Source organism: Malurus melanocephalus, unplaced genomic scaffold (genome assembly GCF_030028575.1).
Source record: "Malurus melanocephalus ecotype Western Australia unplaced genomic scaffold, MMel_1.1 scaffold_38, whole genome shotgun sequence".
Taxonomy (NCBI): Eukaryota; Metazoa; Chordata; class Aves; order Passeriformes; family Maluridae; genus Malurus; species Malurus melanocephalus.
The window spans coordinates 3,190,043-3,330,018 of NW_026623270.1; the positions used below are offsets into that span (position 1 = coordinate 3,190,043).

Consider the following 139,976-nt stretch of genomic DNA (forward strand, 5'->3'; position numbering starts at 1 on the left):
AAGGGCAGACAAGCAAATAGAATTTCCCTTCCTGTGGTGTAGATGCTGTAATGTTTTCCTGGGCTTATGTGTTACAGCTGAATTCWTCTAAATAGGCTTGTTGCCTTCAAAACAAGAGATCCTGCTCCCTAGCATRCAGAACTTCTGCTTCAGGCTGCTGTCTTCACCTCTTTCCAGATCATGCTCTGGTACCCATCACATAATGAGTTGATCCAAGTCACTAATCTGCTGTAAAACTATTTCTTTTTTTTTATTGCTGAATTTGTTTTCTGCCAGACTAGTGACCTGAATTGACTCATTGTACAGTAAAAGGGAACCAGTGAAGGGGAAAGGGGGAACAGGAGCTGGGTGYGCAGAGGTGTGTGTTGGTTGGTGAGAGCAGGATCTCCTCTTTAAGAGTAGCAGTGAAAGGAATAGCAGATCCAATAGAACCTTTGTAAACAAACAAGCAGGGAATTCACTTTTCAATGCTAAACTGCTGCATTATGGTCCCGGAGACACAGTGGGCTGGTCCTGGGGCTAAAATCTGCACTGCAGGGCACTGTATTCTKCCTCCATATTGTGTTAGTTCTCCAAGCTGTTTGTGCTGTCTTTGAGTGGCTGGCAGTGTTGTATTGTTTTTGTGAGCTTATTCCCAGCCTSTATGTCAAGCCAGAATTGATTCAAGGCTGGTTTTAAGCCATCCATATGGCARCTATCGACAGAAGAAAGCACCACAGCACGCAYTGCACTTAWTATTCTGAAACTTTAGGAGGGATGWAAATGGTACATCAGTCTCATGCAAGCCTGKGCTGCCTGAAATTTAACTATTTACTTGCTACTTTAAGTACTCTTACTTCGCACTTCAATAAGAAAACATACTACAAACTAAGGGCAGGCTTTTATCAGTCTTTTTAGTCATCAAAGAAGCTAAATCCTAATTTCCTTATTTTTTACACTGGCTTCTGCCTCCTAGTAACCTGTGCCTGTAATGAAGATTGAAAGAAAAAAATGGCTGCTCACTTAAAAAAGTAAAAAGCATCACTTCCAACTTAAATATGAACCAAATGAAATACAGCACTTCTGGCATACAGAAGCTCAAGCAGAGTCAGTCTCAATACCATATACTTCAAAACATTATGCATTCTAATAGYTAAAAATGTCAGGACATGTTCACTGGAAGGCTGGAGGAGCCTAAGAGGCTTTCAGCTGAGCCAAAAGGGAAAGCCCTGTTGTGCTCCCAGCTCTTCCAAGCACTGAGTAGCTCCTCTCACCCAAGGAGAGTTCACCTGTGAAACTGATCATAAGTTATTTAGTTATTGCAAGGAATTTTACCATGTACATTAAATAAAACTGCTACGACATCTGTTATGCTGTGTGACTAATAAAAGCTTTGAAATTTGAAGAAAACAGAAGCACTTGAAAGCACTTTTGTCCGTATTTTTTTAAGCTTTAATCAAGTTCTGGGAGAATTAAAAAAAAGTAAGAAAGATGATTGACGAAAAGGAGGTGCAAAAGATGGGAAGAAAAAGGAAACAACAGTGGAAACAGAAACAGAAGGRAAGTATTACTTGATAGGTAGTTTACCAGGAAACTTGCAAGCAGCAATAATAAAAAATGAACAGGCATTCATCTACTATTCCATTTCAGTTAGATGCTAAATTCCTCAAGGTCAGCTCAGAACCCAGCCTGAATTTTGCTGATGAGGRATTTTTACTTCCCTATATTTTTACATACGCTGATAACTTTATTATGCCTCTGGTACATTTTGTAAACATTTGAGGTAATGAATGTATTACACAAAACACTGCACTATTCTCCTGCTGGAAGGCAACCCCCACTCTGAATAATACAGAATGCAACTCATACTTAGGAATTTTGGTAATTTAAACTTCCTCCCACCAGCACATGCAAATGATTGCAAGTACTAACAAGAGCTGCATTCTGACATCCATCATATCCCTGGACATGCTCCTGCAGCCGTCACAAGAGGCAGCAAAATGCCATGTTGGGGAGCTCACTGACCTCATAGTTCTCATAAGACTGCAGAGTGAATAGATCCTTCACCTATTGTTTTCAGTTTACCAAGCACAATAGATCAAAAACAAAATATTGAAAAAAAACCTTAAGGACAGACATGAGAGAAACTAGGTAAACTAGGTGATGGCAAAGAGAGGTGGTGGAAATTAAGRTATCAGTTTTTATCCCTTCTTATGTTACTGACTTCTGTGAATAYTACAAAGGCAATTAGTCAGCTTTGTTTTTCCCTGTCTCTAATACCATAGGAACTGCTGATGATAAAKGTGTTTAGGGATTAAATATGTGAAGGTTGCACGGACTTGTGTGRAACAGACTTCACAATATATGACTCTCTCAGGCCTCATTTTCCAATGCCTTGTACCTTGTGCCAGATGTTTGTATCAGTGTCTCATTAATGCAAATGGCATACAAAATATTAAGTTCTGTGGGTTTTATGATTTATGTTCATTATCAGCCAATCAGGAGCCACAGAGCAATATAAAATCAGATTAAAGATTGCTTCAACAGGACAGCTTATTTATGACAGTATTAAAACCTCCCTGGATAAGATGTTAATATATTTGCCACTCATATCACCGGGAGGTATTTCCCTAATAGGTAATGGCAATTTTTCTTGTTGCAAATAAAACATTTCTTATCTTCAAATCCACTTGGAGGACTTGGAGATCCAGCTTGTTTTCTTTGTCTTTGCCTGACACTTCAATGGTTTTGACTGTCACTACTAAGTTTCTCTCTGCTTTAGGATGATGACCTCTAGCTCATGACAACTTTCTCTTGTGCTTTCTTCCTTTCCGATGACTTTCAGCTCCCTCCTGGGTTACCCTGCCCGTCTTTGCTTTGCTCCCCTTTCCTGCAGTGTGGTGTGAGGGCTCAGCCCGGTGTTACTCCGGGTCGCAGAGCAGGTGACAACAGCAGGCGCCTGACGGGAGCCTCACGACATACACACTGGCCATTCACACACAGCTGCAGTTATTAACACTGTAACATTAACACTGTCTACATGGTACTCATTTTAGTGCTTTCAAAGGCTGCAATCGCCTATTAAGCGTGACGGGCTCCTGTCGGCGCAGCTCCATGGCCACGCCTCATTCACCAACGCTGCACTCGGGATCTCCGGGCAGCGGCCGTGCCCGGCCAGGGACAGYGACAGCGACAGGGGCAGGGCCGGGGCAGGGCCGGCCCCCTCCCGCCGCCTCCCCCGCTTCCTCCCGGCCCCGCCTGTTGATGTTTCACTTCGTTTTAATTCCCGGCTCGCAAGATGGAGGCGGCGCTGGGACGTCGGGGGCTGCTGCCGCTGTCGCTGTCGCTGCTGCTGCCGCCTCTGGCCGCCGCGCTGCTGGGCCCGGCCGCGCCGCTGGGACAGGTACCGCCGGGGCCAGCACAGCCCTGCCCTGCCCTGCCACTGCCACAGCCCCTGTCCCTGCTCCTGTCCCTGCTCCTGCCACTGTCCCTGCCCCTCTGCCTGCTCCTGCCACTTTCCTTTCCTCGCTCCCTGCCCCTCTCCCTGCCCCTGTCCCTCTGCCTGTCCCTGCCCCTGCCCCGCTCCCTCACAGGGGTGAGCCGGACCCTGCTGCGTGGTGACAGCGTTTCCCCTCTCCCTTTGATGGTTCGTCTGTTTAGGATTCAATGTACGGGATATGACAGGTCTGGAGGGGGAGATAGTTACTTCTGTGCAATGTAGATGTGTTTTATATTGTATTTTCAGGCTTGTCCACCTACACCTCGGTGGTTCAGTGCCGTAGAAGTATGCAYTGTGTTAGGTCCGCATTTGCGCCTAGCCTACCCTTGAATCGAACCGAGAAAAGGGCTTTGATGTATTGGTGTGTATCTATAAATACACAGAGCATTGCGTTGTCTGTTTTTCYATTCCAATATCTATGCTGTATCTTGGTGACATCAGTTTTGAATTTGGTGGCTTTTTAAAAGAGTGGAAGGGATGTTTCTGGTACTACTTAGGCGATCTTTCCAGAGGGAATAAAAAGATGTGCCACAGAACGAGGTGAACCCTGACTTCCAGTATTACAGAAGAGCTGGGTACTTTTGCCTAAATTTGAGTCGTGATCAGATGCATCCTCTAAAATTGTTGCAATTGTGAAGCCAAAGTGTAAGATCACAGAGGGAAGAGTTGTRAGGGGTCTGTAGTTAACTTGTCTAGACAATGTTAAGTTACTGTTACGTGAGCAAATTTATTATGTCTTTGTTCCCTCCAGAGTTACTTATTTATTAAYGTAGTTTAAGTAAAACATTTCCAAGAAAGCCTGACGGAGGCCTGGCATTGCCACATCCTGTGTTGCGAAGCAGAATTCCTGGCCTTACTTCCTGGTTTCTGTTTCTCTATATGAGCTTTTGAAGAGAGACCTCCTTAGTTCTGATTTCAAAACAGGGATCTAGATCTACAGACACCTATAAATGTGCTGGAATGCTTGAAGTCAGCTGTGCTAAAGAAAGCAGAGGGAGCTCAGTCCTTGGCTACTTTTGATTATCCCTTTATTATATATATAATCCCTTTTGATTATTCTGTGAGAAAGGGAGTGCTGGCTTGAATTTGCTGAAAGGCACATGAAGTAATAATGTAATATAGACCTATGCTCTTGCTCACCTTCTACCCAGAAACTGGCACACTTCCACAGCAAAACTTCAGCTTGGTAGCATTAAAGTTATTTGTCACTGCTGGCAGTTTTATAAGATACAGAGGCACATTTGTGCCTGCTATCTTTGTATGTGAAAGCGTGAGCGAGGCACAGGGGTGCCGGGGGCAGTCCCACATAAGGCAGTTTTGGGTCAGAAATAGAACAGGTGTGTTTTAGAATGCTAATAGGGTTTGAATTAGGAACGGGGCTGTAATGCCTTGTGGACACAGCTGTGCTGAATTTGTCCATTTGTACCATACTGCTCAGGTGGTCTTGTCAGCTCATGTTTTGCTAGTTTGGAACAGAAGAACCTGGGCAGTGGGAATAGGCASAGCAGGAATGCCATGCTGTCAGGTTGCCTTCAGATGCTGTGATCTTAGTGGCARTGGTCARTGGRRTCAGAATAACTGTTGYTTCCTCAGAAATGGCTTGGGAYTGCAGRCTGGTTGGGGCCAGACAGCATCAATATCTTCAGCTTTGCTTTGGCTGGACACCACAGCTGTGCTTAAAACTCTCACTAGCTGCGCTCTACTGACAGCTTCACATTTCGTAGTTCTTCCATATGGAAATCGAGCTAGTATTGGAATTTACCTCCTTGGTGATSGCAATAGTGTTACAGAAACCATAATGGGAGGACTGAGGAAAACCTTGAAACATTGGAATTGCATTTTGTAAGGCTGAAATGCTTTTGTTCAGCTCTGGAATGTGAACGCCTCAATTGTTGTGCAATACTTGTAATTTCTAAAAAAGCTGTTTTGAAATTGGGACCTTTTTTTTAAACGTTAGCATGTCTGGTTTGATTTTTATTTCTCCTCATAAAATTTGGATATGCAAAACTACTAAAAATTCGTTGATTTTAGACAAAATTGGGGGGTTGTTGTTGTTTTGGGCTTTTTTTTTTTCTTTTGAAAAAATACAGGGAATGATGCAATAAGACAACTGACCTTCATGTTAAAGTAATATTTCTGGTGCAAGGTCAGGAATAAGGTTTTGTGCTTTAGAGTATTTTTTTAATGTGCTGATAGGAACTGGCTAAAAGCAATGCTAACACTATGTTATTTGCTTACTCTGTTTACCTCTTGATAATTTAAGCCAGCAGAGTTCTTTCTAAATAACATACTTGCCTACCAGACTTTTTTTTCTTTTCAGTTCAGTTTAGTTGCCTGAAAAATAAATGTTTTCATAGTATTTATTGGCTGCAAGAAACCTTTGTGTGAATGGGTTGTTTCACAACAGCAGGAAATAATCCTCACTACATCAACCATTTGATACATTGAATAYAATGTATTTTAATCAAAGAAGAAACTTGTTAATAGCATCATGCTGAAATGTTCCTTCCACTGCTTTATGCCAGTTTCTCTATTAACGTATGGACACTTGTGAATTTTAGGCCTGAAAAGAGCTGACATCATCCTTCTATATATATTTGATTAAATTAAAGCAGTATAATGCAACCGTGTGATGTGAGACTGAGTATTCACCTTTAAAACTCGTAATAAAATATGTAGTGTGAGTYAGTTTAATAGGAAGAATACAAAGGCAATTCATTTTAGTAACATACATAGGGTGAAGGGAAGGGTAAGCCATGTTACAATAAGAGTCATTGTAAAGCAAGGAAGGTATGAATGTAAGTGTTCTTGTTCAGAGAAGGAAATGAATGCAGAGGCATCATGTTAGATTGATATATTAACAAAGAGTTCAGCTTTAGCTAGTTAAGCAAGTATTGGGTGTAGTTATCCTAAATACTGTCATGCAGCTTAATAATGCCAAACCTTAATGGAGAAAATTTTGTACAAAAATTGTGTGAAATGTGAGGGACTAATTATTGTCCTGCAAACCTGTGAAGTCTAACTTGTCAAGTCAAATTTGTGCCATGTTTACTTCTCAATTCAGTTATGCCTGACTGCAGTTAAGACTCATCCTGCAACAACAACCAGGCTCTGGTTTGATTCTTATGAACAAATTATGTGAAACATGGATCATGGAGCTCTGGATTGCAATAATATAGTTACACTGTTTGGAGCCAGTTGAGTGCCAGGACAARTGGTATGAGTTTGTATGGTAGTTTTGTTTGTCTATTCAAACACTTCTTTTCCCATAATCTCTTCTCCAGTTTAGAAAGAAGTTATTAGTTTTGTCTATTTTTTGTTTGGTGACCTGCCTTGGACTTAGAACTTCTCAGTTGCAAACAGGATATCCCAGCAGTRCCTGTGTAATGGCTGTGAGAGGATTCTCTGCCTTTCAAGTCTCTGTACAGCTGGCCATCTTGCAAGGCACTGTGCCATCTGTTCCTAGGGCTGCTCATGTGCCTTCCYACAGGCCTTGTAGTGCAGAAAGAGCCTTGTTTGGAGAGCCTCAATAGAGAACACTTGTGCTTCAAGTGGGCTGGCTGCAAGCAGCTGAATCTAGATGGGGTTTATGTGACTGATGCAGTTGTGTAGAGCTTAACAGCTACCGTGTACTGGGAGAAACCACACAGTGCACCCCATCAGGTACTCACTGCCTTTGGAAAAGGTTTTTCCATGATTCTTTAATCAGATAATCAGATCTGTTTGAAGTTCCTGCGTGATTAGACCCATCAGCTTTGTCTTGTGCAGCATTTTTCATAAAAAAAACCCCAATATTAGGTGATATGTTCTCTGTAGAGTTGTGTGAAGTTAGTCTTTGAGAATTAATGAATATTCCCTTTTAACTTATGCCAGCTGCTTTATGTTCTTTGTTGACATCTTTTCCCTTCTTGTTCTTCTGCTGCTACTGTGATTATACTGCCCCAGTTAACAGTCCTGGGTCCAGTTGCCGCACACAATGAAAGAGAAAGCTATTAGAAAATAGTTTTCTAGTTTTTTACTTCTGCTGATCCAAGCTCACAAAAGTTCCCTAGTTYACTGTAATGTRTGTCATYACACTGTTCAKCTGTCCTAGAACAGAATKACTTATATTKGTGRTAGGGATGCTGTCCTCTTTGCAGTGGCCATTACCACTGTAAATATCATTGCTAGARCACTAAAACAGGGATGAGAAATCATAGGAAAACTCACGAGAGACATTTACATTCCTATCAGAGCATTAAGAAAGAAAATCTGCATTTTCAGTGCAGGTGGGAGTTTTGTGTGAAGGCATTTACCAGCACATGAAGGGATAAGGGGCTGTGAAGTATGGAACAGGTGTCAGTGGTGAGCTGAAAGCATACCCTGATTTTTGGGGACCTGAATTGCTTGTTGGGACTGTCCTTTCATCCTGGCACTGTCAAAGTGCTGCTTTTTAAAATATTCCAAGGAATTCAGAACCTTTTAAATTACAGAACTGTCTGAAATTTGTGYGAACTTTCATGATACTTTTAATACTGAAAAGTATATTGAAAGTTATAGAAGCAAGTTTTACACTGCTAGTTCAGGCTTCTCCAGAACTTGACAGTCCCGTATTATGGATTACTGCAGRGGACCCATGTCCTGCTCTCAGTGTCTGTGTTACTGCAGGATTTGCTTACTATGTTTTTACAAAATAAGAGATGTGGGGTTATTTACTTTCCTTAGCACTGAAGTACATAGCCACAAGACATGTCGATAATGGGCTATAAAATGCCTTCTTCCCGCCTCTCCCTCGAGTTGTTTTACTATGGTAACATTAAAAAAATTCCCTGTTGAAATTAAAGCATGTTTTATAGGTCTCTGAGTCTTCAGCCTTAGGACTGGAAAGGTGGGGATTTGAGTTATCACTTGAGCACTTTCTAGCAAGTGTAGTATGTCAGACCAGGCATTTCATCTTGAAAGCCTGGTACAAGGGCTGTTGGCCTGCCATGTCTGTTTCCCTCCACATTTAGTAGGTATAAACAATGTATGGCTCTTGAGCACTTACCTAGGTGGAGATACTGAAGGGGTTTTAGTCAGGCTTGTGATAAGAAGGGGAGTGCCATCCATCCCCTGTTCCCTGCTGAGGGTGAAAGTGGATCAGCCGGGATAGTGCTCTGCTCTCCTGTGAGCRGCTTCCTTTCCCCCAGCACTCCTGCCTACCACTCATTGCATTTGGAATGCATCTTGTGGYTTTTGCCATCCTGTAGGTTTTGGTATGGGGTATGTAGGGTCATGAAGATTGGCCACAGCAGGATCCATTGAGTTCTGAGTGTGACACTGTAGGAGAGACCAGTGGGAAGCCATGGGGAGACAGCAGTGTGAAACTCACCTTCAAGGAGGGATTAAGGTTGAGTTGGAACACTGTCACTTTCCATGTGAACGTGAAGAGTAATGAACAACCTGTTCATAAATGGCAAAACAAGAAYATATGACAACTGAGTAGAATGGATGTACAGAATAGGGGAAGAGATCAGTAGAATTTTTTTGGATCTGGATATGAACAGACTAGTAACAGGAATGGCAACAATGTGAATTCTCTGTTGGCTGTGAACACAAAATTGCAAGGGTCATGATACAGCTGCTGTAGCGGAGTATCAATCATTGCTCTGAGTTATTGAGGAGCTTTATGAGCCTGTACCATTAAGGAGATGTATCCCCATCACCTGAGATGATGGCGAGGACAGACATCTCCCAAGGAGATGCTGCAAGGACAGACAGAGCACACAGCAGAGGCAATCTGACAGTCTGTGCCCATCAGAACAAGGAGCCCGGCTCATTCCTGCCAGCTCGATTCTTGGATCTCTTGTGCTTGTCTGGCTCTTCCTTGCACTTGTCTGGCTCTTACTTGCTTGTTCAAATTGACAGGAAAAAAAAAACCAGGGAGAAGTTTTGTACTGATTTAATGAGCTAAATTACCTCACTGACTTGGCACGAATGAGAGGGATGMTGTGCAGTAGAGATCTGCACTCTCAGTGGCAGAGGCAGTGAGTGGTTAAACTGTCTTATTTGTCTGCACTTGATGATCTRATTTTTGAACCTTTGACAGCACAGAAGTGATCCACTGAAATATTTAATTTCTTAAACATGTAACATGCTCTTCGGTGCAAGTTTTAAGTATTCCAGAATTCATGAYAGTGCTTATGGATACTGTTTCCACAGAATTGAAGGAAAATAGTAATTGCATATTTAGCTCACTTTGTACATTTTATAAGTSAATGTTGAGCATATCTAGCTTTATGCCCTTCACTTTCAAATGAATCATTTGATTAAAAAAAATAAAGTAGGAGGGGTTTTCCTATTTTTCATCAGTCATTTCCTTTTTCTTGTCATCTCAGTGAGTCGCTTTGTAGATGTTGAAAAAAGATTGCAAAATACTTTCTCTGTAAAAAAAAAAACACCCTCAAATGTAATTTGTGGCTTAAAGAATGAATGACTGTTAGGACTGCCTGGAAAATCCATGTCTTKTGCCCTTTGAATTCCCAGAAAACAGAAAAACTTAGAAAGTAATGACAAGAAGTTTTGGTAAGATATTAAATGGTTTGAGAGTGTAAAAGACATACAAGTTCTGAATGCTAAAASATCTAAAAATTTTATGTATTTTTATTATTAATATACACAGTTCTTAAAGTATAGGAAGAAAATAAGTTGTTTGAGGAAATTACAGAAAGACAGRATAGAATASATCCTATGTTTATACTGTTAAKCCGGTTTATATTTTCAGTTATAGACTTCAGTTSTGGTRATATTAATTTACTTKGAATAACTAGAATTTAAGTTTTGAAGAAAAGTCAATATAAAAACCTGTTTTATTGAGGAAGAGATTTCTCTTTGGTCTTGGTGGCCAGAGAGCTTTCCTGCTGATATGGCAAATGGATCTGAAGCATTTCCAAGTYACTTCCTACCCAAGGGTTATCTGTGTTAGGTTTTAAACCATTCTTCTCATGATGCTAGTTTCCAGCTGAATCAGATATGAATGTTGTTTTTCAGTTTTTGGCAGTTCTGGCTACCTGAGAATGCTCGTGAACACTCATTGTTTCAATGATTTTTTGACATTATAGTCAAACTTCAGAAGCTCTCTGTTTATGAACAGAGTATACGGTACAGTATTATGCTAGGTACTGTTTATTTCATGWGTTTTCTGGCTGAAAATCTAGTGTTGTAAAAATCCTAAGTGAAAAGTCTTTTTATATATTTAGATATTTTAAAAATCTTATATTCTAAACACATTCAACCTTTTTTTGAGATGTGACCTACTTTTAAACTGTTAGTTGTGAAACCATGACTCAACTACAGAGCTAAAGAAGATGTTGAAGGAACATTTTCAGAGGAAATTGGATGACRGAATCACRGAGTCATTTAGGYTGGAAAAGACCTCTAAGATYGRGTCCAACCTTTGACCAACTACCACCAGTCAGCTAGACCACAGCACTGAATGCCATGTGCAGGTGTTAATGAAATGAAGTTGTAATAATTTGCGGCTCCCACAAGGCAAATAGGGAGTTTAATGTTATTTTTGAAGAGATGTCTTGAGGAAAGCAGTGTGGCAATCATTACTTTTGGCTATGTGCAAGAGATYTGACTTTTGTATGTAGTTTTTTTCATGTGCAGACCTGGAACATTTAAGGTCCCATGTCCAAAGCTACCCTTGAAATTACAAGGGAGAAATGAGAGGAYAGAATGAGTGATTCAATAAACTACAGCAATTAGGGTTTGAAAGAAATAAGCAAATCCTCATAAGCTGTGAGTTTGAGGTGTGCCATGTGATGCAATTTGGGAAATGATAATCAARGAAAAGAAACAGGATTACTGCTGACAGTGACAAAACTGAATGTACTTTACTATAGACTAACATGTATTAAACTTCACTTTGAAGACTGACAGGAGGGCTTAAAAAACATTTAAAGAGAATCTGATTTTTACCTCCTGTGGTCTGTTGTTTTTTCAGCTAATATGAGAGACTTTCATTATATTCTTGTGAAACAAGTTGTTATTATTATTATTATTATTATTATTATTATCATCATTATTATTGTTGTTGTTGTTGTTGTTGTTGTTATTGTTGTTATTATTGTTATTGTTATTATTTCATCTTTGTTACGAATCTCCACAAACTATACATGGGGGATGCAGATGTCATTCTTTTTCATCAGTCCTCTTTATTAAAAAGAGGGGTGAAAAAACCAGACTAATGCTCACGTGAAACAAGAAAGCATATTTCTTTCTCTTCTGTCTGCTGCATAGAAAGCCTGGCAATGCGTTCTGGGGTTAGTACTTAGTCCTTCTGCCTGGACAGTACCTGAAAGTTGCCTGCAGTGGCTTATGTGTTTCCTTAAAGTTACATCTCTTCTCACTGTTTTTTTTTCAGGAAGCAATCAGAGTTGGTGTTACGATGCTGAACAGCAGTGGAGAATTTCACAAAGGACAGGTTTGTCCGGTTTTTCTATTTATTCAGTGAATTAATATGCAGCAGAACAAAGTCTGCRGCAGCTGCAAAAATATACTTTATTCTGACGTCAGTCAGTATGAAGTTGTTCCTCTGAGAGCAGAATTGCAGCATAGGGGCAAGAAACATACACTCATTCTGGCTGTCTTTCTTTCAGGTTCTTTTTAATATCACCTATGTTAATGGACAGGTATATCTAAATGATTTTCCTATGAAAAGTGGAGTTGCCCACATAACGTGTCAAACAATAATAKGTGAGTATTCTCTTTTCCTTTTTGTTTTTAAATTTTCCTTCTTTCCCCGGGTTATTTGGCTTCCCTGTTATCTGGTAACCAAAGCTTACAATTACCATGTGTTCTGTACTCTGCAAACCTGAGCTTTGTAGAAGCAAATGATTTCCCAAGGTAGGACAATTTTGCTATTAAAATGGATCAAACAAAATGTTACTGCCTTCATCTCAAGTCACATTCACAAGCTTGTGTGTAAATGGTSTAATCTGGAATCAAGGCTCTGCCCATCTTTTCAAAAGAATGTTTTGCACTACAAGCTAGGCAATGTAAACAGAAGGATGCAACTCCACCCTGCTAATGGCTGTGTCCCTAGGTTGGCTGGCATATATCCAGAAGGAGATTCAATAACAAAAGTATGAATTGTTGTTAGGAAGATTTTTTAATGATCTCACTTSTGTGTCTATTGGACAAACAAGTTTCTGCTGGATAGGATATTATAGCACAAAYAGTGCACTTTTACTAGGGTCCTGCAGCAGTTAATGACTTCAAATTGCCAAGAAACTGCTGTTTTTTTTCTGATTCAGTGCTACATTTTTTGTGAAAAAAAAAGGAAAGTACTGTGGTTTTTTTTGCAGATACACAGACTATACTGCATAATTAATTAAGCAAAGACCTTTATCCTTATTTAAGTTTCTGTTGTATTGAGAAYGATCTCCTGATGGATCAGATGCAGTCAATCTCTAGGTTGATTTCTGAGGTCATCGTCATTATGCACTTACTTACAGAATACTAACACTTTTTCAAATTGTTTCTCTAAGCCATGACCTTGCTGCTTGAACCCTTCTTTCCCAAGCATGACCAATTATTAATTTGACAGTATTTCTCTTCTGGAGAGAGAGAGCAGTAATCAATTTCTCCTTTTCTGGTAAGAAAAAACATGGCAAAATGTTATTTACTTGCAAAATCACTCACTCAGAAAAATAGCTATGATTTTATTGACTAATTCTAAGAGCTCCTGAGCACTTTACTTTATTGATTTCCCAAATCATAGTTGAATAGCTTGCAGTGACTAGTTTTGAATCTAAAACAGTGAGAAAAATAGTGGTTTGACCTAGGACCTAGAAACCTGGAATTCTATTTCCACATCGGAAAGTCTGACGTGCTGAGTCCTCAGCACAGTACCTGTYTCTGTTACCTGTAATATAATGTTTACATCATTTACTTACTAAATTCTTGACAACAGATTCAGGTAGTATTTGTAAAATGCTAAAGAAATATCAAGATACTTGCTAATAGAAAGGGGAAATACTCCTGAATGTATATAACAACAAAACCTGACCTTAATAGTCATGCTTTTGAGTATTAGAGACCACATACTCTGACATCRTTGTCAGATCACACTTGGCACCTACATCCCTACTTGAAGTTCCTATATATGTCAGTTTTGGAAGTGTATCTGTCACTTCTGTGAATGTAGTGGTGGTTGAATGGCCTGACACACAGTAAAAGCTGGGAGCACAGGAGCTTCTGTTGCTTGGCATCTTAGAGGCTTTGGGCCTTTAATGTGTGCTTGCTGCTCTGAGTCAGAAAACATTCAGCAACCAGGGTAGTGCTCTGGCTCACACCTGTAGGGAACTTTCTCTCTTTCTGTCACTTATTTTTGCAGTGAAAGACATAACTAAATTGTGCCAAAAAGCAGTTTTCTAAATTTAAAATCAGAAAAATAGCTTTATGAGGACAGGGATCATAGCATAAAAATAACACTGAGTAGTTATTGTGTGACTGAGAGACCCAAGTCCAGCCTTATCCCACGTTACCTCAGGCCCAGCACTGCAGGTGACACACACACACAGCACCAGTGCCTTAGCAACTGGGGTGGTTTGATCTCAGTTCATGTCCCTTGCTACCTCCATGCTGAAGAAATCCTTCACGTCCACTCTTGTGCTTCTCCAGCACTTTGGTTTTGGAATGCCCTCACCTGAAGTAGAGGTGTGGTAGTTGGGAGAAGGATACTAAGATTTTACAAAAATAGCCATGGTAGAAAGGCAGTTCTGTGTGTAGTTGTGTAATATTAAACTGTTGAAATAGCTGAAAGCTTTTGGGTAGGAAGAGAGGTTGAGGTGTCATCCGTCACATATGAAAACAGAGTGGGGGGACAGAAAAATATGTAGGAGGGAACTGGCACTCATTTTGAGCAGTAGAKGCAGTGTGCCTTAAAAAGAGCGTATTCGTTGCTGTATTCAGAAGAAGGAGAATGTTGTGCAAACCAAGATGTTTACACAGGTGGCTGGCTAGGCTGTGGCATTACTCTTATGAGCTCCTTTGGACAACTAAAATAAGAATGCAGCAATAACCAAGCCAAAGAGCTCTCTGATTAGGGTGCTTAAAAGCAAACCTTGAAGGCAAAGATGCAATGTCATTTGCAGGCTCCCTGAGTCAGGATTGTACAGCTCTGCTGTGTTTTATTTGGTSATATACTGGTAAAAGAATCATGGCATCTGTTTTACTTGTTGCCCAGATTAGTAGTGGTTGTAAAAACATTAAGGACATAAAAATGGTTCAGAATTCTGTACTGCTATTCTGGCATCTCTGSTTTGATACCAGTGGTCCTCTGACTCTCCATTAAAGTGCTACATGTGCAATGGCATTTACATCAGAGTTGCACCTGTTTTCCGTATGGCTGGGTACTGCTTTCTGGTTGAGGTGGTTTCTCTTTGAAAATTGTGACTTTGTGTGYTAACAGTGGAGAACAGAAGCGTGGAGAACTTACCGGATCAGCAGCGCCTGGCAACTGTCCGTGTTCGCATCATGGTTCATGAGTGGCCTTTGGCATCCACTTCTGATTTGCAGCTGATTGTCATTCAGGAAGAAGTGACAGAAATTGATGGAAAACAGGTAAAAAAAAGCCCTGCTACAACATTTTCCTTGTTTTTAATTTAGGAGAGGCAAATAGTTCCCAAGGATTAAAAGGTTTACATGGATCTGGCTGGTGATTAGAGCACAAAGTGTGTAATTAATGTTAGCTAACACAGTACTGAGGGAGTACAGCAGACTTGGCAGTATAATAGTGGGGGTGTTTCATGAATAAGCTTCAAGTTGTAATGCCTCTATTCATATTTTAATAATTATCATTAACTGTATCACATACACTGTGAATAAGTGAACTTGTGCAAGCAAAGTCAGACTCATAAGTGAGACTTAACTTATAAAATACTGTACAAAACAAACAAAAGGGGCATTGGCTCATTCTGAGTCCTGAGGTTTTCCCCACTGCTCATGCCAAACTAACAAAAGGTTTCAAGCATGTAACATGAGAAATAGCTTGCAGCAGGAAACTTAATGGCTGGTGGGCTTATAGTGAAGGCCCACTACACCTAAGAGTGTAGGCTTAAAATATTTTGCATGTAAGATAATTTGAATCTTGATAATGAAGATGGATTTTGAGATGAACAARCACCTCCACCCCTCCAATTCTAACAGTATTTGCACAAATACCAGTGAGCATGAGGGGTTACAATTCTAGCTGATATTGAAATGTGCAGAACTGAGTTCTTAAAATCACTTGTATGGTGTAAGTTGATTTACTAATTGAAGAGGTTCTGTAGAGAAGATACAGCTGCTAAAGCCAGCAACTGGCTTATTTCTATGTCATATTGCTGTTTCTACACGTCTGCATCTTACATGTGGCCAGGCTTTTTTGAAGCTGGCTTATGTTCTGCTGCCTTTTTCTTTTTTTTAAGGATAATAATGATAATACCATTGATCCTTGATTAATTGCATGGTCAGCATGTAGTATTTTTTACAGGGATCTGGATCATGTCAGACTCTTATTCTGTTAGTGAAAAGTCCCACTAAGAGGTCTGTAGCTTTTCGAGTGAGGTCTTTATCCAACTGGTGATAGCCTAAGATATCCTGATTTGATTCACTGTTACACAACAGTGGCATTGTGTTTCAGGTCTCAAACTAGACATCACAGTGCATTTCAGATTTTCATAGRGAGCTGGTAAAAGCAACCAGAGAGTTAATGCTAATGAAAGGAGCCTCACATAARTACAGTAGAGAAGCAGAATCACCTYCTTCACCCWGCTGRCCKYGCTGCTTTTGGTGCAGCCYAGAACAGTTTGCTTTCTGGAAYGTGAGTACAYATTGCCAGGTCATATGGAGCTTTTCATCCACCAACACTTCCAAGTTCTTCTTTCCAAGACTGCCCTTTATCCATTTTCTGCTCAGCCTGTACTTGTGCTTGGAATTGCCCCAACCCAGGTACAGCACCTTGCACTTGRCCTTGTTGAACTTSATGAGGCCTTRTTGAACTTCCACCTCTGAAGCCTGTTCAGCTCCTTCTGGATGACATCTCTTTCCTTCAGCAGCTTGACCACACASTGTCATCAGCAAACTTGCTGAGGGTGCACTCAGTTCCACTGTCCWTCTTGCCAGCAAAGTTGTTAAACAGTGCACATACCCATCCCTGAGGACACCACTTGTCACTGATCTCCATGTGGATCTTGAGCCATTGACTGCAATTCTCTAGAGGGCARCCATCCAGCCAGTGCCTTATCCACCACCTGGTCCATCTGTCAAGTGCATGTCTCTCTTGTTGGGAGACAAGGATGTCAAGCACATTGTCAAATGCTGTGACACTGCTTTCAGTTGTTGAAAAAAGCAATGTTCCTGCAAAAGCAGAAGTGTCCGTCTTGCCTTAGCAACACTGTGAATGTTTACAAATGCTTTCACTACACACTTGAGTTTTCCATTCCCTGAAATACCTCCCTGCAAGAGGATAGTCATGTACTATGTAAGACTTGGTTAAAAGGCCATGGAGTGACTACTATGTGCTATTTCAGGGAGAGAGACTCAGTCTGTTGAGCATATTTTCTGATGTAGCATGGTCTACAGAAGTGTAGTCTGTCAAAACAAAGAGTACTAATTCATGTTATAATAGCCCTGTGTCTACAGCTTAGAGGCTTGGAGTTTTCTGGGATGTACCGGTGTCSTCTGTCAGCCTGATTCAGTCTTGCTTTAAACTCAGTGATAATCAACCKGTTTGCATCTCTTGCAGGTTCAGCAGGAAGAAGTAACAGAAATAGATATTTTARTAAAGGACCTGAGAGTACTTAGACATTCCAACTACACCGTCCCTTTGAAAGAGAGCATGCTGTATTCCATGCCAAGGGACAACGAYGTGYTATTYACACTGCCCAAYCTCTCAGGAAAAGGTATCTCTCAGCTGTTAAGTAGCATTTTCATCCATATTTGATGTATTGCTTTACAGGGTAAAAGAGCATCTTTATTCCCTTGTTTTACAAAGTAAAACAGTTTCTTCATTAACAGGGAAGTGGTTTATTTTATGTGGTTTGGTTTTTATTTTGTTTAAACACCTAAATTCAACTCTTCATATTAGGTATTTTATCTGTTTGTTTTCAAATCTGTTCTCCTTTGAAGTACTTAATACTTGGCAGTCTGCAATCCAGACAGCTGACAGGAATAAATTTCTCTCTCAGATTTAKGATGGAAGTTTCTCTAAAGCTCCCCCTTTTTCCTGAGAGTGAAAGAGAAAACTGTGGAGGAAATACCTGTCTGGGTCAATTCCAAACCACAGAACAGTTTTCTGTTATTAAACTTGAATAACTTTAAAGCAAGAGAAGTCATTTGATGTCTTARTTTTATTTCAGTTTTGTTTAATCAGAAACTCTCAAGGATTTAATTGGAGTAGAATTTTTTKATCTAGTCCATCACCTTTTAATCTGTCAACAGCTTAAGTTAACAGCTAAGGGCATARCTAAAGGCTGCAATGTAACACTGTTTCTGCTTCTTATCAAGTTCACTACTCAAGTCAAAAAAAAAAAAAAAAGCCTTCTGTGTTCTTGCTGTAAATGTGTGAGAACTGTACCACAAGTAGAGAAATGCAGCATGTCTATATTCTGACTAGTCAAATAAAATGCAAGCTGTCCACTAAATCTAGCTTTTGTTCTTCAGATATTCAAGATCCACTGCAAACTACCAGTCAGTACCTCATCCAGCAAGTAGAAACTACAGTAGATGAAGARACATTACCTGGAAAATTACCGGAGACCCCTCTTAGGGTAGAACCTCCATCTTCATACAAGGTGCTCTTATTGTTTGTTTGCTTGTTTTATTGTATAATTATCAGTATATAAATATTAGTATAATATAGTATATAATTTGGTRTAATATTARTGTAAAGACAGACAACCACTGAAAGACCAATGGACTTTTGTGGTTATACAATTCCCAAATAAAAAAACGCCCCTTCCTAAATTACCCTTCAGCATGACATGTCCAGTAGGAATCCAGTGGGCTTCTAAATCCTGCAATGTTCTGACCACGTCATGATAGTCAGTTGTGCTATTTACATTATACCGAGCTAAGCATTTATGACAATTTCAAATATTGCTTAGCTTTAAATTACAGCATTTTCTCCTGACTGCTGAAGTGCTTACCCCTCTGAGAAATGKACCTGCTGGAGGAAACACAGTAACAGCAGAAGAAGTTCCAGTTCCAGCTTAGGCAAGGATGGCCTTCCTGGCCACCTCTGTGGCCAAAACACTCACACTTATAACCTACTGCCCACTTTGTTCAAGTGTCTTTGATTTTCCAAAGGGGCCTTAAATGAACAGAGAACTARACCTTCACCTGTTTCAAACTTTGAAGAATAAAGAGTTCTGAGCCACCAGTCAATTCCATCATTCTTTGATGTATGTTTAAGCATATATGAGTTTGAGTAAAATTATCACCATGTAATTTGATTTTACCCGTAGCTACAAAAAAACCCAAAAAAACCAGCAGTTGCTTTGTTTCACAATCTGTCTTTGTATTTTTACCTGTTTTGTAGGTGATGTGCCAGTGGGTGGAAGACTTGAGGAAAGGGTTGTGCAGATTCTGGTTTCAGTCTTTACCAATCTTGTTTAGTTTCATGGAAGTTGTTGTTGTTGGAGTTGTTGGAGCAGCTCTTATTATCAAAGTCTTAAAAGTGATTCTCCCTTCCTGTGAAAAAAAGTAAGTAATTTTTGTAATTATTTTTTTGCTGTGATGAATGCAAAACATTGATTTAAAAACATCTTTCAAGAAGATGTTCTTTCAGCCCCACTCTGTTGGAAAAGCATAGCAACAATTCAGTGAAAAAAACTACTGTTAGCTTTCCATTCCAAGTGCACTTTTGACACTCAGGCATTTCAGAGAAATATGGGAAAATATTTCACTGGAAATGTCTTTAGCTGAGCTGTCATACTGCCAAATTTTTATCAAGTCTTCTAAGGACTACATTGTGAGACAGTATTAACATAGTTCCAAGAGAGGAGGGTAGAAACTACAGCTGAACAATTCCAAGATCTCCAAATCTTTTAATACTCCTACTGTRTTGGAGTTTTATAGTAGTTCTGAAAGGCCTCAAATTTGGCTTCACAAATTTGCATGGGAATTCTCCAAGGGGGACCTACCTCTGTAGGCAGCTCCCAGGCCATAGGGAGTGGTGCTGGCATTGATGGCAAGAGGCCACAAATAAAGCTGATTGCCTGCAATGGCTGTATCCACTTGGTGTGTTACCAGCAAAAACTAAGATTTTTTGGGAAAGCAGAGTCTCAGAACAAGGGGCAGGGAGATGAATTAGTAACTGCAAGCAATAAATGAATGTAGATTTAGTGCTGGAATGGGCAAGCATGTGCACTTTAAAGCAAACTAAATCAGCTCTGGAAGACCTTCCCCCTGGAACAATATATTCCATGGGAAGWGACTGACTGTGCAGCGTGCTTTGTCAGCACCAAGCACAGCGGATGTCTTCAGTGAATGCAGCTGATCAGCTGTGCCTCTGAATGGCCCTGCATGCAGTTAATTTAAATTATGGATCCACTCAGGAGTATGAGTGACAAACTAGAAAAATGGAGGGTTGAAAGATCAGGAAGGTTGGAAACTGCGGTGACCAAGAGGCAATGCGTCCCCTGACATTTCACACAGGGTGCTGCCAGATAGGAGGACTTCACTGGTTAGAGCAGAAACAGTGAAAAACACTGTACTTCCCCCAGAATTAAGTAGCTTACCACTGGCAGGAAGTAGCTTAACACTGACACATTTGAAACTGAACTAAATGGAACGAGGAAGAAAATTCTAATCCCAACATCCTGTTCAAAGTATCTGATGGCCTGTCCATAGCAGAGGTCAGTACAGAGCACAGGAACCCACCTGCAGCAATTTCTCTTCCAATTGGAGAATATGGGGCTTGTTCATGCCTTGTTAGGGTGTTTAAAGAAATTGGAACTGCCTCCTCCACTTAAAAAAACCAAACCAACCCAAAAAAACCYAACCCCTAAACCACACTCTTACCTTCTTGCTACCTGTGTAAAGTGGTCCTGTGAAAAATGGTCAAGGTTTAATTCACGATTGTAAACCAAYAGGAATGAGCAGAACATCTCATCTGGTGAGTGACGCAGTTGCATATGTGAGTCAGGACCTTGTCCCAAATCTTTAATGCCATTCTACATTACACTGATAAAACTAGAGGTGGTAGCAAAGTCTTGGGAGTATCAGCTGTAGGTCTGACAGAAGACAGTTTTAAAGCTACTATTAAACTGAGCATATAGAACCTACACTGCTGACATTTCAGATGTTGAAACTGGGCAAAGAGAGCCCTCAGAAACCATAGCCAGTACATTTTGGAAGCAGTTTTCATTGTGGCTTCATGTAAAAGTGAGGGTAACACTTGATGCATTGATTTAAACTAAATTTGGGGACTTTAGGATTAAGTCTGACTTTAGAACACAGATTTTTTTTGTGTATTGTTTTCTAATGCCAAGTAACCTTACCTTTCAGAGGCATTCTTCTCCTGGATCAAGTCAGCTTTGTACCTGTGACTACCCTCAGCCTGCCTTCAGAACTTTCAGAGAGGAAAAATAATTTAGATGAGAAAGCATGTACTTAATACTGTATTTACTTTGGAGTTACTGTTTTTTAAAAACACACTTTTAGTTGATCTGATATTTGGCACCTGTTCTGAATACCTTGTTTGTTTCCTACTAAGAAAACCAAGTCAGTTGATTGATTGATAAAGGGCCACTCAGGGCAAGGGCCAAAGCTGACTTCCTTGTGCCTCTCCATAAACAAGCAGCCTTTTCAGAAGCTTCAAAATAGAACAGCTGCCTTTTCAGAAGCTTCAAAATTGAGCAGCTTTCCACCCTGAAGGCTACCATTGGTTTTAACTTCTGTGAAGTCACTTTCCATGCCTCAGACAGGATGCTGGCTGCCTTCATGCCCAGAGATAAACCAAGTCATCTGTCCTGCAAGATGATGAAATTCAGGGTGTCCTTAAATCCACAGATAGCGTTCTTCAGAAAAAGATGAGGAAATATTGCAAACATCAGCTGTGCCTGCAAACCTAAGCAAAGATGCCCCACCTGGTTCCAGGTCTCATAGGGTCGAATGTATCTTGCAAGGAAGATACCACTACCAARCATTTGTATTAGGCATAAAAATTGACATTTTATGTATGCAAAATAAAAATTTAAAAGGCAGATTTATATTTCAAGCACTTTACATTTTTATGGTCCCCTCGATTCATAAAAATTGTTAGCAGTTGTAACCAGCTTGCTTTTTGTATCTGTGACAGCAGTCATCTATGAAGACCCAAAATTAAAATTATCTTAAATTCTACAGAAATAATGGCTTACTATTGCTGAGTAGGCCCAGTCTGCTCATGCCGGTTTGTACTGTTAACATTTTTCAAATAAACATTTAAATTGTTTATTAGACTGTGTTCACGTGTTCATTTATAGTTAGGTAAAACAGCAGTTTGCGAAACATTTCAGATGCAGGGCACTGTTTCTTAGCTTTTCATTGTTCTTACTTACAAAAATTGTTTGTCAGAAGAATGAATAGAAAAAAAACTGTAACTAGCACTAGACTGAGCAGAGTTATCTGAGTGATCAGAATTACCCGTRTTCAGCTGAAGTTGGTATAGTGAGGGAGAAAAGTTGGGATGCCCCCTCYTCCTGCCTTAAAGAAATGTTACCATAAGTTTAATGAGATCCAGGTTACTCACATGCTGGCCCTTACAGCTGCTCTGTGGCAGGATCAGCTCTCATTGTCTCACTAAGCTGACAGCATTGCAGTGGTGAAAGGAACATTTCTAACACTGCCTTGGCCTTGTAAAAAAAAAACTGAACCAAACTTCGCCACCCAGCAATGCAGTGTGGTACACACCACATCAGCCCAAGGTAGTGAGGACACTGCTCAAATTTCCCTTGTTTTTTAATTTTATTTTTTGCTCTAGTACCTTGTGGGTGGCAGAAGGGTTGTCACCCATGGCTGAACAGGAAACTGCTAGGATTAGCAGAGGAATGGTGACTGCACAGATGAGCAAGTCTTTAAACAGYTGTAGACAAACTTCTCTATATGTGGATATTCCTTGGCCCCTTCATTAGCATAGTTCAAGTAGAAGTGATGCACAAGGCTGAAGTTAGCTTCTTCTGGGGAAAAAAATAGGATGGAAAAGAAACAGAACAGTTCTCCTTTAGTGTGCAAGCACAGTARGAATTGTGCTGCAGATGGAAACTCAGCAGCTGTTTGCATGTGCTCTTTGCATCCCTCCTTATGAAACTGRAAACCAAGCACCTGCACAGCCACGAGGAGATTTTGCACAGCTGCAACAAACACATGGTTAAGGCTGAAAAAGTGTGGGCACTGCTTCACAACCTGGCTGATTTCTGCGAAGTTACAAAGTACCAGGAAAGAAGTACCACTCACCATCAGAAAGTCTAAAAATAGTGCAAATCTTGAACACAGTAACTGCCAGACAAGACTGCTGCTTTATGGAGCTGGAGTTACCAAGTCTTAAAAGAATTTTTAGCATTTGTGTTTCTGCTTTAGCATGCACATACTTTTCCCAAATCATGAGTCTTGCACCTTTCAGAGGAATGCTACTCTGAGCTGGGACCACTCTGAATTATTTTGTAAACCAATTTAAAAACTGCCTCACCCAACTAATACAGTAAGGAAAGGGCAACTGTCCTGCATGCCAGTCATGGTAGGTCTCATTTTTCCAGGACATGAACTGGTAAGGACACGTGTGCCCTCTAGGGGAAAGAATGTGGGGGCGCTCGGAACTGGAAAAAAACCCAGAACAATAGCACCTAGCTACCCAGAAAAATCCCTGGTAGGATGGCAGTAGACTTTTAGGAACAGCAAAACCTATCTCCTCACTAACGATGGTTCGGCTCTCACTGCAGCCCTTGTCTTCAAAACCATCTATCAGTGTTCCAAACCAAAATGAACCTCTGAGGTACAAATTCAGCCTCTGTATCTTTTCTTCCCTGTACCACATACCACAGAGATGTTAATTTTATTCATTCAGAGGGAACAGAGCTGATTGAAAACTAAACTACTGCTTTTAAATTTACTTCCAAAGTTCTCAAAATATATCATACTTAGTCAAAGCGGCCCCTTACTGCTTCCAAGGACCAAAACTTACCCACTCTCCCTTCTTACACGGTGCAYAGACTCAGTATTTTAGGTTTGCAGTAAATTAGAAGTAACTTCCTCCTGCAACAACAGCTGACAGCTACACTCTCATCCTAACATACAAACAGAAAATTAAGAGAACYCACATATTGAAAATTTGTGTATTTTTATTAACTGTGACACATACGGCTATCCGAAAGTAGTTTTCCACTCTGGAAATGGAAGTCTATAAATTTACACACCTCTATACTTGCCTCAACTTTTTCCTTTCATTTCTGAATTCATCGTGCCAGGTTCACACGGGGATTCAGGAGCTCTCTCACAAGATCTCAGTGTCCTACTAGAGCCTCTCACCACTGACAGTGCTGGAAGTCCCCTTCCCGCATGTCCAGCTGTCACTCACAACACACTGATGAATTTCAGGCACATGAACAAGATATTCACAATAATGGCATTTACTCAGCTGTGTCATTGAGATGCACTTGCCTCCTACTCAGGCTGCAACTTTGCATTACCAGTTGTCCTTCGCACCTACCTTACATCATCTGAAGAGACACATGAGCAGGAGTTCCACAGGCAGCTTTATACAGCATGTATCTTCCAGCTCAAACAAGTCCTATTCGATTCATGAAAAATCATAGTTTACCCATAAACAGAACTACAGCTGGCTGCACTGGGAGGAGCTAGAAGGAAAAATTGTTTCCAAAATAGTAGATTGATAAATTGCACGTGTTTTAGTTACAATTACCCCTGTTCAGCAAAATCTAAAATTTATTACCTGGTTGGTTACTGCAGAACCATTYGCAGATAATTGCTTCCACATGTCATGTATTAAGTAACGAAATAAGAGAATTTAGATTTTACATCAACTGTAAAGTCAGGGTTTGTGAGCACAAGCACAACACATGCTGCCTTATCAGAACAGCCTTACCAGAATAACCATGTAAACCAGGACCCAAGCCACCAGTCTAGACTTCTGCTACTTGCAGTACCAGTCAAGGAAGTAAAACATATTTCAAAATTAATGCCAGAAAGCTTTTGATTTCTCAGACTAACAAGGAAGCTACACATGTGACAGCATCACTCTGGCTGCGTGGACTTAGGTTATACCAGCTGGATAYATTTTCWTATTATTTAACAGCTACTGTGAACCCCTGATGATATTACCTTTTGCTCAAACTTCATTGATTCCACTGACTGCTGTGCAAGGGTGGCTGTTCCACATCTCAGCCTYTGCACAGGTTCCTTAACAACCGTTTAAGGGCAGAATTCTCCAGAACWTTCCAGAAGTATCTGTGTACTGTATCTTGTTCACCCCATTTTCAAGTTCTCAGCATCCCTGGCTCATTTAGCAGGGCTAGTGTGGGAGGCTTTATTGATGCAACAGCATTTTTTCAAGAATAAATATTCTGATGAAAGGAGCTCTAGTATTAAAGTAATTTTAAAATCTTGAAAATCAAAGCAGATACCATCAGCCTTTGAGAAAAATGGGTGACTTTTGAGCTAGTTCAAAGAGAGCTAAGCAAAATTTGCATTTTAGAAAAAAATTTATTTAGACATCTGTTGCTCTTAAATTACAAAAGTTAAAAAGAGCACGCAGTGCACTGACATATCACTGATTACTTCTAAAGCAGTTTTAAGACATAAGGTGGTTTCTYTGAGAGAAGACAACTCAACACGATCCAAACTCAACTATCCATTTYTCGTATTTCTCAATGTCCGCAGCAGATACAGATTTAGAAACTTTCTTCAAAGCTATTTCAAAGTCTTCCATAGTTGTTGGCATGTGCATTTCATCTCGGGGAAGATTTCTTATTTCTTCTGGTGTCAAGCCTTCAATACGCCTTCTCATAGCCATCAACGATGCATCTCTAGTCAGGAGGGTAAGAAAATAAAATCATTACTCAATGCAAGATGGTGAGATCAGTTGTTTGAAAGACTCAACACAACATTCCAGTCAAAGTGCTGCATTCAAAAAGATACAATGAAGAATTGTAAACTTTTATGGGAAGATCTCTAAGTGCCTGCACAAGCTACAATACCATGCTATCCATATTTTTCAAACATGGCATTATCCTCTCCAGATGTCTGAACAGCTATGATTCACAGGTTAGGCAAAARAGGCAAAACCAAACTGGTTTAGCTGATATCACTGCATGGCTATGATGCAGCTGCTGTTTATAGTATTTTTAAACAGGAACAAGGCAATAACCATTTCACTCCTCCTAGATATAGAAGGAGTAGCTGGAGTGTTTTGAATGTTTCCTGGTTCRAACAGGAATCCCACTTCACGAAGGAATCAACAGTATCTACCTCCAACCTGTACACTCATAGCTGTATGTTAAATGACAAAATCTGTTCTGTCAGTAGCTCCTCAAACTTCTGGCCTTAATGAGCATTGARTGTTTTAACAAGTGTGTCATTTTCTTTCCTGTTAGGTTTGACTACATTTAGATTTCCAGCAGTTAATCTGGTAGCAGCAGGTGATGAGCTGGGTGAGGTGATTATTAGAAAACACTGGAAGGTTTAAGTTCCTGCTAATTCATTGTTCAATAGYTTATAATAACAAGAAAATGCTGCTTATTTTTCTAGCAGTAAAGAAGATGGAAGTGTAATCCCAGTGATAACACAACAGTACATTGTGTCATAYCAGTAGGTGAGAATCCAAAGAGAAACTTACAAATTGTCTTCTGGAAGGATTTAGAAAGATGGTTTGAGCATATTCTGTTTCAGTACYATCCCATCCCCCTAAAGGAAACCATAAAACTGACAGACTCCATGAATTTCCTAAATATTTCACAGAATTGACTACATAATTCACAGAATCACAGTATGTTGCAAATTGGAAGGGACCCACAAGGATCATCGAGTCCAACTCTTAAGTGAATGGCCTGTACAGGGATTGAACCTACAACCTTCATGTTATCAGCACCATGCTCTGACTAACTCAGCTAATTTTAGTGTTAATTAATAAATTAAACTTTGTTAACAGGAGCAAAAATTTCAGAACAACCAAAAGGTTGCCTTGTTGAATTCCATCTCAACCAAATGTCACCATGCTTCCCTGTTTCGGCACCATTTGTGAACCATAAGCTACTGTTATGCAATGGGGTGGGGGGGAATATTCTATACATCTAATCTGCTTCCAGACAGCAGATAAAAAAAACAGGAAATCTAGCAAAAACAACCCAACGAAATCAAAAAAATCACCATACCCCAACACACTGACAAAACAGAAGTGCAGCTCCCACCACTTCCTTTTGTAAAGACATTTTATGGGCAGTCATTCCAAACTGAACTCCTGGTGCCTTCACAAAGACACCCTTGGTGGCTGGAGAAGCACCAAAGTTGTATTCAAAAAACCAAGCAGCCACCCACTGAAGGCACAGCAGGGGCCAGCTCTGTTCCAAAGGCCTTTCAACGTTCAGTCCACTCAAAACAATGATTCAAAGTTGGTTCATACTCACATCTAATCWGCAATTTAGATGCCTTTTGTATTTCCTGAATGTCATTTCAAAATGAAGTTTCACCTTCTTTTGTTGTGGTTATATGCTGACTGCTAAGAACTGTAGTGTTACCTCTGACTGGTTTTCACTGACTGGCTCAGCAAACTTGGGACTTCACCTGAAATTCTCCAAGATGGGAGGGTCATTTCAGTAAACTTCACTTATTCTGAAGTTTTGCTTGTGTCACTAGCGAGGACTAGTCATAAKATATACGTTTGAACTTTACTATTAAACTATAGGTTTATGCTTATATATTGAGAGTCTGAACCATAAAAAAAGCGCTTTTGAATCATCCATCTGATTTTTTGTCTCAATGTAAATGAAACAATCACATCCAAGATACCATGAACAAAGTGTAAATACACAGGCTGATATGAGTATTTTCTTAGTTATCCCAAATAATCCCAACTGGGATCCAAATCCCAGTTCACCTGCATTTCTGCTTGCTGCCACCTCAGTCATCACTTCAGAGACTGCCACAAATGAGACACTCAGATGTTTCTTAGTGGTTTTTTAACATTTGCCTTTTTTTGTTCAATAGTATTTGTACAAATCTACTTTGGGTAAAAAGAGTCAAAAGTAACTGTATGCATAAATACATACACACATGAAATTCAATGAAAAACATTACAAGTATCCTGACTTTTAAAACAAGTGTAAATTACAAACACACACTCAACAGACTGGAAGAGACAAACTGCAGCTAAAATGCACAAAGCAGCAGACCAAATAAACTCATATAATATGAACCTATTAGCACAAACTCTTTCCAAAGCAGAACCAACACCAAGAYTGATCAAAAGAACACCACAAATTCATCTCACAAACCTACAAATGAAACAAATCTGCACAATACAGATTCAGAGCCACTAACATACCATTTTCTTCTCAGACACTGCACAAGGTTTGTCCAGGAAACTGTACTGAGGCTCCAAAGTTTTAGCTCAGCCTGCAGCTGCCCTGCTGACAGAGCCTTTGGTGGCARGTTTATGTAAAGCTACCTGCATTCATCCCTGTGGCACAGCACATTGTCCTCTCAGCTGTGCCAACACGTGTCGGCAGAGCTGTGTTAGGAACCTAGGCAAGAAATGGATCCGCGTTTGACGAAGTAGCCAAGAGGTGTTTTTAATCCAGAACAGTTCTCTCATCCTGTTCRAAGCACAGCCCCACAGAAGCTGGGCTGGAACAACCAGGAGCTCAAGCCCTGCCCTGCCACACTTCAGTGCTACCTCCCAAGCCTGAAAGCAGCACTACACAGGTGCTTGTCAGAGGCCAACAGCATCTGAACTGGCTCCAGTTCTGTGTCCCTTCCTGCAGATCCCATAGTTTGCCACTGCTGCAACTGTSCCAGTGCAAGTCTTCTGATGTAAACAGGACAACTGACACTTGTCTCTTAATAGATCAGTCCTTTCCTTCCCTTTCCAAATTTTCAAAGAAAATATAAGGGAAAGATTAGAAAGTATTTTCAGTCCATTATTTCAGGAATCTAGGCTAGAGAATAGGCTCACGATTGCATGCTTAGAGTACAGAGGAGACAGGGACATGGGGGAGGTAGCAGAAAACTTGAGTCAGTCTCACCACAAAAGCCAATGTGCTGAGTACATAGCTCTTGTTGCCATCACACAAGACTCTACACCTTTGCCATGCCATGAACAACACTCCGTGCTTTTACTCCAGTTACTCCAGCCTCTCTCTGTCACCTCTTACACATGGATCTCTGCAGAAGTCATGTAACCCCAGCAGAATGACTGCAACTCTACAAGTTATATTTTACCATCCTCTGGATATACCTCATGCATGGGATTTAGTCTACATGAAAGGTGGAATTTTACCTAAATCCCAGCTTATTTAGATTACTATGTTGCAACTGCCCTTCAAATGGAAATTTAGGTAAATACTAATGCAGTATTTCACCTTTTAGCCATACATTAGAGAAATTACAGTCCATTTTTCTCCAAAAACTTTAATCATGTAAATTAGTTACCCTACAGTTTTCCCAGAGTTTGCAACAGTAGTAAYATAAATGAWGCAATGTCAGCTTACCTGCATACGTTGGTAATGTCTGCACCTGAATAACCCTCCATTTTCTCAGCTATGTTTGCAAGGTCGACATCGTCAGCCAGTTCCAGCTCCCGCAGATTTATTTTTAGGAGTTCCTCTCTACCTTTGGCTAATCARAGAAAAGAAAATTGAGTCTGTACAATTTGTTTTCTGAAGAGAAATAATAAATTGAAGGGGGATAAGAGGGAAGAATGAGAAAAAGGACACTGTACTTGCTACAAAGGTAAATGTTCATGTTTAGATTTAATCTGGTCCTGAATCTGTAAGTGAATTTGCATACATGTATCAATTAGATTTTTAAACCAAGTGATCAAAACTAGAGGAATACTGATAACGTTTCAATTTTAAAATTTTTAGCTGCTCCTCTCCCCAATTCTTCATACCTGATGGTAAAGGAATGTAAATTCTCTTTTCCAGTCTCCGTCTTAGGGCTTCATCAATATCCCACGGAAAATTAGTAGCAGCAAGTACCATGACCATCTTAGAAGGGTCATCATTTTCAGTAGCCCCCCCAACACCTGCAATGGAGAAAAGAGGTTGTAAAATATAYATATGTTTTCTGAAATTTCATGTACAGAGAGAACAGTTCTGTAGTATTAAAGCAGCTACTCTACTGCACTTTAATGAGCCCAAGCATAATAGAATCACCAAGCGCAACAGAGTTCACTTTTTCATCTCTGTGACAGCCTGCAAGCATAAATGGAATCTTGGTTTAAACAGGAGCAGGCACATAGGCCACTGCTCAGACCAGGAAATTCCTCTCTATCATGGCTAGAATGCTTTTACAGCAGGGTTGTTTGTACTTCTGCCACAAGAGTGGTTCAATTTTCACATCAACATCTTGTAACAGCAAGTGAGGAAAAACAAAACAACCCCTCAACACTATCACYACACCAAAAAACAGACAACCTCCCACAGCATTCACTAACATCCACAGAAAAGCAGCATCACTTCCTGTGGCATAGCCATCATACCTAGTCTGCCTGAGAATCTGCATATAAAACACCATTTATAAATGCCTAAATAAAAGGATTCAGATAGTTGTTACTAATAAAATCAGATTATGTACATACTTTATATGAGAACAGTATTACTGCTCAGCTCTCCTGCTCTTTGAAGACAAAAATAAAAGGGTTCTAACATCGGAGACGGAGAAGGAAGTATGAAAATCTTCTGACTCATGGAATTCTATCACAAATCAGCCCATAGATTAGCCCATTTCTGTAGTTCTTTTCCCTCTCTGCTTACCAGAATATAAAAAGGATGCCTCTACAGCAACTTTGCGCTGTTACCTACTTTTGAATTTTGTTGAGTTGTTAAATATTAGCTCCATATATGTAGTTTATGTAGTGTTTTAAAAAGAAAACTCTCCCAACCACTTCTAAAAAATGGAAGAKCTTCACTTTTTATTTCTATTTTTAGGAGAAAAAGACATCCCAAAGAAGCCAAGTGTAATGCTGTCWTTGAAGTTTAAATTAAAACAGGTAACAGTTCTTTTGAACTACTTTTTACTCTATTTTCAAGAATTGAGTGGTATGCCAGGCAAAGACAGAGATGCAGGGTTTTTCTGCTGCTCTTTTGAAATCTTGTATTTTTTACTGAATCTTCATTATTCTAGGTCACTAATACAACAAGGTCATAGCTCAGCGGCCAAAAGACTGTTAAATAACATCACTTGTAGCTTTTAACCCCAATTTCATGTAAGGCTTTCACAAAACTGCTTCTGAAAAATGCAGTTTTGAAATTTTTTTTGTCCCTAGTTTCCTCCAGTCCAGCAATTCCCAGTGATCAGGTTATTTACCATCCATTTGAACCAGCAGTTCTGCCTTCACACGTCGGCTGGCTTCGTGCTCCTCTGAAGTTCCCCTACGGCTACAGATGGAGTCTATCTCRTCAATAAATATGGTTGTCGGGGCATAAAATCGAGCCTAATGAAAGCAAAAGGTAAAGTGGAAGGTGAAATAACAGTCTACTCCCATTTAAGAAGCAGCAGCATATTCAGAGCTGAATAATGACGTATTTACTCCATRATTCCATCAGCTCATAAGTATCAAACAATCCCTACCCTCCCTCTCTCAGACCCCTGMACTCTGGCACAGAGCAGCTGTGCAATCATTAAGAGCATTTGAACAGAACAGCTTTTGCCAAAGTCCTGTAGCTGTTAGGGTTATAAACAAACATTTGGGAAGTTAAAGGCAGTTTTCCACATTAGGAGTAACATTTTTAACTRTGAAAGACATCACAGAATACTTGARTAAGATTTCAGTTAAAGCTAGGATGAATGTTCAGCTGGGACACCATGACATGGAATCTGTCCACGAGATAGGTCAATCGCAAAATAACTCTGACCTTTCTGAAAACAAGAGCATTTAAAGACAAGGATAAAAGATAATAAAAGCTATTCTCTTAGAGCAGTTCTGATGCTGTTCATTGCATATCTGCCTTTTTGACAAATCACATCAAATGAATTGGTATCATATATAATGTAATCAACTATAATGTAAAAGATCTTTTATTTTCTGACTATTGTAATTGCAGTAATTTGATGTAATCTGCTGTCCCCTCCAGTATTGAGCACCTTAACAAACACTGTATGCAAACCTGGTAACACATGGACAAAAAAGACAACTATTTTCTGTGCCCATTTCAAGTGTTACACGCTCTGAAACCAACTACAGTATCAAAGGCCACTTCTTTTAAGCACAAACAAAAAACCACCCACAAAAACAACAAAACACACACAGCCTAAATARGGTTCTCACCCAGAAAGCAATTAATTCCATCCCTGGATTTACATTTGAGTATGTTCTGCAGCACTCACCAGCTTATAGAGAGCTACCTCTAATGTAGCAAGCTAACTCTGAAAATAAAAGACAACCAAATTTTTCAGCTTCTAYAATTCCATCTAGGAATAATCTTGAAATGCAAATGCCCAAATSAGAAAGGCTTAATACATTTGAAGCTTGGACAGCTGTTTATGTGTGCTATGAGTTTGAAACCTTGGCAAGGTTTCAGTGTTCCAGAGGTGATTCTCGTTCATTATCTCACTGTTCATGTTCAGAATTTAAATCACCATTTCAAACAGCAGACGAACAAGTTTCTCAGATTCTCCTCTGTATTTTGARGTAAGTGTGGAAGAAGAAACATTGAAAAAAGTAGTCTTGCATTCAGTGGCTACAGCTTTTGCTAGGAGGGTCTTTCCAGTACCAGGAGGACCAACCATCAGTACACCCTATGAAAATGAAAAAGAACCACTTTTAGGACAAGAATCAAAACAGAGAATTTCACTATTTGTTTAATAGCCTAATAGTCAAATACTGGATGTAAATTTTCCCCTGAAAAGTTATTGAAAGGTAAGTAATGAGTTACTATTGCTTACACAAACATGTAGCTGAAGACAGTGCATGCATCCGGCTGAAATCTCTTTTGTTATTATTTACCATAAATTTTGTTACTAAAATGTGAAAAGAATTTCTTTAAACTGTAAAACATTTGRAWYTTSKCAKWMTGMSAARWTYCAATCTCAAAATCCTACTTAYGATCATAKRAGCARATTTTTTCATACCTTCCATGGTCTTCTAATCCCCTTAAAAAACTCTGGCATCCACATTGGTAAAACTACAGCTTCCTTAAGCAGCTTTTTGGCTTCTACTAAATCAGCAATGTCATCCCTGATAAGAAAGAGAAAGGTGTTTGACAGATTGATACAGCACCCAAAAGAATCAATCCACATCTCAAAAAAATGCACAATTAAACTTACTATTACACATTGGCTCTCCCATAAATCCAATTCATTTTACTGAATTATTTACGTTCTAATGGCAAAAGCCTGTAACAACTACAATTGACACCAGGCTGGTAGACTCCAGCTGGATGCAAAACCAAAAAAACTACTTCAGCAGAGCACTACTGCTGGTATTCACAGAAAGACAAGTGGAAGAAARCAGGCTGGTTAAATTTAGGCTAACTACAGATTATGATTTCTTCTTTTGATGACAAGTTGGATGTCCCTGAAACTTAAATATCATMTTTTATGGTTATGAGAACAGCTTGCTGAAGACTAGTAAATGGAGTGGAATTAAATAGATTTTTTAGATTACTTTTTCAGAGTTACAAATGTATTAATTCTTRTATACCTTATAGGCTGGTCTTATTTGCTGGAGGGTAACTCTCAGGGCATTCCTCTTATCAGCGTGTACCCAAGTAACATTTTGGTTTCAAAACACATCTATATGAAGAATTAGTTTCAAATCTGAAGTAGTAATTTAAGATTCAAGGTAAAAACTGAAACATATATTTAAATATTAAACTGAAATACATGACAGTTGCATGCAGTGTTTTGTGGGACTGTTCAGTTGGTTTTTTTTAAAGCCTACTTTATTTGCCAGAAAATTTTTTGCTCATTTAATCCTCACAAAAYCACCTAAGCCTGGAAAAATTTGAAATACAAAACAACCTTTGTATAAGGTTTAATATTTAACACATTTATGTAAAGGTACTGGCACAGGATTATATTTTATACTAGTGGCCACATCACGTCCAGCAACATTTCAAAGGGTTCCTATATTGACATAACTTCTTTGTTAACCWGTTTTCTGTCTTGATATGCCTCAGAGTAGTATAGCAGTTTTTTCAAATGAACAGACACTGACAGACATTAGAAACTTTTACATTGCAAATGAGTATCTCAAAAAWTGATTTTAGCACTCTCAGAAAATTATGAGAAGATTTGTATGGCCAGGTTGGATAGGACTTTAGGCAACCTGATCTAGAGAAAGATGTCCTTGCCCATGGCAGGGRGACTACTTTAGCTCATCTTTAAAGGTCTCATCCAGTCCAAACTATTCTAAGAATCTATGTGTCGAAAAAAAAAAAAAATGGAGCTCAGAAGTATTTAACTACATAAGAACTTTAGTTGCCTAYTTAAAGGCAGTAAGGAAAACCTGTAGGTACTTTTTATATGTATGTATGTGTTAAAATACTTAATTCTTGTTGTATCACATAAGAGGAAACAGAAGCAACAATTCAAGAGACTAGCAGCAGTTCTCAAACTTACCATCGAATGTTGGGATTCTGAGAAATTATATCTCTTTCCAAAGCTTCTACTAAATCTTTGTCATATCCAGTACTATCAAATTTCTTTGGTTCAGACTCTGAAATCTCAGATGTGGATTTGTTCTATATATAAAGGATATAACAATGTAAATACATAACAATGGTTATGCTACTAATGAATTTTTATCACAAGTCCACAATAGTATCATATTTTTCAAAGGTGGCAACATAAACCAGCATGAGAATTATGAAGCATCTGTATTCTGAAGTTGCACTGCAGGACACATCTGTATGTTTCACCTGGATTTCTGTACTGCCCYGGTTYCACTTSCTTCTCCCCAAAGCCAGCACATTGCACTGATGCAGTTTCTTTACTTTGGTACCTAATCCAAACTGCATATATCTATCCCAGTGTAACAGGTTCTGTCTCTTCTTCCAGAGAAATCAAAAACAATCTGAGACAGTAGCTAGGTAGGGGGAAATTATGTGTAAGACCGGATCACAAAGTGTCACACTGAGATTATTTCAAATTCTCTAAGTGTCATAAACATGCCATGTATGGTAGACACAAAAAAACGTAAGCATGATTTCCACATGTAGAATGAGCAATGGTGATCTGCAGGATGACCACAGGGGTAAAAACCAGAGCTAATTAACTGATACAGAAGCATGGACACGAACAGCAGAGAAGCAGCTCTGCAGCAACCAAAGCAGAGAAGCTACACAGTTGAAAGGGTTCAAACAGCAGAGATCATGCAACTGAAAGGAAATACAACRCACTAGACATACCCTGATATTATACATTTAACAGTATGTTAACATAACAGTGATGACAGAACAACTGTAAAAGAGAAAAAGAGACCTATCCTATCTCTCTGTGGGTATATTCTGATGGAGAGAGGATTATCACTCAAAGACAATCTAATTTAGTTCCTAATACAAGCATTAGCTTACACAGCTAAAAAATTCACCCTTGTAGATTATACTATCTSCACAGGCCATGACACCTTGCCACAACTAAAGGCTGCTGAAGCTAACAAATTATTGCATGGATATTTGATTTACTTAGACCCTGGAAAACTATGAATCTACTGTTTTCTGTATGGTCTCTTATTTTGGTCATCAGTTAAATTTAAGGGGACCAGAGCACAAAGCAAAAATTAAAGCACACTGATTGACAAGAACAGATCATAGGTCATTGTCTCTCAGTAAATATGTTGGGGTTTTGTTCATTTACAACTGAAAAGAGCATGGAGATAACAGATCTCAAAAAAAAAAAAAAAAAAAAAAAAAAAAAAAAAAAAGAAAAATCAAAGGTTTAAGGATTTACTTAACGATTAAGTAAATCTTGAAATGCTTTGGAACAGGTGAGTCAATCTTGGTTTGAATTCTACTCAAAGTTATTAAGCCAGAAGGATGTCCCATCTGAATGAGCTCCACCAGGCTCAATTTCAGAAATTCAGTGCTATCATATCAAACTGTCTTCCAGTTGCAGTAAACATGTCACAGAACCACAGAATGGGTCAGGCTGGAAGGGACCACRGTGGGTCACCTGCTCCAACCTCTCTGCTCAAGCAGGGTCATCCKGGAGCACATGGCACAGGGYTGTGTCCAGATGGTTCTYKCATATCTCCACTTAAGGAGACTCCAYAATCTCTCTGGACAATCTGTCCCAGTGCACAGTAACRTAGYTCKTCCTCATGCTCAGGTGGAACTTCCTGTGYATTAGTTTCTGCCTGTTGCCTCTTGTCTTACTACTTGGCAYCACCAAGAAGAGCTTGGAAAMATCCTCTTGGCACCCACTTTCAGATACATTTACCAGATCCCAACTTCCAGAGCGATTGTTTGTTTTTCATTAATCCATAGCCAACACGGCATAAAGCAAAGATACCTCACAAGGTGATATTCAAATCAGCATGCTGATGTGAACAGAAGAAATATTCCATAGGCACGTCACTTTATAATACACTCAGCAGTAAGAAAGCGTGACTGAGTTTTGCAAGTCCATGAAGTKATTTGCAAGTTTACCTTCTCCTCTTTTCCTTTATTTTGCTGATCCTTTTTTTCCCGGCTGCGGACTGCCTTYCCTTTATCGCTGGGATTCCGAGAGGACGGACGGTGCGAGCCTCTGACAGCRGCACTTACACGATTGTTGTGACCTCTGCAATCACTGCACGGAGCCGACTGACGCTTCCGGGGTCCTGGCGAAGGTCTAATTAGTTGTAACATATGCAAAAAGCCTCAGTGTAAAGCCACTGGTGAGCACTACATAACCAAAGCAACTGCTCACAAACTGAAAAGCCATTTTGCTCAAAAATCTGTATGTCAGAAACAAGACAGTCATTTTTAGATAGTCACTAAAAATCCATTTTCCCTTTGCCACAAGATCAGGGTCTAGTTGCTTAAAACAAGCTCCTTTGTATGTTTTATGAGTAAAAGTAATATGGAGCCTAGAAAAAACTAACCAGCAAAAAGTTCTCCTTATCACTAGGGTCCTCACTTSTCTACACAAAGAAATGTAATTAATTTACTTACAAGGGTTTTTGTGAATGACAATTTTACTTTCATTTCCTTTTGCTCCCACTTCCTTTGAAAGAAAAYATGTATGTCAGGCCTCCAGTTGTTGAAAATTAAGCTACTTTCAGAAGTACCTTTGACTAAACCGGTATTATGGATTTCTTCTTTAAAATGCAGTTTCTTTCCCCATACAAGTCCATTATTCTCACAGATACCAATTTTTCCATGGGCCTCCCTAAAACTCCTGTATGAATAAGTGACCAGTCAAGTTTAAGTTCAGGGATATTTCCAGAGAACAGAAAATTTCTCATTTGGAGAGCATTTACTGAAACAAAATTATGTGTCTTCATGCATCATTTAAGATGTGTCAGGATCCTTCACACGATACCTTTGCAGAAATGGTCTTTGATTTACAGCAGCAAGTTTGTCAGAACACTACAGACCTCTCTAGGACAAAATGCAAATTATATTACATGAATATGCTGATAAGACCATAAGTTATAGGAGTATTTTCATTCCCCAAATGGAGTTTTTCCAGCCTATACTTAGATTTATGAACACCTATGAATTCCATCCTAAAGCTCAAAATAAATTAACAGCATGATTCTACATCTAATTTCCACTGAATTCTGCTGTCTCAGGATGGGAATTGATGCAACACAGCCCAAGATTTCAGTGTGGCTTTTTTATACTGCCACAATTCAGTACTTCAGMAGCTGGCAAGATAAACAGAACAGGAACAGTTCTCTCAAGACTTACCCTTTTTAGAAACATGMGTTTGTGTATCTTTTCCCTTTTTAGAAACATAAGGTTATGTATCTTTTTTCTAGAAACTTTCAAAACATTAGGAAAGTTCTACATCTCAGACTTTATCCTTCCATAACATTGGAATTAATTTGGCGATTCCAAAGTTATCAAATGAGATRCACAGAAACAGTGTGATCACACAASACCCATTTCTAAGAATGYAGGCTTAAAATAAATCAATTTTAAAAATAAACATTAAAATATACCCATAATGACTGAACGTAACCATTTGCGAGAAAACGCTTGTAAGTTCAAAGCCTCAAACAGTAATTTKATAGTGACTATTAGATTACTTTAGCTGCACTTTCTACCAAAATGCACAGTTCTGTGTCTGCTTTTCATGTACTCCTGTTCCCTCCTTCATGGGACCACTGGCATGTATTAAAACCACCAGTTAAGCAGCTCAGATTAAAAAAAAAAAGCCAAACAAAAACCTAATACACAGAACAATGTGTTCCATCCCAAACTAGCTAAAAAATGCCAACAAAGACAAAAGTGAAAAAAAAAACCCAACTAAACAAAATCCAAACAACTCAGGCAACTGTGCAACTCTGTGTGGGTGTGGGGGGGAACAAGCTTGACATTAGTGAGGCCTATGTAAAATAAAACCCCTAGAACATTCTGGACTAGGCTTCCTCAAAACGACATCTCCTTCACCACAAATAGTGTCAAGCTGCTGGTGCAAGTGCTACACATCTAAGCTGAAGAATAAAAACTACCAAAATAGGCTGAAGTCAAAGCACACTTTGTCCTGATAAATATTAATTTAGGTCTTCAGGTTTCCTCTTACCTACGTTCAGCAGGTACTGGCAAAGACCAGACTTCTGCATCATGAGCTGGTAATTCTTGTTGTGAGGCTTTCAATGGAGTATTGTCTAGTTTAAAACTCTCCAGTGTTTTCATTATATCTTTCACATGCTTAGCTTCCACACTTATCTCCTGCCAAACCTGATTAAAAAAAAAAATAAAGAAGGTAGATTAAGCACACTGGAAATAAATTTGTAACAGTCCTCTGTTCAAGCCCATGTAATGCCTGGATGGATTCCACTAGGTTTAATAAGCTACCTAATTCTACTTCAATAAACAAGAATTACACACATTAGATGTTAAGAAGGTTTTTCCTGCCTTCCTCAGCACATTTAAAGAACAAACAAAGAGATTTTGGATTTAACATCAAAGAGACTTCTGACAAATTTTGCAGATTAAACAGGTATGATAGAACCTAACAGACTAAATATCAATCAAAAGTATCAACCTAATAAACAGAATAACAATGAAAAAAGAATGGTTTGTGTTAAGCACAAATTAACAACTCACTTAATATTAAGGACCTTAGTCCGACTAAAACATAGGTGGAAGTGAGACCTGAATCATACTGGACTAAAAAGAGGTCCATATAACAGTTCTAGTTTATGAGATAATGGGATAAGTCTTTTTATATTTTTGTTCACAATAAGATAGGCAATTCTTGCTACTTCAATGCTTTTCCCTCAATATGTCCCAGAAAAGTGCTACTTACCTGCTGCCATTTCTGTTGCAGATAGGTATCTCTAACAGAGTACAGATACTTATTCATTTGGTCAAGAACTCCCTGGTAGTAGACCATCGCAGAGTCATAATTTCCCAGTAAGGCATATTCACGGGCCAACTTCACATTCTCAATGATCATAACAAGGCTCATGTTCAACATGAAGCTGAAAGAAAACAGGAAATGTTAAGGAAGTAAAAAAAAAAACCAACCCAGTACTGGAACAACTTTTGGGAAGTATTTTCATATGCTTGTTACCTCATTTGGCATATCAAAATATAGAAGCTAAAAAAATACTGGTTACAAAGAAAAAAAGCCTAAAATGAATGTCATACATACAAAAAGAAAATTGAAGTTCTATTACTAGAAATTATACCTTTCATGTCACAGCTTTGTTTCTTATCGTGGAGATTCTGTCAAAAAACCCATATAAGATGTGCAGATTTAAATGCATTATTGCAAGTCACAACCACATACTCTCCTTGCCTCTTTATTCTGTGGTAAGATAAATCAGTATTTTAGTGAGCTGGTGTGTGCTGTGTGGTTTAATAAAATCCCCCCAAAAAAACAAACAAGGAAAAAATCAAAGCCCTTCTTTCTAATGCATTATGTTTCGGTAATTTTTTTTTTGCCTTTTGTCACTCCATGCACATGAGTTTTAATAGTCTTGATTTTGCCTTGTGGAAAACACTACTCTTCCATTAGTTTGATTTTACAATTCTTCAAATTTATTTAATGTTTCTTTGAAATAAATATTTGCCTGCCCACCAACCCAGTGGTGGTTGGTTGTGGTTTTTTGGAGYACACATCATAGACTGACCACTTCCACTTTGTAGCACTAACAGAATCTGTGCTTTTAGATTAGAATAGCACACAAGTCTTATTTATATAAATACAGTAGAAGTTGAAGTAGTAGACTCATTCTTTACAGTACCACTGTCCATAGAGCAGTAGTCCCATGTTACTGTCAGTGTCTTATAAACCCCAGCCCCTTCTTCTGTAAGATACTGGTGCTGTCTTTTCTTGTCTCTTACACACCGAGAATTTCCCCACTCTCCTCCTGATTTCCTAACCAGGCAGAGAAAACATCAAAATCAGCAAATAAACATGCCTGCAAGAGCGTCATCCTGCTCTTGTACTGGTACCTGTACCCAGTGCTAGGAAGAAGCAACTGCAGACAAGCAATTCCAGCTAAGCCCTGGGATGAGGCACACTTGATACAGATCAACTATTTAAAGAATGTAAGAGCCACTAAATTCACATGCGCAATAAACAGACTTAAGACTGAATATATTTCAAGACCAGGTCAGGGTCGAGCTCGGACACATCATCAGAGGTTTCAGAAGCCACACTTTGCACACACCTGCCAACCTACTGCTAAAATGTGAGCTCTCTGCTAAGAGGGGCTGCTAAGCACAAATCAAACATTTTAGGGCTTTCACTCCTTTTCCTGTCCCCTTCCCAAGTAGTTTTATGCACAGACACACAGCTCAGGCATTCCTGAACCAACATCCTCTTTTTTTCTGCTTCCTTCCTCTTCCTTCCCCAGCTTCCCTTGGAGCAGAGAGCTGCAGTCAAAATTTTCAGTCCAAAACAGAGACATTCAGAGAGCAGGRGAGCTGAAGAGAGGCCTCTGAGACCCCACACCCACCCCTGCAAAGGGGAACCGTGGGGGTGAGCTTGGAAACCTGCTATCACAGAACCTACACCACCTAATCTCCCTCCAGCCAGGGCGCTGAGCTGGCCATGATGTCTACAGGCTGATACAGTTAATGTGACCACCAACTACAAAGACTAACACATCCCAGCCTAATTAGGCTTTGGAGACATGGTTTGCCTTGGGAGTTTTGTTGGTTTTAACCTTAGGAGAAAGAGCCTGAAGATGTTTGTCAGGTGCTATATGGATCATCACACAGATGTTACCAAAGTTTTCCCTGTTATACTTAGGAGCAAGCTTTTCCACTCCTGCTCATCCTACCAGATACACCTGTTTGCCTGTCCTGAGAATTCAAACCGATGACTAATACTACTGAAATCACACGTTGAGCAAGATGCTAATAGACATTTTAAGAATCAAGTAATAGCAAGTTACTAAAACTAAACCAGACTTCTAAATACAGAGAGAAGTCATAGGTAACTTTTTTCCACTGAATACTGTAGAGCAATCCAAGCAGAACAGCAAATCTGTTTATGCATCCAGAAACAGAAAAAAAAAGTTTGTAAGAATAGTTTTCTCCTGGAAATGTGAAAATAACTAGAATTAAAAAAAAAAAAAAACAACTGAAGAGACTAAATCAGAAAGACATGAAAGCTTGGGGCGAAAAGGATAGCTCTCCACTTAATAAAATAGTAAATGTGATTTTCAGGTTAGAAAATGCAGAGAATGTCACGACAAAGTAGAAACAGACATGTAAGCAGAATGAGCTAGCAACTCACGTGGACAAAAGAAAAAAGAAGGTGGTCACGCAACTTTATAATGCTACTGGAATCCACCTGTTTCATCAGTGGTATTGAAAATGCAAAATAATTTCTTTTAACTAGAAAACCAATGTAATTTGTTGCTTCATCTTGACTCATAACAGCAGAAGAGCTTGAAGTGGCTTCCAAATACATGRCTCTTCAGTACAAGAGAGGCAGAAAAAGCTGCTGTCTCCACTTATGTCTGGACAAGCCACTGCTGCTGCCACTTGACTTCAGGCAGTGTCAGAGCTGATACACTAATGAGAGGCCATGGATCTGCTGCATCTGTAACTGAAGATGCTGAATCAGTTTTAAAGGGGAAAAAGAAGAGTACTAATCTGAAAGAACTTCAGATTGAAGTTTGCAGCAGAAGGTTACGATATACTGGGACAGCTTAGTAGAGTGAGACATATGAGAGGTGTGAGTAGGCACAAATCCAGAGCTAAACCRCAACTGAAGGGATTAAAACTCTCACAAAACTAATCCTGCACTACTTAATAATTTTCAAAGTATTTACAAATACTTAGCAATATCACGTGTTTACAAATACTTGGTGCTATCACGTAACAGGATGTCAAAACAGCAGGGCTGCACTTATCAGCCACAACCTTTCCGTGAATCATGACCAGTGAAGTTATCTATGTTCCAACAGCCACCGAAACATAAAGAGCTCATAAAGGTTACAGAGAACAGCATATAAGGCAAATAACCTAAACACTTTGTCTTGCCAGTTTAAGTCTTCACTGTGTACAAACACACATACTTCACAACAAGAATAATCACGCTTCACCCTAGCAGTGAGTATATAAGCTTCCCTGAAATTAACCCATCTCTAGTAACAAAGTACATTTTATCATTTGCTCCAAGGACCTAATGTATTTCTAGAGTAGGCAACAGCCAAGTCCAGCGAGRACTGAATTTAACAAAAGTTCAAGATCTCTACAGCTTGTGAGAATGAGGTTTTGGAACTTAGTTTTCTATTTCATTTGAAAGATAACAGCCTGACAATTATCAAGAAAACACTGGAGGTACTTCACGTTTTCCAYAACTTCAAGAAATCATCACAAGGAATGACTGTAAGCAATTTCTGCTCAGAGTCGTTATGTTAGAATCTGGGAAACTGTAACTGAACACTGCATCAATTGTGTACCACAAAGAAGTCCCCCAAACTTTAAAAAATAAAGGAGATTGATATGCAGATCATAAAAGTGAAGATTAACACCAGAATTACCTATTACTGGGGTGGACCAGCTGACTCGAACAGCACAAGCCATACATGGAAAATACTTCCAAGGAGTTCTTCAGTCCAACCTTAATGTCTGGATTAATTCAGAGCCTGAATTCTGGCAGAGCGCACATGTTTCCATTATTTCAGCCTGCTGTACAGGCTCTGACATCAAAGCAACCAGGTAATATTTGCAAACTTCTCCTGGCAAGCCAGATGAACAAAAAACACCMCAAAGTAACAGCTTTCAGGAATCAGTTTTTACTGATGACATGATGGCCTGTATCACCTCTGAGCTCCCTTCCAGCTTTAATATTCTTCCTTATAACATCCACGGCCAGCAACATTTGGTATCGATGAGCGATTATGTTAAYAGCTTAGGAAGAAGAGTTTGCCAAGACTTATTGGATGCTAAACAAACTGGTTCTCCTCCAGTTCCTGTATTTAACAGTAACGGTAGCAAAAGAACCACCAGCAGCCACAAACATAAGCATGCCTGGCTGTGCAAAATAAATAAATAAATCATTAGATAGAGATACACTGGTGGCAGACGATTTTATGTTTTCCGGGCTAAGTCTTTCAAAGAACTTTATATTAAACATGCTACTTACTCCCCACTTCATGGGGGCGGCATTCTTTTTGATGATCAATGTTAAATTAGCAAATTTCTCTGAAAGTTTAGAGAAGTCCGCGGCAGAATGGATATCTGAAATTGCTGCCTCCAGCTTCTCTGTCTGGAGAGAAAACTTGCATCATCGCAGTTTACCGTGCATTAGCAAAAAACCCCAAAACCAACAAAAGAGGCGGAGGGTGAAGAGAGTAGCGTGGAAAGCAGAGCTCCGTGCGGGGCCAGAGGCGGCAGCGGCAGCGCCCACCCCGGCAGATGGAGGGGCCGGGAGCGCCGGCCGAGCACCTGCGGGCAGCAGCAGCCCCCGACCGCGGTGCCCCGTGCGGCGCCGAGCACGTGTGAGACACAGCCCTGCCATGAGACCGCCGAGCTYCGTGTTCATCCTCACGGCTGTCCCGACAGCGGCCACCGCGGCCCCTCGCCCTCCGGCCGCGGGGCAGAGGAGCGGGAGAACCGCCCGTGCCCGGGCGCCCTCAGAGTGGCCCCGCCAGGCGGAGCGCGGCCATCGCCCCCCGCCCCGGGCCGCAGGGACAGGCGGGCCCGGGGCGGACATCGCTGGCCCCTCTCGGTCACTTACTCCTCTCCAGAGCTCGCACCCGCGGCGGCGGCAGCAGCTCCCAGCGGCGCCAGCCACGACCCCTTCSCTTCTTCCGCCCCCTTCCTCCCCCAGCGGCGCTGGCCCCGCCCCGGCCCTGCCCACCACCTCCTCCCGCCGCCGCCGCCGGCAATTTTTGAAGGCAAATCCGGCTGCGTCACTTCCAGCCTGGTGGGACGGGGCAGAAGGTCCGCCCAGCCGGGCTGGCAAGAAATTGGTGTCTGTTTGAGAGTTATTWCTAAAAGCGAAGAGCTGGTTTGTTTTAAAATATTAAGGAGCTGCTAAAAAACAATTTTAAAAAGCGGGGAGAAAGCAAGCAAGAAAAGAGCAGTTGCATTGGCCGGGAATCGAACCCGGGCCTCCCGCGTGGCAGGCGAGAATTCTACCACTGAACCACCAATGCTTGTGCGAAAATTGCTCCTTAACCTCCTTACTCGAAGTTGATAAGGTCGGACTCGCCCGCTGTGTTATACCGACCTGTGATCCCGCCGTGGTGATCGAGAGGCTTCCCTCCGCTGTTTTCTTCCCGTAACTCACAGATGTGAGTTTTGACGAGTGAATAGCACGCAGCCACTTTATATGTTCTTTGCTTGTGASTTGTCTGCAGCGCTTCAAAATCTCATAGATGTCCTTCTGGAGAAGAAAAGGCATCTGAGGATGCTGAGGAAAACCTGCTGCCGAGTGTAGTCAGACCAGGAAACTGCCCTTGAGTGTCCCTGAGGGAGCAGTACCTCGTCACCTGTCTAAATGGACTCAGCTGCTTAGCAACAAATAGGATCTAAAGGTTGGGCACAATGCAKGAGGTTTATGATAGTCCTTCAGGGTGAACTCAGTATGTCATCCTTTAGTTCACCCACAGCAGTATGTGATCCTTTAATTAAGTATATCACATTCATTCTTACTCGTCTTGTTCTTGTATTTCTACCCACTCTTAAACTGGCAATTTTAGTCTATGCCTTTAATGAGTGTCTACATTTAAAACAGTCATTCCTACCTTATTCAGCTGCAGAGACACAGCTGCTGAGTTTCTAAAATTTTAAGTGTATCACAGCATTTGGTTGATGAGAGCTGGAGGAATTTCSCTTCTCCCCTTTGTAAGTGGGCTAATGAATAAAAAATGGTGCTGTACACCCACAACCCCCTCCCAAATGGGGAAGAAGTAGGATAAAATTCAGTCCCTCCAATAACACACTAATTTCTGCTTTAGCACTTTGAGATGTGCACTTAAAGAAGGGGATTTGCACAAAGATATATATAGATCAAAGCTGTGATACAGAGTCCTTCTCTTAAGGAACAGCTTCATAACAYATAATGTATGTTTTATAAATAATAATAGTAATTCATAAGATTTACTTACTGTGATGAAAGAGGCAGCAGAGGACATGGAAAGAACACCAACAAATTGAACTCTTTACCATCAAAATGTACACTTTTGAGAACAGGTTACAAATATGAGGTGACAGCCAAGTACCACAGCATTTCTGCTCTTACATTTGTGCATTTTATTGTTAAACAGCAGAGCTGATGCACCACAGAGGGGACTTGTAGAAGAGGGATGTGAAGGAGGACAGAAAAATAAATGCATTTGGGCAGCTWACATTTCTTGTTTGATTGACCAGAATAGGAAAGTGATTTTCACTTCTTATAAAGATTCAGTGTGCGGTATATTACTCCTTCAAGCATTACACTACAGAAACCAATTCTGAGAAAACAGAAAGTTTCTACAGCTCAGGAATGCCACCGACTACCAGTAGCTGGTAATTCAGTTAGGCTGCTCACAAGAGATGGAATGTCTTATTCTGAAGTAACTATTAAGGTGTCAATGCAACCACGCCCTCCTATCCCATCGCACAGGTCAAACACATGCTGTGTATTCAGTCAGTGGGAGCAAGGAAGCCTCCTCTCCTCAACTGTTGGGTACTGACCAACTGGAAACCTGGCACTCCTGGACAAAGGGGATGGATGCTCCAATGTAAAAGGCAGCAAAGATGCACACTGTTTTCATATGAACATCAGGGGACTTAGAGATTATGGTCCCCATAACCCTCTAAGACCCAACAGTACCAAAGAGCATTCAGAGATCACACATCACACATGTAGCTGGGCTGCAGGGATGCAGAGTTCTGGCAAAAGGGGATGCCCAGGTCATGATTGAGACAAGTAAAGAACACTCAAAAAGACASTGAATAACTTACTATGGCCATGAGATAATGCAAGAGTGTTAAATTWACTAGCTAGGCACAGAATAAACAAATGATCCACTTAAGCAGAATTGTGGGATGGTCTATGTATTTAATTGGAGAATCCAAAAGAACTGACAGTCTTATAATACAAAAAAAGACATTATATATACATATACACACATGGAATATGTCTATATATATATCTATATAGATATATATAAATCAGTAAACTTGAATAGTGCCTTTATCATGAGCATCTTAAGGCATTCAAACATTTTACTACAACATTGACCCAATTTATTATCTTTTTGCTTTGGCTGAAATAAAGCAAACAGATTTAAAGGTCTGATCTGAAACACCCACAACATTTGAAATGAAAGCCTAATAGTATCTTCAGTGACAGCAGCATCATCTAAAAACCCACCCACTCCACTGCCTATCAGCTGAAAAATATTAAAAGGAGTCTACATAAATCATTCCCACTCACAGCTTTGCAACAGCAGAAGATACATCAGTCTCAAAGAGACTTTCTAGCCATATRTTCTATAGATTCTATTACAAATCAAGGATAGAAAAGATACAGCAAGAGGACCTGCCCGAGAATAGAATGCCACTGAATATCAAATAGTATTTACAGTACATTATAGGATTATAGAACATTTTATAAATACAATTAATATGTATACAAGGGCACATAAAAGAGAAACTTGTTTTCATGCTTTACAAAGTGAAAGTAACCTGCACTAAAACTTTACTGCAGAATTCCACAGCTGCTGGCTAGGAGCCTCTCTTCTCCACTGCCTGTACAAACCAATCCCCATCATACGTCAACAGTGAAATGCCCATGTTTTAAGCAGCAACTATGAAGAATCTCAACAGACTCTGAATCTATGTATGAAACATCAAGTTTCAAAACATGGGTAAGGCAGAGCATGCTGGAGACTTGTGACATTRATGTGTAACTAACTTCCTCAGAGGAGAACCTGGACTGTAACAAACTGCACTTTTTCTAATTAAATACATAATACTGCAGCATATAGGTGGCAAAATTCAAAGTATGTTACAACTCCTTACATAATATTAGAAAATGCCAGAAGCACCAACCAAATTCTAAAGAAGTGAGGACCCTCTGTATTCGCTTAAAAAAGGCAGAAGAGTATTTAGTATTTCAGTACTTGCACATGTCCTTAAAAAGATCAATTATTTCCTTTAATAAAAGCAATCAGTTTTGCTTTTTAGAGCAACAGTGCCTTTACAGGACACTTTTATCCTTTTTTAAATTTATTTTTTAATTGCTTAAGATCAGTAACAGTATTAAACAGGAATACACTATAGTAGAGTGTAGGCAGAGGAGAGATATACTCAAATGAAAAGGCAATTTTAAGAGTCAATTTAATGAATTGACATTATTTTCTCTGCACACTTCACAAATGGTGAGGCAGGCTTGATTAAATTACCTTTAACCACTAATATATTATACTTTACTTCAAAACAAATAGACCAGTTTTACTGGGATACTTACTGTGAAGGAGGATCATTTTTAAAGTTTATTTACATGGAAAGCATTTTTTACATAATATAGAAAATGGAGTAGTTATGCGCTGCAGCCATTTTATACATTTAAGCTRAATGAAATTCATTTTAGAAGCTACTCTACTTCAACAGCTGTGGAAAAGGCAGACAGAAAGGGAATAATTTTATTAAGCTGCAAATTCATTTTCATTATAGAAAGCAACTAACTACTTGTTTGAGAAAACAGCTTCTMATAACCGTCTTCTAACCATGATAAGCACTTTATAGCACAGAGSTGAACTTCCACAAACGTTTTCTACTGTGACAGAGTATTTTTAAGAAGTTTCCCTCTGCCAGTCTGCTATAGTTCCTCAATTATGTAAATATAAATAATTTTTGGAYCACACTAGAAACTGGATCACTCAAACGACCACACTTAGCCAGGAAACTCCAAATGCTAAACAGCAAGCACTTTCTTTGCTGATCCAGTATTTAGGACAGTACTATGGAGAGTTACACTGGCATAAAGAGAGATGCTGGACTGGAGCACAGAAAGAGAACAAATGGCCATAAAGCAAACAAACCAGCTTGGTGAAAAAAGTAAACTAGTTACTAATGTTTGCTGCAAGAACAGCTATGAACACCRATTTCACAATGTTTAGACACTTGCAATGCCAGTGCAATGACACAAATAATAATTTAAGAGAGCAGTAATGCTTACATGCATGTTATTAGGATACCCATTGGAATTCAATTCCAAGGAAGAAGAAATGTTTCAAAAGACWTGAAGTTGACTAAAAATAGTGCATTTTTTTATCACCGTGTTAACTTTAGGAAAAAGGATAGAGACAAATTATTCTTTCTGCCTTTCAACTCTAAACTCCTGGTCTTGTCYCAGTGAAGCTGCTGAGAGTGATGCTCTCCTCCCTGCTCCCAGTAACCTCAACAGGCTCAGTACCCTCCCTGCACCCCTAGAGACCCTAGAAGATACCTGATCCTCTGCTGCTGGAAATTATGGAAACAGTAAAGCAGAAGGCAGCAAGCACAGCTGTAAGTTGCTAATTCTGTTCTGAACCAGACYGTGAAAGACAGCCTTTCTCCTCACTGCCTGTGTAACCAGAAGGAAAACTGTTCCAGCCAAGAGAAATGGGTCGCCACAAGAAGTCTCAAAAGYCATAATTTATAATCTTTTCCCATTACTATCTCAAATTTATAATAAAGACACTATTCTATAATTTATTTTTCAAACTAAAAATTCCAACTAAAGCAGCACTGTATACACTTTACAGTTTGATTGTAGTTAGAAAATTAAACTAGATTTCAGAAATTATGTTTTTTCTAAAGCTTCTTTTCCTCTTACATCTATAGAACTGAAAGTAGAAGACAATCAAGTTGTTTCTGAGTGGGCAGTCCTGTTTTGGGAGTATCAGACACGCTACAGTGTTACTAATATCAAATCCAATTACTATTTAATAAAATACTAGTTCTAATGCTTTATCCTCTTAAGGTCRTTCTACAGCCAAGACTGACACTTTCTTGTTTCAAAGCTGAGAACTGGGCCAGTACCACAGCAGCTGGAAACATTTCACCAGGTAAGTGCTGTTTTTCCAACACTGTGAATAATAAGGCTAAATACAGTGAGTAGTGAGGGCACAGCAGCCTTTTTTTTCTTTTTTTTCTTTTCCTCTTCAGAAATGTATCAGAGCATTTTATTAATGTAAAGTAGGTTTTATATTTGGTCAATGAATGGAAAAACTGTGATCAAAAATTCTGCAGCAGGGATTTGTTCTCTAAAATTATTCAATATATATACAAATAGATACCAGGCATCATCTTAAGGAAAAAAAAAATCACTATTTCCTATTTTGAGTACTTAGAGTACAGAGGACCAACAACAATATTCAAGTGATTTGTTTTTTACCTAACATCAAATCTCTTCTAAATCAAACAATTAACATTATTGGAATAAATTACTTTTTGAGAAGGGCTTTGCTGTACTCTGGGGAAACAAAATGTACAGAAAGGGAACATGAAGACATAATTTTTTTAGCATTTAAAATAAAGCATGCACATATTTACCCTAGCAATCTTCTTTCAATTCTCTTAAAGGAAGAGACTTTTCAAAAGCTACAGCTGCAAAATTGAGTCTTTTGTTTTTTATCTTTATTCCTCCACTAAACATAAACCAGATCACGACTCTGAACTCCTCTACCTGCCTGTTCATCATCATCGTCATCATCTGACTGCTGCTCTGAGTTTTGAGAACTGCCATACTCATACTCAATGGGTTTTGGATTGTTGTATGGGTAGCCATTGTCATCAAAAAACCTTCGGAAGGTAAACTCATAAAAAGCRTGTTCAGGATGTTTTCCATTTTTGTACCACCCATTAAGGGTATCATTTCTGTTCCCCTCCTTATCATCATCACTCCACAATTTATCTGGATCAACTGGATCAAAGTTTGATGTGTCCGTAGGATGAGCAATTTTGGGAATGTAGAAAGCAGACTGTCGCCGCAGATCGCTTGAAAAATCAATTGTTTTGAAAAATGGATGAGCTTTTATTTCATCTGCACCATTTTTGCCTAAACGATCTTCTGGCCCTCGGCAGAGTTTAATAATAAGATCAGAGGCCTCCGGAGTCAATTTAGCYTGAGGTGGAATATGAAGTGCAGTTTGCCAGTTGATAACCTTAAAAGCAAAAAGATGTGTTATTAATTTATAATTTCATAAAAAGGAAAAAAACACATTAAAACAACCAAACAAATGACCACAAAGAAATAATTCAGTATGTCTAAGTTATTTCACAGCAGGGGGGAAGATCTGAAGCTGCTCTTTCACATACACAAGTAATACTTTAGCTGGAAATCTGGCAAAATTCAGGTGAAGTTTATCCACATTCCAAATCTAAGATAGAGTCTAGCATGGAATACCCCTGCTATAAACCAATGAAAATATCATAAAATCCAGCACTTGGAACCTGAGATTAGGCACATGGTTTACAATCCTAAAAATGTGAGACCAATGAATTTTGATTTGTATGATGTACCATAAAGGTTAACAAATTTCAAGTTAAAAAAACCCAAACAAATCAATACTGCACTACATTTGAGCCAACTGAATGCAATTTTGCAAAAATAACACCTGCAGAAGACTGCCCTGATGCTTTCTCTGAAAGAGMAGGGGCTCAGGAAGGAAAGGACCAATGGCTCTGAGCTGTCARTAGCCCTGAAAAAGGAGTCATCTGCTGCTCCTCCACCTTCCCATGTTAAGCACCTGTAGGTACATCACCAAAGCAGGCAAGCAGGCATGGAAGCCAAGTGGTGGGAAAAGAACACCCAGATACTGGAAGAGGAGAGCAAAAGAATATGGAAACAATAACTGAAACAGATGTAAAAAATGAAAGGCTGAGATGTGACGTGATTTCTAGCTGGCATGTTTACTGCATGACCAGATAGAAGTTATGAATGCGATCCTAGAAGTCCGTTTATAAACTGAGAGCACCTTCATAGTAATGTAAAGTTTAAGATTTCCATCATTTATAATATGCTTGGATAGGAGTGCTCTCAAACATCACCTTTGCTTCCATTACAAATTAGAAAGACTATAAAAATTTCAAGCCTTTTTCATACAGTTAATACCAGGCTTTTAAAGTTACCTTCATTTGTGTTTCCAGTGGTGTTTGTGCCAGGAATGGAGGCTGTCCTACTAGCATCTCAAAGAGAATTACTCCAACACTCCACCAGTCACACAACTGTGTGTAACCTGAAATAAAGTTCAAATAATAGTCAAGCCTTCATATAATTTTAATCCTGAATTTCTAATAATAAAAAAGTTCACGAGAGAATTCAATATTTATTTAATATTTCCATATTAACAACTCTTCATTTTTTGTTAAAATATTGCATACTTGGGAAAAGCAGCAGTGAAACAGGACACCTGAATATCAGTGACTCTGCAGTGAGACTGCAGTACAAAAATGCATTGAGTACCTGTTCGTAACAACACTTCTGGTGCGATGTAGTTGGGTGTGCCCACGAGGGAATGGGCCAGGCAGCGCTGGTGCTGCCGTGCAGCCCTGCGCTCCAGCGGCTTCAGCCGATCCCCACACCTGCAGTTGGCTGGGTCACCCCACTCACTGCTGAAATCCATACTGTCCTGACGGGCATGATCACCTACCACAGAGTGAGAAGGATGGCAAATTGAGGACGATTATTTTAGTTCTTATTTAWTATGAAATTTTCTTTAGCTGTCAGCATTTTGTGTTACAAGACAGAATCTGTTTCAGTTTGAACACTCAACCTGAGCRTTAAAACAGAAATCAACRTCTAGATGTYGATTTTTGTTTACAAYATAAAATACCGACCACTGAGGRCACAATTTTTTTGAGCTAATTYTTGACWTAACTATCAGAAAATACCAGTCTTGATGTTTTTCATTTTTTTTCTTAACCACATTGGGGGGTACAGGGTGTGTATTGTTTTTACACTTATGTAAACATAAAACCTCTAACATTGAAATAATCAAAAAATAAAATCAGAYTTTAAATCTTTATCTTCTCACCACAGACTGTGGAACAGTCTGCCCTAAAACATGTGATGYTTTGATAAAAACTAATCAAAAGTAATTTAGAACTTGTTTTTGAAGATTTTTTTTTAATTTTTGAAAATTAGAAACAGGTTATCACATGATCTCTATTCTATCACTCCCAAAACTGTGACTTCTTTTGCTCCAACTTTTTCTTTGTTTTAAGTAATCAAGCAGGATTTTTAAAAGCCTACTTAAACTTTCTCAAAAACAAAACAAAACAGCACAGTCATTTTTTCTACTCATTTATCATTTAGTTCCTTGTAAGGATTACTTGTACTTCTCTTACCGCTCTGGTAGTATTTTGAGTCATGGGTCCATCGAAAACCTGTACAGAGCCCGAAGTCAGTCAGTTTGATATGACCATCACGGTCTATCAAGATATTGTCAGGTTTAATATCTCTGTGGATGAAGCCCATTTTATGCACACTCTCAACTGCRCACGTCAGTTCTGCCGTGTAGAACCGTGCCAGATTTTCTGGAAAGACACCCATTCTAATTAGGAGACTCATCATATCACCTCCTGGAATGTAGTCCATTACAAAGTACAAATTATCCTTATCTTGGAATGAATAGTACAGGCGAACCACCCATTCATTATCAGCTTCAGCAAGGATATCCCGCTCAGCTTTAACATGAGCAACTTGATTTCTAAGCAAGACATCTTTTTTCCTCAGTGTCTTTGTTGCATATAAAGCATTAGTATCCACTTTTCTTGCTAGGCAAACTTCTCCAAATGCACCAACTCCCAGGGTTTTAATTTTTACAAACATTGACTTGTCCATTTTAGCTCTTCTTAGCCGAATGTAATTTGACTCCTTCTGGCACAACATTTTCCTCATTTGATCYCGGGCTTCTGGTGACAATCCAACCTGTGCAGCAAACAGAGTTAAATCTTAAGAGTGARCAGTACTCTTAATTCTTGGTGATCTTCTCATTATTAATTACAAGGCTTAGGCAAAGCAAACCAAATACTTATATAAAGCACAGGAAATAATACTTAAAGGGGKTTGATTTTAATTTACACACCAGAATTATATGAAAACATATAGGAGTGATAAAAAACCAAAATGTAATCATTTTCAACAGCAAAATGCACAAGGTGCCATGCACCAGGAGGCTCTTCAGGASGGACTACATTCTTGAGAAAGGGTAATTTACAAACTATTGATAAAAACYACTGCAAATAATATCTGAGTAACTGTGCACCAGCTACCTCCCTGATACTCTTTACAGGGTTAGGGAAAGCCAAGACATGCCTAGGAGCTGTAAGTTGAGAAGGGCAAAGGAGTTGCCACGGGAAAGGCTGCCCCTCTCTAGACTAGCTAGAGCAAAAGACACGGAACTTCCTGATCATGCTGTAGAATTTCTACTGCAGGAGTGAGTATTCAGCTCTCAGTCTCACACTTCCATGTGTAGCTACACAAACCAGATTGYACTGGCACTGCTTCCTACTGTGCACCCACACCAAGCCCATGCCTCTGCCACATGCCTGGACCTGATATTCCCTCTTATCACATAACCCACCCCTTTCTAACATGACTTCACTCACATTCTCACCACCACTCTCCACTCTACGTACCAACCARCTGAGCAGAGCACTTTCTTTTGAAGTGGCTCACTCCTCCCCACAGTATCTTTTCTTGGCTCCCATCTGTGTACATATTCCTATCTTAACTGAACATCCCTGGTGTTCCAGCGAATGACACCAACATTCTGGCAGCTGAAACACTMACAGGCCACAAACAACTCATCACCTACAGCATGGAAAACCCTTATCTACAAGAACCACATTGATCATTCTCATTGTTCTCCAAGTTGGGTGACTCCTGGTGATTTTTGCTGGTTTCAATTCCCTTAGAGTCTCATTCAATTTTGATGCCATTTTTCTTGACAGATTTCAGGGTCTGGAATCAGGATAATCCTCCTGTCTTGTTTTAATGTGAACAGAATCTGTCTTCAATTTTTTTAATTCTTTTCTCTGTGACACTATCCCCATATAGCCTGATGTTTCGTTCCTTCTTTTCTTTTCTGATAGCATTTTCAAGTTAGTATATGCTCCCTTTCTAATAGCATCTCAATTATTTTATCTGCCTACCTGGCTTGAAATCACCATCCCACAGAAATGATTTCCAAGTTCAACCTACAGCATATTTCCTTTTTTTTTCATGGACATRTTGATCACAAATTCAAACATGGCCACACTGCATCCCTGCAAATATCACAGCTGTACTCAAGCACTATTCTAAAAGCTTCCCATTTCTTATTGTCACAACTTATCGATCCTTGATACCAAATCTGCCAGCTTTCATTTCCTTAATGCCTCAAATATTGGAGATACTGTCTGCATAGCAGYACTCTGGACCATGATTAGGACTAAGAAACTAGTCTAGGCCTGTATAAACTGTATTTTAATAGATCATTTCAGCTTTGCCTGACTTATAGCATAATTTAAAACAAAACATAATAAATGTGAGAAAAAAAGTGAGAGAAAAAAACAATTAGATATCATTCAATATCTTAAAAATGCTTTCAGTGATTACTATATTTTGCCTATTAAAGAAAATACTGTCAGAACACAGAAAATTTCTTACTGGCATCATATAAAAAATGGATCCAAAGATGATGCAATTAGGAAAATGCTTGTCTACCCAAACAAACTTCACAAGGAATAGAAAATTAAGTAGGATTTAAGTGGGAAAAGCTGTCTCAAATTTGAGACAAAATTTTTTGCAAACATCAGACAGGCAGTAGTTAGGACTGGGTAGCAGTAGTTTCAAGACTGCTGTGGGAGGTTCAACTACTTATTTTGAATCAAAAAATGGTCTAACTATGGGAATATCTGTCTTCCAGGACAGAAACATCTTAAGTTTTCTATGAATGAACAGGCTTAAGGCACAGGAAGAAGGATTTTTTTTTTTTTTGGTTCAACAAAGAAGGAAGGATTTTTTTTTAAGACAAATGAAGACCTAAGCCTGTTAAAGTTCAGGYAATGGTGGGGTCACCTTCTCAAGGCCCATCTGAACCCTAACGTCTGCCTCAGGACAGACCCATTTGACACAACTGAACCCCACTGACCATTTACAAAACTAGAAGAGAATAAAACCTAGATGGCAACAACCTCCAGGAGTGAGATTCAATACAGTAATTAACCCCCGCAAGACATACAAACAAGTCTCCAAAACCCTTGTGGCTTTGCCTTCTTCTACGTGCTCTCTAGCTCTTGCATCCTAACAGTTTTATTGTGAAAGACTAGCACAAGTACTGCSATTTGTCACCTCTTCCCTCAGTCCACCTTCACTTTTCCCTATGCCATCACACTAGACAAATACTAATTACAAACTTTATCTCTGAATTGCTATATTTTCCCTTGAACTCTCCTCAGCTTCAGCAAAAATTACCAAACTCTGCCAGCTGCACAAACTCTTCTGCACATGTATTTCCAACGATTTCTAGAAAATGTYGGACACCAGAGTTTCCTGACTTGCTCTCTATCATCACACGATTTCWTCTCCTCTTGCTGTGCCTTAAAGGATGGCAAAAGTTTCTCTTTGCAGGAAAGACACCTATTATAACTCTTGGCCAAACTCACACATTTTTGAGACCACTTCATTCTTAGGAAACATGATAGCATAGAAATATGTCACCTATGTTAGAAATACAGCATCCTGTGAAAGAAGTTTTTTTCACAGGGATGCATTCTGGGTTTTTTTTTTTTCAAAATTCAAAAGGGAGAAAAGAAGGAATTCAATACTTGCTTCATCTTCTTAAAACTTTCTGAAAGTAAATAATAAGCATGTTTCCTTTTCTCCTTCTCATGAAGACCCAAAATATACTTTATTGTTAAGGGATTCCTCTCCTGTACCTCCTGCTATCCTTTAGGAAAACAGAAAGTTCTGCTGCAACATAATACTCCATGCTCCACCTTTCAGCCTGTAATTTAACATCCCAGCTTTAAAACTAACACARATATTATAAGTTGCATTTCATGTAAGAAAATAACCCTCTTAAGATGCTTTAAATGCACAAGAAAAATACCAAGAAAAGTTATATCAGTGCTCTCATGTAAGTCATTCTGAGATACTACAGAACACAACACAGTAAGAAGGGAAAGTGAAGTTTGCAAACCAACATTAATTATAATCTCACATTTAAGTACTCAAAATAGCCAAAATAAATTCATGCTTAATTYTGATGCAGGATTGCATGCAAAGCCCTCTAAAAATGGATCATGCTATTCTTAAGAAACACTGTTGCTTCAGAATCTTACTTGTCTATACAGGGATGGAGGCTACAGAGTTCAGGAAAGCTTCCCACACCTTAACAGTTTAAATCAGCTGTTAGTGAAGTGAAAAGGAAAGAGAGAAGACTAAGAATAAAGATCTAGTAAGAGTTCCAAGATGAAATCTTGCTAACATTTACATATTCGTGATYAAGCAAGCATGTACAAAAGACTACAGCTTACAGTAAGAATTTTCAAAGAGTAAGAAAACACAGATTTAAAAAACAGCATGTCAACAAAGTRGTGTAAGCCAAATACATACTCTCCTAGAATAAAGGTACATCATACTTATGTCAAATTTTCAACTACAATTGTTAAGAAATATATATGTGACACATCTCAATTTCAGCTTTCTGCAAATCTTAGTTATGCTACTTCTTTATTTTCTCTTTTGAAATATGTTTATGTAAGTTCCAGTTTTTACCCTTTTGATATGGTTAATAGAACACTGAAATACTAGAAACAGACCACTGACTCCATGCAGGAACAAAAAAGTTGATTTCACATGTATCTGTTTTATAATTATACCCTTCAATTGCTCTTGTTAAAACAAACATTTACAGCGTGGTTTACAAAATAATTAAGACAAAAGATAGCATGTCTCTTTCATTCTAAAAAAAAACCCAAGTAACCTTGGTTTGTTTTATTTGAACTTATAAAAATTAGCCCTACTGGTAACAAACGCAGAATGCAAAAAAAAAAAAAAAAAATTAAAAAAAAAATCACTGTTTGGGTGACTATATAAGTGCACTAATCGGCCTGGCACTTATCCCCACTTTGCTTGTATTTGCAGTACTTATTTTTAAAAAATAGAAAWATTGCATGTAACTCAAAAATCAGGATTAACTAGAACTCATAACAAAAAGCTATGAGCCATGTACCTACACTCATGCAACAATTATTTTGCTTCTGTTGCCTTACTGTAAATAGGCCATACAAATTACATTTAGACATGCAAAAAACTTAATTAAAAATCAATTGCTAAGAAGAAAATTAAATACATAAACAATGCCAGGAAGAACTTGCCACATCTCAAACCCAAAATTAAAAATAGACTTCAATATCACAGCATACCACAATGTTCTACTTATCCGCACTGTTTAATTCTACAAACCTATCGCATAAAATTAATAAAGGCACAGTTCAGTCATAGATTTAGAAAGAAGGAAGCGTTTACCCGCATCATTTCATTCTCTAGTTGTTTTTTCCGATGTAAACGCTGCTGGTGTGACTTSAGTATATTCTCCACATGCTGCTCCATGAAGAATTTAAAGGCTTGAGGTGAATAACTTTGAATACGAGACTCTCTTCTTTCTTCATCTTTCTTGTTTTTTCTAACAGGAACAGGTGAGGTTGTAATTTGTTTCTTTTCTTTATCTGTTGAATCAACACATTCATAATTCTTTTCATTCTCATCGTCCCTGGATAAAGGAGGTGACTCCTCCTTGTTGAGCTTGGGTCCTGCCTCATATAGATTGACAGAAGGATTCTGATGTAACAAGTGTTTTGGGTAAGGTGGTGGGGGACCCTGGTAATTTGGAGCCTCCGCAACAGGAGACATAACTGCCATATTTGTAGAGGGACTGTCGGAGAAGGGAATTGTCTGAACAGTTTGCACGGGCTGTGGCATCCAGGAAGGGTGAGTGGGTGCCAAGGCAGTCTGTAGCTCTGGTTTCAACACTCGCATGCTTTTCACTGGCTGCTGAATGGGAGCTGGTGTTATGGCTGTCACYGTGGTGGCCGAAGGCTGAGAGCTGCCAGAGTGAGTCTGCCTGCTGCCATGATGGTTGTTGAAGGAGTTTGACCGCACGGGAATATTGGGCTGCCATGTAGGCAAGTCATGCCCATTGCCTGGCGAYGACTGCGGCTGCACGGGGGAAGGCTGTGACCAGGATGCAGGTATTCCAGCTACATTTGTGTTGTAAAGTTCCAGATTGTGACTATTTCTGTTTGGCACCATYATTGCCTGAGGGAGATTCCCATTGGTGTATGCTGAAGGAGGAGCAGATCCTCCTGCCTGCATCTGCAGTGCTGTGGGGCTCTGCCTGTTAGCAGGATTCATTGGGTATGGGGGTGGCTGGCGACTCACCGAATTCCCAGACACCACATTCTGGTGAACTATGAATTCTGCCTGACAATTGCCATTTTGCATTCCAGCTCTTCCTGAGGGAAAACTAAATTTGCTGTTGGCAGAACTCTGCATGATTATTGGTTGCCTGCCAATGGGGACAGCATTCATGCCTCTCTGACCCTGTGTGGATGAATTCATAGGAGGATTCATAGGTGGAGGTGGATAACCATCCTGCCATGCCGCTGGTGGCACTGGAGAAATACGAGAGATCACATACTCCATGTTTCCAGAGTAACGCTTTGTTTGAGAATTTGTCTCCCAGGAAGGAGGTGGAGGAGTAGTTCCTCTTGGAGGGGGTGTCTGCCCCCGAGGWGGTGGAGGAGGTGGAGTGACACTCCTTATCTGTGGTAGAGGTGGGGGATTCACTCTCTGTCCATTGCCAGGATGAGCCTGAGCAAATGCCGCAATGCCAGATCCAGATAATGGCCTTCCTACATCAGGCTGGGAGCTGGGACTTTCTGAGCGATAAACGACACCCTCTCCCAGGGAAGGGCCATGCCGCTGAGGAACCAAGGACTCCTTAGAACCCTTCCAGCTCTGCTTGCGGTTAACTTGCTGCACAGCCCCTGCTTCCATGACAAGAAAACACAGCATTTACATGATTAGAAATTATTCGTGTTTACTGCTTTGAATTTTGTTCTTCTGCGTTAATTACTACAGAAACAGAACTTGAATTCTCTGACAYAATATAATCCACTGTACATCACATGGAAACTTTCCCTAATAATACACAGCACAGCATGGTAATATGCTTAGTGCACACATAAGAGAGAAAAAAAAAGAAGTATTGAAATTACAATGTCTGAAAGAGACTTTTTAGAAATCACACTTAAACTAAAATTCAACTGAATGGTGTAAAATCAAGCAGCCTGCTTGCACCCTTGTATGCATACAGATCATCCAGAMTTGTTACATTCCCTGTAAACAGAATTTGACAAAGTATTTTAATTTTAAAAGTTGTATCATTTTGAGTAAAAGTGCTGTAGGTAGCGAGGTAAGAAGTAAAACTGTATGAATGTAAAACTTACAGAGCAAAACCCTGCTATATATTTACTTTGCAGATGCTATTTTGCATCATATAAACAAAATTACAAGGAACTGCTAGAGCAGGCAGTCTCAATGTGGTTTTTATAATGTTAACACTAAGATGTGTGTAAACACATACAATACTCTAACTGCTGAAAATCACTCTATCCTCGCGAAAAGAATGTGTTAATTACTATACATTTTTGCAAGTAACAACAAAAACTATGTGTAAATGGTGGAATTTACCTACAAACTTCATACAAGCACCAACTAATCCTGCTTAACAGACTAAGGGAAARTAACACTGCTTTTTGCTACTCCTGACTAAGTTTTCCTCCTACCTATAGTGTTAATTTAAAATCTAATTCCAATGCTAGCAGCTCAGCACCCAACTTCAGTAAAATAAAAGTTCAGTTCTTCCATGCATTTGAAAGTTACCACTTGTTTAGGTGTAACCTACTAAAAAGGCAGCATCAAGCTGTATTAAAAATGTGCTAGCATCTCTTAAGAAAGCAATAATAGCAAATGGCAAAATTCTGACTGCTAGTAAAGACACAGTCTATCCTCTAACATCTATAAGCACATGAAGCCCTCCTTAAAAACAACACAAACAAAACCTGGAACCAAGCAGGAAATTGAACAGAGAGAGATGCTGAAACATAACATCCTAAAATATAAATATTGTAGTTTTATGATATATAAATATACACACACGTATATACACAACAATACACATACAGAGTGCTGTTGCGTGGGAGTGTGTGTGAAGAGAGACAAAAAATTAAAACAAGAATTCAATGCGCAGCACTTATTTCTAAATGGCACCTAACACAGAACAAAATACAGGCACCACATCAACAAGGGATAAAAATTACCAAATGAGATCCGAATGCCATTCCTTGTATAAAATTAGTACACACAGTAATAAAACTACACAGTTATAAAATGATGCTCAAGAAATTAATGTCAAATGGACCTATCTTTCAAAAGGATTACATTAGATGCTTAAAATGCTGGTTTTTAAAGAAAAAACCTGTATCTCAGCATCTCTGTTCCACTGTGAGCACATGAAAGCTAAATTTATTGTTCTATTTTTCACCGATAAGAATACACTCAGTGAGTTACCGAGTCACCATGGATACACCTACCTGGTGGTTTCATACCTGCATTTACAGGTCTTGCTGCTGCTGCAACCATCTGTTCCCGACGAGGATCCTGRTAGCTCATTTTACTTATAAATTCAATGGCAGCTTCTATACTACGATTGTTAGTTTGTCTAAGAGCTTGTACAACCATATCCTAAAGAGAAAATTATATACAGAAAGTAATTTACAACAAAATCACAAAAAATACCAAAAATCATGGTTATTTAGCCAAATAGCCTCCAGTAATTTTATGAAAGTAATTTTATGAAAGTATTGATTCCTCTCAATTGTTTTAAAACTAATTTTAAAATGTTTTCTACAAAACAGATCCTCCAAAACAGTACTGCAGTCTCAATATTCAGAAAAAAGTTAATTTATTGAAGCACCGTAGTTTGATGCAAATCATGTCATCTTGCTATTCATACAAAAGCTTGTTGTACAAGCATTTTTTACTGCAGTAACAGTTAACAGGTAGTTACATGATGACCAAAGGTCCCTTCCAACCTAAGTTATTTTATAAAAAATATAAATAAATATAGATAGCCTAACRTGAAATTTGGAACTTTTTTGCTCAAAAATTCTTCCTGATGAATRCTACATTATTGGCAGAAACTCTGTTTATTACTTTTGTGGTAGATTTAGGCTCTGTGTTCTTAGAGATCCAAACCACAAGTTTTGATCYGATAGACAAACCCATCTCGGTCAATGGAAAATGTGCTATGGAYCAGTGGCTTTTCCATTGACTTAATGAGATAAGGTTAAGCAACAGAGGCAGAACTGCAGAGATGTTGCTTCCCATTTATATTGAATGGGACCTGTACAGATGACCCAACAATTCTGAGACAAATCCACAGTGTAACTCCCTGTAGCTAAAGCACCCTCTCTTTAAGKATTTATGGCCATATTTTGCCATATCATAGCAATCATTTCAGTTCACATGATGTTTGAACTGTTATACAAACATATGACAGCATTCAMCTCCTACTCAAGCCAATGGGACATCAAAGAGGGCTCAGAAGGGAAGCTGTCAGTACCAACTTCAAATTCAAAACCACATTTCTACTGTCATCATTTTTAACACTCAAACATACAAAATTACATACAACCTTCAGAAACAACAATTATTTTAAGTGAACAAAACAGAACCAAAACGATTTTAAAATAAAAAAGGATTTTAAATTAAAAAGCCTATACGACATGAAATATTTGATGTTTTAAAGAGTATCATCTTACACAGAATAAATGAGAAATTGAACTTGAATCATAGTAAGCAARAGATTTTTCTGTAACCTACTTAGGATTTAAAAAACCCAAATACAATAAATGGTGTTCTACCATGATTATTATACATATACATAAATATATAAAGCTATCTATTTACACACATCTGATACTGACTGATACCTATCTGTTCCACTTTAACTCTTAACACTGCCTGAGGGGTGGCGGGAAATAACCAGAATATTTGTGACATTTAATATATATTTTTTAAAAGGGAAAAAAGAAATTCAACACATTTTGAAACTTCATGACCAAGAAAAATGCTTTGCTACTTCAGCTGTATCTGTTCCTAGTGGCATATGTGGATCAGTGCCATATGGGCTACTGTGGCAACACAACTGTAGGTTAACACATGGCAGAAGGGGCTTATGCTGGCATTGTGCCTGAAAAAGCTCCATATAATCACAAGTGTCATGGGAATTTGCAGTTGTATCCAAGAACAAAGGGTAGGAGCAAAAGGCTTCAGGATACAAAGGATCCAAGAAAAATACCAACTTAAGATACCTTTCTAGTTTATTATCCAGCCACATACCACAAACTTCAGTTTGCAAAACCAGCTGCAGGTTCAATCTGCAAAAATGAATCTGAGAACTGATCTACTTTAAAAACACAAAAGCAGCACCTCCTTGCCCCAAATTCGCACGCAAGCAACAACAAAATAATCTCCTCAACCTCAGCAACAAACCCCAGAGCAGGAGGAAATTATAACAAAAATAATGTATCATTATAAAATCCTTCTGCTCTTCATGACACACAATCTGGACTGTGTATTTGATCAAGTGAAAGGAACATGAAAAGCCACTATCAGCACTTGACACTGGGACACTTWGGAAAAGCCAGCTGATAGTTTGGAGAAGCTCACTCACTGTTGGTAGATTTAGACCTCTCTGTAAATACCATAGCAACAGAGACAGCAGAACTCATGGGCTGGTCACTACTGCAAGCAGTGCACTCCTGTTAAGTTAATCCCTGTTCTGGTACTGTGCCTTTTTCCTTTGGAAGGATGATTGGTTTGCTAGCTCTTTTTTAAACCTGCTTTTGTATCCAGGTTTACAAAGAAGGCATGAAAACAAATGTGATTTACTGTGATGTGCAGATCCCAGCAAAAACACGGCAGTTTTAAGTGTATTCATTTTTTCTTCCTGGAAACCCCATTTCGGTTTACTTTCCAAAATATTTGGTTTTGCCTTTCAATTTAGAACGGCTGTATTTTATCAACCTATTTTAACTGAACACGATCCAAAATTACTTTGAGTATCAGAGGCAATATCCATGTTCTAGAGAGTCCACTCCTCTCTGCCTAAAATTAAATAAATAATTAAAACAACCTACCRCATAAAAACAATCTGGACAGGATGCTTAAAAGACCAAAGTGAGTCTCTCTAAATCCTTCTAGTCCTCTTCTACATCCCCTACTATTAACAGTTTCATGTCCTAATCAGAAACCTACCAGATTTTGAAGCAGCTTTTTTATTACCATGCTGTTCAAACATTCCCTGACCAACACCTCCTCCAACATGCATTAATAGTTTATAGCTAGGACACCAAATCTTCAAAATAAAACACTTCACCTCATCAAAGCCYGCAGCTTGTAAGTCTTGCAGCATTTGTCGATTAACTTCTGATGTTCCTTTGACAGCTGAGGTCGTTTCGTTTGCAAAAGGCAGAAGTGAGTTTCGTATCTCCTGCAAAACCTTATGATACGTTACAAATTTGGGAGGATTTCGGCCTTGTCTAGGATCTTCAGATAACATTTTGCCCATGCCATGATCAGCTTTAGCAGCATCTGAGGGTTTAGGCAAATTCCTGAGGCTCTCTCGTATTTCCTGTAGCATCTGCTGGCTGCTGCCAGTATAGTTACTGGCAGGAAAAGTTTTAGGCCTCATTTGTCTATAACCTTCTGGCTTCTCACTTCTCTTCATGAAAACATGTATATATGCAACCTCCACCAAGGACTCGCACACACCAGAATTCAAGGAAGACTGGCTGATGTCAGAACTTGCAAAAGCAGTGTCTCTTCACTGTGACACCTTGTTTCCTGTAGTGCTGGAGTTTGTCACAACCCAAAACTGCTATTCTGTTAACAAGAGAAAAAAAAATCACATTAAAAAGAGCAACAGAAAAATTCACAATGTAGCACTGGTGTAAGTGAAACGTTCACATGCAACCCTGCCTAGTAAAAGCATGCTAAGCAAATTCTTCACGCAGTTTTCATTCAATCTAATTTATAAACTACGTTGGATTTTTAACAGCCTGTCAACAATAAATGTTTTAGGTGCCTAAAGCCTAAACAGTCCTGAATTGGAAAGGATGCGGACAGAGTAAAAAYCAACTCCTCCGTGTGGTGGACAAAGCTTTCAAGAGTAGATATGAACCACTGGTGGGTGCTACCCCCACTGCTTCCTTGCCACCCCTCTCTCCCATGTCCATTTGTCACCTATGTTCTCTCCATCAACACCTTTCCAGCCAGAAGAGCCAACTCTACTACCCAGTTAGCCAGGATATGGGTCAAATAACTTTGCTGTTCAATGATTATGACATCAAGCTCCACAAAAAGATGGAAGTGAGAAGTACACCAGTAAGAGCACATGATTACAGTGATTTTATCCATTCTCTAGCAGTCACATAGGTAAAAGTAAATACTKGTCTAGCTCATCACATGCAACTTTATGATTTCTTGTACCATCTGCCACTTGTACCTGTTTAAAGGCTCAGATTCTGAGCCTGTCACAGTCTCTTAGCTCAAGAATGCTTGAACCAGTCTTTGTCAATAGTTAAGTAATTTTAAAATTTATTTTATGTAAGGCAAGATGAGAGCAAGAATAGAGACAAAGAAAACCTAATCAGATTATTTTTTTACTGTAAAATTATTTAACAACTCAAGCATCAAATTCGCTGAGAGCATAGCTATGACATTTGGTAAGGGAAACAGAATTTTCTGCCAAAAGCCAAATAAAAAACGTTTGCATTTTGAAGGCGCTGACTCATCAGGGAAAGAGCCCCGTGTCTGCAGAGAACTCAAATTTCTGTGTCCAGGCTGGGCACTAGTTAGTACTGCAACTGCCATAGCAAAGGGTAGAGCAACCACAGTGAAACACAGAAGAAATTGCAGAGCATTTGCCTCTTTAGAGTATCATAAAACTTTTTCAATCTCTACTGCTTCATAGAGGAAGATCAGTTACCAAGACAGTGCAAGATAAACAAAATGCTTCAGTGCTGTCTTTTCTTCACAGGCAACAAAAATGGTGAAGCTCAACTCACACTGTTTCTTTACTAATGTGTTGATAAATGCTTCTTATATTAGACATAAACAAGTATCTAAATTTTACAGTCTTCAAAAAAGTCACTCTTTCTTCATTCACATTTCATTTCTATAATACTTGCACTGTCATAAATGAATTAGTGATTCAACAATTGAGGAAGAATATGACAAGTTAATACGAAGAACTCTTTAAAAACATGCAAATTATATGAATTAAATACCTGTGCTACCCATATATGAATAAAACCTGAAAGCTGGGAAGTAACATATAAATGAGGACTGCAAAAAGAAACACATGGGACACACACTTAATCCCATTCTCYTTGGAGAACAATTTTAGAAATAACATTATAATAATAAGAATTTCTCTTATGAAACTATCTAAATCTTAAGGGGTATAACTGCACTCACAAACTTTCTCTGCACTGTAATAGGTTTAAAAACTTAAATGAGTGTAGTTGGGTAGTTATGTATTTTTTACGCTGTCTGATAGCATATAATCCTTCAGTGCTCACTGAATAAGGAAAAARTCATCAGACATAAGAGTGAATTTAGTAATTAGCAGTGAAATTTTGCTCAAAGTATTAAGAAATCCAGAAATCAGCAAAAAGTACAGTATGAGAGTAATTAAAATGTAATTTAATTTTGACTGCTTTCAAAGTAATTTTCCAAATATGYCATATTCAAGACCACATTGAAAATACTTTGTGAAAAACTTTTTCCAGTGAAAATGAAGTAACAACTTGACAGAATACCCATACAGAAGTTTTAAACAAATTCCAAAGGCCTGGAATTCAGGAGAAAATCGGGGTTTTGCACCTAAATATTTTACAAATTTCATCAGGTATTTCAGTATTCACTTTATGGGTTACACCTTGGGTAGCTGAGATAGACAAATCTAACACCCCTAAGCAACTTACTCAAATAAACTAACTTTTTTTGGTGGGTTGTTCCTTTTGGCAGCACTGATGCATACCAGCAAGTACMTGTGAAATTAAGTCTTAATTCTCAGAAAACAAATCAAATTAGTCCTCCAGAGAGCAGGAATTGCTACAGTTCACCTTGCTTTAGATTTGAACCTCAAAATTCACAAGTCACCTCTGCTTACAGACATTTGCATACATTTTAAAGGAAGAAAGCATTGGCTGCTGAGTAAGAAATGTATCTCACTTTTCTACTTCTAACTAGCAAACACCAACTGTATCCAAGGGAACTGATGTTTATTCCCCCTTTCAGTTTTGTGTCCCTAAATGATCTGTTTGTTAATGAAGCTGGCTTTTGCTGATTAAATTCTCTTCCCTAAAGGAATTGAAAAAAAAAATCTTTTATTTCTTTCCAAAACACAWGAATACAGTATTTCCCTCTACAGGTCAAACTGTAAGGAGGAAAAAGCCCACCTCAGTTTTTTGCATTGTAATCATGAAAGATTGGACTTATTTATATAAGTACTTGAATGAAAAAACTCAGAAGTGTTCAAGGCCAGACTGGATGAGGCTTGGAGCAATCTGTCTAGTGGGARGTGTTCCTGCCCAWGGCATGGKATTGGAACCGGATGATCTCTAAGGTCCCTTCCAACCCAAAGCAGCCCGTGATTCTGTGAATGGCAACACACARCTGTCAATGACTCCCATGATTTTCTGAGAGAAAAAATACACAACTTTATAATACAACTCTAGCATTCCTTATATCCAATACTTTCAATACTGAGTTCTGAACATCATGTATTAATGTATTTTGACACCCTCTCTCATGTAGCTATTCTAACAGCCTATTTTATACATAATCACAACACTTTACTGCTAGGGAAAAAGTAAGTAATAAAGACTTWAGAAGTCATAAAATTAAGTTTGTAGGGGCTTGGTTCAGACCAACAAAAAGAAGCTATTCCTCATGTAACAAGTCACTGAGCTACAATAGCAATTTCCCAAAGGATGCATTTCCAAAGCTAAAAGTTTCCACAGGATGAGGAGAAAACTTGACCACGAAATTAGCATATAAGCACAACTACATACGAACAGAAAACCCTGAGCTGGAAACAACCAGAGGCCAGCTGGAACTAGGAACATTGTGCATTCGCTCGGCTTGTTTCCATTCTTACGCTCTACTATCTCCTTTAGCAGGATACAGCGCTTCTACGTATGCATGTATGTATTCCCAGGAGCAGCAAGAGTTACTTCAGGCGCCCCTCGGAGCGATCTTCACGGCTCAAACAGCAGGGCAGCCTCTGAGCACCTAAGCCCCGCAGCGCTGGCTCAGGCCGGCCCCGATCCCTGCAGGTCCGCAGCCTCCCAAGGATCACGCAGGCCGGGACGGTTTCACGGCCGGGAGGAGTATCCCGAATGTGCCCCGCTGGGACACCTGCGCTCTTGTCGCCCCGCCAGCCCTAGGCCGTGACCCGAGGTGGCTCCTGCCACGGCCGCGTCCCGCAGAGGGCCCAGGAGCGCCAGGCCGAGCCGGAGCGGGCCCGTTACCGCCCCGACCCCCTCGGCACCGCGCACGGCGGACTCTACCTGCGCTGAGAAGGCGGCGGCGGCGGCAGCGCCCCAGGCGCTCGGAGCTCGGCCCCGCCCGCGCGGCGCCGACCGGCCGCGGCCCTTCCCTGCCCTTCCCTTCCTTCCTCCGCCCCTCGGCGATGCCGGCAGCTCCCGTTCGGTCCCTCCGCCAGCGTCCGCCGCCGCCYCGGGCCGCTCAGTTCGGCGCCGCCATTTTGTCGGTGTCCCCGCCGCGGAGCCGCCCGGATATGGGCAGATCCCGGCCTGCCCCGCGCGGCTCCTGCCGCTCCCGGATGGAGCTGTGGCAGCTCCCGCCCGCCCCGGCGGGGAGCGGCAGCGCCCTGTAACCCCTGCCAGCCCGGCATGGCAGCCGCACACACAGCACTGCCCCCCGCGCTACCGGGCTAGTGCCGAGCACCATGGACAAATTCCGATTTTCTAATTCTCCGGTTTTCTTTTAATGGGGGGGACGAGGGGGGAAGCTCCCCCGAACCTCGTGATCCAGCTGATGCCCGAACGATGGACTCGTTAGACCAACAGGAAGGAAAACCCACCGGTTAGCAGGAGTGAGCCATTTCATTCCCATCTTTGGCATTTCAAATGAGAAGCAGAATTTAGGCTCCTCTAAGGAGCCCATTGGCACCTTGCCCTGCAAAGGGAGGACAGCCTTGTCCCCAGTGCACCATCCAGCTCCTGCAGCCAGACACAAGCAACGCGGATCAGGTAAGGGGTTCCTGCCACAGCACAGCAAAGCCACTCGCGCTGACGCCAATTAAAGTACRTTCTAGAGTGGTTATGGTGGAACTGCCAGGTAACACCTCAGAGCAAACTTGTTCCTGCCCAAATGCAAAGGTGTCTCCGTCTTTCAGATCACGATCAATCCAAGGAAGTTCCTGCAAGCACATCTATTCTAAATATTTTAGTATTTTGGTAAGTCAGACCACTCCTCTTGTGTAAAACTTTTTATTAAAAAGAGAAAGGGTTCTTTGTAACAAAAGGGAGGTACAAYGGTAATAATAAAATTTAACTTTTCAAAAATTTCAATAAACCAGATATGAATTTTTGACAAAGACTATGTCTCAAGTTAACAAAGTCTTATTCTTACACCTGAAAACACACCCAACATATCTGTCAGTWATAACCTCTTAATTATAAAATCCACTGTTCTGTTGGGAGATTTATTGGTGCATTATCAAGTTTTAACATGCAGCATCCATGATGAAGATGTAAATAATTCAAAATAATGTTGCTAGAATGCTTAGACTCCTATAGAACCTTTCACATTTCATAGCTTTAACAGTTTTTCTTCCAATTCTCTAATGAACTAACATTAAAACTTATGTTCCCCTACATATATAGATATATAAAAAACCTGCTTTAAAAAAAAACCCACCTCTCTCAGGTGACATAAAAAGAATTACTAAGAAGCCCACAGTTTCGCTTTAGAAATGATACTTGAAAAATACCTTTACAGGGAAAAATAAAAATCCAGGGTTTACCTTTCCTTGGGTTTTTATGTGCATGTGTATTACAGACATCACTTTACTGCAGAGATCTTGCCCTTAGTGACCACCTTCCTGCTTGTCAAAACCAAGCAGGCAGCAGGGAAGAAATGGCACCTAAGCTTGCTCAGTTGCCCATCCTGGAGCATCAAGTGACAGCCGTCAGAATCTGAGGTACCTCACCCTTCTCCCGCAGCACCAGGACCAAGCTGAGGTCTCTCCCACACACGGCAATAACAGACTAATGAGTAGCACTAAGGATGAACCTGACAYTTCCCAGCAGAGTTCAAGYTGATCAATAATTCAAAGGGATACTGCAGTCATTTCATGCAAAAAGTTGTCTGTTCACATAAATAGCCTCTGTGTCAGTACCATATACTAGGCATGGTCCTAGAACATCTAAACTATTCACAGACAAAGTCTGATTTGGAATTAAGTTGGTGATTTCCATGCGGTCTTTGGTAGGATCATTGCTTAGCCAGGCACTTACTACAGACTGGTTAATGGTACTGTGGGAAAGATAGGCAGTGCTTCTTCCTCCTGAAAGGAAACAGGGAAAACAAGGAAATAAGTTTCAATTTAGCTTATATATTCTCAGAATTTGGAGAAACGCAGTAGATACGGGTCAGATATAATGGAAATACAATTTTATATTTAAGTCAGTTTTCAGATTAGTTGAGATGTCATTTCTTTGGTAAATTAAGGAAAAAGTAGCTTAAAAAATCAAGTACTTGAAACCTTCTACCAGCTCTGCCCTCAGTTAAGACATATACATCACAACAGCTATGAACTCATCTAACTGAACAATGTTAAGTACCTGCAAGTTTTTCTAGCCAGATACTAAASCAAGGACAGAAGAACACAAGTCAGTTTATGGAGTGTCTTGCTCTATTGGGGGTTTTCAGCTTTGCTTCAGTAACACTTATTTTCTACTGCTCCTCCTCCCTACTTACTCTGTTGCAAGTGATATACCTATATTTGACTTTGAATTTTTTCCACATAACATTTCACACTCAAACTGAAGTCTCGCAGTATAAGAACTGTCATTCAGCATAAGATTAGAAGGTGTCTGAAGTGATGCTAAAGGATTTATACTTCATATACTTGARAACATGCAGATTGCAATTTGAATCAGTAATCCTATCATTTCCATACATAAAACTTTACTTTGAATGACAACTTCGAAGCCAAAGGCTGCAGGTGACATMTGAAAGTTTCCTCACTATTTACAGTCTGAAGTRGCAAGTACTTAGCAGTAGTCTTTGTGATTAGAATGTGAAAATAAATGCCTATAATAAATCAGTATCATACCATYAAAATCCTGCCACCATGCAAAGGGATCCAGTTTCATTCAATGAAAGTTCCAATTATTRCCCTGAATTATAAATTCATAATTCCACTATCTCATTAACCTATCAATTAATTTGGTATTCTAACTTAGTGTATCTCCCTCAGAGACTCATAATACTGTCAGTCAGTCTGCCTCTGTGTCTTTTCTACATACAGATGATTTTTAAGTGAACACTATGTTTGAAATCATAGATGTGTCCCTTCACACATTGGTCAAAGGGTAGCAAATTGAAAAAAACAAAATCAGACCACAAAATCCCCTGCACAAGTGTTAGCTTTATAAGCAGTCTTCCTCAAGTGCTTATCAGAGCTTGCTTTCTAAGAAAAGAAACTGGYTTTTAATTCTCTATTAGGACTATATTATTAATTGGATCATGTGAGAACACTGACTCAGTAATGATGTTGCCAGCTGAAAAATTCAGTGCACAGACTTCAAACAYTCTTACCTTGATGAAGAAAAGATGGTTTTTCAGATACATTTGTGGAAGCATCCCAGTGCCAAAGAGATCCGTCTTCAGAACATGTAAATAAATGATCAGGGTCGGAAGGATGGAAGTGAACTTCCCACACTGGAAGTATCAAACAAAACCACTTCAGAACAAGTCTCAAGTACTTCAATCAATGCATTTGGATGGTAYGATGTAGACATGCATTTACAAGAAATGATGCCTTCATCAAAACCTTCCATTCTTAATTGTGTGTGGGTAGGAAACCCAAARCCCCATCATTAGTTATATACTGCACTTCTCCCTCTGCTGGCAGGGAGAAGGGTGCAAAGAAAAAAGAAGAAAAAAAAAAGAAAAAGACCCTGATTTGTTGCATTTTCAGTATTATGAAAATCATTAAAGGTTAAAATCTTATCTGAATTCAGGCATTCAGCGTACTATCTCACATCATCTTTCCTGCTATTAAGTTTAAATCTGCATACAGCAGGCATTCTTTCCCAGGACAGACATTATTTTGTGTCTAAATACCACAACTGCAGAAGACATTCAAGTCAGCAAAATTTTATATCAAGAAGTACTTTTACTCCTTTAATATAATGGCAGCATCTAATCAAGAAATTTTCAGCATAAAATTGCTTTCTTGTTCATGTCATTACCAGGAAAATGAGCTACTTCAGCACTGTGGAGGAACTGAATGAATGTCGTATCTTGCGTCTCCCCTTCCTCTTCACGTTTTCAAGTTTGTTAGAATCTGCATTSTGCTTTACTGTATCTGTCTAACACRGCTTCCATRACTGTTTATACACCTACCCYGCTAGAAACASAGCCATTTTGATCAAATCATCTRATCATTTAATGAGCATYTAACAGCTCAWTRAATTGCCTACTAACTCTACTTTYACTTTATCTAGAGTTCAATTTTAGTTAAGAACAGTCTCATATAAAGAGRAGGAAGCCAAACAGATGAAAATACATGGAGTAGTAGTAGGTATCTTGGAAACAGTGTAGAGATGAAGGTTGTACAGGATGAGTGAGGAAGGCGATGGAGAAGCTGGAAGTGCAAGGGATGAAAAGAATGGCAGGAAGGACATCTACAGGTATGTCAGCTAGAAAAGGGAGTTCAGATAAGGTGTACACCCCCCAGTAATCAATGCTGGAAAACTGGTAACAMTGGACAAGGACAAGGTTGAGCTACTCAACAACTTTTTTGCCTCAATCTTCAATGGCAACCTCTCTTCCCATACTTCTCAAGTGCGTGAGCTGCAAGACAGGATCTGGGGAAACAAAGTCCTTCCCACTGTAAGAGAAGCTCAGGTTCATGATCACCTAAGGAACCTGAATGTACATAGATGTATGGGATGCATCCTAGCGTCCTGAAAGAATTGGATGATGCAGTTGTGAAGCTACTCTACATATCTGAAAATCTACGCCAGTCAGGTAAAGTACCAGGGGACTGGAAAAAGGGAAGACGAGCACAAACTCATGTTTAAAAAGACTAGAAAGGAAGACTTGAGAACCACTAACCTTTCAGCCTCAGCTCYGGTCCTGGAAAAAAAMATGGRAAAAACCCTCCTAGAAGCTAGGCTAAAACACATGAAGGACAGGCTATATATGTTATTTATCTGGACTTCTATGATGCCTGTGAGACAGTCTTCCACAACCTTCTGAACTGGAGAGATATGGGTTTGATAGGYGGACTGTTCAGTGGATGAGGAATTRWTTGGATGGTCCCATCCATGAGGTAGTAACAGCTCAGTGTCCAGATGGACATGGGTGACAAGCTGTGTCCCACAGGGGTCCATAATGCAACCAGTGCAATTTAATGACTTCATCAATTATATGGACAGTTCATCCTTRGCAATTCTCCAGACAACACCAAGCTGATTGGTGTGGCTGATGCATCTGAAAGACAGGATGCCATTGAGAGGGACCTGGACAAGCTTGAGTAGGGGCCCGTAAGAACCTCATGCAGTTTACCAAGAGCAAGTACAAGGTGCTGCACCTGRGTCCAGGCAACCCCCAGTATCAACATAGGCTGGGGGATACACAGATCCAGAGCAGCCCTGCCGGGAAGAACTTGGGGCTGCTGGTGGATGAGAGGCTAGACATGACCCACCAAAGTGCACTTGGATCCTGGAGGGCCAATTGCATCCTGGGCTGCCTCAAAAGCAGCGTCACCAGCAGGGTGAGGGAGAGGATTCTGCACCTCTGCTCTGCCCTTGAGAGACCACACCTGGAGTGCATCCTGCACTGGAGTCCCTAATATAAGGACATGGACCTGTTGGAAGTGAATCCAGAGGAGGGACACAAAGATGATGAGGAGGCTGGAACATCTCTCCTAGGAGGAATGGCTGAAAGAGGTGGGACTGTTCAGCCTACAAGAAAGCTGGAGGGACTTCTAACAAGGGCATGTAATTATGGGATGAAGGGGAATGGCCTTAAACTGACACAGTATGTTTAGATTAGATATTAGGAAGAAATTCTTTACTGTGAGGGTGATGAGGCACTAGAACAGGTTGCCCTGAGAAGTTGTGAATGTTCCATYCCTGGAAATGTTCAAGGCCAAGTTGGATGGACCTCTGAGCAACCTGGTCTAGTGGAAGGTGCCCCTATCCTTGGCATGTATGGTAGGCTARAAGTAAATGAGCGCTAAGGTCCCTTCTAACYCAAATCATTCTATGATTCAATAAAGTAGCAAGCATGCGATTATTTTATACCATAGTTATAACATCTTATTTTTACAGAAATCAGGAACTTCTCTAAAATGCCACCTCCTTCTCCCCCTCCATTTCATATACTTACTTTCTGCTTCATGAGCATTTAGCAGGGACACTGGCATAGTACCCTGCCTGATGTCCCATATACTCAGCATCCCATCCTGGCCYCCTGTGGCCACAATATGCTGCTGATTGGGATGCCTATCCACACAGTGCAATGGAACTCTGTCTCCTGCCCTGCAAAGAGAAAAAAAATAAAACAACCAAATAACGCAAACATGCATTTTTTTATTTAGCTTCTATTTCCCCCTTCTTAATTCCGAGGAGTATTGACAAGCAAGGTATCAGTATTGACGGCACCTTCAATTCCTGTAGCATCTGATCACCCCAGGCTGAAGGCACATGACATCTACTGGAAACCAGAGGTATAGCAATAACATGAAGCTACAGTCGGATGAGGATCAGGTTCTGTGCCCTATGGTACACATCTGACTTCTACACAGCACTGACAGCTTTACAGGAGTGAGAGAGCCTTGCATGCAAATAATACTCTATGTATACCTACAATAATAATATTACTCTGAAGTRCATGATATAATTACAGTTTCAGTATACACTAAAAGTTACGAGGGGAGACTGGGCACTAACAAAATCAGGTATGCAGACTACAGCCTATTAACAGCAATGGGAATTATTACATAGACAAYAATAGGATTGAAATCTAGCTCATTATGTTTTCTCACAGTACCTTGTAAGRCACAAGGCTACCATTCAAATACATTCCAAATGCCAGAAAACTTACATTAGGCCTGTGGAGAAAAGCAAATATAAACAGGTAAAAAGTTTTGAGTTGAGGATTGAAGGTTTTTTCTCTCAAAAAAGAGCAAGTGTACACGTGTAATAGTCCTTCAAAAGTTAAATCATAGAACAGACCAGCTAAACACAATGCTTACTCACAACAATGGTTCAGTCATTAAGCAGTCTGCTTTTGATTATTTAAATACCAAAGAAGTGAAAATCCTTTTTAAAAAGTCAGTAATTTACCATCCTCTTGTTAGGAAGCTATTAGGAGAGATTTTATTCAGATTATATATATATATATAATCTGAATATATATACATATATATATATATATATATATATATATATATATACTATTCAGTAGCACATGCTTTTCAGTAAGTAAGTAAAAAAGTAGAGGTCTTACAAAGAAAATATTTGAGATGGCTCATTTCTTTGGTGTCTGAGGTCCCATATTTTTAACTGTCCAATTGAATTTACTGTCAAGATCTCAGTTGTGCGAAGGAAAGTCACTGCATGGAGTGTACTGCTGTCTGCATTGTCTGCAAGAGATGAGGAAAACATTAAGGTAAACATATGGAATGCTGGTCTCCATTTAATTGCAACAAAATAACCTTAAATAGAGAGCATAAAACAGCTGCTTAAACATGTCCATAACGTCTGCAGTTTCAGAGTCAGAGACAGACTAGTATCTGCAAACACCCTATGAAAAAGGAGCCCTTGCATATTGTATCAAACACTACTGAGAAAAATCTGTAGGAAGCTGTATTAAATTAACTCAGGTGATAACACAGAACTACTTGCTGATTTGTAAGATTTCTTTCTGTAGTTCCTAGAAGACGAATCAGCTCAGCAAAGTTTATGATTTTCTAAATTTTTTTAAATGCCCAGCACCTACTGACAGGAAGCAACAATGGAGTTTTCAATTATGAAGTTCTAAACAAAAGAGACAGTAACTCTTGCAGACAACATTAAGCACTTTTATACAGAAACACTTAATTCACCAATTTGTAGACCTTTTCTGAACWGCCAATGTGATATCAAATTAAATCCAAATTATGGTGTGCTTGTTAATAACAAAATAGCAAGGCTCTTTTTTTTCTGGTGCTGTTCTCCCAGTGCTTCTTTTGGTCAGAGTAATTTACAGTATCAAGCAATTTTCATCTTTGAGGTGAAACTTTTGAGGCCTTCTGAAAAAACCCACACTATTTTCTTGTATTTTATTTCTGTTACTATGTATAAACTTTCCATCTTGATTATGATTAACTTCGTTAAGTCTACTTTCACCTCAAATACTTTAAAATTCTTTGTGTAAGCCCATACTGAAAATATAGCTGAATKGTTATCTTTCTGCATAAATGGAAACATTTTCAGATATTGACACCAAAAAARTTACACTGATGCCTGGTTACACATACTTGAATGACTTTCCTGCCTACTGTTTCAATTTAAGCATGTGGGAAGAAAAAACTCAACAAAATACCATTAAAATGTTAGATTACTGAATACTGAGGTTCTAGAGRATTTAAAATTTTATGACAGACTAACACTAAGTGGTGTAGCAATGATACATCTTTGTGGCTCCAAAGGGCTTTTACATAATCTCTAACTTTAGAGATTTTTTCCTGCTTTAATTGACTACAAACCTATCAACTTTGTATTGTACTCTTAAATCCACTAAACAATAACARAAGTACCAAGGCATTCCTTTGAATTAACTACTGAATGAGGTACAGGAGTTCTATCTTCATGTTAGGACATGTTGAGGATTCAGCTCAGYGTCTGGGAACTGTCAAGGTGTCATCGAATTGGGAATCAGTAAAGCAGATTTCTTACACCACAGAACTTCATCCTGAAGAACCTGAGAGCATCTTCCATGATGTTCTCTCTCTTCCCTCTCCAAATTCTACTGTAAAACCATGAACTTATAAATACCCRAATGAATACCGAAATACATCTGAAATATGCTTTAAGTATTTGAATTCTGGAGGGATATAGTAATAATCTGGAACAAATACATTCAACTTGAAAYACTAAAATCAGTTCTCAACTAACTTTTTTGTTATCATAAGCTGAAAACCAAACAACCTCCTCCAAACCAGACTAATTTAAACAGTTATTTGGCATACCTATAGTTCTTACTGCATCTTTTTGGTCAGCTCTGAAGAGATTTATTCTGCCATCTTCTCCAACAGTGACAATTTCTGGATTGCTGCAGACAACTCCGGTACAGGCTGCTCCACCACAAGATGTGTCTTGATCCACGTGATAATGGGCCTTCTCCCACCGGTGGTTGGCAGATAACGTCTAAGTAGTAACCAGACATCAAATTAYGGTCTTAAATAATGAAGAAAAGCTTCCAGAATACTCATGAAACCAGAAACAACCACCAGGAAAGCCACCCTAACTCATGGGAACAAGAGCCTCCTATACCAATACAAATCAAGAGACYTGAATTTTCATCAACTCTTGAGCATGCAACCCTTCCACAAAACATTAATCACTTCTATGAACAACTGTTTTCATATGACCTAGACATTAGAAAGAACACTATGGGTTGTAAAATGTCTTTCACTAGGTTGATGCCTTCAATCTTTCCTCGGGACAGRGGAAAAGAACTGTGGCCCTTAGAAAATGTTAGAATCACATCTTGATTGCAAAGAATTTACTTTATTTTAGATACAACACCAAACTATTAACAGCCATTCACCTTTACTCTGTAATTGTGAACATATATAAAAATGTAATCATGCATTTACTTTCAGTGATTTATAATCAAAGCAAAAGACTACAGAGCTTATGTATCTTCCTTCATGTGATACTCATGAGAATTCATTCATAAATTTGTTAGAATTAAACATGAGTAATTTAGTCCAAGAATGCAAAAACTCTAATAAGGCAGGTACAAGTCCATTAATGCCTACTCCCTCAAAACACTCTAATCTCTTGAAGTATGTTTTCACTGAATGGGCTGCTTGGTTACAGCTACACACAAGGAGATACCCCAGTCTGTCTCGCTCTGGTATCTAGTTTATGTAGCATGTGTGCAAAATGCTTTTTTCTTTCCACGTATGAATAAAGTCAGAGCTTTTTCTAACAGACTTTAAAGTAGGCAGATGTTTCTTATGCTTAGATCAAAGTGACCTGTATTACACAGAATAGCACCTTAAAGCCAGTGCATGTTACATACCTGGTTATTTTGATGATGACGGAATATAGTTACAGTTCCTGTYGATGAGGCAACCACAATTCTCTCTTGATCCAAAAACTAGAGAGASATAATAAGAAAGAATGCTGTTAGTCAATGTTAGTACCAAAGTAATAATTTTGATTTTAGAGTAAACTAAATTACTGATAGGTAGAGGGGAAAAAAAAAAAACCAAACCCACAAAGCAATATTGATTAGTTTTGTCACTTTTCCTCATAAGACTATTTGGCCAATCTCAGCATTCTGGCAGCTCACTCTCACTTCTCCTAACGGACAAATCCTTAAAAAATACGGATCTATTCAACACAGCTATTTTACCTGCATATCCATAACATCACCGTTGTGCTGGATGTCACACAGCAGACGAGGYTCTCCATGATATTCACCATTGAGGCCCGCATTTCCAAGGTCGCCAGAAGACCAAATGGAGATCCTATTRTCCTGAACGGAAACAAAACCGCCACATTTACTCGAAAACGCTTTTGAAAGTACCTAGCAATACGCCTCAGCCAGGGAARGCAATAGGCTGCGGGCTGCGCACCGCTCCTGAGGAAGCTGCCGCCGGCCGGAGGGAAGCGCTTGCCAGGGGGATAACGCTGCCGCGCGGCGGGGCGGCCCCACGGCTTCCTTAGGGACGCGAGCACCGTAGGATCAAGCGAAGGGCGGCACTGCCGGGCCGGACAATGCTCACGGCCGGCTCCGGCCCCGCTGTCCCGCACCAAGCGGCGGAGGCGCAAGGGACCGAGGCGGCGTGGGGTGCCACGGCCGCCCGCCCCGCGCCCCGGCGGGAAGGTGGCGCCGCGCCTCCGGGCCCGCCCGGCCGGTACCTCGTTGTCCCAGGAGCCGGTGGCGAAGACGTCGGGGGACTGGAGCGCGGCGGGGGGCAGGGGTCGCCAGCGCGTCCGGCTGATCTTCTGCGACACGAACTTGGCGCTCACGTCCTCCATGGCCGCGCCCGCCCCGCGCCCGCTCCCGCCCGCCCCGCGCCGCGCGCGCTGATTGGCTGCGAAGCGACGGCGAGCGCGGAGGGACAGCCCGGGGGCGCGGAGGGGCGCGGGGGCGCGCGGGCGAGCTGGACGCGGACGGGCCGTGGCGGGAGCGGGGCGGCGGCGGCGGAGGCGGATGATGCCCGCGGTTACCGGGACAGGCCGGGGCGGGGAGTGTGCCCTGCCTGGCTGCTGCGAGCCGCTCCACTGGCGCCTTGCGGCTCGGCGGCGGTTRCAGTTCGGGTCCGGAGAGGAGGAAATGCAGGAAGAAGTGAACGTGCCGCTGTTGCCTGTCTGCTTGGCTGGGCCGCGCCCACCTGTGTGTCACCTTTGCATGACATGCATCAACTTTTGTTTGCTCAAAATGAGTGACATGCACGGCGACTAAGCATCTGTGGTCTAGACCTGCTTTTAACTATGCTTCTCTTTCAGCTGGGACAGGGTTAATTTTCCGACTAGTAGCTGCCACAGCACTTTTTTTTGGGATTTGTTACGAGAATAATGTTGATAACACACTGATGCTTTACTTGTTGCTGAGCGGTGCTTRTCCTAAGTCGAGGTCTTTTCAGTCCCTGCTCTACCGGTGAGCAGGTGCACGAGAAGCCAGGAGGGAGCGTGGCCAGGACAGCTGACCCAAACTGRCCAAAGGGATATTCCATACCATMGAATATCACAYGCAGTATATAAACTGGAGGGAGTTGGCTATGAGGGACCAATTGCTGCCCAGGGACAGGCTATTTATCCTCTTTAATTTCAATTATTAAAATTATTAAGAGATGTTATTATTCTCTCAACCCGTGTTTTTTACCTTTGTTTTATTCCAGTTCTCCCATTTCAGCTGAGGGTTTCGTGGAGCTTATGTGACCAAATATCTTCCTGGTGCTTGCTGGCTAGGGTTAAACCATGCTARTGTAATTCTGGGTGATAGTCTTCTTGCTCTGACAGATTCCTACCTGTACAGAAATAAACAGAATATTTTTTTTGTCCCAAATAGTATGGTAAACAGAAGCACGCATGTACTTCCTTTCTAGTATTTCACTTGAGACCTAAACAACTATGTAATAAAAAGTTCAGAGGTTAGTTGTAAAAAAAAMCCTAAAGGCTAACATAGTTATGTTGTCAGTTTTCATTTACGAGGGGAATGACAGCCCACTAAGGTGCTTTCTCACGAAGATTTTTACAGTTTTGTTTTCTGCTGCATTTCTTTCCAAAGCTGATGCTGACAGGTGTCAGAGGTTCTGTCAGATGGACTTACTTGGACAAACTGTTGCCTGTGTTACTGCATTTTCCTGATAAGGCATCTGTCAGATTTCTTCTCTACAGCATTTTTGAGTTCCTCATCAACTCTGCTATGCTGTTTTGCAGTCCCTCAGGTGTGATACCAAATCAGTGATATTTTTGTGCTTCATGTGTCATTTGAGCKTCATTTAACTTTTTCCCCCCTTAATTACATTCAGCAGAATCCAACACTGAACATATTCCAAAAGCTGGATGCTATAGTAGTCTACCATACTGCAAACATTCCTTAAAACAGCTCTGTTGCACATAGTGATAGCATTGTTATTCTACAGTAGCAAATGGTTCTGGCACCCTTTATAAGCTGCTAAAAGCAATTCGGCAAGTCACTGTCGACTCCCAGGGTATTTCCAGCTTATTCTTATAATACTTTTAAGATATGTCAATAGGCAACCTCTGAATATATCTACAGACTAGTCAGATAAAAGTTGAAGAGAAAACATGTTGGTTTTATTGAAAAATTTTATTAGGCTAATATGTTTGTTGGTTAATTTGTGATTTATGTGCATGTTTTTTACCTTGTGTTTTTGGATTATTTCTTTACTCAGGAGTGCTTGTTCAAAGGGATTTGGGAAGTATTAAGGGAAGTAAGTTGGCTTATTTTACAGGCTTATTTTCACTTAGAGGAAGAGTCACAGTTTTTCTTCCCTGTCCTACATTTTTTAAAGAAAATGTTGGCAGCATGTTATGTGACAGAAGTGAGAGCTGTGATAGATTTAGGCTGCACTGTAAACCTTTAAATATATTCTCTGTGCTTGGTCACTATGGAAGATGTGTACTGTGTTAGTGTGTGTTCTGCCAATTGACAGGGGCRATTTAAAGGATATAGACACCAATGGAAACACTGGTGTTATTTTACTATGAATATTAAGGCAACACAAAAGTAAAATGATACAGCCAATAAAACTACATGTGTGACTTTAGCAACAAGCAAAAATAAGAAAGGCAATGCACCTAATCATTGCTACACAAGAGACAGGATAGTGATTGAGAAAGACACAGCACCAATTGCCRAAATACTTTACCATCATCCAGAGCCTGCAAATGCTCGGGGGCTCTGTTTCRCAGTGAGGACCYGGAGAATCCTTCCCGGCAACTGGCAAAATCCTATGTGGTGTGTCTACCCATAGGTGAGRTCTCCAAATTCACCCCAGAAGTGGGTCCAGCTTTTATAGTCCCAAATCATCAAGTTCAAGTGACTTGATTATATTTTTAGCACAGAAACACCTGGATSTGATGGCACACTTCCTGACYAGCCACARCCAGGGSTTGGCCAGAGCCCAAGCTTCRGCTGGGAGGGTTTCTCCTAACATATCCTACAAACAAGCCTCTATTATGTCAGTCAGGAAGGTTTCTAAAATGATCAATTTCTTGCAGATAACTACACAAGGTGATAGCAGCTAGCATAAGCATCTTCATCATCTATTTTTAGTTAAATAATACTGATAGTGTTAGTCACACAGCGCCCAGGATCCATCTTTGAGTTAGCTTTGGCTTAGGCCTGCTGCTCAGGCCTCAGCACATCAGCATATATTTCAGTATAATAACAGATTTAAATAAACATAGAAAAGGAGGAAATAAGCACCAGGAGAAAATATGTGTCATCTAATATTTCTAAGGTTTTCAAATAAGGATGTTAAGTCTAGATGAAGCTGACTCTAAGATTTGGGTCCAAACATATCAGCTGAGACAATACGGAGCATCTATGGATTACCCTTAAATATGGCAAAAGCTAGGAGTGTGAGTGAAAGAGAAGAAAACTGAAAGCAGGTCTGTCTCTCTGACAGACGATAGGGGGCTTGAGAATAAMGGCACTTACTAGATCAGTGGTTGTACCAGGGCAGGATAAAGCTAATTCTGAACTCGATTTGTTTACAATCTGCTTTCCTCCAATCATCATTGGACAATATTTAAAGCAAGTTATTTGGAGATACCAAAACAATGTTTACAGSTGGTAAGAATTCCTGGAGTTGTGCCCAGTTCAGTCTCTTGAACAAGCACAGTCACTGTGCAGGGTACTGCAGAGCAGATGTAACAGCGCTCAGAAGCCTCGTCCTTGGCTGAGGCTCCCATCTGGGCTGGGGCACCCTGCTCGTGTGGCCTGAGCTGTGGTCTAGGAGGGCCTGTGCTCAACCAGGTTGCCCAGACTTAGTGGCTGGCTTGACTTGGGGTCTGACTTGTCACTTTGCTTGATGGCAAAACCGTTTCTGTCCCCAACTCTGCTCTGCTTGCTCTGCTCAGACACTGTGGGATGGTGTCCTTGGAAGGCTCACCTTCCTTCATGAAGCAGTCCCAGTTCTGCTGCTCCCTAATGGGGAAAGTCACTGATGTGASTATATCCTTCTCACCTCATCTTTGAGTGCAGAGCTCAAAATAATGGATGCAGAGTTCAAAATAATGTAAACTTCTAAAATGGCAATACAAAAGGTACATGTCAAATTGGTTTGAGTTTATAGGAAAAGAAATGAGATGGAGAGTGATTAAGTTAAAAAACAGAATGGAGTCAGGGAGAGGAGTGAGTGTAGGTGTAAAAGCCAATTAGTGTAGGGTTTGGGACATAACTGCGGAAATGTACAGCAGGAACATTTCACAAGGAAATTTCTGCTTGTGGTATGTATATGCAGAAGCAGATGGGAGCAGACAGTGATGAGCAATTTTTCAAATTCTTTCTAAATTCAAAGAATTAAAAAAAATCTAATGGGTTTATGAAGTGGGAGGGAAGGGATGAAACAGAAATAGTAGCTTGGAGAGGTTTATATATAAAATATATGAAAGTACAGCTAGAGGATGTGGGTGAATGTGCAGCAAGGCAAAAAGCCAACTTGCTTACAGTTAGTGGGATCTTCATGTCAGAACAATCAAATGATGGCCCACTCTGGCTGCTGGCATTCCTGTGCCTCTTCCCTAAGAGGACTGTCCATGCAGCAGCTCCCTGGAGAGTCTAGGGAAGATGGCTGTAGTTGTGGAAGATGGAGGTGCCTGCAAGTGACAGTGGACATCCAGGGACCAAGGTGCTCACACTGGTTTGGACAAGTGAGGGGAAGTAGGATACAGAAATCCTGAGTATCAGAGCAAATGGAGAGGTTCCACATAGATGATGATGGCCAGAACATGATTTTTAAAAAAATCTGCTTGTATTTTACTCTAGTAAGGATTGTCTATGGTGCTTTTAGTTTTATCTCAATGGATGTGCTCCTAGCAGGTTTAAAAATGGACTAATGGTCTGGGATTGTGGAACTGAAAGCGTTAGGACTCTTATTTTTTTTTTTTTTCTGCATAAATGGGTGCATCCTGCCACTATTGGTGCATGTTAGTTTCCCAAGGCCCTTTGAAGCAATTTGGCTTGTCAGAGCTCTTGGAAGCCTGCCAAGCCAAATGCTGTTTCCTTCACACAGGCCTGGTATCCATCCAAGACACTCCAGATATCGCTAAGGAAGGCACACACTGGTTTTAATTCTCTGAATTGTCATGCCAAGCACATGGCAAATAGGTACATTCAGTCAGAAAGTGACTGAGCAAGAACTGCAAATTCCTAAGAGAGAAATGTGGGCTCACTCTTGGTACTCTGGGACCAGCCTAAGCCTAATTCAAGCTGGTCATGGTAAGCAGCATCARTTTGTATGTAAATGGCTTCTCTTGYGTTTCTGGTCTCCCAAGGGGGTAAGTATCCCTGGAATGCTTTTAAACATGGTCCAGCTATTTTCTTGCCAACAGCCTCTCTATGTGAAAGCAATGCAGTTTGCTTGCATCTGACAACAGAAAATGTCTTTTGCATTTAAAACAATTAAGTATTTCTGTGCTGTAGTTTTACAATGTCTGTCTGTTCTCTGTACTTGCTGCCCTTTGAGAATTCCTCTAACTCCATGCCTTCTTTCCTTCTCTCTCAGCCCACTGGATGTAACAGGGAGACCTTTYATATTCTGGGGCGGGCTGTGCAGTTGCCACATCGTGCCTAGGAGAAGTTAGATGGAGAATACAGAATGAAGCAGCAGGTCTGTCTCCAGGACTAAAAGAATCAGATGGGAAATATCTGGAAGTCTATGGATGGGAGMTGGCATATGCATTGAGCAACGGACTGCAAAGTAGAGAAGCAGATTCCCACCTTCACCTCATTTTCTTCACCTGAGCCAGCAATGATTGGATGAAATACCTGTGCTGTGTGGAGCTGGAACACGTTCAACATTYCCAGCCAATATGGGCTCTCTCACAGACGATGTAATCTGTGTTTCCCATGATGGTATGTTAGGCTGTGTCCTTGTATTAGAAATGCTTTCAAGAAACAATATACTTGAAATTATGTCTGCTGGATGACACCTTATTTTCTCCAATGYTTATACAATATACTATTGATAGGGCCTACCTATCAAGTACTTATCCTCATGTTTCAAAACCCACGAACTGAAAACCCTGCCATTTGGTACCAAATAGATAAAATACTTGTGCCAGTGGGACTGGTTAAGAAAGGAAGCACTGTAAAACTATTCCCAGGAATATGAAGCCCATTTGCAGGGACCAGAAGGTGACACCAAATGCAGAARTCACAGCACTGACAATGGGTTCCTTGAAATTGCAATTATGGTATACGCTTTCCCTTTAAGCAACAGAAACGTATATAAATAAYGGGTGGCAAATAAATATTGGTGGCAAAAATAATCATTAAGGAGTTTCAGAGTAGGCAGGAATACTACATGACTGTAGGAAGTGAATTCTCTGGTTTTCCTCATTATGCTACAGGCTGTGGGAGGAATCGAAGGTGCTACTTTCCCCTTCAGATTGCTACTTCATCGTGTTCCTGTGCTGGGACAGAATACAGGCCCATCGGCATTTACTAAATACTGAGCTATTGACCTGGACAACTTTTAAATTAAATTTAATTTGCAACTCTGTCGTATGTCGTCGGCATTGCACCGATAGATGCTCTTGTCGGAGCGTCGGTACTTTGGCAGCTTTTAGCCAATATACAGCTATGCCAACTCTCCAAARCCTTCCATCCCGCTCCAATTTTGGCGTTGTTTCCCGGGTGCCGGGTCGCACCCGCCCTCACCATCTGCCGGGGCCACACAACGCTCCCGCAGCTCCCGCGCCCCCTGACCAATGGCGGCCTCCGACACGTAGGCCTGGCCCGCGCGGGCTGGCCGCGGCCAATAGGCGCGCACCATGCAAAGCGCCGCGCCGGGAGACGCCGCTAATTGGCTCCGTCGCAAGGGCGGCGGGTCGCGCGCTGGGCCGGAGCCGGGAGCTGCTCCCAACGGGGCCGCGATGGGGCCCGCCAGTCCCGACAGCGCCTTCTCCGGTACCCGGCGTGTGCCGGCTGGTGTCATGGGAGCGGCCAAGGCCGGGGCGGGGGGGAAAGTGTGTGTGCACCGATGACCCGCTTCGCTATCTCATTTATTAACAGAACGCCCAAGTTCACAAACCCGCGCCCCCAGACCCGTCCCGCCCCGCCGCCGTTTCTCGGGCGAGGGCAGAACCGGGGTCTCGCCGCCAGCGCGGGATGCAGGGTCCCAGCAGCCACACGCGCGGTTCGGGAGCAGCYGCTGAGCATCCCCGCCCCGGCGTGCGGGGATCTCCCCACGCGCGCCCCTGAGCGCGGTGGGCGCGCATGCGCGGGGAGGGGGGGACACGGCACGGGCCGGCGGAGCGGCGGCGGCGGCGGGAGGAGGCGGCGAGGAGGCGGCGCCTGTGTCGGCGCTGGAGGTTGTGTCCTTCCTGGGGAAGCTGCTGTGCGCAGTCGCGGCGCTGAAGGCGGCTCTGTACCTGCTCCGCAGAGTGTGCCTAGCGATGGCCTGGAAGTCGGGCGGCGCCAGCCACTCCGAGCTCATCCACAACCTCCGCAGTGAGTGCTGGGGCGGGGGCGCGGGCGGGCGGGGCCCCTGGGCAGGGGGGCGGCCGTTACCGGTGACCGTTACCGACCGCGCGCTCCCGCGGCGCCCGTCCGACCCGCCGCCAACTGTCACAGCGAGCGGCGCCGGCGCTCGGCAGGGTGTGTCTGTGCGTCCGTCTGCCCGTCCGCCCGTGTCTGCGTGTGCGTGTCTGTGTGTCCGGCCGGGGGTGTGTCCGTGCGTGCCCGGGTGCTCGGGCACGGGGTGTGTGTGTCCAGGCGGCGGCCGGTGTCGCAGGGCCGGCCGGGCTGTTGTTGCGGGAGGCAATGCGGCGGGCGGGGCGGCGCCGATGGCGGTCCCGGAGGGGAAGCGCCGTGCGGCGGCCGTGGCTGTTCCCGGCTCGCCGCGTTCCCCCCTCCCCGGCCCCGTTCCCGTCGCCTCGTCCCTGTCTGCCTTGTGCGAACTGAGGCGGGGCCGCGGCGGCAGTGCCGGAGGGCCCGTGATCACCCGCACGCACCGGGATCGGCGTCCGTCTGGCTTCGCTCCGGCCGGCGGGAGTGCTGGTGTCGGCGGGCGCCCTCCGGTCCTTGAGGCCCGGGCTGAACAACGCAGCGGGAGCCGCCCGGGTTTGGGAAACGCGCCGAAGAGGCCGCGGCTGTTTGTGTTGGAGAAGGGGGCGTGTGGCAGCAGTCCCTCCTCCCCTGGCGGGCTTCGGAGTGGCACCGCTGGAAGGGGTGGGCATGGACCGCGGGGAGAGGAGAGGGAAAAACTGTCGGAATTGCGGACTCGWGCCGTGACAGCCGAGCTTTGCGGTGGCTGCTCGACACTGGGCGCTCCTTGTGCTCACCGAGGATTTGTGCTGTCCCCGTGCTGAACGTGGAAAGTGTTGGGCGGGCGTTTCTCTGCCGATATACTTSAGTACATCCTGAAGTCTGCAGGTCCTGAGAGGACGGAGCAACACCACCTTCTGTATTCAGAGCTTCCATTTTTCATATTAGGAATAGAATTAACCTGTCTTAATTAGAAGTGTCTCTCTTCTCTGCTCCTGGATTTTCCCTTCCTCCTCTGAAGTCCGTGTACTAGGTGTAAAATGATGTAGATTTGGAGCCTGTATTATGGCAGTTGTCTCTTATTTTAGTGATGCTACAACACCACACACAACTTCAGCTGTATGGCCTCCCCTTTATTCTGGAGTCATAAGAGAATCACCCTTGTTTTCTATTTTCTCCTTTTCTCTGCTTATGTTAGATCATCTGATTTTGYGGTCTTTTCCAGTATTTTCTTTTGAAAACTGTTATATCCAGAAGAATAATATATTGTTGAAGTGACTTTGAGTTTTGCTGTAAATCTGTTAAACATTGTGCAGTTTCATTGTAAACTGTTTAATGACTAGATAATAACTTACCTAATTACAAGAGTTGCAATGCATTTTTTTTTGTTTTGCTCTGCAACTGGAAGGAAACACTGTTTTAGTGAAATACTGTTCTCTTACACAGCAGGAAAAAACTTTCTGTTGTAAAAATCAATGTTAAGCTTTAAAAATATCCAAAAAGCAGTTTTTGCCAGAATTGTCTATGGCACTCAGAACCTGAAGGCAAAACCAGTTTCTTTGTTGCGGAAGACAATGACAGTTTTTCAACACATGGAAACTGTTTAGGGCGTTGTAAATAATAATATCAAAGCTAAAAACCGTTTTAGTTAGTACACAGCAATAGTAGTATAGGAAGAGGAAAGTAAAATAAAAGTGCTTAATATTCTAATCTCAAAGCATGCAGTGATGGTAATTACTTGGAAAGTTACAGTCTGTAATTTCCCCCTCTCTGTTTTGCATATGCATGGCCAAAATGTTTTGAGRGGTATGAAATAGGGAAATAGTGGATTGGCAATAAAATATTGTGGAAGCACAAAGGCTTTGATCTTACGGCAAGATTGTGTTGTCAGCTTTCATGGGACTCCGGCCATGGTGTGGGGCTTTATCARTGCAGAGCAGCTGCTGAATTAAGACCAATAACTGAATAACTTTTAAGTCAGAGTTCCTCAGGYAAGATGATACTTTGTTGTTCAATTTGGGAATAGTTTTAGAAGAAAGTACTGTTTAATGTGATACAATTCTTCCAGGTATGTTTTAACAGACTTTAAAATTATTGGTTACAGAAGACTAAATGTTGCAGAAAATTCATTTGGAGTAATATACTAGAAATAAGAACGCAAATTGGAGGAGGTTAATTTGATGTTGTCCAGTGTTTGTCTTCTATGTAACTTAGTAAATAAGTGTGTAACTTAGTGTATATTTTGYAGAACTGAAAGAAAATAATGCAGGTTGTACTGACACTATGTTTTCTTYTGTAACAAATCCTGGTTGAGGGGTTATTGATCCTGCGCTTATGCCACAATTCTTCTCTTGACTGTTCTTGTAGAATTGCTTGTGAAGTAGGCAGTAAGACTGCAAGACTGGGTCACTTTCTGATGACTTGTGAAACACCAAGATTTTAACTCCTCAGTGTCTCTAAGTTGTAGTATTATGGTTAGAGAAGCAGTGAACTTTGTTATGGGTTGGAGGGCTGGGTAGAATGGGAACTTATTAGTTGGTTTTGCTTCCAAATAAAARCATAAATGGAAGGTTCCTGTAGGCTACATACTCATTTCCTTTAAAACAGCTATAAAGATTATTCTTCAGTATAAGCTGTTATTGACAGTTACTAGTGCTTCAGTTTTGTGGCCATGAAATTCTCCATTCATGACATTTGCTTTATTGCTCYCTTCACTGTTGCCTTAACTATAAAATTAACTTTTTTGTAATGTAACGATTATTGTGTTAGGGCAGTAAAAAATGATGTTGGGAATTTGCAATGCAGATTTAGGCAAGTATTCTTTATAAGCCATATCTTTGCTTTCATGTCTTAAAAAGGACAAACTAATAAAGAGGGTCATGGAACTGCATATTTTTCAGCATGTGCTTAGGGACAAGTGACTGAAGAATGTTGCAGTACATTGTTTTGTTGTTTTGATTTTTAACTTCTTGTTGCATTGTAAACATGTTTTTGCACTGTTAATTTGAGGTATTATAGATGCATAATTTGACATACGYGAAATAAACTTGTTTAAAATGCACTCTTCACAGCAAAAGTGCTATCCTTGAATGTGCTGTTGCTATGAGGTGTTCACCTGCTTTGTTTTGGTGATTCTTGAAAGTACTTGTCAATGTTTAAAAATGCCTTTTTAAAACTAGAATTATTCTTTCTGCATTAAAGCTAATTAAAACAAATATTTTTCACCTTTACAGAGTAATTATTTAAATCTTCACTTCTTCCAAACTGAAAATAGTCAAACACATGTCTTCAAGCTAGAGTAAGTTTTCCCCCTAAAATATATTTAAAGTAAGATCTTTTAGCAGAMAACATTTCTAGGAAGCTGTCTATGTGCAGGTTACTGTAGGGTTGGAAATCATGCTAAGCACAGAAATAATTGCCCATGTTTATACAAATAGCACTGACCWGAGTTTCTTTTTATTATGAATCTGCCATATAGAGGTGCTGAGGAGGAAAAGACTGGATAATTGGTGAATTATTTACTGTTAACTTGCTTGGTTGAAAGTCTTGATTCTAAATCTGTAACCTTTTCCCCCCTTTCTATATCTTCAGCTATCAACTGATAGGTCACTATTTGGTCRTTTTGATTTCCTTATGTCTTTCATACTTGGGCTTTTGCCATGTTCTGTTACTTTCCACGCTAGCATCTTAGAAATCAGCTTTTCTTTCCTAATTGAAGGACTGAAAAATTGATTCCCTGTCCAGTTCACAATCCATTGTAGTTCATTATGTTTCCTTATTTCACTTTTCTCCTCCAGTCAATATGTCATGCTGCTGTATGACAAACTTGCTTTGCCTATTTCTCTGATCATGTTGTGTTAATGGTGTTTTCATCACATATACCTGCTTTTGAATCTACATTTCCCAGTAAAAGTGAAGGCAAGTTAACTTGACTGTGGCTGAAGTTATTAACCATCTATGGATTTGTTTCTTACTACATTTTTTTACCTTTGTTACCTAAGAAACTTGTATCACAAAAGTTAGTAACTCCAATTTACAAGATAACACTAATTCCATAGAATTTCACACCTCACSTAAGACCAGATTCCTAATTTTTCAGTGTGTATGATGCTTCATATCAGTATATATTCAAACATTGTCAGGATGTGAGCGTTCTGTTGTTAAACATGCAAAAGATATTTCCCCAAATRTTTTATTATTTGGATGTTAAATGATTAAAAATGACAGCTTGGTGTTCTTCATCATGCTGAAGGCTTATCTACAATGAATCTGCACCTTTGATGCAGGTTTCTGGTTGCTGAGGAGAAATCTCTTAGGGAACTGCCATGAATGGGAAGGCATTGGATATAGCAAGCCTATGCTAGGTTCAGCAAGAAGTAAACATAGGTTTTGATTTGTTTGTTTTCTCCTCATATTTCTTTTCTCTTGATTTATCCAAATCTCTTCTGCATCTAATTTTGCGTAAGGAAGAGTAATGTAACTTGGATGAACATGACAAAKGGAAGTAATAATGGAAAATTAGACCAAATTTAATGACTCCCCTGCACAAGCAGTTATACTGCCTGTTGTGTGCGTTTAGTGATCACCATTTCCTTCATCATAAAWGTATTGAGGCTTCAGTGACTAAGTGTTGTACCTGATGACCAGGTAGTGAAATTGAACTGGTTTTTTAAATTAAAAATTAAGACATTCACTGATRTGTTAACTTAAGAATATCTAGAGTTTCTTCCATTTAGTTCATGTCTCAGGTGGCAGACTTGAAATCTGTGATGATTTTTTTTGACCATTGAGATTTAAAAAACATTTTGTTAGCAAGTAATTTGAATAATTGCCTAGAGGAATTGCTGTGAAACTTTTTTATTTTAAAGTAAGTTTAAGTATTTGCTAATGATTTATCCATGTCARTGAAATRTTTTGTAGGAAATTTACACCATTGATCTTTTAAGAGGCAGGCTTTCAAGTAAATCAAGATGATTAAATATCCCAGATAATAGGAAATGGTAACAGAAAGGAAAAAATCCAACCCAAATTTAAGAACATTTGTCTCATTTTGTTGGTGTGTAGATTAAGATTGTGTTTTTAACTGTTTCTTTGTTGTTGGCATGTTTTTTTCTTAGACAGGGTGTCAATGTTAAAAACATACCCATACTCTCCCAGAAACTGCCATTCAGTGCATTAAARTCCCAAGTCCTTGATCATTCAAGAGAAAGAGGGCAATTTTTTCTGATTATTTSCATCACAAATTGTAGAATTCTTAATAAATAATTTCAATTTAAAATGTTTAGTTCTTTTGCTTGATTGAAGATGCATTTTTATTTTTGTCTGTGGATATAAACACATGCATATGATTCTTTTCCTGGTGGTCTGAAGCTGCCTAGTAATCCATAGCAAAATGGAAATGATTTTCCAAATCTGTTCAAGCCAGGTCATTACTGTTGTGTRTGGGCATTTTAAGAAGAGTGAATCTCCATGGTTTAGTTTCAATAAAACTCTAAGCTTTTCTTTTAATGCTACTGTTTCTTTAATCCTGGTATGGTATCAAGAGATTGCAAAGAGCCATTGGAAAACATAGAAAGAAACACATATTGTTYGTGTTCTTTTGAATGATTGTTTACATTAATGTTCTTTAGTGCTACATATTTTACGTAACTAATCTTATTAAGTTTTTATTATGTTCATTTTAATAATACTTTAAATTTTTATTGAAATTACCAAGATAACACAAATTCCATAGAATTTGACAAAAAACTGAGTGAACTCTTTCAGAGCTTGAGATCAGTAAACTTTTGGACTTCTCCTGGGCTGGCTGACTTGTGAGTTGTGTTTTAAGACTTCASAACCTGAATACATCAGTAGTGTACTTGAGCACAAAACAGTTTTAAATGYTTATGCTGTTGAAATGTGAGAGGTGGTCAGGCAAATATAGCTTCAGAAATTCTTCCTAGTTTCTGCAGGTAGGATAACTAGATCTTTGTCATTTTGTCCCTAGAGTCAGGGTTATGTTCTGCTATCTTCTGATATCCTCTGCTTTTGTGCAGTACTAGTGCCTATTTTAATGAAACCACCTTCATAATAACGGACTGTTGATGTGGTCTAGCTGCTGGTCTGAGTAAAAGTGGTTTTTCTGAAAACTGAACTACAGAAAATCTGCATGAAATCTGCTCAGTAAGGTGAGAGATGTGCACCATCTGCCTTTCTTTGCAGATCTACAAGTTTTGCCTCAAGCCTTGCTGTGAAGAGAGTTCCTTATCTATCTGTCCAATCCAGCTAAGTTTATTGYAACTTCTGCAACATTTTTCGGTTACTATTGGTAGTTGTTGCCAGTTCGGATTGAACTCTTCAGTTTTAATGTTCCATATGATGTGTAAGTGAAGATCAGCCATTTCTGATGTTCAGGAATTGATGAGTTCCCATAGGTRAAATTTCCTTCATCTGCACGGGGGTGTTAAAGTTCAGTGGAAGGTGTAATTCCATATTTTTGCATGCTGAAATCAACCTTAAAGTTACTATTTTCTTTAATGAACTCCCCAAAGTTCAGCTGCTGATACAGATTTAGACAAAATCCACATACCAATTTTGATAAATGTGAGTACATTACAGACAACTTCTGTATAAATCTGTATTCTGGAAGGCTGTGTTAGCAGGCCTTTCTCCTCCCACSGAGAAGAAAATGTTTAATACCAACTTTGCAACATTGGCCTACAGTACAAGGGACAATACAGCTGTGGTTTAAATATCTAAATTAGTTATCTGCAGACTCTCAGATCCATGAAAATGAATAGAAAACTCATACCTATTACACCAAAATGGTTAGGTTGTTTTTGAAGGTGATTATTCTTAGATAGGGAAGGAATACTACCTTAAAGTAAAAGCAAAATGTTGATGGATAAGTTTGTATTTAACTGAAGCTTGAGGCTGTCTACTGGTTGAACCTAGCTTATGATTCCCATGTTATTTTACCTTTGGAAGTTTTAAGTATCATTTAAATGGTAATTGAATATTTATTACTACTACTACTACTATTATTGYTTTTATTACTATTATTACTCCTAGTATTTTTAGTTTCTGCCACTTTGGGATTTTCATGGGATTTGATATTTGTATTTAAGTTCTGGACTCTGAGATGAGCTCCAAAGGACCCTTGCWTTCCTCAGTCTTTCTGTTGTTGTGTCTTTGAACAATAGACTCTCAACTGATTCCTTCCAGTGCGTTGTGTGCAACATCTTATTTGGATAATGTATTATTGTGAATCCAAATCGTKGTGACAATAGATGGGCAGCTGAATCTTTGAGGCAGATAGCTCTTAAGTTGCAGAGCACAAGAAGTTTGCATGTGGTTTAAAAACACTTCTTTACAAACCCCAACTTCCAGTTTCTTCAGCACAAAGAGCTTTGTATGTTTTAGAGTTCGTTATTGGATCTTAGGGTGCTGACGCATCACTTCTTGTTCAAAGTGCTTTCTTTGTGTTTATGCTTTGCAGTGAAATCTTCCTATGCTCATTACTTAAATAAAATTCTTTTGACTGAATCACATTCTTTCCCATCTTTTTTATTCCTCTGCCCAAAGAAAAAGACCCTAACTTTAAGGATGCCAGTTAATTGGGTGCTTAAAAGCAATGAACTTCACATTRTTTACAAATCAAGATGTGGTTCTGTTCCAGTTGACTGTCCTCTGGAAAGTTGCTAGCTGATTTGCATGGTGCCAATGGAGACTGTCATTTGACATGGTCCTGCATTATATTCTTGTCTCTAAAAGGGAGAGGCATGGATTAGGTGGATGGACCATTAGATGAATGAGGAATTGGCTGGATGGTAGCTCTCAAAAAAGTGGTAGTCAAAAGCTCAATGTCCAAGTACAGACTGTGGTGAGTGGTGTTCCACAGGGGTTGGCATTTGGACTGCTTCTGTTTAACACCTTTGTCATTGACATTGATAGTGGGATTGAGTGCACCTCCAGCAAGTTTGTTGAGGGCAAGCTGTCCTGGGCTGCATCAAAAGTAGCRTGGCCAGCAGGTCAAGGGAAGGAATTCTGCTGCTCTGCTCTGGTGAGACCCCACCTGGAGTGCTGCATCCAGCTCTGGGACCCCCAACATAATAGGGACATGGATCTGTTGGAGGAGGGCCTCCAGAGGAGGGCCATGAAGATGATAAGAGGGCTGGGGCATCTCTCCTGTAAAGACAGGCTGAGAGAGGTGGGATTGTTCAGCCTGGAGAAGCAAAGACTCTGGGAGGCATTACAGCAAACTTCCAGTACCTGAAGGGGGCCTGCAAGAGAGCGGGAGAGGAAATTGTATTTACAAGGGCCTGTAGTGACAATGTAGGGGAATGGCTTTGAACTGAAGGAGGGTAGGTTTAGATTAGATATTAAGAAGAAGTTCGTTACTGTAAGGGTGGTGAGAAACTGGAATTGGACATCCAGAGAAGTTGTGAATGTCCTGTCCCTGGAAGTGTTCAAGGCTAGGCTGGATGCGGCTCTGAACAACCTGGTCTAGTGGAAGGTGTCATTGACCATGGCAGGGGATTTCAAACTAGTTGATCTTTAAGRTCTCTTCTAATGCAAACCATTMTATGAGTTGTCATATTAGTAATTTTAATCTACTTGAATTAATCTTTTGTAACATAAAACTGTATGTGCTTTTCATCATGYCTTAAGATGTCTGTATGATTTAAAAATATCACTGTTTTGCTGAAARTTCATCTTCATAAGTGAAGTACTTTGCAGTGGTTATGGAGAAATTAATCTGAGATGAAGCTGAACTATGTGGATGCTGAAGTAGTTGCATGGTAAATGGTTTTGGGATCTGCAAGAGCTTTTTTTCTTAATATATGAAGTCAGAAACGGGAGGTGTTTGAGTAGGTGTTATAGTTTGTATAGTAAGCTTGTGTGCTGGATCATGTGGCAATGACACATCCTCTTCTGATCTGGAAGCCAGTGTTGGTATAAATGTTGACTGCTAGTATTTTATGGTTTGGTTAGAAACGTGTTTGATCAACAGTCAGGGTATCATTAGTGATGTAGGCAGTTCTTTGAAACGTAAGCACTTCAGTAATGCATTTGTTGCTAAATAAAAGACAAAATAAAAAGATAGGTTGTTTACTTGTTGAAAGTCCATGGTGCCTTTTCAGACTGTTCTTTCCTTGCTCTCTGACAGCCGACTGCCCAGTTTCCCAGGTTACATTCAACAGTGGTATATTCCCACCTTCAAGTCCAAGGACTGCTCTGGGCTCTTTTCCTGTTTTCATGGTGTTATTTGTGGAAAAGAGGCAGACCAGAGAGAGTTTTCAAAACATGCTCCAATTATGTCAAGTTGTCATTGCCACAGCCTCTGACAGAGTAACTCTTGAACTTGGCAGGCAGTGCTCCACTGTTAAGTTCTTACTTTTCGGATTCAGCCCTTTGAAGCTTGGAAGTTGGGCTGATATAASTGTTTTATTAGAGTTTACTTTCTATTTCAAGCTCTCAGTGAGTTTGTGTATTATCCTTTGCTTGTAAACAATTCAATATCTGATTTGTTCGCAGTACCGATTATCGGTCTTGAAACTCAACAGTCTCCCCAAGAAGAGTTTTCTGTGCATGTTGTGATTGGAAAGGATATTCTATTTATATACATTTGATTGTGAATTATTTTATTGCAAAATGCCGCTTCATTTCAAGACTTACAAAATGTGTTTCATTAACATTTTATTAATAGTTACTTTATTTTTGATTGTTTTGTTTTTTTGGTAGTTAGAGATGGCACAAAATTGTACTGTCTTTTTTGCAATATAAGCTTTTATTATTGGCTTCCTTAGGGGATATACTTGTTTTCTGGACTTAATTGAGAATTTGATAGAGATGTATTCCAGGCAGAATTAAGATCTTGGCAGCTGGTCATCTTGGGGCTGACTATTGCAGGAAAGAAAGGACTTTTGTTGGAGTTCGGTACCTTGCAGTTGCTGTGTTTCTCTGTATTCTGATGTGAGACTAAGAAAAAAAATCTTATTGTTATCAACACAATAAAAATTAAAACTAAGTCAGTATTGACTTTGCTGTTTAGGGCTTGATTGCTTTTCTTAATTCCCACCTAAAATTTGATGTTGTGTCTATTGTATAATAAGCAAATTTGAAAAGCAGACTTGATCTATGGGGGGTGGCTGAGAATATTTTTTTGAACGAAGATGGAGTGTTATTTGATACTGAATTAAATCGCTGACAGCAGATTCAACTTCTACAGGTTCTACTGGGGACTCTGAGTAACTTTCTTCAATTCTTATTTATTGATGAAAAAGATGATGATAATCAGAGACAGTGCAACAGTCAGCAGCTCTCATGATTGTTTGCTGAGTAAGAACATCCTGAATGCTCAAATTTTGTAGAATATTAGTAGTTTCTATTTTCAAGGTTTTTTTTGTAATTTGTCTGAGTGTAAGCATCTCATTTCATAGGTGTATGTACTTCTACTGAAGCAAAGTTTTGTGAAATTAGAGAAGGTTCTTGCCCTTACCAGAGGGCCCTGCAGTTGCACTTRTGAGCTGGAAGCTTGTTCTGTGCATTCTCTGCATATTTATTCTACAAGGCACAAAAGAAAAGAGCAGGTGGCTGCTTATAGTTTTAGAATATATGCGTCTATCTTCATGTCAAGAAATAAGTCACTATTTTAGACCTTTTCTGAGTGCTTCTCAGCTACTGCTTTTCGACATCCCTCCGACYCCCCAGAACCTTTGTCTCTTCACTTTTGTTGTAATCAGCCTTGCTTGTTCCTCTTTTTTTAAAGTACATTTGATTTAGAGATAGTAATTTCCTAGTGACTCCTAATGAGATTCTAAGAGTAAATAATTTTTGGGTTTTGTTTCTATACTTTGTTCGCAGAACTGCTGTACAACWAATTCAATTAATTTCAAGTGGTCAGTGAAAACTTGGGTTTTTTCTCCTTACTATCAGATGTTAGTAATGCCAATGTGTTAATGGGTTGATTTGTTTGTTTTTTTTGGGTATGATTTTTCTCAGTAAGTAAACTTAAGAACTGCTGCAAATGCCTACTGSCTCAGACTTTAAACCTTGCATTGAAATGAGTTTCCTCTAACTGGAACTGTAGAATTCAGTTGAAAATTAATTCAAAGAACAGGATATGTTTAATGTGTGGGGATTATGAMGGGGAGTGTATGCTTTTCCTGGGATTTATCATATACAAAAATATTTCTGAAAAATAATATTTTTTGAAAGGGACTTGTTTTCCTTAATAATTTCCTTATTAATAGCATATTCGTTTTGCAGTTTTTCATGATACKTTGTCTTCAGAGCAAAAAGTTATTTTACTCTCTGAATTCAAGCCTATGTTATGTAGGATAATTCATTCTGGACACACATAGCAGATAAGAAAAAGAGACAGGAAAATCCCGTGACTGATAAGTGYAGTTGGGAGCAGCCTGTAAACAGTCAGGAAGGTCTCTGCAGAAGTTAGCCCACTTCGGGCACAGTGCTTTTGTTGGTGGCACTTCAAAAAAACCCCACTGTTACAACTTCAGGACAATCTTAAAAAAGTTCCAAAATCTGATTTTCATGTTTTGGATTAGATTTTAATGGTGCTCAAATGAATTTTTAAAATATTATTTTTAAGTATAATTTTGCAAATAAATCTTTATTTAAAGCAAGTAGCAATCAATCATTGAAATGTCAGTTATTTGTAGTTTATAGTATATAYTTTAATGCAAGTAATTAGTTCATTTCTTCCATTTGTTTTCCAAAGTTTTCTGTTATTCATGAATGTCTCTTCAGAATTAAAAAAAAAATAGAATTATCAATTCCATTCTGTTACAAAGCCCTTGAATAAAATTGCAAGGAAAAATGGCTACTTCTGACATTTTACATGCATGACTGTTTATATTTTATTTTGAAAAGTGATTGAGGATTCAGAGTGTTTTGATATAAAAACTTTTTGTCCTCAGTCTGCCCCCAGCATAAGAATTCTGATTGTGTTGGAGTTTCTTTACAAAAGAATGTTTTTTCTTTGCTAATACAAGACAAACAGACCTTGAGATCGAAGTACTGAGTGATGATGCTTCAACTCCGTATTTCTAACTTGCTTTTGTATATTTTGCAATAGTTACTTRTATAGCTTCTTAGAAATATGAAGTGTATCTTGTTTAGTGTGTATAGTGATACTGATTTCTTACTGATGACWTTTGCCAGAATCAAAGGTGTGCATGAAGTTGAGTTTTTCAAGGTGATAGATCTTTGCAAATGGTTTCACAAAAGCATCTGTAACTGCTGGTTAAGTCTTGTTCAACAATCAGTATCTTAAGCGTTGTTTGATTTAATTTTAGTATCACAGAAGGGTTTGGGCTGGAAGGGATCATTAAAGATGATGCAGATGTAGTCTAACCCCTGCCAGGGGTGGTATGATGAGGTTRAGAGTGTTAGAGATCTGTGTAAGGCAGTGTGATTTCTCATAGTACTATGAATGTGTTAACCTTTTCACAGACCCTTGCATTGCAGAAGCGAAAMAATGCCTTCAATTTATTTATTTGTTTGTTTATAGAAAATGGAATAATCAAAACAGACAAGGTGTTTGAAGTAATGCTAGCTACAGACCGCTGCCACTATGCAAAATACAACCCTTACATGGACTCTCCACAGTCAATAGGTAAGAACATCTTGCAAAAGTGATAGAGATAGTTTTCATTCGTGTAACTGTGATTGCTTTTGCCATTTATGTGTTAACAGWGTGAAAATRATTTTCATTTGGRAGGTTGTTTTGTTCTTCATCAGTTGGAYACCTTTTAACTAAGTTTCAGTTTCTTTTGGAATGCAGTTGACATATTTGGATACATCAGGTAGAGAGGTGTTTTTCAGTCAATATTAGTATGTGTAAATAGGTGTTTCTTTTTCAAACCACAGTGATTTATGATGATGCAGCTGATGTTTAAATACTTTAAAATTATTTRCATCCAGTTTATGATAGAAATGGTCTCCATCTTTACAGAAATTATTCTATTGGGACCAATGCAAAGTTTCCTAAACCCTTATGTGAAATCTTTAAAATACAATAATAGGCTTTAAATGGGAAGGTCTACTGATAGGACTGTTGCTTAGGACAGTTGTTTCCAAGTCAAGAGAATGAATTATGTAAATGTACTAATTTCTTTTTTCTTKATCTTCTCCCTCCCTTTAGTAGTGTATAGTGAGTGAATTTTATTAGGATTTTGTTAGTTGTATAGGAAAATTCAAAAATATTTTAAGATACATAAGCTTTTGAGTATRTATCTTCACAAAAAMAGATAYAGATGAGCGTTCCTCCTGTTCTCASAGGTGTTTGTTCTCATTTGCTGTTTGCTAAATAGACAGGGTTGTTCTCAGATGTGCTGTAGTCACCACGACATGAAACTCAAACTAACAAATTCAGGTTTTACCTAGGGGCTGAGTGAAAAAGGAATTACATTATTCTGGGAGACATTACCCTTCTGACTTCAATGTATTTGATCAAGATTAAGGCAGTATAGTGACAAAATGGAGATTGTAACTGAGATCAAGGATAAAACCTTTATTTTTTTCCTGTCCAGAGCTGACTCAGTGTAGCATTCAGTCAATGTACTGTAACTCACTTCTAACATAGTGACCTGTGTAACTGCTGAGGTGTGGATGTTGTACCCYGAATGAGGGTGACAATGGGGGCATTACATTTTACAGTCGAGTTAATAAAGATTGTAAGGTTGCTGTCTGAACAACAATGAACATCTTCCATTCTCTTGTTTTACAGGTTTCCAAGCAACAATCAGTGCTCCACATATGGTAAGCTTTAGACCTAGGTGATTAGTATAGGTGATTCTATAAACATGCAGATGCTTTTGAAATAAAATATTTACTCGAGTAAATTTAAGGAGCAGTTGATTGCAGTGATACTGCTGTGAACAGGCTACTGGGGGGCACAGAAAAGATTGATCAAGACTTTTCTTGCAGATATAAGTAATAGGATGAGGGGTAGAAGACAAAAAAAGGCAACATAGGAAATGCTAATTAGTTTCTAGTGTAAAAAAAACCATTTTGAGCCTAGTTAAGCACTGAAACAGGCTTTGCATATTGTGGAAATTCTACTCTTTGATATACAAAGAAGATGACTGAAAGGGCTCTAAGCAGCCTAATTTAAAATGCCCATGTATTGGAAGAGGACTGGACCAGATGATTTCCAGAGATCTTTCCTAAGTAAATTACACAGTAATTTATAGGAATAAAAGAATTCAGGAGTGGATGACAGTGATTTGTATAGTATGGTATTGCTGTAATGACTTTAAATCTTTGGACAGKAGAAAAAATACATTGTAATGAGTTGCAGGTTTTTTGCGAAGTGGTTTGTGACCAGGGTGAGTGTTCCAGTAGGGTTTTCAGTGCATGCATCTAACCTGGATATAATTTTTCTATGTTTCTTTATTTGAGATAAACAGTATACAGAAGCAAATATTTTGTTTCTGCAATGTTTGGAAAGTGTCAAAACACAGTAAAAGTCTGTTTTTCTTGACTAAAAACTGTGTAGTTGGCTTAGAATTTACTTCRTTATCAATATTAAAAAATCAGGAATTTTATATAGAAATGTTAATGATATTATTCMAGAAAAGATAGAAAAAAGTACTGTGGCTAAGGGGAAAAATAATTATTAATTATGGTTTCAAATTTTAAGTCCCTTAAGTCATTATTTTTGATTTGTCCTATGCTTAGCCCTGATASCGTATGAAGTGTTAGAGGAAGAAGGTAGTATATCCTCTAAGCAAATGTTAACAAGGAATGTTCTAATTATTTCTGTTTTCGGGTAGGATGGATTAACCTGAAAGAATGTGGATATCTCTGAAACATTAAAGAACAAATTGTGTTTTTAGTGTGTGACCTGAGCTTGTGTACTGGTCCACCACATAGGCAAGCAGAAGTCCTATGTGTGTGTGTAGACTACTGCATTTCATATGAGTCTGGCTGTCTGCCTTTGTAAAAGACAACTTCTTTTTCCTATACTTTGGTCCAGCAAGTGTGCAAGAAATATAAGAGGTAGTTTTAATAGCCATTTTCCTTGATGCTCTGGAGCTACCTTCTTCTTAGTTAGCTTTTGTCCCACCTTATTCCAATGTATMTAGTATAATGATAAGCTATATTCTTTATTAGCCATTTACTTACTGGCCGGAATGGTAAGAGTCACCAGACCTGACGAGAAATGAATTGATTATAGTGTCTTTCCTAATATGTCAATAGAGGCTGTGCTAGAAACTTGAATAGCCAGATGAGGCTATGTATATGGATGCTAACAAAAAAAAAAAAAAAAGCCCACMTGAAATTTGTTGAAGCCAATGAAATAACAATGATTATATCGTGTAGCTAATTCCTTCCCCCCCATTTTTGGTAATAGAAATGATTCTGAAAATTCTTACACAAATGCTTAGGGCATTTCCCAAAATCTGTGAAGAAATTAACATAGACACTCCAAGTATTTTGAAATTTTCTGTCTCTGTCTTCTCTTAGCATGCATATGCTCTTGAACTCCTGTCTGATCAATTACAYGAAGGAGCCAAAGCACTCGATGTAGGATCTGGTAGTGGAATCCTTACAGCATGCTTTTCACGAATGGTGAGTTATTTAGTTTAATCACTTGATTATTGGAACTGCTTGAACTCTAGTGTAACTCTTCATTACAGGGCAAAAAAAAGTATCCTTCATACAGTGGACTGAAGTATATTACACAGAAAATAATTTACTCTCCTGGATGTGATTGGTACCAACTTCTCATGGTAGATGATAGTAAGAAGTTCAAGTTAAAASGGCCAATAAATTGTGTAATGGTGAAGAAACTGCCTAGACAGGAAGTTTGGGGATTTTGGATTGGGTATTTTTTTAATGTTTGCATTTCAGTTGTTGCTTTATACCTTGAAGGAAGAAGATGTTTGTCTGAACAGCTCAATTTTTATCCTGTATGGCTATGAATCATTGTGATAAATTGTCATATATTCCTACTATGGTGAGAGCTTAATAAGATATAAAAGAATCCTATTTGCACAGGAAAATATGTAAATTGTCTTTGAATTTAATTGCATTCTTTTCTTGTTATATTGCACAAGCATTACTATAAGTGTCTGTTTAACCTTTTATAATTTAGATATTAATTTGTATTTTACATCTTTTCCAATAACTGAACCTGTACCTAAGGAACTTCCTGTGTTCTGCCCTATCTTTCATCAGCAAAAAAGGATGAAAGAATTTGGGGTTTGGTGGCTGTAGCTATAGTACTGTTAGACTGATTCATGAAGAAGAATCTAATACATTCTTCCTTCTCTGTTCCAGGGCTTTATAGCTGCTTTATGACTAGCAGAGACCTTCATTAAACTGGCAACTAGATTTTTGGTTTTACCTTTCTGCARAGTTAATTTGAAATGTGCTGATACGCATGATAAATTCTTATTTAGGTTCCTTTTTTCAAGCACTCATCTGAGTCTGCAATCACTTCTGTTTTCCTGTGTTAAGAATTAGCTAAGAAAGTTTAGGACTAGGCAATGCACTTGCAAAAGTATTTGGGTTTCTAAGTGTTACCTGCAAAAATCTAAAAAAAAAAAAAAAAAAAAACCAAAAAATATCCTGTGAAGTTGAAATAAGTTTACCAAACATCTGTTTAGAGGAAATCTTAAATGTTACTTACTCAACTATTATTTTTGGTCTGACGGTGTAGTCAAGTAATCGAGTGCTAGCATGAGAATGCCAATCCTACAAGCATTAAAACTTTTGTCCAGGCTTTGTGTATTTCTCACTGAAGTTATGAATGCATAAAKGAGAAGCCGTTTTCAATAGGACCTGTGCTAAATTGTGGTTGTGCACTTTTTTCAACTAAAACAGCTGCAGAGAAGTCAGAAAYAGCACAAAAAGGAAGTCTCTTTCCAATTTTGTTGAAGATAATCCCTCTATTTCTTTATTGCCTTATAAATGTCATGTACTTCTTATGAATCCTCCTTGGTGGTTTGCAGTAGAGTGCCTTACAGATGTGTGCGTTGTGAAAAATTGTGTAAATGCTTTCRTTCTGTTTGATAGCATTGCTGACAGTAAGGAAAACTTGAAAGAAGTATATTATGGGAATTAATGGTAGAGTGTTTTGCCATCAAAAAAAAAAAAAGTTGGGGATGTGCTTTTTATGATTATGTTGACATTTCTCAGTCTACTTGAGACSTAGAATTAATAGCTTACCTTTATGGCACAAGCTCCTCAGTGCACATTGATGACAACTTTAGTCTTAGCATGATAATCTCATTTGTGGCACCTTTGGGAAAGCTTTGTGTTTACTTAGACTAATAAAGCATCTTTAAGATTTTTGTTTGGATTTTCATGTTAAACTTCTGTGATAAACTTACCTACACAGCTTGCAAAATGAAGTTTATTTACTTTTGAAGATTGCTGGCAAATTAAATGAATTACAGTTTTTGTCCTGTCAGTACTGGATTCATGAAAAGAGTGGAGAATATTTTTATTCCTAACATGGAGATCACAAAACTTGTGCCATCTTTCTGTTGTCTCAAGTTCACATGCTTCACAGTTCCAGGGTTATAGGCAGAGGTAACTGATGAGGATTCAGAAATAGCATGATGGACTGTCACATGCAGCAGGAKGTTCTCTTACTTTACCAGGCTCTTTCATGCTCTGCCCATTCTTCTAAATWTTAATTTCTGTTACTGTTTGGAATATGCTGGACCTTTTGCCAGCTTACAGTACAACTGTTTGCGAGGCATTCCTCCAAACAGCAGCCTATGGCTGTCAGTGAAAACTTGCTGTGTCTGGCTCTGTTTCAAAGGCTGGGCTGGTGGTCTGCCACTCAAACACGAAAAGCTAGTAACTGCTCTTCTAATGTTTTTAACATAGGATTTGTTCATAGGAGAACCAAAAAAAAAATTCTTCAGGATAACTAGTTTTAATTTTCCATTTCTTAACSACATAGAAAATGTAAGATACACAAACACAAACAATGCATTCAAATGTGTCCAAGGACAATTGTATGGCAACATGGGCTGCTGCTGGGACATACTCTGCCTTTGTGTTCTTTGAGCTGTATCCTGTTAAAAGTAGTCAGATTTTTGAAGATTTGGATCAATTTTGAGTATTTTTTCTGGGCTAGACAGAAGAAATAGCTAGAAGAAACACCTGTAATGGAGAAGCTTTTGTTAGTAGACTTTTTTTTCCCCCTCAGAATACAGAGAGATTTTGTGACCTTTTTTGARTTATGAGCTCTCAGAAGTTTCGCTCTTCCTGTGGATGAGAGCTGTAAATCTGAAAGTAGATTCGTGAATGCAAGGGTAAGTGGAAGGTAATTTGTCCCTGAGTGGTAATTGCAGCATTTACTTCTGAGGGAATAAGACCCTTGAGATAGCTTAGAATAAAAGGCATGATTTAATCTTTGAAGTAAGGTTTTCTTTAGAAAACCTTAATCTTTAATAAGTTTTCTTCAATGTGAAAGGAGAGTAGTTCTAGTCTTGTTACTTTCTTTTGCAGGTAATAAAAACAAACATGATCAAATTTAACTTCTAAAAATTCCAGGAAGAAATCTCCACTAACAATATGACACAACTGAATCACATCTTAAAAAAATCACTATAACAAGTATTTATAAAGCTGTGCAGATACATTTTAAGTATCAGGTTCTTCTAGCCGTCAGGATTTGTCCTTTCAAGCAGTACTTTTAATGACATTGGGAAAATATACTTCCACTTTGCTTGTTTTTGTTTTTATTTTAGGGAAATGGGGTCAGGAAGTGAAAATAATTATGATGTAAATAAAACTAGCAGAAATTGTTCAATTGTATATTTTTATTCCAGGTTGGTCCCAAAGGACAAGTTGTAGGAATTGATCATATCAAAGAACTAGTAGATGACTCAATAAATAATGTCAAAAAAGATGATCCCACATTGCTGTCTTCAGGAAGAGTCAAACTGATTGGTGAGCATCAGACTGACATACTTACTAATTAAACTGAAATTCTTTCTAGTAGCTGCTTGAAAATGACTGAATTGGATGTTATTAAAAGTTTGAATTTATGAAGTTAACCAAAGAAAGAAGAGCCAAATGAAACTTTAAAATCCAAGTTGTGTTTAGGCCTGTGAAAAACAATATCTTCCTCCAGTTTTGAGAATATGACTTCTGGTAATCTCAAAAAATATGTAATCATTCTACTAGAAAAGATTAACAGGGTGGTTTTTTTTCGGTGAAAATACTTTATATGTTGAAGGTTTGTCATGTTAAATACCCAATTTAAAATAGGGGTTGAATTCAAACTGTTCTTGAATAAATACCCTGTCATCTAAATTTTGTTGTTTTAACAAAGCCTTCACACTTCTGATACAGTGGTTGAGAAAGCTGCATGCAAAGATTCAAATATTAGATTGGCATTATGCACCACTGAAGTTTATTTCACTTGTTTTCAAAGTTGACAGTAGTTGTATGTCAGGGAAGTGATTAATTGACACCAGAGTACTTTAATTCAGTTAACAGTCACTGAGAGGAAATAATGCCAAAACAATAAAAGGACAATTGAATTGTTTTAAATAATGGGGGCTTTTTTTACTAAATAGAAGAAGATTTAAATTTTTTGTTTGCTTGGGTTTTTTATTTGTTTGTTTGTTTGTTTGTTTGTTTTTCTTAGAAGATGCATGGCTGGCAGTAATGTAATTCTATTAATTAAGTTTAAAAAAAAGAGGTTGAAGGTCTGGATGTTTTTTGAGGCTTCTTACAAGAACACTTGGAAAAGTGATTATTATGAGATGTTTGGCTCTTAGCTTAATTACCATTTTGATTCATGGTCTTTTTTTTTTGTAAATGAGGGACTTTTCTAAATATTTTTAAAATAAGTTTATCAACACATACTCATGCATAAAATGCCATGTATCTCACTGAGAACACTTATGTCTCAGAACTTCTTGGAAAAGAAGTTAGACTTCTAGGGCTGTAGAGGGGGAATGGGGGAGTAATTTCCATTGTTGCTGTACAAAAGCAATTTGGACTTATGCTTCTGGTTGTCCCTGAAATAAACTCTGGTGCTCTTGTGAGTCTGGAATTCTAAGTAAACATAATTTTCTGTATTATCTTTGACTAGGTAGCAGGATGACTAAGACACTTGTGAGTGGTTTTCTTGTGAGCTACATTTTTAAAAAGTACAGATGGACAAGTAACGCTTCTGTGGATTAGGTGAGGAAGAGTGTTTCAACTCTCCTGGATTCCTGGGAGCTRTGTGATGTGGAGCAAGAATCCAAACAGCTCTTTAAAACAGAAAGAGCAACAGAAAGCATCCACCCAAATACTCCTGTCCCAAACATACCAACAAAAAATCTATGAAAACCAGTAGATTGATGTATGAATTAAGACCAGGTGTGTCAGTTGCTGGCTTTTCACACGATGCTTCAGACATTCTGCATAGCTTTGTCAAACCTTACATATACTATAACTGCATTTCAGGAGCACCAGAATTATTTTTGGGTGTCTCAGTAATAGAACTGCACTGAGAAATTGGGAATAGATTATTTGGGAATAATGTATTTAGATTAATATGTCTTTGTTGRTTTGTGAGTATTTTGGCTTCCTTTTTTTGGGGTGTAGCTTGACTTTTGTTTTGTTTCCTCCTAATATCATGAGAAAGCCTTTGAGGTGAATCTCTCAAGTGCTCCTGCTTACCACACTTTGGCTTACAAGAGAGTAMTCCTGGAAACCACAAACTTTGATTCCTTTTGCATGAAACTAGACAAGATTATGTGCCACAATAACAACCAAATATGTTTGATATGTGGATATTAAGACAATAACACTAGATCTAGACTGAAGTGATTATCCTGAAATGCATATGTTGCATGGACCCCAGGTTCTCAGCAAAAACTTTTGCTGTACAAATCTGCTTACGTTGTACTGCACAATTTGCTGATGCAGCCATAGCCAGTGGGGATGTGGGATTCTAACCACAGGGAAGTGATTTTCTTCTGTTTCTGTGTGAAACAGATCTGTCTAGAGGCACTGAAGGCTCTGAGTATTGTGATCAGCGGGTCAGGTCTAGGTTCATAAACAAGCTACACAACCMTTTTACATCAAAAAGTCCTGATATTGCTTTTTTCCTCATCACCACGTGCCACTCACCACCATGATTTTTTCACTAATAGGCTGCATGTAGCTGGAGATGTGAGTAGGATAGGTGATATTATCCAGGATGTAAGCACAAGCTGAAAATTTGGGCTTCTCTTTCCTTTTGGACATTGAATAATATAATAATTTGAATGACGTTGAATATATGAATACCAATTTAACTATTTTTTAAATCTTCTGGGTATTTAAGAGTGTGTTGCCATTGTGGGCGGATATATTTCGTCTGTAACCATAAGAATTTTTGTGGATTTTAAAAGGGAAGAGCTGTCCTATACCTGATGCATATAAAGGAGCGTGATTTTTTTTTCCCCTTTGGTTGAGTGTGTGCTGTTTTTTAAGATGTTAGCTGTGGTTTGGAGTACTGATTCAAAGATCAGAGGTTAGATGTTTTTGGGCCTATTTTACTTCTGTCAGTGAGGTGGTAAGATGTGCAGAAGTCACATTCAGACTTCTGGACAGTGCAGCAGGGACATTTATGTCTCAGAACATGTGTGCTCTTCTTCAGAAATGACAACAGTTTCTTTCACAGCTACTTCTTCAACTTGGCAGTTGCTTCTTTTGCCAGCAGTATAGGTGACCACTGCCTCTAATGCCTGCTGCTGCACCCCGGGGAATGCGAGTCTGCCTCCTTGTGTMACTAGCATAATTTGTAACAGTATCTATATGAATAAGCTAAAAAAATCTTTCTGTCTTGCCTTYTCTGATTGAAGAGCCACTTGATATAGTAACACATCATTGCTACTTCTAAGCTACTAAGTGCTACTAAGATTTATAAGTATAATTTATATACTTGGCTGCGCTGACGTTGTTGTTCCCGTAGAACCCACTTTGGCAATTAAAGGGATTACTCTCTGGAAAATACTCCTAATTTTCATTACTGATGTTCTCTGTTGCCAGCTGATTTAGTGGAAATGGTGATCAATAGGAATGAGTTCTTTTGAAGGACTGGTAGTTCTTGCTTGGCAGCCTTTGCTTATKGCCCTTGGTTGGAGTTTGTGCTGGTCAGAATTGATGATATGAGGATTTATGTCGCTGACCTTCTCAGCTACTCTTAAAGAGCATGGGTCTAGAAGGTCCTTACCAGGGTCATCTTTTAGGACCACATAGGGAAGATGACAAACACTCCAGTTTTAATTGTTTCAAGGACCTGTCCAGGTCTTCCTGTACAGTGTTAGATACCTAAGGGTGTTCTTGCAATCCAGATGGCCCTCCTTATGACAGAGGTCAAAATGAAACCTACTGTGGTGACCATGTATTTTTCCTGCCTCTTGAGTTATTGGAAGGCAAAAAGTTGACAGATTTTCAGCCTCTGACTGGGGCATAGAACTTGTTTTGACTGTTTTGGTTTTAATTAACCTGTGATACTGCTGATTGCACAGAAGTCAAAGCTCAGCCTGAAGATGGGAAACCCCAAACTACTTGTGCTGAGCAGAGGACTATTCCCCTTTTCCTCCATGTTTTTTTTCTTCTTGACTCATTATTGGGACTTCTGCTATCACAGAGTATGAATTCATGGATGGTTCAGCCTCATAGATTATGTTTGTTCTAAATAACTTCAAAGAGAGCCTGCCTAACTTGCTCTGAATTTGCTGTTGGTTTCCTTTAAATACTGTGGATGCCATATTCTTTCTTCACCTATGTTCATTATCTCCTTTCAAAACTTAACTCAGGGTCCATTTTAGTTTGTCACATTTCATCGGCTTAAGAAACCCAAAGTGTTACTCTTACCTTTTGCATAACTGGGTTGGTACAAGACATCTTTGATGGGTGCTTCTCCATGAGTTTCCCATCAAAACTGAAACTTTAATTACTCGTAGCATCTTCCAAGCAGCCACGTGGAGCTTTAGCCATAGGTCTGACCTGGCTCTCTGTATTAGTCCAGTGATTGTCTGCAGGAAGAAGAATGAGGCCCATCTGCTGGCAAATGTGGGGTGTGCAGAGGTTTCTGCAGTATTGCATTCATGTATGGCTGTAAGTGTGAGCTTTTATTCCAACTGGTAGTGTAGTTGTAGACATACAGTCCATGGGAACACTTCCTTTGTCTTTTCTTACCTTTACAGTCTTCTGATCTGTGCTTCTGAGGTTTAATGCTTTGGACTTAAACTTTGCATTAAATTTAGGAATGGTGTAAATGAAGACAAGGCAAAGTAAAGTGTATGTTCTAAGAGGGTAAATGAGGGGGGAAATTCACCTGCATTGGAATTGGTAGGGAACATAAGTATTTTAGTGTCTTTTCTCCAAACACTTTCATCATAAATCCATGATGATGGATTTCTAATTTCAGGTGCTTCAATAATATTTAATGTCTTTTATAAGCATGCATGTGCATATATGAGGGTGCTTTGTTGCATTTATTTTACAAATGTGTTTATTTTTTTAAACTGACTTCATCATGCTATAACTGTGCAGCAAAACCTTAGTTGGAATCTGAGTATAGCTTTTACATATAGATATGGGAAATCAGTTGTTTTCTCCACTCCTTTTGAAAATTATTTTTAAAAAGTGTTTTCTTGCAGTGGGAGATGGACGAATGGGATATGCAGAGGAAGCTCCCTATGACGCGATTCATGTTGGAGCGGCAGCCCCAGTTGTGCCCCAAGCAGTAAGCCTTTATGTTTTGTGTGTGTGTTTCTGTAATATCCTAGCTGTAGAGAATGCTTTGCWTACATCTATATGTAAAATACTTGGTAGATTGCACTGCTGGGAGTATCAGTGGGCAGTGTGGTATTACTGTATGGTGTGGGGGTTTTGTCTCTGTTATAATTGGGCTTCCTGTTGTTTTGATAAAGCTGTATGTTCTAATAACTCTGCTCTAAATAAACATGTTTTAAAATTACATGTGTGCAACCCTCTGTTACAGTAAACTGGAGCATTTTATTTAATAACATAATTCAATTTTGTCAGACACTGAGTTACAAAATTTAAGTGTGTTTCCTGATTTCCAAAGCACTGAGCCTGTTGAAAATAAAATACTCAGCTGGAAATACAAACAGTGCTGTCCGTTTGTAGCTTTCAGAATGGATACAGGGCAATTCTTGCTAGAGAAGATGAAGAGTAACTAGGAGCTTTAGAGTGTGCATTTTTGCAGATAAGATTTTCTTTTCTCTTCCATTTATCAGGCACATGTAGTACATAGCATGATTTTGATATGCTAGCTGCCATTTAAGGTTTTTACATCTTTATGAGTGATGAAAGACTGGAGCTTGAGGTGCTATAGACAGACTGGACCTTTCCAGACAAGGACCAGTCGGSGGGAGGGGGGAGTTTTGCTTTGCTTTTTTTTGAAGTTGGTTATGTTTTTTAGGGAGGTTTATTTGTTTCGGGTATTTTTTGTGTGGGTACAGGAGAATGTTCCCAATGAAGTGCTGACAATTGACAATTTAAATGTAATGGAAAGCTTATTAGTGAATGAAACAGTTCTTAATTATAACTTTTTCATTCCGTTTTTTTTCATGACATCTGGGAAGTATGGAATTTTCCTTGAGACCACTGTGATTAGCTGCCTTTAACTATGAAAAAAAAATTCCAAGCATTTCTCACATACTGTTTACCTGTCACTTATCTTACTCATATTCATATATTTTAGACTAGTTTCATAAAAGGCTGTTCCATTCACAAAATGAAAGAGGAGTTGTTGGGTAGTGAGTATGTTGTAGACAAAATTATTCCAGGAAGAGAAATTTAAAAAAGTCACCAATCTCAAATCTTAATCTTAGGGCATAAGGGGACATCAGTTACCCCCAAAATTTTTGATGATGGGCCTGTACTGATGCACAATAACTACTGAACAGTTAAAACAACAGTTTAAAAAGATTGAACCTGCTGCAAAAATAATTTGTGATTTATATGTTTCCCCCACATATATAGAAAATAAAACTGTAACCAACTCAGTTAATGAAATTATTTTATTGTAATACCAGTTGTTGTACCATGTTGCTGTGATACTCTCATTTTCAGTGCATAAAAGTAGATAGACACATAATGGCAAAGCTGTTAATATACTGTAACAAACAACGTCCAGCTTCTCTGAAGTGGCTGGTTACATTCTAATTTCTGTGTTGTGTTCTAGCTTATAGACCAGTTAAAACCTGGCGGAAGATTGATATTACCAGTTGGCCCTGCTGGGGGAAACCAGATGCTCGAACAGTATGACAAACTAGAAGATGGCAGTGTCAAAATGAAGCCTCTGATGGGAGTGATATATGTGCCTTTAACAGATAAAGAGAAGCAGTGGTCCAGGTGGAAGTGATTTTCTGTTCCACTTACTTCTTCCACACACATGCAAGGTGAAAGGGTGTGAATTTTAAGCAGATAGACTGCAAGGCCTGCCTTTGCTGCTGTCATTGCTTTCTGCTCCTCCATACCATGAAAAGTGACTCAGTCTGCATTACTACATCACCCAAAGGAGGTTATGCTAAGTTTGAGTTAAATTAAAAGCAGAAGAAAAATATTGCATGGGTTGCACTTTGTCTTTTTTTGGACATATTTTCTTTAGTCTTTGGTGTGTTGAAGATTCTTATTTGTTGTTTTAAACACAGTATTTTTTAAGGCTAAACTTTTMATGAACTTTTTATAACTATTTTGCCCAATAATTAGGGTGAAGTGTAAAATTTTACTTAATAAATACTGTTTTGTCCTGTAARTTAGTGGTAATTGGGTGTTCATTTTTTATTTTTCTGAAACACTACAAATTAAGAAAAATCTTTGTAAAATCCTTTGGGGAAAATGTAGATGATCTTGCAAGCACTTTTCCTTTAGCCCCCAAGTAGCAAAAAAATGGAGAAGATAAATCTGTCTTCCCAAACTATAAATGTAGTTGAGTAGTGTTCAGAAAATTTTCTCAGACACATTAGTAGRAGTCTGTCATCTGTCTCTGATGGGGCAGTATTTGTGTTTGCCAACACAGCAAACTCTAAAGGCCTTTCTAGAGGTAGTAAACCTTGCAGTTAGCTGAATTGAGCAGCCAGTAACATGGACTAAATGCAGCTGTCAGCMTAAGCCATGCTAGACATTAGTATGTGAATGAACAAAGCACTAGTGCTGTTTTGCTTCCTGACAGAAAGTGCTTGTGAGTGTATTATCGGCATAATGAAGTGCAGAGATGTGCATTGAGCTCTGAAAACAACTCTTGAGCTTTATGACCTAAATTTGGATTTTTGGCTTATTTCCCTTGATATTCTGGAGTGCAGCTCGTGATTTGAATAYGTGAATACTTAGCCTAACCTATCAAAACATTGATAAAAAGTACAAATAAAGCAGTTTGCATACTGCTGCTTACTGAAACCTTATTTCAGTGTTTCGTGGATTACTATATAGCCACCATGTACAATTTACACTTAAAATKATTTCAGTGAGTTACTGCTTAGTTCAAAGCTTGTGAAGCATGGTTGTTATTCAAATGGTTTTTTATTTGTTATGCAAATGAATACTTTGGCCTCAATTACTGCCAGTATTCCTTCAGTGTGGTAGTCAGGGGTTTCCTGCCTCTTGTAAGGCTTTGGAAGCTTTCCTTTGTGGTTGGTTTCCTCCTCTGGCAAATGTTTTATTTAAGTTTGGAGTTAGCAAGCTTGCTTTGCTTGCTCTGAAAAAGAGAAGTAGTTTTCTTAAGCCTTCCTTCTCTTGGGGAGGTTTTGTAGGTTTTTCTGCATTCCCACCTGATCTCACTATRGTAGCAATTGGTTTTCTTTGGTAGMAGCCATGTGTGTTCAGTAAACGCACCARGAAGGGTTTCTCAAATGACAGTGTTTATTCTTTGTTACTAGTGAAGATGGGGCACTGTGTTAAGGACTAGAATTCTGAGGTTTTTGCATTCTTCTGTGCAGTTTGGTATTTCATTTTGTCTGCTAGCTCAGGAAGAGCTAATAGATTAWCTTAGGGCCTTCTTCAGTCATGAATACTGTGGGGTTATTTTCCCCAGAAATTCATACCAGTTTCTGTGCTTTTCTGAAACGCTTCTTGATTTTATTTATTTATTTTTAATTTAAGAATTTTCATTGGTGTTACCAGAAAATATAAGTGCTTAGTTCAAAGGGTTACCTTGATCTACAGTGGCATCGAGGATGTGTTTTGCTGTGTACATTAAATTTTGGTTCAGACTTGGAACTCTTTGTTAAAGAAAATCTCAGAAGTCCACTTCGTATAATGTTTGGTATTTCTTCAATCGTCCGCTTTGTGATCTGAAGAAAATTCCCATTCCATTTTCTAGAATAACTGTATATGCACCACTGACCTTACAGGAAGTCACATCTTCCTTTTTTTTTGTTTTTCCTTGGTGACTATGAAGTACATGGTCAGCCAGCTGCTGCTAACAAATTCCTAATTATGAGAGCATTTTTTATCTATGCTGACATCAAAGATGTAGGAGGTGTTTTTTCTGCACTTCCTGGATTTCAGTTTATCTTTGCTAAATTGTTCAAGATCTGTGAGTAGATCTCCTCTGAAAGAGCATCTTTAAGTGTTTCTGTAATAAAAATCCRTAGTGTATGGGAGACTAGTTGTAAATCTCAAATTCATTAAACGGTCATCATTGTAAGAGTAGCTCAATTCTGTGTGTTTAATTTTGTCATTCTTTTAGTTTACATTATATGATTTCATTCCTAATGCAAGTAACTCTTATCACATTAAGAATTGGTGTCGCTTCACAGAATACAATTGATAGGCCAGCAGCATTTTTCTGGGCTAGCAGATCTTCCAATTGGCAAGAAAGAAGCAGTTTAAATTTTTTTTTTCATACAAAACAATGCAATGTGCCGGAGATCCAGCAGTCAATGCCCACTTATGTGATTATACTGGTAAGGATATCCTTTCACATAAGACTTACCAATTGGTTTGGGTTTTTTTATTGAAAAGTGGGATGGAGAGAACGCCTCTTGTGTTGCACAGTTGAGAACATGGCTTGAWAGCTGCCCTATTGGCAGATCTTGTATGAATTATCATCTCCCTGGTTTTATTTTTGTAGGTAGTAAATTCACTTACTACTGACATGGAAAGACAATTTTAAAAGTCACAGAATCACAGTATTATTTAGGCTAGAAAAYACCTTTAAGGTCATTGAGTCTGACTGTTAACCCAGCACTACCAAGTCCACCACTAAACCATGTCCCTAAAGGCCACTTCTACACATGTTTTAAATACCTCCAGGGGATATCTTGTCCTGCTGGCTGCACTGTTGCTGATACAGAGGCATAAGAAAATAATAATGTAAATAACACTTAGCAATGATTCTCTTGCATTTTGGATTTGATTTGGATTTGATTTGGATTTGATTTCCAGACAGGCAGCTGTTTAAAAACATGAACAACTACTTTTACCCTACATATTGTGTTAGTAGAAATTACTTATAAATGTCATGCTAAATTCATATTTGCTGATTAAATACAAAGTTATAATCAAACTATGATCTCTCTGAGCAAAAACTTCAGTGGCTGAACTGGGGTTGTTGCTACATCCCACTTATCTGCACATAAAACAGCATTAACACCCTTTTGGAAAATGTATTTATTAGAAAATATTTTTATATGTTTCTGCTTAGAAACTTACTCACCTTCATGAGCTACTGGACCAATTTAATTTAAAATTAGCAGGTATTGTTTGAATGGAATTCCTCAGGYCATKCAGAATAATGATTRTGGTTAAAGTCTTTATTTTACTTCRGCAAAAAGAATCTCTGCACAAAATATTTGAGGTTAAAGAATTATGTCTTATTGTGGTGGTTTGACCCTGACTGAATGCCAGGTGCTCACCAAAGCTGATCCCTCCACARCTGGACAGAGGAGAGAGGATAMAATGGAAGGCTGATGAGTTAAAGACTCTCGTGAGTTAAGGGAGAGAWCACTCACCAGTTACCACCATGGCTAAAACAGATTTGACTTGGGGATATTAATTGAAATTATTGCCTAGCAAAATCAAAGCAGGATAATGAGAAGTAAAACCTTAAAACATCTTTCCTTCATCTCTTCTCCCTCACTCCCAGCTCTACCTCCTGSCCCCCAGCAGTGCAAGGAGGCAAGGAATGGGGTTTGCAGTCCATTAATCACACGTTCTTCCTGCTGCTGCTTGGGGAAAGGAGTCTTTCCCCTGCTCCACTGTGGGGTCTCTCCCACAGGATACAGTTCTCCACAAACTTTTCCAACATGAGCTACAGTTCTTCATGCTGTGCTCCAATATGGATCATGGTTTGTGGGGTGCAGTCCTTCAGGAACAGCCTGCTCCAAGCATAGGTCCCCACAGGCGTGACAAGTCCTATGACAAAAACTGTTCCAGTGTGGACTCGTCTCCATGACTCTGCAGGACCCTGCCACAGGCCACTCATGGGGTCACAGCCTCCTCTGATCCATCCACCTCCCCCACGGGCTGCTGGTTTATCCCTGCATCCCTGTGGACCTCTGTGGGCACAGCTGCCACTCCAAGGTCTGCACCACAGACTGCAGGRGAATCTCAGCTTCAATGCCTGCAGCACCTCCTCCCCTCCTCCCCTGACCTGGGTGTCTGCAGGGTTGTTCCTCTCACATGTTCTCACCCTGCTTTCCTTTGCACAATAACTTTTTTCCTTCTTAAATCTGTTATTACAGAGGTGTTACTTCCATTCCTGATTGGCTCAGTGTTGGCCAGTGGAGGGTCCATCTGGGAGCCAGCTGGTGTTGGCTCTCTGGAACACGGAGGAAGCTCCTTGCAGCTTCTCATGGAAGCCACCCTTCTACCTCCTCACTACCAAAACCTTGCCAGGCAAGCCCAAGACAGCCATGCAAAAATGCATGTGCTATATCTGATACAGCAGATTACAGAAAAAATTCCTTTTCTTTGTAATTTCAACTTACTCTCCTCTTGATTTTATGATTGATCATAGCAAATAACAAATATTTTATAATAGCACCTTTCTAGATTTAAATGCTACAAGTCTAAATAATGTGTCTTTAAAGTTATAAAGGGAGAAATATAGAAATAATTGGCTGATTAAACACTGAGTAGATCCTGTATTTCTAATTCATAAAAGGCTAYATTCTGAAGATCAGTTTCAGTAATTAGAGCATGTTTTTCATAGATGMATGATGTACTGCAAAGGGAAAGTCTGCCTAATGATAAGAAAATTGAAGTGCATCTAAAAGAGTGAAATATAGACTTCAGATAGATTTTTAAATGTTTGTTCAAATATTTAATTTGAATGCCTTCCACTAAAGAGGTGGTGAGGGATCTCAAAGCTGCATGACTTACTTGTACCCCAAAACTGTTGTTGATGAGAATAGTGATTCTTTTTTTTTTATTTCATGACAAACTCTGCTATTTATCTGAAATGCTACCTGTTAGATTTTTTTCTGAGAGTGCTTCTTAGTTTGTTGTTGGATATTCATAATGGGAAGTGTAGAATATTCATGTATATGTTTTCCATACTACAAGGCCAAAATTTTTCAAACCTTCTTCATTTTTTTTTTCTAGAATAGTAATTTTGAGCTAATGACTTCTGAAATTTGCYTTAACTTGAGCTGACAAAGTTGTTTTGATGCCTCAGTTGACAGAYAAGTGATTCTCTTGCTAGAATTCCAAAGGCCTGAGAAGGACTACTGTAAAACTAAAACCCTAAGTAGATATATTACTTGCTAAGCAGAATCTGGTAAGCAGATTGGAAGGAGTGCATAAATGCAGATGGAGAGAAATTACACGAGTTGTGTAAGAATCACAGCAAATGGCTGCWGCCAGAAAGAATACAAATTAATAGATCTTTTCCATAGCTCTAGAGGACAACAGGTTAGTTTTAACAAGGAAAGAGCAGTTATCTTTTGAGTCTTCTTTTAAACTTAGTAGCTGGATAGATCTTCTTGTACCACTGGGAGGAGAGGCCTGTATCCTGATTCTTACCTGAATTAGCTTAATTAATTCTTAGCTGAAACCTGGTGAATGTCATAGCTCAGCAGCTTCCAATCCATACAGGATTAACTCAGCTCAGCTGATGCTGGTTTGCAATATGTATTTATGTTTGTAAGGTATTCTACATTAGGGAGAAAGYTGAGAATTTTACCTATCGGTGGTCTGAGAATATTCTAGGACTTTCTAATACATACCATCCAATAATGCACATAGAAGTTCAACTTCCATAGAAGATAAATGCTTTCTAATTTWAACACGTGTGTCATGGATTGGTTTGGGCTGTCATGCTGTTAGATTAATGAATAGTGAAGAGCAAGTGAAAAATCTCTTGAGGARAGCTGATCCCCTTAATACAGTAAATGTTCTAAAAAAAATTATGAAAACCCTTATTTTGTAAGTCACATATAGGATGTAATGATCGGGAATATGTTAAAGCAATGAAAAATACCAACAATTAAGTTATTGCCATGTYGATATAATCTTGTAAATGATGTATTTACAGAATAATTATATATTTTAAGTAGAAATACCATTAAAAAAAAAAAACCTACATTAAATGCATTAGCAGCATTGTGCAAAAACCTTGCTAACATCTGTGGCTGGGTAAAATTAATAGAGAATGTTTCTTAGGCTTACAGTTTCTTGAGGATCTAGCTTGGGTTWGAAGGATTAAGAATTGCTTGTCACAGTAAAAGACGAGGATTTTATAAAGCTGTGAGAGTATATGGTAGGAATCAGGATAAAAATCACACCCACCAATAGGCATATGAGACTAAGCCAGCAAAGCAGYAGTCTTTACTTGCATACACATTTTGAAGTTGTAAAAATTAACTGATGATGCAGCTCGTGGAAGCGTTAGGGATGAATGAAGCACTTGTCCTGAATTCACTGGCACTCATTTTAAACTGTGTATCAGATGTTCATTTATTTTTATCTGTTTTAAAGTAAGCAAATGCCCATTTCTGTGAGATAGGCAAATATGGAGAGTTTCCAAACCTTTAGCTGTAAACAGATTTTTCTTTATCCCTGCCAAGATGTGTTCTTCCCCCTCGTGCTTTTTTCTGCTGTCTGTAATTACTGCAGTGCTCTAAAGCTGTGTGATTAGTACCTTACTATTAGGAGGCAGTGCAAAGTGCAAAGAATGCAAATATTTATCATCACAAATCACAAGGTTTGCATCCTGACTGCAWTAGATAGAAAACTAGTCATTTAAGCACTAGTTTCTACAGCCTTTTCAGCTGCTTTTAAAATGTTTTGCATGCTGTCATTCCATGCTGTATGATTCCTGAAGGATAATAATGTCTTTGTAACTTGAAGGTTTTGTATGTGTGCATGTAGAACTATATTTTTGTGGGTTAGTTTGCATGATAGCTGGAAACACTGCTGTGTATTGAGCCAGCAATCACATTAGTGAGGTTTTTTCTGGTTCAGACACTCTTTGGCTAAYGAAGCTGATGCACCTAGTAAAAGAAAAGTTGCAGTAAACTCATGAATTTATAGATTCCTTGTGCAAAAAAAAAAAAAAAAAGGCAAGGCACTTCTCTTTGAATTTTCTGATGTTCACAGTGGCACAGTGCACAGCTTTCAGATTTGATTGACATTTTGCATAAAAAATAATGTTTTAGAAATACTTAAATCACTACTATGTGATAACCTTATGATTGCAAACGTAGGTTCTATGGGTTTCTTGTTTCAATGTGTTTTAAATGTTCTACAGGAAAAGCCCCTTCATTTTCTAGATTCCTTATAGTGATTTAGAAAAACTTCTTGATGCATCCTTTGTCTTAACTAGATGCACACAAAGACACACAAACAGACACAGACGCACACACTGCYCTGCCCCCAACCTTTCCATAACTACTCCTGATCTATTGTAGCTCCTTCAGGAGCTAATCGAGCTCCTCTGAGAAATAAATTAACTAAGTGGTACAAATTGCATGACAGGGATGTGGGATTGTGTTCCCAGCTTTCTTGAGAGACTGCAGCTGAAGCTAAACTTGCCTTTTTGGCAGCTACAGAGGATGGKTTTTGCCAATACTCTGTCTAGTAAGTTGGCTCAGTTGCTTGCCAGCGTGGAGCCAGCAGAATTCGGATAACAGGTAGCTGTGTAACTCACTGTGCAGTGTGTGGGGTTTCCTTAAARCTATTGATCAATTGACTGTAAAATAGAGGGACCCATACTTGACAATAAGTCACATAGTAGTATGAGATGGTACAGGTGATATGGGATTGCTGTTGCCTTTGGTGTTTGTTTTTTTTTCTTACATGCTTGAAGAGATTTCTGAAGTTTTGCTGATGTGCATGAGCACTTAAATGTAGCCTTCAATATCACAGCTTTTCAAATTGATTTCCAAGGGGAGAAGAAAYATAACTGCATGTGTTTTCTTTCTACAGGGATGAATTGTAAAAGCTACATCATCTTGACCCAAACATAGTGTTACAGTGGACTGCTCATCTCCAGTTCTAAAAGCTTTTTGAAAACCAACAGCATTGCAGCTTGTTTTGGACTTCGTTATACTGTTGTTATCAGCATGGAAAAGCGTGGTGTTTGTTTTATTTTTCTAGATGCTCAAGGCAAATCTGATAAAGAAATGGTGGAAAGTTTTATGTGGGCACTGTTTTATTTAACATGCCTTTATTTCACTTTCATCTGTTCAAAGTGAATTTCTGCAGAACTGCAGATAAAGACCTATAGCTTGTGAACTCTGATTTTGATGGGGGAACTTGAACACTCACTTCTCTCGGCTCCTGTGTCCCTTGGTAAAACTGCTTTTGTGCACCTTACAACACTACGTAGGTAATACCAGGTTTTCCGTGTTCCAATGTCTGCTAGATGCTACTAAAAGGAGATGAACTTCCTTTCTAAGCTTTTGACATGGTGTCATAGACTAGCATGTAGTAGATACAATCAGCTGCTTTTTTACCTTAAAACCAGGCATTTGTATATATTAAATTTCAAGACATCAGAGGTGGGTGGCCACTCTTATCAAACACTGCTGTTCAAGTTGGACATAACAGACATGATTTTCCCTTTTCTTCTAAAATTAATTAATGGATCCTGAAATTCTGTTTTGGTTTATAGCTCAGTGCTGGTGTGATATGCATCGATCTAACTCCATAAAGTTAAAGTGAGGTGTGTTCCAATCATTGAACAGTTTATGCAATGCTGCTTTGCCAAATAAAGTTAAAAGCAGAAGGGGGGATGTGCTTGGTTAGAAGATTAGGATGGGTATGTAGTCTGAGATATGGATTGCTAGGTTCTTTCTAAAAAGACCAAAATCCCATTTGGTTCAAAAAGAAAGTTGCATTTGGCAAAGCTGTTTGCTGTATTAACATTCTTATTTTTATAACTGTGGGCACCCAGGAAAAAATCTGGCTTTTTGAATGAATTTAAAATTGCTGTAAAAGGAAAACATCATAAATGCAGAAAGAATTTTGGATTCTAAGTACAGATAGAAGCACTTGTTCCATTTTCATATGGAAGAATAGTTGGAAGGCTATAAACCCTTTTTTATGCCCTAAGTTTTCTAGTTTGGCACTGTAAAATGTCAACAGAAAATTGTGAAGCAGTACAGTAAGATGGGCTGCTCTGAGAAAGGGGGGGAAGTGTGTCTTTGGTCATCTTGCTCAGATTTGAGCAACCAGGAATTAAAGCAAACAGCACATTATTTTTTTTCTAATGGTAGGAAGGTTTATAAAATAAAACAACTCATAGTCATCACTGCAAAAGAAAAAAACYCAAAACAACTGTTTATGGTGGAAGAACTATAATTTTGTGATGGGATTAATCCCTGGAAGCATAAGGGTTAAAATTCAAAGGCCTCTGAATATGGAAAAGGAACATTTWAAAAACCATTTTTATTCTTCTGTAAAAGATATTATATAACTTAATTTATTTAGATGTTTGGAAGTTAATGTACCACCTCCTGATCCGAATGCAGCCTGGGAGCACATGCACAAGATTAATCTTATAAAGAAATTAATATAGTGTGTATTCTAGAAAATACAATCCAGAGAAATCCACTTGCGTCTGACAAATTTGTACTAACCACAATCAACTGTGACTCTAGTTCTTGGTGTTGAAGTGAAATATCTTAACTGATGCATGCTAACGTTCAACCTTTTGGTCGCTGTATCTTTCAGTTTGAGTTCAGCTTTATTTACATCTTCTCACTAATTTAATCAGTTAAATGAAAGATATGAGCTCAACTGTATCCAAATTCCTGTCTCTGGACACAGTGTAATAAGCTAGCCTGACTTGGAAGTGGTGTTAAAGCTGAGACCCTACGACAACTTCCTGGGGAAGAGCCACTTCAGGAGGTGTAAAGCTCCAGGGACCAAGGCTGGTGGGAGTCGTGCACCCATTCCACTGAAAGGGTTGATGATAGCCAAGGTACTCACACAGAAAGGAGTATCCAGGAGTAGCATTTAGGAGCTGGAAAATGGAAACTCCTCCATGATGGAGCAATGGTTCTGAAATAAAAACTTGGAGACAAGGACACGTTGAAATGCAGAAGACTTGAAGAGCTTGAATAAATGCTGTGTGAACTGTCTGAATTGCTACTTTGCCAAATAAAACAAATTGAGAGGAAACTGTATCWAGGTGTCTGTCTGATTTTGTGGCTGATTTTGTTTTCTTCAACCTTCAACAGCATTTCACATATCCAAAAAGACACCAAGTATGCATAAAAGTAGTGGTTTGCTAACTGACCAGARCTATGTGTCCATTTCAGCCAATTGATGTATTGCAGCAGTTACAAAGCCTGGTAATACTCCCTGAAATATAAATTGAGGGTTTTTTTTTTTTTGTTTGGAATTTCTCTTAGTTCAGATCTGTGTGTTTTGGTGAACAGGGTCTGTACACAGTTCTGTCTGCTATCCACAGTTGAATCCAGCTGCCTTGGAGAGTGTGATTTACCAATTGCAAGGATTAAAGTTTTATCTTTTTATAAGAGGTACAGTCATGCTTCGTTGGGCTGTTACTATCACCTCTAAGCCAGAACAGTTTGGGAGAACGGGTTGGCGGAGCTGCTGAGATGCTTATCCAGCTGTTTCTGGGATCCAGACAGTAGAAGATCTGGAAAGCAAATACCTGTATCTTGAAAGCCCACCAACAGTTGTGGRTTCTCTAGAGAGGAGTTTGATGTTGCCTTATGGATGCTTTCTGTTATTGTAGCAGGAATGACCTGCTTATTTACATTTTCCATCCAAACTGGTCAGCTGGCTTGAGGTCACAGAGCCTGTAAAACATGATTTTTTCTGGAGGGAAAGCAGCACACAGCGCATGAGCACCAGCACTGCTGATGAAGCCACCTGGATGATTCCTGAAATGCTTTGTAGTCATCAAGTTTGAAATGGGCAATAATGCCTGCAGCCAGTGGGGCTCTATGTGGTAGGCTCTGGAGCTTCCAGCTGGCAGCAGTTCTCTCCACATGTGCAGTGTTTTTGTGACAGGGTGACAAGCTCCAGGATTTTTGAGTGTGTAGGGACTGTGGAATTAACCATCAGCACAAAGAGRTAAAGTAAAATACTCAGGAAAATTCTGAACTAGTATTCTTCTTCCTGCCAGGAAGAAGGGTGTTAACCCATTCTTACAGTAGCAATGTTTTCTTCCTTTTACTCATTAATGTGCCATAGGCTGTGCTGCTTTTGATTTAAATGCAGTTCACAGAAAGAGGACGTGACACAATTCCTTCTTAATTTTGACATAATTTTGCATGAGTAATGCAAGCCATGTTTATGATTTGTAGCTTTGKTTTTTTTAGCTGATTTTGAACATATGATGCAGCTTAAAAGATGAATAATTCTAGTTAGCTTTATGGAACCCTTGATCCCTGTCCAAAGCAATGTGGTAGAGATATTCTGCTGAAGTGAATGAGGGGTGGTCCTGGTTCAGAGAAAAGGCARATGGTGAGGTCACACAAGCACATTGTGCAGAAGCAAACAAAAAAATTCAGAGGGAAAGTGTTGCCCCAAAGATGRAATGTGCACAGGGGGAGGCAGGAGATGATGAGCTCTGAATTTGGTCTTTTGCATTTCAGAATGTTCAGATTTCATAGATCAGGAAGGGTGAACCAGAGTTTAAGTACTGTGGTATACAATAGATGGTTTCAAGTGTGAGCTTTAAGTTGGTTTTGTGGGTTTGTATATTTTGTTGGCTCTATTTGAGTTTTTGTCCATATGCTTTTAAATGTGAAAGGTTGTGAACTGCAGAGCAGTTGTGGGAAGTGCACWGACACTCTTAAGGTATCATAACCCCACTTTGCCTCTACTGTAAACCCCACACATTTGTGTACTCAAACCCCCCAACTGGCAAAGTTTGGGGTTCTCTGCCTCAGCCATGGACTTAAACTATGCCTTATGCAGGCAGAGGTGATGTAAACTTTCGTCTACCTGGCCTGTTTACCCCACACACATCATCCTTGGCATACAGGGCTGCCTTCTGTTRCAGGTAGCAGTTTTTTACACAGCACAAATTCATCATGCAGCTGATGCACTCTTAACTTTCCAACRAAAGGCAATTACTGTTTTCTCATGCTCTTGGCAGGGTGTTAATGAGATGCTCAGCAGGATGTGCTCAGGAACCAAAATTGTATTTCTTTAAATTRTGAATTGAGTGGACACAGTTATTGCTGAAATATAAATATGTATGGAGGAGATCCAGCTGCCCATTGAGAATTACCTGAAAGCTTCAGGAAGGAGATATGAAAATAACTTTGTCTCATCACATCAAACTTAGAATTGTAGACAATCACATGTCTTTTAGCAAAACTGTTATAGCAACAACAGAGTATTTTCATAGAGACTGTTGATGGAGTTACTCTGAGACCTCACTTCAATCCTCYAAGGTTTCTTTGTAGTCCAGCAATTTTCATCATATGCTTCTGAGCAACTGACCCTTCTACCAGCAACTGGTAGCTACTCTTGAAAACATTCCCTAATGCTTCTGAGAAGCTGAAATCCTTTTTTCATCCCTGTTTGGTTTTATGTGTGCATTTCATGTATTTTTCCTAGGAACAGGTCACATTTCTTGTTTAGTGTGTTCTGCCAAAAGCTTTTTCAGCTATAATGGAGAAGGGGCAGCTGAGATTAATCAGTAACATTTTGTAGGTGCCTTATGGACTAGGAGARCACTCTCAAAGGTGTCTGATTGGGAAAATGGGTGATTCAGAACATCTGCCTAGGCTACTGCTTGGATCAGAGCTCTAGAGAAGCTCTTCTCCTCTGGATATAGAGGCAGCTTCAGGATGGCCATTTCTTGGGCACAGAGTTAACCTTGGGCTTTCCCTACAGGCCCAAACTTCCACTGGGCTGCCTGCTTTCAAATCCTTTCCAGTCCTGCACCCATTCAAGTTCTCTGCTCCCTCTCTATGTGTATTGTCCAGTCATTTGTTTTGAGTGTAGATACCTTAAATGCATCTCTTTAACACACTGGGCTCCAGTATTTTTAAGAGTTATGTYAAAATTTCTTGCTCTGCCCTCTTTAGAACAGGATTACACATTTGTGTTGGCCAAGCAAGTTGTGACTCTTAGTTCTTCACCAAACCTTTCTGCCTTGTCGGTTTTTTTCCCAGCTTGTTCAAAATACACTTTTCATTGATTTATGAGTGGTTTATAAATGTCAGCCAGGAGCCTTACAAGTGCAAAAATTAAAATCTTAGTGGGTATCCTAAAAAACTTGTTTCTGAAGTGTCTTCTTGTGCTGATCCAGTCATTCTAGATTTCTCTGTGTTTCAGGGCTCCAGTGCAGAGTGCAGCTCACTTTTTGACTTAAATAATTACTTGACAAACACATAGCAGTTACTTTTACACATTTTCCCCCCCTCTAAATAGTCCCTGTTTACAGCACATTTCCCTCTTTAGAATGATTGTTTTGTGGGTTCTTTTCTTTCATGCTCATTACTCTTTGTTTTTTGCCTCTCTCTGGTCTTTATGCATGTCAGCACACTCTGAATCTTCCCTAGCTTTTCCTTTGCTCTTATTCTTTTAGCTTTTGCCATCAGAAACTGAAAAATCCCAATTCCTGATGCTCATAAAAACAGCCAGCACAGTCTCAGTGATGCATGACTGTGGATTCTGTCGGGGCTTACTAGAAAGGCTCTCCCTTTGTTTTGGGGTGGCGTGTTTGCGTTGCTATTGGTTCCTGCCTCTGACTGGCTCTGTGCCGTTTGGGATTGAAACTCCGATCCTTTATCTAGGATTTGAAAAGCAAATGGAGCATCACACTGACCTATTTCAGCTTTTTTGTTTTGCAAATGTGCTCTTGGAACTGCCTCTGCTATTATCCTACAGTGCTATGGAATGATTACAGCGGGATGTTTAGGCTTGGATCCCCTGCAGTAGTGGACAGCAAGCAGCCCATATTATGGAAAAAAATCCCTTATTTCTAAATATGGATCAAACCTAGGTAAGTATTACACTGAAGTAATTTACACCCTTAAGCTGTCCAAAAGGCAAAACAGTTGAGAAAAGCAGTCCCAATGAAATAAGAATCCTGATCAGTATTAAAATACATTGATAAAATAAATGTTAATGACCTCTCCTAATACATAGAAGAGCAATATGCACAGGGCTATGCAATCATTGTAACCAATATTCTGTGCTTACCTGTCTCTAAGATGCTGGTAAGAATAGGTGGACTGAGCATACTCACAGCTATSTGGTTAGACACACTTCAGAGTTTAGGACAGGCAGAACAGATCTGACAGACTTCAAATAGTGACCATTTCCACACAGTGTCTCACTTCTGCTGCAGGATTAACACTTGTGGGTCCCWTTCCACTCAGATTATTCTGTGATCTGTGACCGTGTAAAACTCCCCAGCTCCGAGGTCTGCATGMGAGGCCGTGAGTGCAGTTTTAGCAACGCAGCCATGAACATGGGCTAGAAGCACTGCCGGCTCTGAGCGCTCCTTTGTCATCAGAGGGAGAGCCCCAGCTCGGGAGTGGCTGGRAAGGGGCTACAGAAGTGGTGTCAGCAGGAGGCAATGGCTGGGAGATGCCTGTGTCTACAGTATTTTCTCTTAGTCCCAGGTGTGCTTTAGCTCATGAGTTCAGTATAACTTATTTGAAATCAGGGAACATTAAAACTATTAAATGCAAACACATGGCATTGAGGCCAGAGTGTGTGTTAATTGCAGGAGCTGCCAAAGCCAATCTGTTAATTTGCTAACTTTGTCTTGCTCCCCATCCAGCTGACAATGCCCCCAGGTTCTTTGGTAAGGTGATAAAAATTTTATTTCAGTCCAGTCGTGGAGTTTGCTGTTACGTGGGAACTAACAGCCCTCAGCCTGGTGGCCTGCAGGGCAGCAACTTGTCACCATCTCCCCTCCCAGAAAGAAGAGTCCCTGGGAAGACTGTGGCAACTCTAACACAGAACTAGCCYGACTCCTGTACCATGCTTGCTGTCTGCTGCTCTGCTCTGCTCTGGGGTGTTCATTCTCAGCTGTCACATGCAAAATGCGTGAAGGTTTATTCCACTAGCAGCAGCACAGAAACAAAGCCTGCTCTTGGGTAAAGTGACTGGAAAACTGAGCAGCTTCTTGCACCATGGCTGTACTGGCTGGCTTRTGCTTTGTGCGAGATCTCACTGCTGTCCTGCCTGGAAGAACAAAACCAAACCTTTTGTTCTGCTGCYGTGTGCCAGGGTAATGGGTTTCAGTAATAGGAACACAGTGGGCACAGTCAGRAAAGACTGCTTTTCTTGCTGCTTTGGTTTGGTGAACAACATTTAGGTACTTAATTGAAACCCAATTTTAGTGATGGAAATAATACTTCAACCAGATGGGCAGGCTGTATTTCAGTCTTGCGCTATGTGCCATGTCTGCTGTGCAGTGGGATGGAAGAGAAGCCATACTCCCATCCTGGAAATGGGCAGCATCAGTCCTGGACCCACTGTAACACCAAAGTACAACCAACCAGAATTTGCCTCATGTGGCACAAGGGCTCCGAGCAAGGAGCACTGGCAACCAGATTCCCTGAGAGATTGGCACGGCTGGCTCTGCCACTGCTGTCCTGCTCAGCTCAAGCACTGCTCCAGAGACAGGTCATGCAGGTGGCTGCCCTGTCATTCTCTGTCTTCCTGAWACAAGTATCTCAACAACTCCCCCCACCACACACGTTCCAGCTTCTCATAAGGCTATTCCACACAAAGGAGAAATGTACTTCTGCTCTCATGATGCAGTCTTGTAGCACAAAATTTAGTTGRTAGCTGAAACTAAAGACAGTGCAATAAATATAAGAATAAAATAGGTTTATTAGAGCTATTTTACATAAAGTAATCAACAAACAACTTGAAGAACTATTTGTATACCATGGCAATATTCTTGCTGACTCGAAGTTACTGAAGTACAAAAGACGACATACAAAACAATGCATGCCTTATTTGACTCTGGTTTTATTGAGACCCATGAGGAATGTGACATCCTTGGACAGCCAAACAAGACAGACAGCACAGTGTGTGTGTGTATATGTATATATATATATATATATAACATGTACTGTACACATTTTACTGGTAACACATCTGCAGTTCACTCACACATATCAATTACTTGCTCTAATTCTATGAGAATTTTTCTGGGGTGAGGGCAGATCACCGAAGCTTTCAAGCTTTGCAGGGAGCTATGGGATAACCAGCAGGAATCCTACACTCCAGCATCTCGGGTAGAAACTGCTGCGTGCTGYGTTCTCACACTGTGAGAGGGTGGAGGGCTGGGTATGGAAAAGGCTGAACAAGCCCTGAGCTCTGGGGAGAGACACAGCTCTGGGATTGTACACAGAATCACAGAGGAGTTTGGGTTGARAAAGGACCTTAAAGATCATTTAGTTCCAGCCCTTCTGCCATAGGCAGGGACACGTTCCACTAGACCAGGTTGCTCAGGGCTCCATCCAGCCTGGCCTTGAACACTGCCAGCAATGAGGCATCCACAGCTTCTTTGGGCAGCAGTACRTAACTGCTATTGAGCACTGGGAAGTCCAAGCTCATCTGCTGAGGAGTTGTATTTTTTCATTTCAGCATTTAGCAAGCATGGCTCTCTGCTAGCAGTACAGAGGTTTAAATGGAGTGAAAAGAACATGCTTTATTCCTTAAATCCCAATTTTCTTTGCAAAAGCTGATGCTTAGATAGCAATTGCTTTTAATTAACAAGGCAAGACATATTCTTTAATGAAAATACTCCCCGTTGCATCAGGTGGAAGAACACAAAAAAACCTGGACTCTGCTGGATGGTGAAGGAACGTGTTAGGCTGGGCATCTCGGTCCCCACAGTGGTGGCAGCAGTGAGAAGAACAAGGTGGCACAGGCCTCCCCCGTGCCTCGGCCAGCACAGCCAGGCTGCAGGGCCTTRGCTGCCCCAGTGCCCTGGCCCTGGGATGCACTCAGCCCTGGCYGAGACCCCAGCTGCTGTGGGGAGGGCAAGGGCACCCCGCATCCAGTTTGGGGTCTCCCCACCTTGCAGTGTCTTCTGCACAACAATCAACTCCTGCTCTCTGGAGACTGAACACTTCTTATTTTCTGAGCAAGCACATCTACCCACTTTTTATATTATCACTGAAGGGGAAGAGTATGTTCTTCATCTTGTAGGCTTCTTCTACACTTGAAAATGAACTAAGGATTTTGGTCCTTTTATAGAAGCAGAGATTCATGGACACAGTAGAAAGGGGAGAAAAAACTGATTCAAATCCAATGTTTAAAGATACATCCCATTGATGAGGTAATCAGACTCTTCAGATGTAATGGGTCGAGCTTTTTTAAGYTTCTGTTTCACTAAGCGCAGTCTGCAAGCAACCATAAGCAGCAGCAAAGCAGTGATTGCCAAGCCTAAGGCTAAGGGTAACACAGCACCTATAATGAGGTTAAGAGAAATTACACTTTATTTAATGCAGTGAGAATCTGGTAGAGAACACCTGAAATTTTTCTTTAAAAATACAACTAGTATTACATCTATTTACTTAGATGCTAGTAACTGGAAAAAGTCGTGCTATGAAAGGCTGTAGGGTCATGTTAGGGGCAGTTCAGAAAATTTAAGTACATTATTCAATTCTTGGCCATTTTATCTGTATCTATAGCACCTAACTGAAAAACTGATGTAACTCAAAATGAATTCACATGATTGGTCTTACCTGTTTCTGGGACTGGATGACCACTTCCAAGCTGATCYCTCTTTGGCACCATTATGCCATCCCCATTTTTATCATCTGTTCTTTTCCCTGAGGAACTGTTATCTGCACAAAATCAAGCAAGATAAATTAAYACTGCAGTTCAGTGACTCAGGAAATCTTATCCACAGGATACTAGAATTAAATAATGYAAAGTGCATAAACCTGGGGAAAAAGAAAATAGAACAGTTTAAGAAYTATTCTTCAAYTGTATAACTTGAATTTTTTTAAAAACGCGAAATAATTGAAACAATGTCAAACTAAAGCTAAAATGTAAATTCAGTTTTGCATCCCAAACCACAATGCACCTCAACAAAAAGCAAGGGCACTTTGACTGTGCTGTGATGTATTTGCTGGCAGCCTTCAGAACTGTGACAGAGACAGCAGAAACACACTATGCTACCAGATCTGTAGAATATGAATGTGAAATGCTGTAATTGGAATTACATATAGTGGTGGGTGTTAAGGAAGTGTTTAAGTCAATTAGCTTGGAACGYACACTATGTGTAAGTCCTACCCACCACCAGCAGCTCTGAAGAGCTGCAGAAGCTGTCCCTGGCAGTGGCAGCAGCAAATGCACAACTACTAATTAAAGCTTAAATTGTTTCATTGGTACTATCATGAGATCCATGCTAATGTCCCCRCTCTAAGGCAGAACACAGCCTCCTAGGCTCTGGCTTTATTGCCCTGTCATTTTGGCTGGGGGTGTGTGAACGCTAACTTCACCTGCAGGGAATGCCATAGAAACAAGCTGTGGCATTCTCCTTGTTGTCCTGGAATGTAAAGTGGGCTTGAAGAAATCCTATGAGTAAATGTACAAAGACCACCTGAATCTAACTGACACCAAAACYAGCAACTGTTTTCTGCTTCTGTTTTTCCTGAATGAAATTAAATGAATATTTGTCTTTGTTTTGGAAMTATCCAAAAGACATCAGCTCTTCTTAAGAGCTGCTCCAACCTGCGTCTAAATGCCTGCTTTAGCAATTTGTTTCCCTGCCATTTAAGTAAAATGAATATTTAAGTCAAATGCTTGTAAAGACATTTGGCAAATATGGAGAGAAGTTTAGTGGGAAATTTTTAGAAGGGTAGAATAATAGAATTCCTTCAATAAAGCTTGCAGAGTTTTTTTAGGACTTGTGGCTGTTCTTACATGACTGGAGAGACTATCAGAGTCAACGCTGCTCAGCATCTTATCTGCTATCTCTAGAACACAAAGAGCAATTTCCCCCAAGTTTAGGAGCCTGGCATAAAGCATATTACATGGTTTTAATTTGGTTTTCACTTTCTCTTGATTTTGTAGCCTGTTCTGAGGAAATTGCATTTTACACCCCTTTTCAATTACCCTAAATTACTGATCTAGGTTACGGCTGCTGCTGTCAGTGGCTCCGCAGTAAAAACATGACTAAGGCTTGGGCACTCAGTCAAATGTTGTAATCCCAGCCCTGAACAGCACTGCACAAGAGCTGGCACGGGCAGCCTGGGAGAGGCAAAGCCCCTGTGCCAGGGGAATGCAAAGCTGTTATGGTGATTTATACACTTGGGTTGGCTGTGCTGGGGAGTGCAAATCTTCAGGCTGCTCATCAATTCAGCCTGTCAGCAAGACTGTGTTTGCTACTGGCCAGCACTGATTAGAAGCCAGCCCAGTGCTCACTGCAGAGTGCTGTGCTGCTACTGTGTGTTTTCTATATTCATCTGCAAATGCAGCAGTGCCAGAATATGCAGCTGGGCTTAAGAACTTCCCTGGAGAAGAACACTGGAGCTATTTGGAGGCAGCCATGCAGAAATGCTGTGCTGGCCTTTGCAGGAGATGCAGTCTGGGATACTTTACCATGGAGACATGTCTGCAGAGAGAGAAAAGACTCCTTTATTGACATCAAATGCCTCTTTCTGCATCTGTTATCGACTTTGAAAGAAAATGTTTGGCCTTCCAGCTTGGGAAAAAGTAAACCAGTCTGTTGGGTCCCCTGGATTTGCCACTGGAATCCCACTGAAAAAGCAGGAGTGCAGAACAAGATTTACCCATTATCAACAATGAATGACTTCTGGGTTTTGTTTTGGTTGGTTGTTGTTTTTACTGTGAATAGATCCTCTGTTAGGTCAGGCAAAAGTTTTAAGCACTCCTTAACTGAGACTTGCATATTTTCATACTTTAGTGTAAATCTTCAAGAAGTTTGTATCAAATCAGATTTGAACATGAAGAGCCACTGCAAGGAAGCTTGAAGGAAAGTTAGAACAGAGAAACTATTAAGAGAAAATGGATTCTGGAACAAAGTTCCCCTGGTATCACCCTTACAGGCAGAAAACTCGTATTCCTGCTGCCCCAGGAACTATCTCACAGTCCAAAACRTTACAACTTAGCCCAGGTCYTTTGGAGTAAAGATAAATATGCTGKTACTTTAAAAAGAGGTCCCTTTATTAGACATCTTTATTGAATTCTCAGAGATGAARCCTGTTTATAGAGAGGTAAGCAGCAGAAGGGACATGCCTTTACTGGTACTTTAGCCACCACTAAGAAAAAAACAAATGCAAAAAAAAAACAGAGCAACTCCCCAGTCTTGCAACTTCTTGGGAAAAACTTCTCTTCTTTAAAAATCAACTGAAAGCTCCTGTATCAAGCATTGAGTCTAGCAGGCAGCGAGAATGAGCCACTTGCTGTCTCCAGCAGGTAGCGCCTTCTCTTACTCTGCCTTGCAGTCACTGGATTTAAGAGCATCACGTTTTCCTTCCTGGATTGTTTTTCCATGATGATCTGAAACTGTCAGCTGAGAATTAAGACAAATGTAGCCCTGAATGGAGCACTTGCAAGTAGAAAGCCGGAACCTGTGCTGCCACTGTAAACTCATATCCCCTAATACATATCTTAAGTAGACAGCTTTTCACCATATTGACATTAAAACCATTTAAGCTTATTTTCAAAATTTATGTAAAGTAGTATGTAAGAAGCCTGAATGTTTGCAATGTCAGCTCCAGGCCAAAAAGAACATGATTGYCTTGGTCCAACAAGAACCTTTTCAGCGACTCCAAGGCAGAGGTTCCACCTTGGCACCAGCAGCAGGAGCCARTCCCTCTCAGAATAGGATTCTGCCAGTGGAATTGCTGGACTTTTGAGACTGCTGGTATGATTTTTGCTCAGTGCTGCTTATCTCGCCTCAAAAATGCATCTAGCAATTATTGCRCTCCTGGACACATTTCCAGATGAGCTTGGTGGAGCTGCTCCAGCATYTCTGTGTCTCTCATTTTTGTATCATGTAATTATTAGATTTGGTCTGTAACCTCCTTGAGATGGCAGTGATGGGAAGAAGTCTAAATAATGGATCTGTGTGGATTTTTAATAGGTTAGATGCCTGTTCCTCAACTGCATAAAGACTGTGGTGCTTGYCAAGATGGCAGGACTTGAACATCTYTGGACCCCTATGAATCCTTAATGTGCAACATGGACCTCCTATCAAGTTTAAGTGTCTGCAGGAGAAGACAGCAGCTCAGAGCAGGTTTTGGCAGTTGCCCTTTGGACCCATGCACCTACACATACCTAGCATCCCTATGCCCCCTCACTGGAATTGATCCATAGGTGATTTTAAACCTCGCTGAGCTGTTTGCTGCTTGTTTTGGTTAAAAGTACTGGGCTCCTGGGTCAGTAAAGGGTGGATCCTTCTACTCCACCAGGAAATTATTACGCATCTAAATTTTCATTGAGCCTTGTCAAAAGAGTAATATTAAACCTACAAGAATTAAAACAGCTTGAAATCCTGCCTGTTGAAAATTGTAATATTACATCAGGTACTGGCAGTACATTAATCACTGCAATCCCATCAAACTTTTTAGTTTYATAAGAACCTTCTTTGCTTGTCTACTGCTGTGCAAAAGGCTACCTCTAGAGCAAAACTGGTGCAAGTAAGTTACTGTGCAATGGGTAAATGCAGAAGATTATTATGTGAAAATGCTTTTTTTACTTCCAATTACAACCCTTGATTATATCAGTTGCTGAAGTTGGTGACCTCAGTTCTGGCTTGACACCTAGATTCACAAGTCAAATGGATTTTGTGACTGAATTAGCAGCTGACTTTCTATTGGAGCCTGCAAAGCCCTTTGGAAGTTTGATGTTCAGTTTGGGTGGCCCCATATCAGGTGTCACTCTGGACTGTGTGAATTARAAGGGTTTGAAGCAGACTTCAGAATTCTTGTCACTCCGGTGAGGAGCGCCAAGGTCATCTATAGTGTCAGAAAAGGGGATAACATTTGAGACAGGATTTTGCTGTCAGTCCATACCCATTCACCGAGGCCATCAAATTCTTGAGAACATTGTTTTCACTCCCWTTGCAGAGAGTTCACTCCCTCTGTGATCCACAGATGAAGTGCAAGCACCTGAAGGAACGCCCAGGTGCGAACCAGGGCAGTGCCCTTTTCCAGAGTCGGCAGCAGAGGGCACTGAGCACTGCTGTGTTGTAACTGGAAAATAATGCTTGTAATAAATAGCTGTGTCTTGAGGCACATGAATCAGTCTATACCATGAAGAAATAAAAGTGGGGGGTTTGTACTGACTTTAGGCTCTGTGCACAGTTTYGCTTTCATATAATTGCCATTTCAGATCATTGTAATTCATCAGCATGAAYCTTAAAAGACACATCAATTTCACTGCAGCTTCTGGAGTTTTACCAAGGCCAGGGTTGGGGACTCTGCCTGTAACATCACACGGTAACTCACTACAGGCTTGCAGTTACATGCAGAACAAAACTGGGGACCAGTACACGGACACCTGAGGTAGCTTGTTACCAAAGCCTGGGACTTTTCTATAGTCATGAAAGACTTCTCCTGCCCTGGAGACAGAGTTCAGAAAAAAACCACCATGGTAGTAAAAATATTAATTCAGGAAAAAAAAAAAGAAAAAAAAAGAAGTAATAAAGTAATAGTTAGCACTAGGAGAAAAGCAATTGCTCTCACCCAAGTTGAACCAGTACTTTATTACGTTCTCCTGAAGTACTCCCTTACAGTTTTACAGAGCCTTAATATAACAGCCTACACAGMTGAAACTGTGGCAGAATTTGTATTWAGTTCACACATTTTGTTCCTTAGACTGTATTATTTTCCTACCATTCCTACATTTTAACTTTCTTTTTACATCTAGTAAAAAACCAGACTTGACAATAATAAATCAAAACCTACTTAGAACTTCATTATTACYGGTTTCTTTTGTATTTTTTTACGTTTGAAATTTCTTTCCTCTTAGCCAGGCACCAAAAGACAACTAAATTAAATTTAARATTCAAKACACTTCCTTACTTTAAGGAGAATGATTTAYTGAAACTGAGTCAGTTCTTACCTGGCACAAATCCACTGATTTGTTTMTTTGGTCCCTGAGAAAGCGATTGGTTAGACATGTCTGCATCCACTGAGAGTAGTGGCTGATTTCTGGCAGTGGCTTTCAGGGTGTTTTCTGCAGAGAAGTTTTCCTCTGTGTTTTCMGTCAGTCCTGCAGTCCTTTGCTGGGTAGTGCCAAGAGCTGCATGTGTCACCGTCTTCCGACCTGAGCTGACTGTTAACAGAAACAAAAATTTTTGTACAAGGTTGAAGGGAATGAAGTATTCTTAAGGAAGACTCTCCAATATGGGCCTTGAGGCAAAGTAAACAACTTCCTCAGGTTCACATATATGATGAAATGTGAGTCACAGATACCTAAAAATGGTTCACAAGAGTACACTCATGACCCCTACAGTGAACTCCAGCAACTAAAATATAGAGAAAGAGTGGTTGGACATGGTGCCCATTCATCCTCTGACAGTTTTTGTTCACTTAGCTGAGCATGGACTCATGCTGAGAGATGACTAACAAAAGCRAACAGCTTGATGGTGAATCAACTGGTTCCTCTGCATAGTCACAGTGTTTCAGATTCTTGCAAGGTTGTAACAGCACTGTGAAGGGTACCTCTGAGACAGCCTTTCARAGAGACCAGGGTTCCAGAATCATCATGCAAGTGAAAAATCGATTTTTTAAATGCTGAATACAAAATCTGTCACTTATAGATCCTTGACAGTTTTAATATACTTTGAAGAAAATTTCTGAGCAGTTGCTGTATGTGGACATTAAACCTTCCCATGTGCTAATTCCAGTGAAAGACTGGGAGCAAACTGCTTGCTTACAGGGAGAGAAGCCAGAGAAACAGCATCATCCCCTTGGATCTGTCAGGCTGTGGTTACTTTCACTATCTACTTTGCCACTGTGGCCCAGCACACTTACGATTCTGGCAGAAAGTCTCATCTGATCCATCAGGACACTGTCTCACACCATCACAAGCAAATGTGATGTCAATGCAGCAGCCATCATCGCAGATAAACTGGTAGCGAGAGCAAACCCCAACACAGGCTGTTGAGAAACAAGTCCCAAATTACCAAAAGAGAAATCCAAGCAGCAAATACTGAGTCAGTGACTAAAATCTGCAGCACTGAGGAAAAAGCAAACCCATGCTATGTCAAGAAGCACCATGAACAAGGCAGAAAGTCGAAGAAAGTCCAGACTCAACTGTGTGATGTCATATTGACACAGAAGCTAGTTCAGGTAACAGCTGCTCCTGATACTTGCGTCACTAACCTGGCAATCTCTTTACTACAGGAATACTCAGCMTGGAGGCTGATGCACCTTACACCTTGTGCAGCACCCTTACAGTGCTTTAAATTCTGTTGGCCTAAGCTGAAAGGAGATCTTCCTAGGCTTAAAAGATGCAGAATAGTCCTGAAAATAAATAAATGAAACCTCTGYGGCTGTAACTGCATCCCTCCAGCTCGTAATTCCTACTACATATTCATTCTGTATTTCTGAYAATATGCTGTTTTACATGAACACATGGGATCTTTTATGGCATGTTTTCTGCATCCTAATTAAAATACTTAAAGCATGCTTGTCATTTATTGACATCAACAATCCAGTGACTTCAATACACTATAGACCAGAAAAGGAGTTCTTTTAAGTTCTCACAGATGACTTTCACCAGAAAGAATGGACTGCTGCCTGCTTTAACACTTAAGATTCCCCTGGAAATGGAGAGTATCCCTGGATATTCCATTTTGCATACTCAAAGCTTTTCTGAAATCCTTTCTGATCCTGTAATTATCAAATGTTTACATCTGTGYTTTTGTCTCTCCAACAGCAGTGTAGTTCCTCACTTTGCAAAGCACTATCAAGTTCAGTGCTTGATTAGTGTCACAAGAGCAAATCAATTTGCATAAGGGAGTCACAGCCTTTGTTATCCTGCTGTGCACCAAACGCTGCACCACGCTAAGGGATGGACTCCAGGAATACAGACATCTATTTAAAGCCCCTAAAATCTGAAAATGCATCTCCTGTACTTCAGCACTAGTARTAGCATGTATACTAGATCTTGCATGTATTAAGGCATCAGGAACTGGTTTAGCTTTATCAGTACCACCTGAATTGGTAGCATAGCTGGAGAATTAGAAAAATAGAGACAGTAAATCCCCAATGTGCTCCATACAAAAGATACCCCAGACACCCACAGCAGCAAATAAACAAACCAGCAAACCTCTGTGGCTGCTTTAGTTGAATTAAACATTAATGAACACAACTCTATCATCCATTACTGGAACACAGGCATTATTAAGCAGATTTTTTTTTAATATCAGCTTATTACCACAGGGGCTACCCTCTCACATAGACATATTATGCTGGTGCAGAGCTAGATTTTCACCTGCTGTGTTGAACATGGTGATAATGCTATTTAACTTTTACTTTGTGCCAGAGAAGCAGATCTGTACTAGCAACTTGTTAATTACAATGTAATTAGAAATTATTACATATAAGAGCAGAACTGACAGCCACCAAAATCTTACTTTCTACTTTTTATGCTTTTTACATGTTTCTGAAGCTCAGAGTTTGCAAATGATGGGTCAGTTCCAGTTTCAGTTAGCCCAGTAGCATAAGGCTTCAATAACAACCATGAGACAGAAAAACTTAGACTAATTAAAACAAAAAAACATGCCAAATTTTAGACTACAGGTCAGTATTATCATTAGCCTGCCTCAAGCATACTATTAGGTAATTTTAACTGTGTCTTCCCTATAGCCCAAGCCATGCTGCCCACACCATCTAACTGTTGCAATGCACCTGATACCTCTGGCAGCATTTAGCTTTTCCAATTCTGCATGCTTATGAGCAATAGAAGGACAAATATCCAGTGCCTGAAAMTATTATTGCTCTAAGATACAAGTGRTGCTTGCTTRTTTCCTTACTTTGAAAGAGTGATTCAAAGCTGAAAGGGATGTTATCATGTAATGAAGAAGGGCGAAATAAAACACTGGAAGTGGAGAAAAAAGTTTTTGCCTCTATCAAGACCCTTGCTCTGCTGTGAATACCACACCCAAGTGTCACAGAGGCAATGGCTCCAGTCATTTTCTCACCTGATGCAGAATGAACCATGGGCAGAACGGTCACAGAGACATTGTCAGAGCTCCGCTGACCTGCAGTGTCTGTCACAGTTAGCTGGAAAATATACCCGCCTTCCTGCATGTGGGACAGCTTCAGTGTTCCTGGTTGTGGTACCTGAGTAAAGACACACAGTAAAAGATAYTGGTATATAAAAAATACTGGTACAGAGGATCCATAACCTTCTAAGAATAAGGAGCTCATGATGCAGATTAAATATTTCTCTGCAGTCTGGCCAGCTTATTCAAGCATGWATTTCAGCATTCAACATTTGATCTCTTTTGGGGTTTTTTGCATCCACTTGTAAAAAATTCACACTTAACATTTAGGTAGTGCTTGTCATAGTACACTCAGTTACCTGGACATGTGGATCTCAGCACCGGAGAAGAAATGGACACATACATCTAACTCAATTTTTGAGTAATCAGAAATGTAATTTTAGAGGATGAGCAGTAAAATCTTGGCCTTTTGCTCTCCATCAAGTTAGTCTGTACAGAATATACTACTGATAAGGATATACTATGGATCCACAGAAACGGCTTTTCATGCCTGAGAGAGAAYAGGGATTTTTGATTAATATGATCACAGAGTCCTAGACCCACCATTATAGAAGAGTATATTGATAAACACATCTTTTAAGTCACTCACTGAGAAAATTTCCTAACTGAAATTTCTTTCCTTTTCTAGCTACATGATCAGACTGTTGCAACCTCCTAATGGAGCGTATGACCCCTTAGAATTTTGTTCTTTCCTGTATTAAAGAAATTATTATGCTCTAAAAACATCTGCTGTTGTTCACTATGACTGTTAGGAGAGCAAATGTGATATTTAAAACTCATGAGCTATGGAGTTCAAATGGCTTCCCAGTACAGAGTAATGTCACTGACTTCAGAATATGTCACCACTCCTGGTGACCTGTGTGCTTTCCTTTTTATCTCCATCCTGCCCTGAAGAATGCTTGTCTGTATATSTTTTCACAGAAATTTTGGCTCCAAATAGATAATAAATTTCCAGTTAATCAGCATTTAAAAAAACCCCAACCCATTATTGTCCCTAAGCATCCAGAAGCTGTGCAGCTACAGTGTGGGGGTAGTAATCAGAAAGCAAATGATCTAAAAAGCAATAATCAGTCACAATAGGAAAAAAAAAAGGCTTCCCTCTACAGTATGATATGATCTCTTTCCCCCTCCTCTGCCTTCTCTTTGTTCTTTGGTACACAAGAACAATGCAAAAGCTGCCTTTTATCTTATTTAAACACACTCCCATTCTCCCYTGTAGCTATGGATTCATACATTATTCTCAAAGAATAAATGACATGAAATTCAGCAGCTTCAGGGCAGTAACCAAAGCACTAAAGACGTCAACTGAAGAATGTAAGAAAAAAAGTCACAGTTATTAATTCAACTAKAAATTTAAATCATCATGGCTAATCACCAGGGTACATAACTATAGGAGAAATCCCTGCTCATTTGAACACAATGGAAAARTATTTATTTAAGTATAAATGTGTGTTAAATTAATTTTCTGTTAACAAATATAAAGAAGCCACCAATRTTAATGTGAGTTTTGCAAGTTTAAATGAATGTAAGAGTTGTCTCTATTTTATAGAGTGTCTTTCAGTAATATTAACAACACAAACTCTAATTTTTAAAAATACATTTTGATTTTTTTTACTTTCTTTGTGTTACTAAATCAKATTAATTTTAGAAGTACAAAGAAAACAATGCTGCAAGGGGTCAGATGCTATCGAGTCTTTGATAACACAGTGTTCATTTTATCCAGTTGATATCTAGCAAATATTCTGAAAGCTTTATTTTGGTTCACATTCTCTCACCTTTACATATCCTTCCTGCTCTAGGTGGAGTTCCAGTGTGCCCTGGATATTGTGGACTGTGAACAGACTATGAGTAGAGTCTGTGAATTTGAGATATTTTTTCTTTCTTTTTCTTCTACCTTAAAGCATTCGCAAAAAAGGCTAAGATGAAGAATCCCTCTCTTGATGGTTAATTTTAAATTGAAGCAAAAGTGCAGAGAAAATGTATGGATAAAGTATCTCATAAGGTCCACATTACCCATTTCTTTGTATTTTCTCCATAAGCACTGACAGGAGACTTTTGGTGAAAATACCTTATTGTTTTTAGTAACTGAATTACTGAGGAGTCTGAACTGGGGTGACAGAAGCTAAAAACCAWGTGCAGTGAGTACAAACAAAGCAGAGCTCAAACACAGTAGAGTATTATCATCGACTTGTTTGCTGCTGGCTGTCCCATGCCACCCAGGATAGAGATTAACTGTGTAAGCCACTAAAAATAATCACT

At 39.6% G+C, this 139,976-nt stretch overlaps 6 protein-coding genes and 1 non-coding gene across 14 annotated transcripts in view; 2 read left to right on the forward strand and 5 right to left on the reverse strand.

The window, feature by feature from the left end:
• The first annotated feature begins 3,222 nt into the window (after positions 1–3,222).
• Positions 3,223–21,948, forward strand: GINM1 (glycosylated integral membrane protein 1). The gene is made up of 8 exons (XM_057364440.1): positions 3,223–3,382; positions 11,865–11,924; positions 12,100–12,196; positions 14,916–15,067; positions 17,232–17,388; positions 18,149–18,279; positions 19,026–19,189; positions 20,996–21,948. Exons 1-8 carry the CDS (start codon positions 3,278–3,280, stop codon positions 21,102–21,104), a joined length of 975 nt encoding a protein of 324 aa, XP_057220423.1. The 5' UTR covers positions 3,223–3,277; the 3' UTR covers positions 21,105–21,948.
• Positions 21,949–25,147: 3,199 nt separating this feature from the next.
• On the reverse strand, positions 25,148–44,098 carry KATNA1 (katanin catalytic subunit A1). Of its 2 annotated transcripts, none has more exons than XM_057364442.1 (11): positions 44,003–44,098; positions 39,104–39,278; positions 38,375–38,532; positions 36,289–36,472; positions 34,262–34,383; positions 32,771–32,876; positions 32,279–32,437; positions 31,007–31,133; positions 29,589–29,723; positions 29,188–29,314; positions 25,148–25,509 (listed from the first exon to the last, which is right to left on the reverse strand). In XM_057364442.1, the coding sequence occupies exons 2-11, from the start codon at positions 39,272–39,274 to the stop codon at positions 25,311–25,313; spliced, it is 1,488 nt and encodes a 495-aa protein (XP_057220425.1). In that variant the 5' UTR covers positions 39,275–39,278; positions 44,003–44,098; the 3' UTR covers positions 25,148–25,310. The 2 variants fall into 2 exon arrangements, with proteins under 2 accessions (XP_057220425.1, XP_057220424.1); XM_057364441.1 differs by lacking the exon at positions 44,003–44,098 and adding an exon at positions 42,804–43,295.
• Positions 44,099–44,352: 254 nt separating this feature from the next.
• Positions 44,353–44,423, reverse strand: TRNAG-GCC (transfer RNA glycine (anticodon GCC)). The gene has a single exon. It is a non-coding gene; the product is annotated as a tRNA-Gly (tRNA).
• A 1,100-nt stretch (positions 44,424–45,523) lies between these two features.
• Positions 45,524–68,175, reverse strand: LATS1 (large tumor suppressor kinase 1). 5 transcript variants are annotated; one of them, XM_057364448.1, is made up of 8 exons: positions 67,939–68,175; positions 63,738–64,243; positions 60,904–61,039; positions 57,761–59,280; positions 52,591–53,173; positions 51,707–51,889; positions 51,373–51,479; positions 45,524–50,405 (listed from the first exon to the last, which is right to left on the reverse strand). In XM_057364448.1, the coding sequence occupies exons 2-8, from the start codon at positions 64,086–64,088 to the stop codon at positions 49,890–49,892; spliced, it is 3,396 nt and encodes a 1,131-aa protein (XP_057220431.1). In that variant the 5' UTR covers positions 64,089–64,243; positions 67,939–68,175; the 3' UTR covers positions 45,524–49,889. The 5 variants fall into 5 exon arrangements, with proteins under 5 accessions (XP_057220431.1, XP_057220430.1, XP_057220428.1 ...); XM_057364447.1 differs by having other exon boundaries at positions 57,761–59,283; XM_057364445.1 differs by having other exon boundaries at positions 60,889–61,039.
• Positions 68,176–68,876: 701 nt separating this feature from the next.
• NUP43 (nucleoporin 43) lies at positions 68,877–78,935 on the reverse strand. Its single transcript, XM_057364449.1, has 8 exons — positions 78,772–78,935; positions 78,263–78,385; positions 77,927–78,004; positions 76,866–77,043; positions 75,143–75,278; positions 74,021–74,172; positions 71,219–71,341; positions 68,877–69,962 (listed from the first exon to the last, which is right to left on the reverse strand). The coding sequence occupies exons 1-8, from the start codon at positions 78,889–78,891 to the stop codon at positions 69,748–69,750; spliced, it is 1,125 nt and encodes a 374-aa protein (XP_057220432.1). The 5' UTR covers positions 78,892–78,935; the 3' UTR covers positions 68,877–69,747.
• Positions 78,936–85,918: 6,983 nt separating this feature from the next.
• On the forward strand, positions 85,919–121,684 carry PCMT1 (protein-L-isoaspartate (D-aspartate) O-methyltransferase). Of its 3 annotated transcripts, none has more exons than XM_057364452.1 (8): positions 85,919–86,062; positions 98,616–98,720; positions 99,834–99,865; positions 101,576–101,680; positions 104,902–105,022; positions 109,726–109,811; positions 111,279–111,448; positions 119,465–121,684. In XM_057364452.1, exons 1-8 carry the CDS (start codon positions 86,008–86,010, stop codon positions 119,475–119,477), a joined length of 687 nt encoding a protein of 228 aa, XP_057220435.1. In that variant the 5' UTR covers positions 85,919–86,007; the 3' UTR covers positions 119,478–121,684. The 3 variants fall into 3 exon arrangements, with proteins under 3 accessions (XP_057220435.1, XP_057220433.1, XP_057220434.1); XM_057364450.1 differs by having other exon boundaries at positions 85,944–86,062; positions 111,279–111,495; XM_057364451.1 differs by lacking the exon at positions 111,279–111,448 and having other exon boundaries at positions 85,944–86,062.
• A 5,642-nt stretch (positions 121,685–127,326) lies between these two features.
• Positions 127,327–139,976, reverse strand: part of LRP11 (LDL receptor related protein 11) — a gene marked incomplete at its 5' end in the record, with an annotated part of 18,489 nt that continues 5,839 nt past the window's right edge. The window contains 5 exons of the mRNA XM_057364453.1: positions 127,327–128,914; positions 129,193–129,294; positions 134,546–134,758; positions 135,460–135,585; positions 137,634–137,775. Coding sequence (XP_057220436.1) covers positions 128,760–128,914; positions 129,193–129,294; positions 134,546–134,758; positions 135,460–135,585; positions 137,634–137,775 — 738 coding nt within the window. The remainder of the gene's footprint in view (positions 128,915–129,192; positions 129,295–134,545; positions 134,759–135,459; positions 135,586–137,633; positions 137,776–139,976) is intronic.